The sequence below is a fragment of the Sturnira hondurensis genome, unplaced genomic scaffold (assembly GCF_014824575.4).
Source record: "Sturnira hondurensis isolate 20B ecotype Veracruz unplaced genomic scaffold, ASM1482457v3 Scaffold0021632, whole genome shotgun sequence".
Taxonomy (NCBI): Eukaryota; Metazoa; Chordata; class Mammalia; order Chiroptera; family Phyllostomidae; genus Sturnira; species Sturnira hondurensis.
Window position 1 is genome coordinate 3,999,468 of NW_028094263.1, and position 130,923 is coordinate 4,130,390.

Consider the following 130,923-nt stretch of genomic DNA (forward strand, 5'->3'; position numbering starts at 1 on the left):
ATGAAAGGTACTAAATAGACGCGAAGGGAGGGGTGGTGGCGGGCCCGGGCCCCTTGATGTTCCGGTTGAACAGGTGCTGGTGAAAAGGAGGCGGTCCCGGCGGAAGAGTTGGCCAGGGGGCCAGTGCGCGGAAGGGGGGGGCAACCTCTTCCATCCTCTGTACCCTGCGGGTCTTCCCCTCTACAGTGCGTCTGCCCCTCCCCCGCAGGAAGCGTCCCTGGCCGAGAGGTCTTTGAAGTGTCGCTGAAGTCCCCCCCCCCCCCCCCCCCCCCTTCTCTCCTCCGCCACACCACCTCCCAATGAGGGAGTGTGACCTCTGGTCTCTGCAGGCGTCCACCACCCCTTTTTAGGAAGTTGGGCGGGGGGGGGGGGTGGTCAGATTTCGTCCTCCTTGCCCACACGGATCTTGGGGATGAAGCCTTTAGCTTGACCCCCCCTCACTTCTTCCCAAACTCAATTTCAAGGACTTTCATTTTGGGGAGGTGCTGTGTGTGACTTTGTGTTGCTTGTGTGCATGCCTAGAGGTCAAGTGTAACTTGTCTGTGAGGGGTGAGTCTCTAACTCGCGTGGGTCTCTAAGCGCGCCTGTTGTGCTGGACCTGGGGTTTTTATCTCCCTGGGAGGGACAGATGGTGTGGCTGGATGAGGCTGGGAGTTAGTGTGTCTGAGTGCCTAGGTGTGCCTCTAAGGTTTATATGAGTCCGTGTGCGTCCGGATGTGTGTGTCTTTGAGCTGGACCGGAAGCTCCCCGAGGGCAGGAATACCTGTTATGTTTCCCGTTCTACCCAGAGGCAGCACAAAGTCAGCATTCAATAAATACTTGTTGAATGAACAACTGTTCGCGTGTGCGTGTTAGAATGTCCACCCTCCAGAATGACCTCCGGGGAGAGAGCGCACAGGCGGCCATCCACAGAGCCCCCAGACACGGAGGGGGTGAGCGACTCCCGTCGCTCCAGCTTCTTCTAGCGCCCCTGCCCCTGCTCTCCACTCCCAAGTTTCCTTGGGGTTGAAGAACAGCCGCAGAAACGAAGACCTGGAGGAGTCTGAAGAATCGGACCCAGGGCCGAGGGCGAAGGGCCGGCAGAGGGAGGGCTCAGGAGCGCCAACTAAGAACTACAGAAAGAGAAAGAATGAGGGAAAATTCGCGTGGAGCGAACGAGCGAGCGAAAAGCTCCCTACCAAGCCAGGCTTTGTTCCCTGAACCTAAGACTTTACCCGGCGGCGGGCGGCGGGCGGCTGGCGGGCCGGGAGCGAGCGAGCGAGCGAGCGGAGGCGCGCGGCCATGGCTGCCGCGGCGGGGCAGGGAGGCCGGGGGGGCGGTGCGTGAGCGGGCTGCTCGGGGCGGGCGCCCGCGATGTGCCGTTCGGCGCCTCCCCCGCCCGGCCCGGGTTGCGCGGCGGCAGGGCGGCCCTGGTAGCTGGGCGCGCGGCGCGGAGGGGGTGAGCCCGGCGCTCGGGTCTCATTGTTGGGGGGCGGGGGGGCCCGTCGGGGCATGAGGGCGAGAGCACGGCGGGGGGGGCGGCCAGACCAAGCGAGCGAAGAGGAGGAGGAGGAGGACGCCGAGGAGGAGGAAGGAGGAGGCAAAGAAAAGAAGCCGCGGCGGCGGAGGAGGAGGAGGAGGGAGCGAGGAGGCGCGCGGCCCCCCGCTCCCTCCCTCCCCCCCTGACCCCCGACCCCCGCCGGCCGGCTACCCGCCCCAGCCCCGGAGGGAGCTCATGGGAGTATGAAGGAGATGGTAGGAGGCTGCTGCGTATGTTCGGACGAGAGGGGCTGGGCCGAGAACCCGCTGGTCTACTGTGATGGGCACGCGTGCAGCGTGGCTGTCCACCAAGGTACGGGGGTGGCCCGCGGGGGGCGGTGGGACCCCAGGGACGGCGTGCGCTGGGCGCCCTGGGCCGCGCCCTCCGGAGACCTCCTGGGGCTCGGGTGCCCCTCCCCCACCCCACCTGAAGGGCTGGGAGGCGTCTGGGGCTCCCCCCGCCCTGTCCTGGAGGACCAGGTCAGGCATTGTTTTCTTGCCTATTGTTCCAGTTCCGCGCCCCCCACCCCAAGTTCAGTGAGTTTGGAGACAGTCTAGGGGGCAGTGAGTGCACTATCCGAGCCCCGCACCGTCAGTGTTGGGGCTATTGGGAAAATGTTTACCTTAGAGGTGTCCCCTCCTGCCGGGTTATTTTGGTCCCGGCCCCCAGAGGGAGAGGTCAAGGGGGAGTCATCCCCCCTCCCGCTTCCGGATACTGGGAGGAGCGTATTGGAAAGAGAGGAGAAGGGTCCCAGGGGAGAGGGGACTCCTAAAATCCTCCGAGGAAGAGCTGCGGATAGGAGAGAGGTTGTGCAGGGGGCCGGAATCGAAAAGAGGGAGGTTTGGAGTTTCCCCCAGCAGCACATGGTTCGGGAGTTAACTCCTTGAGGAATCTTGCCGAGGGTGCAGGCTGGCATCTCCCGCCTGTCTGGCACAGCCAGCTGCCCCCACCCCTTCCCGGGACAACCCTTAATGCTGTCGCTGTCGGCTCTTCCCGCCACTCTCCTATAGGTTACCTGTACTGCACCTGTCCTCAGCCTTCACTTTTGACCTGCCCCATTAGAGGCTGAAGATGAGGTCCTTGGAGTCCCAACTTTCCCTTACTGGCCCTTTAAGAAATGCCCCCCCCAATAACAACAAAAAAAACGCGTTTGACTGTTGTAATGTCCCTCTAGTTTTCTCTGTTCTGATGGTCTCCGGCAAAAGTTGGGAAGCAGGTCCTGAAAGGGTATGGGGAGGGTCTTGTAGAGTTTAAGGTCAAAGACTCAGACTTCCTGCCCTTGCTTGGAGTGTTTGGTTGTGTGGTTGAAGGCTGGCCTGTACGCTATTGGGTACTTATGGTCCTGCTGGCTAGTGAGTGAGCCCCCAGACAGGGGAGCAGCCCCCCCTACTGGAAGTGTCTCTAGTCCTTTAGAGTCACCTCACTTCCCCAGTTCCTCGGGGCGGGGAAAGCCACTGTTGACAGGTTTGCTCCCTGACTCTCCTCCCCAACCCCCAGCTTGCTATGGCATCGTGCAGGTGCCAACTGGACCCTGGTTCTGCCGGAAATGTGAATCTCAGGAGCGAGCAGCCAGGGTGGTGAGTTTGAGATTCCCCTCCCCCAACCATACACCTGAGCACCTCCCCTGGTTAGGGTAGGGGACTCTGAGCCTGAGACTGGGGTGGGACTGTCACACAGGACTTCCTGTTTCCTGCACACTATCACCAACCCCATCTCACCCTCTTCTCTGCCCTACCTCAGGCAAGGGGCCTTTTATTTTTGTTTGCTTGTTTGTTTGAAGTTTTTATTACGGGAAATTTCCATCCCGTATAACAGTAGAGGGAATACTACAAGGAACCTTACGTTCCCATCACCCATGTACAACACTTACCAGCTCAGTCCTGTTCCCTCTGCACCCCAACTCATTCCCCCACAGACAGCTTATTTCTTCCTGGGACCCTTTGAATGTGTTGGGAAGGGCAGATCAGCAGATCCCCACCCCCTTTTGAAAAAGCTCCCCTCCGTCCCTGTGCCCCTTGCCTTGGCAGAGGTGTGAGCTGTGCCCACACAAAGACGGGGCATTGAAGAGGACTGACAATGGAGGTGAGCGGGCCCTGAGCTCCAGGCCTCATCTGCTGAGGTCAGCAAGGTCCCCTGAGCAGGGTCTGGGGAGGCAGGAGTGGGTGTGTGTTAAAAGTGCGTGTGTTGGTGGGGGGGGGGGACAGGGGTGTGTGTTTCATCTCCCTTTCCCAGCTGGCACTGGAATCTGATGGGAATGCCACGGAGGAGGGGACTGTCTGCTGTGTGGGCAGTGCGGGTTGGGGTCTCCGTCCTGGCTCACCATTGCAGCCCCGGCCTGCCCCACCCCACCCCAGGTTGGGCCCATGTGGTGTGTGCCCTCTACATCCCTGAGGTGCAGTTTGCCAACGTGCTCACCATGGAGCCCATAGTGCTGCAGTACGTGCCTCACGATCGCTTCAACAAGGTCAGCGGCCCCTGCTGTGCCCCCCCCCCGTGCCCCTCCCTGCCTGGGTCCCTCCACCTCTCTCTCCGTCCCGTGTAATTCGATGCTGCCCAGCAGCCACTTGCAGAGAACTCAGGAGGTGAGCAGGCACCTTTCACTGACAGCACGTTCACGGTCTGGGGTTCAGGTGCCGCCAGAGGGCAGACCTGGGCGAGCAGCTCATTTGTTCCCACCCTAGACACCCTTTACAGAGTGCCTACTGTGTGTTACACCAGGGTGAGGTGTCACCGGGCACCTACTATGTGTTACACCCGGGGCAAGGTACCACCAGGCTCAGCGTTCAGTGCTGCTCGAGATGGGCATGCTTCCTACCCTGTGGAACTCACACTCTTGTATGGGGAAACTATAAAGGTCAATAAACAGGCAAATAAAGTGAATAAAGTTTGTGGTAAGGCTGTGGAGAAAACACGGTACTGAAATAAGGACCGCCTCGTAGGGGGCTTTCTTTAAATTTAGGCGGGGGCGCCTGGGGGAGGAGGAGGAGCCAGGCTGGAGGAGGATGAGCTCCAGCTTCTAGTCAGAGGCGGGAAGAGTGAGCAAGGCGGGCACAGGCCTTGGCCTCTTAGGGCTCACCATCCACGGACTGTGTCTCTGTCACATTAGCCATCAGCCACATGTGGCTGTGTAAGTTAGTTAAAGTGAAATACTATTTAAAATTCAGTTCCTTAGCCACAGCTCAAGTGCCCAATGGCCCATGTGGCTGACGGCTGCTGTGCCGGACAGTGCGGTGTAGAACACTCAGTGTTGCAGGAAGTTCTGCTAGCTGGCGCTGACCCAGGTTAATAGGGAGAGGATGGGAGTGAGGGGTCTCTTAGGTGGGAGGGAGGAGGGGACCATTGCGCTGTGTCCCGTAGACGTGTTACATCTGCGAGGAGCAGGGCCGGGAGAGCAAAGCAGCCTCGGGAGCCTGCATGACTTGTAACCGCCACGGATGTCGACAAGCTTTCCATGTCACCTGGTGAGTCCCCTGCCTGTCCCCATGCCTCCCGCTCCAGTTGTCTGGGGTCCCAGGGCTGCTGTACCAACCCCCTCCGGGATTTACCAGGGAGGGCGGCCGAGTGGGTTCGTCCTGGCTGCTCTGTCTTTGGTTGTCATGACAGTGCAGTCCTTGGATGGTCTTGGCTTTGCCCCGGCGGGGTTCAGGAGGGTCAAAGGGAGGAGGCTGGTCTGGTTTGTGGCTGCACCCTTCTCAGGCTGACCCCTCTCGGTTAGTGCCCAAATGGCAGGCCTGCTCTGCGAGGAAGAAGTGCTGGAGGTCGACAATGTCAAGTACTGCGGCTACTGCAAATACCACTTCAGCAAGATGGTGAGTCTCACCTGCCTGGGCGTGAGCGGGTTAGCCAGGCACGGTGTACAGGGCGTGGGCACTGGGCCAGGCTGCTGCCTCGTGCAGAGAAGACGGGGGTGGAGGGAACCTGGTCCCTGCCCTCAAGGAGCTCTGCACTGAATGAGGAATAAATTGAAGTGTAGCCCGAGGATTGCGCATCAGAGTTAGACCAAGCAGTCTAACTCCTAGGAGGTGGAGCTCAGACCCTGCCTGTCCGTCTGGGAGGCTTCCAGAAGGAGGCAGCATAGAAGCTGATGGAGGTGGGAACAGGAAAATCCAACATGTGATGGAGGGGGGCCTCACTGTGCCCGACCTCTGTACCAAGTTCTTCACGTGGGTTATTTTGCATGATCCTCTCAACAACCCTAAGAACTAGATGTACTGTATTTTCCCATTTTACAGATGAGTAAAGTAAGACCCACCCCAATATGTAACTCATCTTACAGCATGTATGGAGTTCAGAATAGGCAGTTTGGTCGAAAGCTCCGCAGGAGCCTACCGAGCAAAGACAGAGCAAGGAACCCCAGGAAGAGAGACCGGAATGGGCCAGGTCCTGAGGGGAGGGAGAGAATTCTGGGAGCAGCAGGATAGTGCGTTTTTGTGGGGATGAGGCAGGAGATGAGGGCCACAGCTGGGCTGCCTTTCACCCAGGCTTCAGGGGGCCAAGGAGAGGCTGGAAAGGGGGTGCTCCCTCGTGTGTGGAGAGACCTGTGTGTTCAGGTGCTTTGGGGTGTCCTGGAGAGGTGGGTTGAGGCCTGACAGGGATGGCAGCTTGGACCTCACCCCCCAGCCACGGGCTTGTAAGGTTGCTTGTAAGCGGGAGGGAAACATGATCAGATTTGTTTGTAGGGAAGATGACCCTGGCAGGCACTGGGAAGCTGGATCCTGAGGCTGGCGACCAGGGGACAGCTGCAGAAGGCAGGGTGGGGGGGATGGAGGGATGAAGCTGGACTCTAGAACATTGCTAGGTAGGCTTGCCTGTGGGGGCGGGTAGCTGAGAAGGAGTAGTTGAGGACAGTATATGGCATCTGAGCTCTCGGGGTGGGGGTGGGGGAGGGGCTTGAGTGCCTGGGGCAGCTGTGGACATGGGTGCAGCAGGCTTGTGTGGTGCTAGCATCTGCCCTGGGCTACCCTGGACAGTCTCAGTGTGTGTCTGTTGTTCTGGTGTACTTGTTAGTAGTTGCCCCTTGCATGTCCAGCTGTGTCCTGATGCACATCAGGTTGTATGGTCACCTTAGCTTCAAGTTTGCAGACAACTTAGGACAAAGTAGGGAGCTTGGTTTGGTTTATAGGAGGTGCCAAGTGGGAATGTTTAGGTTTGGTGGCTGTCAGACCCCCTGGGCAGGGTGACAGTGCCAGTCTCAGGTATATAAGGCCGGTGCTAGAATCCCCAGGTGCCCACCAGGGTAGGATGGGATCAGCTGTGAAGGGAATCATGGATGGGAGAGTCTTAAGAGCTTGGCGTGGTAAGCAGTGCCCAGGGGCGCGATTGGGTCAGACCAGGTCTGAAATCAGTCCTGGGGTTTGGCGGGTGGGGGCAGTGGGTGACCTTGGAGCAGCTTCGAGTCTGGGAGAGGTGAAGCCATCAGGCTGGGCCAGGGGGGCCTGTTAGCAGTGAGGGGAAGGAAGGAGCAGGCCCTGGCTGGGAGGAGAGGCAGCATGAGGATCATTTGGGCTTTTGCTGTGGATGTTTACTTCCCCCTTCTTAAGGGCAACTGTCCTTTGGGACCACTGTGTTTGGTGGGGGGCGGGGAGGGGGCAGGAACGAGGGAGAAGGGCTGATGGCTGGGGTGAAGTGTCCTGTGGGGAGGATGGAGTGTGGAGTGCAGAGGAGGGAGGGCTCCCACAAGGGTCCCCTGCACATCCTCTACCCCAGGAAATGAGGCAGAGGTGGGCCGTGTTTCAGGCTGCCTGCCATGGGCCAAGAGGGCGCCATGGGAAGAGGCGGGTGGAGAGCAAGGGGCGAGGTCCGGTCCTACCTCCAGTGCGCTTTGCTGTCACCAAAGCAGCCCTATCTCTTCTGGGCCTCAGTTGCCAAGTCTGTGCCCCGGACAAGCTGGGGGAAGCCAAGGGAGTGCCCTTCCGTGGGGCAGAGCGTTGTTAAGAACACAGGGTCCTGTCAGTGACAGGCAGGACAGGGGGACAGACCCCCAGGATCACTTCACCTTCAAGGACCTTTTTCTAAGCTAATGAGAGGAGAATTTGGCAACCCCTCCTAATTCTCTCCCCAGAAGACCTCCCGGCACAGCAGCAGTGGGGCAGGCGGAGGGGCAGGGGCAGGAGCAGGAGGCGGCAGCACAGGGGGCGGTGGCAGCAGCTTCATCACAGGCCGGAGGAGCCGGTCAGCCTCACCATCTACCCAGCAAGAGAAGCACCCTTCCCACCATGAGAGGGGACAGAAGAAGGTAAAAATCTCCCTCTCACTGTCTTGCATACACTCTCAAACTCACACCTTTCAAGACCCGGCCACAAGGTGCCCCCAAGGCCTTGGGGCCTGCCCCTCCCTTTCTCTGAGGCCACTGAGGGGAGGGGGCTGAGATGGTGACACAGGAGGACCACACAGGGTGAGGTGAGGGCCGGGCCTCCCCTGGGCTCTTTGTGTCTGTGTGCCTCTGCCAGCAACCTCCCCACGAAGCAAGTGTCCCCAAAGCCCCACACACATGGCCCTGCACACCCCCACACTCCAGCCTTGTATCAGCCCACTTTTTATGTGTGCATGCCTGCGTCCCCTCATGTCTCATGTCACCACGCTCCCACCCCCCTGCACAGCTCCGAGTCCCTGGTGGGCACCCCTGCAGGTGCATGCTCACGTGTGTGTGGTGCTGTTTCACTGGTGTGATGACGGGACAGGCTGCCGTCGGCAGGTGGAGAGGATACGGGGCTGCTGGCTCTCAGAGGAACGTGCTCGGGCCACTCCTGTCCAGCCAGCCTCCCAGGCCCTCTGCAGGCAGAGAAGATGCCCCCAGGGCCCATCTCAAGAGTGGTCCACTCCGCACGTGCACATGTCATCTTTACCGTAGGTGCCCCCCAACACTAATACCTGGTCATCTGTTCTTCCCCAGAGTCGAAAGGACAAGGAACGCCTTAAACAGAAGCACAAGAAGCGGCCTGAGTCACCCTCCAGCATCCTCAGCCCACCTGTGGTCCCCACTGCCGACAAGGTACTGCTGTGCACGCCCAGGAGGGATGGCCACAGCTGTGGGGGGGAGGGGGCGAGGGGGGCGGTGAGCCCAGGACCTGGGCACCACTCATAGCTTGAGGTTAAGGTGCACTCCCCACCTCAACCCCCTCTACTTCTCAGCCCCAACAATCACCAACCAACCAGGAGGGCAGGGGTGGCGTGGGGGTCACCCCCCTGTCTGCAGGCTGCCAGGTGTTCATGTCAGCCTCCGTCTGGACACGGAGCCTCGGCACCGGGCTCTTGTCTGTGAGGCCAGTGCTCCAAGCTCTGGGGCATGTTCCCTTTGCACCTCACCCCCACATCAGGGAGACACCCATAGCCTGTGACCTAACCAGAACCCTCCTCTGTGCATGTTGAAGGGGCTGAAATCGTGGCCTTGGCAGGCCCCCGACAACACCCTGAACCCCTGCTCACCCACCTTCCCAGGAGGGGCGTGGTGTGTCAGGCCTGTCTCCAGAAATGGGCAACATCTGGATAAACAAATGGCAGGCCAGGGAGTCGCTAATCCAAGCCAGAGCAGCTCTCTCCGTCCCTCCTTCCAGCCTGTCCTCCCCAGGGAAGGTGCACAGGGGCCTGGAGAAACCGCATCCTCCTGTCGCAATTATTGCTCCATTCATCCCCACTGCCCAGGGAGGTTGGCAGAGCTCCGGGCATCTTAGCAGAAGGCTCGGGTGAGGTTTCCAGGGGATGACGCTGTGGCGATGCCCCAGCAGCCTCACCCTGTGCTGCTTCCCAGGACTCACCTGGAAAAGCTTGTCACCTCTGTCCTTTGAACCTTTCCCTGGGGCCTGCGGACAGGTGGAGACCAAAGGCCCAGGAGACCCCCAGTGGCTGGGTGTTCCCTTGGACAAGTTGGAGCATCCTGCCCATCCCCCCTCACCCGCCCTAGCATTTTAGCTACCCCTCCCCCAGCCCCTTTCCTCCCTTGCTCCCAGAACCACATCTGGCTCCCTTCAGAACTCCAGCTGTTAAAAAGAACAAAGAGGAAGAGGAGACAAGGGCTCCCCCCAGGGAGGGCAGTGCAGGGTGGCTCTCGCCCCCACTCACCCCCCCCCCCGCCTTTGCTGGTGTGGCCCACCCTTACCGAGCACCTCCTCTCCACCAGGAGGAGGGGCGCCTTCCCTGCAGTGACACGAAGCTCTTGTCAGTCACCACACGCCAGCTTCTCTTCTAGAATAGGGGCACCTACAGGGTGTGTAGGGATTAGCTCATTTAGTCCTCAAAATAGTCCAGTGAAGAAGGTATTTTATTACCTCTGTTTAATAAATGAAGAAACTGAGGTACAGAGACATTAAGTAATTTGCCTCAAAATGCACAGCTAGTAAGTGGTGGAGTCAAGATTTGAACTCATGCAGTCTGGGCCGAGGGCCTGGACTCCTCACTGCCACAGACACTGTCTCTGCAGTCTATCAGTAGCAGCCATGGCCGTCAGAGTCATCATCAGGTTTCACCCTACACTGTGCATCTAGCATTGGGCTCCTCATCACTGCCCAAACAGGCATAACTAGCCCCATAAGGACCCTGAAGCTCAGTGAGGTGAGGAGAGCATGCGACACAAACATGGCAGTGAATGGCAGAGCTGGCCAGAGCCCATCCTCCTCCAGCACCTGCCCGACCAACCTCAGAGAAGTTACTGGGGACCCCAGATACGGGGACGGTACAGTGTGGCAGTTGTTGACATGGTAGATGTGTGTACACAGCGTCAGGAAATGAGGACAGAGGGACTTGTTCCATCCCAGGTGTCCAGGGTGGCTTCATGAAAGAGGGAACTGTTGAGCTGGATTTCCAAGGATGAGAAGTTTTCCAGGAAGTGTAAGAACAGGCTCCCCAGCAGAGGGCTAGGCACTGCAGGCTCAGATTGTCCAGGAGGGGCACGAAGTGGCCAGGGAATAGGATGTCAGCCGGATGGCTGAAACTTGGTGTGAGCAGGGAGGGGGTGGCGGTGGCTGGAGGGCCCCAGGATGCAGCCAGGGCAGTCCTCTTTCCTGCCCACGCCACTTCAGCATAAGCCCAGTCCTCTGGGGCCTGCCTGAGTATTTCTGCAATGAGCGAGCAAAATAGGGATATCGGTACAGACTCTGGGACCGTGTGCACCTCTCCCCCCACCTGAGGTGAAGGACAGGCAGCTTCCTGGGTCCAGATAGCTCACCTCTGCTCACACCTGGAAGTTCCATAGCTGCTTGCCCACCTCCCAGGTCTAGGGGCTCTCACCACCGTTTCCTTGCCCAAAAGTCCCACCTGAAGCTAATTCTGGGCCCTCCCAGCAGGGCCCCAGGTCCTGTGCTGCACCCCCACGTCTCAAGCCTTCCTCTCTGCCCCATCCTTCAGGTCTCCTCCTCAGCTTCCTCTTCCTCCCACCACGAGGCCAGCACTCAGGAGACCTCTGAGAGCAACAGGGACTCAAAGGGGAAAAAGTCTTCCAGCCATAGCCTGAGTCACAAGGGGAAGAAGCTGAGCAGTGGGAAAGGTGTGAGCAGTTTCACCTCCACCTCCTCCTCCTCTTCCTCCTCCTCCTCTTCCTCCTCTGGGGGGCCCTTCCAGCCTGCAGGTGAGTGTGGGCAGGTGAGCCTCCTGGAGGAGGCTGGGAACGGGACAGCCTTTGTCCCTGAACTTTTCTGGCAAGGTCCTTTGCATATTGGTCTGCATCTTATTTGCTTTTTAAATTGGTTCAGGTTAAAGATGGGGGATCCCCACCAAGTTACACTTCTCCAAACCCTCCCGTCAACCCTTCCCTTTGAGCTGGAACCCTGCTTTCCTCCCTCTTATCATAAGTGGGGAAGCTGGGGGAGGGAGGGTTCACCCATCCCAAGACACAAAGACAGTGGCCGAGCTGAGACAGGACACCAGGCTTCCCCACCCCCTGACCAGAGCTCCCTCCCACTGGTGCACTTCAGGAGCGGGAGGAAGTGGGGGGCCTGCGGTCCAGCTGTAACTCTGTTTCCCTCTGTGCAGTGTCGTCCCTACAGAGCTCCCCTGACTTCTCTGCCTTCCCCAAGCTGGAACAGCCAGAGGAGGACAAGTACTCGAAGCCCACGGCCCCCACCCCTTCAGCTCCGCCCTCTCCCTCAGCCCCCGAGCCTCCCAAGGCTGACCTCTTTGAGCAGAAGGTGGTCTTCTCTGGCTTTGGGCCCATCATGCGCTTCTCCACCACCACCTCCAGCTCAGGCCGGACCCGGGCGCCATCCCCTGGGGACTATAAGTCTCCCCACGTCTCAGGGTCCGGGACCTCAGCAGGCACCCACAAGCGGATGCCCACACTGAGCGCTGCCTCTGCACCAGCGGAGGAGACCCCTGAGATGGGCCTGAAGGAGAAGAAGCACAAAGCCAGCAAGAGGAGCCGACATGGACCAGGCCGTCCCAAGGGCAGCCGGACCGAGGAGGGTGTTGGGGCCCCACCTGCCCCCTCCCTGCCTGGTGCCCAGCTGGCTGGCTTTACTGCCACTGCCGCCTCACCCTTCTCAGGAGGTTCCCTGGTCAGCTCCGGCCTGGGCAGTCTGGCCTCCCGCACCTTTGGGCCTTCCGGGAGCCTGCCCAGCCTGAGCCTGGAGTCCCCCCTGCTAGGGGCAGGTTAGTGACTCTTTGGGATGAAGGGCACCTGAGGGCCCAGCCAGTCTAATGATGGGACAGAGTCTTGAATCTGTAGTTAGAAGGAAAAGGACAGAGACAAAGGATGGAAGTGATAGTCCCATCTAAGACACTTGCCCATACCTATCTTCTGCGTGATTGCAGTAGGAGAAAGCGAGTCAGATCGTCAGTGGGACAGAGTTTGGATTATAGGAGAGAGGATTCCCCAGGCCCAGCAAGGCAGTCTAATGAGCAGACAGGTCAAGCAGGTACCACTCAGGCAAGAAGTGACACCTTTTTTGGCAAGAAGGTCAGACTTGGTGTGTGTGGCAAGATCTAGGGGAGTGTTCCGGGGGGACGGGCTCCCCTAGCCACCGGACTGGAGGGGCTGGGGGTCCCTGTATGCTTCCCTCTGTGTCCTTGTGCACGTAGGCATCTACACCAGTAATAAGGACCCCATCTCCCACGGTGGTGGGATGCTGCGAGCTGTCTGCAGCACCCCCCTGTCTTCCAGCCTACTGGGGCCCCCAGGGACCTCCGCCTTGCCCCGGCTCAGCCGCTCCCCATTCACCAGCACCCTCCCCTCTTCTTCTGCTTCTATCTCCACCACTCAGGTGAGGACTTAACTCCTGGGCTTCTCCAACCCTGGGCAGGTGGGGGACAGGCTGCCCAAGACCCCAGCCCTCTGTGGGAATTTGAGATACTGGCCTTGATTACCCGAACCTCTCCCTCTCTGGTCCTCTCTCCTCCCCAGCACACCTGGTCCCCTCCACCCGTTAAATACACTTATGCCCTAGACCCGAGAATAACCGCCAGGCTGGACTCTGCCTCCTTTCCCTCAGGTGTTTTCTCTGGCTGGCTCTACCTTTAGCCTCCCTTCTGCCCACATCTTTGGAACCCCTATGGGTGTCGTTAACCCCCTCCTTACCCAGGCCGAGAGCAGCCACACAGGTATGTGAGTCTCTGACCCCCTTCCCCTTTCTTCCCTAAGGCCCGAGCGGCACCCATCACCTGCATGTCACTCCCCCAAAAAGGACAGGAGGGTTTCTGGCTGCTCCTTCCCATTGGCCATTGCTCTCCCTCTGCAAACAATTTCACACACAGCAAATCAGGGTGCACTTCCAGGGTAAAACCGGGTGAGGGGTGGAGTAGGACGTGAGAATTCTAGTGCTCCACCTTCCAGGAGAAAGATGGGTTAACACTCAAGGCAGTTGAATTAGGCAGAAAGAGGGCCAGCACTCAAGTTCTGGCCCCTCACTGCAGCCCCAGTTCTCCCAGTGCCACAGTATGGCTGCAGGCTGGGTTCAGGGAGTTGTTTGAGTGAGGGGTTACAGCGCGGCCACCAGCAGGACAACCTGCTCTCCTTGCAGGAGTTGGAGGGGAGGGGCACTATGGCCCCACCCTCTCCCTGGGGAGTAAATCTACCCCCAGAGAACTGATTGGTGCAGAGATACCACCTGGCCAGCTAGGGGGTAGGGCTTGCTGTCCAGTCACCCGTTCAGGTAGACCTTAAGGAGACAGTCCAATTCAGAATTAAAGACCTAAACCGGCATTCCGTGGCCCAGTCAAGGGTTTTGCCACCTAATTTGTGAGTTTATGAATATTAAGTCATATAAAACACAGTAGCTGGGCCCTGGCTGGTGTAGCTCAGTGGATTGAGCGCAGGCCTGCGAACCAGAGTATCGTGGTTCGATTCCCAGTCAGGGCACATGCCTGGGTTGCAGGCCAGTTCCTAGTTCCTGGCAGGAGATGCACGAGAGGCAACCATACATTGATATTTCTCCCTCTCTCTCTCTCCTTCCCTTCCCCTCTAAGATAAATAAATAAAAATCTTTAAAAAAACCACAGTAGCTGCAACCATTAAGGGCTTGCTGCATGCGGCTTACCATTTCATATTTATTACATTATTTTAAAAAATATTTTAAAAGGGAGGGAGGGGTAAAGAGGGAGAGAAACACGGATGAGTGAGACATGCATTGATCAGTTGTCTCACTCACACCCCAGCTAGACCCACAACCCAGGCATGTGCCCTGACTGGGACTCAGACCAGTGACTTTAGTTCACAGGCAAGCACTCAATCCACTGAGCCACATCACCCAGGGCTATTGCTCTATTTTAATCATAATCACTTTAGAGGTTAGTTTCAAGCCCAAATTAACAGCAAGCATCAGGTCCAAGTTCAACCCAGTACTGTCTAGGCCCCAACTTCCTACAGCATTAAGCTTCCAGGAGAGAAATGGGGAGGTGGATATGGAAGTAGCGGGGCAGCAGGAGTCTGTGCTTGGAGAAAAGAAGGGGACTGGACCCATGGTTTTACCTCTCAAGGAGCGGGTTTTCAGGCCTGTGCTTCAGCGCCAGTTGCCGGCGGAGTGGGGAGGTCCTGGGAAAGAGGTCTGCTGTAAGGCTCCGGGTCCCACACCCACTCCCCAGGTGGGGACCTTGAGGCCAGTTGGCACCTTCACCCCTCCCTGATCCCTGCCCCCTTTCTCCTTCCAAGAGCCAGACCTGGAGGACTGCAGTTTCCGGTGTCGGGGGACCTCCCCCCAGGAGAGTCTGTCTTCCATGTGAGGGAGCTGGCGGTGGCTTGGGGGAGGGTCTGGGAGCGGGGACTGGAGGGATACCCCAACAGGAGGGGGTGTTGAAGCGGGCTCCTGGAGAGGGTGGGGTGCAGAAAATGACTGGAACCCCTAAGATGAGGAGGGGAGGAACAGAGACTGGAGTTGGGGGCGTAAAGTAAACCTGAGCTGGGTGTTCTCTTCTGACCCCAGGTCCCCCATCAGCAGCCTTCCCGCACTCTTCGACCAGACAGCGTCCGCACCTTGTGTGGGTGGCCAGTTAGACCCATCGGCCCCTGGAACAACCAACATGGAGCAGCTGCTGGAAAAGCAGGGGGACGGCGAGGCTGGCGTCAACAGTGAGAAGGGGTGGCTCAGGGCTGGCAGACCTGCTCGAGGACCCCCAGACTTGGTCACGCCTACCCCTGAGGTCCCCAAACGTCCTCGAAGTTCTGCCCCTTGGCCCTGTCCCAGTCCTAATTCTTGCCAACTTCAAGAGTTGCACCTTTAACCCTTGCTAGACTGTACCTGCCCCCCCAACCCTTTCAGGGGTGTCCAGCCTGCAGCAGCAGGCCACAGGTAACCTAGGATGGTTGTGAATGCAGCCCTACATGAAATCATAAATTTACTTAAAATATGAAGTTTTTTTGTGATTACATGTCCCAGTGTATTTAACAGTGTATGGCCCCAGTGTATGGCCCAAGACAACTCTTCCAGTGTAGCCCAGATGCCAAAAGGTTGGACACCCCTGCTGGGCCTGCCTTTGGCCCTTGGACTTCTGGCCCATGCCTCACTAAGCCTGAACTTCCACCCTCCCTTTCCCTCTCAATCACAAAGCCTCCAACAGAGCTTCATATCCTACCCCTTGTCCTTACACCTCTAGCTGCCCAGGTCTCGCCTCTCCGAGTTCACCCTTGCTGCTACTCACTGGGATTCCCGGCCCCGCCCTTTATTCCCCCGGCCCCGCCTTCGGCCCTCTGACCCCGCCCCCAGCCTACCAGCATCTGCTAGCCCTTGGGGCTCAGGCACTCTGGTCCTCTCTCTGCAGTCGTGGAGATGCTGAAGGCGCTGCACGCCCTGCAAAAGGAAAATCAGCGGCTTCAGGAGCAGATCCTGAGCCTAACGGCCAAGAAGGAGCGGCTGCAGATTCTCAATGTGCAGCTCTCTGTGCCCTTCCCTGCCCTGCCTGCCGTCCTGCCTGCAGCCAATGGCCCTGTCCCTGGACCCTATGGCCTGCCTCCCCAAGGTAGAAGGAGCCCACCCAGCCCTGGAGTAGGGGCCTCTGCTGGGCAGCTGGAACAAGCCTGGATGTCAGCCCTGACCTGCTTTCCTGATCCCCTTCCCTCAGCCGGCAGCAGCGATTCCTTGAGCACCAGCAAGAGCCCCCCAGGGAAGAACAGTCTCGGCCTGGACAACTCGCTGTCCACGTCCTCCGAGGTGGGCACCATGGGGAGGGGCACTAGGGCAGAGCGGAAGAGGGGAGGTGCAAAGGCCTCGCAGCCCAACCACCACCCTACAGCTAGTGAAGTCCCTACAGCGAAGTGATTGGCTGAGCAATGAGTTGATTGATCATCCCTTCCTTGTTAGATAAGTAATAATTACGAGGTGTCTACTTAGTGCCAGGCAGTGGCAAAGCAATCAATTGAGCAAAATGGTCTTAGTCCTGCTCCTGAAGATAAGCTAAGTCCAAGAAGACAATAATTGCAAAGAGGGAAAAGTACTAAGCAGCAAATAATTTGAAGGCCGTGTGAGGAAGAATGGCAGTTGGGGTTCTTCTGGTTAGGGAGGGCCTCTGAGGAGTCCTGGGGAAGGGTTGACTGCAGTGCCTCACCCAGAAGAATCACCGTGTGACTGGTGCTGGTTGCTGTCACTTGTGGCATCATGGGTGGCGCTGAAATCCAGCAACCTAGTTTCCTGTTCTCCCTACTACTTCCTGGGACTTGGGCAATGACCGCCATCGAGACTAACATTAGTTAGTATATTGCACACTTGCCGCTCGTCATGTCCCGTGCTGAGACTTTTAAAGCACTGGTGTGTGCAGTCTTCACTGTGGCAAAGGTCCAACCCTCACCCCATGTTATGAGTGCGTAGATGGAGGCCGAGAAGCTAGCTGCCCACGCCACAGAGTCGTGGTCGTCGGGTTTGAACCTGAGCCTTTCGCTCTAGCTGTCTACGGTTCCCTGGTCTAAGAGTCAGTGGTTCGCCTGTGAGATGGGAATAACGAGATAGTGCAGGCCAAGCATTGAACCCCGGTTCTGGTTCACCAGGTGCTCACCACCACTATTGATGTTTAGTACTAAACAAAGATAGTGAGGGGTGCTGGGCCCCCAGGAAGTGGTCTGTAAACAGAATTTGCGAAGATACATGTAGGCTTCTCAGCCTTAATCCCTGGGCCTCATTTTCTCCTCGTGGGTGGCTCTGCCGGGGGTGAGGTGGGGTGGCTGTGCTCTGTGACAATGCTGGTGGGTGCTGGGCCGGGGGCCAGAGAGACCGTGCTGGCCCCCTGCCCCTCTGACCGCTGCCTTCCCCCTCCCTCCCCAGGACCCACACTCAGGCTGCCCCAGCCGCAGCAGCTCGTCGCTGTCCTTCCACAGCACGCCCCCACCGCTGCCCCTGCTCCAGCAGAGCCCTGCCACCCTGCCCCTGGCCCTGCCTGGGGCCCCTGCCCCACTCCCGCCCCAGCCACAGAACGGGCTGGGCCGGGCGCCAGGGGCAGCGGGGCTGGGGGCTATGCCCATGGCTGAGGGGCTGTTGGGGGGGCTGGCGGGCAGCGGGGCCCTGCCCCTCAATGGGCTCCTGGGAGGGTTGAATGGGGCTGCTGCCCCCAACCCGGCAGGCTTGAGCCAGGCTGGTGGGGCCCCTACGCTGCAGTTGCCAGGTTGTCTCAACAGGTGAGGGAGAGCTCAGCCTGGGGAACGGAACGGGGAGGCTAGCTCTGGGAGGGACTCACCCCAAACATCCACAGTCCCCCAAGGGAAAAAAGTCCTCCAGTGGTACAGGGTTGAGAATCTAGTCGGTTCTCGGCCCCAGGTGCTCCCTAGGTGTGCGACGGAGGGAGTGCCTCTGGATAGCAGCTGTCTGGGCTGGAGCGCCCGTTTAGTTCTTACACCCCAGTCGAGGTCTTCCTTCTGGGGGAGTTTTTCCCTCTAGCTTGTCTCCCGCTGTACTCCCTGAGCTCAGTCTGTTGCCTTTAGTCCTCTGAAATCGCACATCCCCACCTCTCTCCACCTGGGTCTGAGGGAGTCTGGGAACTTGGGGGGCATGCTCCCTGCCCGCCCCCCCCATGGTCTGTGTTTCATCCCCCTGCCCAGCCTAACGGAGCAGCAGAGACACCTCCTGCAGCAGCAAGAGCAGCAGCTCCAGCAGCTCCAGCAGCTCCTGGCCTCCCCACAACTGACCCCGGTAACGCCCTCCCTTCCAAGTCCACCGGCCCGGGGCAGAGGGCCTTGCTCTGCCCGTCTCTCAGAACAGGGCAGCCCCAGGCTGGGCTGAGACTGCACCAGTGGGACTGGAGTGTCCCCTGTGGGATGAGGGGGACGAGGAGGATGAGGGTTGCTCTAAGGGCCTCCTAGGCGTTGGGGAGGGGATGCTGTAGCAGCGCTGATGCGTGCTAGCCGTCTGCCTTCAAGCATCTCCCACCCCAGCTCTAAGGGTCTGTGGGGGTGGGGGGCCTTCAGAGCCTGTGTGGGTGGGCGGCTGAGCAGGTAACGCCCTCAACCAGAGCAGCACCTCGTGGGTCAGCCTTTTATGTTGGGCTCTGCTAAGATCTCCTTTGGAGAAAGTTGTGCCTTTCAAAAGGGGGGAGTTGAAAATACATTTTAAAAAATCATTTTCACATAAAGAAACATTAGAAAGAGACAAGAAACCAATTCAACTGGTGACCTATAGGGGCCAGATAAGAACGAGGGCAGAAGCAAGATTTCCTAAGGTGAAACTTAATATATTGGTTTGGTTTTCAGATTACTTGAAAATGCTTTGCCTGCTCAAAGCAAAAATAAATGAATCTTTAAATGAAAAAAAAAAAGAACAAAAAAAGAGGGGGAGTTGAAAACTTGACCTAATTTAGTATTTCTCAATTTGGGGTCTTACCACCCCTGGGAGCATTTGTCATCGTCATAGCAACCGAGGAACTGACTCAGGGAGCAGGGCGGGGCCAGGGATATTAAACACCCTGTGCCCGACCAGTATCACCCACTCAATGGACACCGATAGTGTGCAGCCACTTCCGTGTCCGGGTGGGGAGACTGAGGCCTAGAGTGGGGAGTAGGAGATGAGAGAACCTTGACTGTCTCCTGCTTCCACTCTGAAGGGATGGGGCCTGGGCCGAGCAGGGCAAGCTGGCCTTGGGGGCTGCTGGCCAGCGAGCATTCTGGCCCACTTGCAGGAGCACCAGACCGTTGTCTACCAAATGATCCAGCAGATCCAGCAGAAGCGGGAGCTGCAGCGGCTGCAGATGGCTGGGGGCTCCCAGCTGCCCATGGCCAGCCTGCTAGCAGGAAGCTCCACCCCACTGCTGCCCACTGGCACTCCTGGCCTGCTGCCCACAGCATCTGCCCCACCCCTGCTGCCCGCAGGAGCCCTGGTGGCTCCCTCCCTCAGCAACAACACAAGTCTCATGGCCGCAGCAGCTGCGGCTGCAGCAGTAGCCGCAGCCGGCGGCCCTCCAGTGCTGACTGCTCAGACCAACCCCTTCCTCAGCCTGTCCGGGGCGGACAGCAGTGGCGGTGGCCCCAAAGGAGGGGTGAGTAAGGGGTCCGAGGCTGTCCTGTCTTCCTTCTCCGGGAGGGGCAGGGGTGGAACATCAGAAGGTACATCATCAGATGAGATGCATCATCAGAAGGAGGAAGGAAGTGGCACATAGGTCAGCAAAGCACCCTGCTCCAGACCCAGCGTCTCTGCTAGCACATGGGTACCACTTCTGCAGATCCAAGGAAGATGCACTCTGATCAGGGACCAATTAGAACACAGCATTCCTCTGGGAAGACCAATTAGAAAAGGTCATTTTCGCTCTGGGTGGGCCATTTCCAGAAAGGCCTTCTCTTCTCCCTCTGAGGGCATACAGAGCACAGGGTGTCTGCCTGGCCAGGCACCCTTGTGCAGGACGACACGTAACACAACACACTCTTGGCTGGTGTGTACCTGCCAGAGCCCAGGCCCAGGAGTTTCAGCCGGACTCCCTCACTGCACCTCGCTCCCTCACTAGCGCTTACGCTGACTCCTGCAAATGCTTTCCTTACTCATGGAGCTGTTCTCAGCCAGGTGGTGTTAGCACCAGACACCTCCCAAACCCCCAGCCTCCCTTCCTCTCTTTCCAGACCACTGACAAAGGAGCTTCAGCCAACCAGGAAAAAGGCTAAATCTACCCACACCCCTCCTGACCCCTAAAGTGAAGGGGCAACCCTGGTCTGAGGGGACCCTAGCCTGGAGCAGTCACCTGCGCCCAGACACTGGAGAGTCCTGGCCCAGAGCACATGCTGAGACCTGGGGAGTGTGGGGTGCGCCTGGTCCTAAGGACTGAGACCAAGAGGGGGCCCCATCCATTTGGCCCCTGTACCCCACTGCCCTCACCCTTTGTGGGGAGCTCAGAGGGAGGACAGGCTCCAAGCCCACCTACTCTCAGCAAATGTGCTGAGATCCCCTGGAGGGCACAGTGGGCTGTGGTGTGAGTGGGGGGTGGTTGGACCCCCCCCACATAAAACGGATCAGCACTTGAGTGGGAGAAGCGGAGGACAGGCCCTGGGCCTGCCCTTGTGCAGAAACCTGTTGTGGGAGATGCGGTGGCCCTACTGTACCCGCAGTGTCTGCCCAGCTTGGCAGACGGCAGGAGGGATCCCTTGGACTATTTCTCACCAGTCCCCTTCCCCCCAGCAAGGGTCACAAGCTGAGCTTGTAAAAGCCCATAGACTGGGGGGCTAAGGAAGGGGCAGGATGGCCTCAGATGCAGTCCAAGCCTCCCCACCTCTGGGGCGGAGGGGGCCCAGTGATGGGTTGGAGGAGGGCAGGGAGGGAGAGGCCCAGCCCCTGGGCACCCTGCCCCTTTTTGCACTATTGGATTTAGGAGTGCCGAGGGTGGGGAGATGGAGCTAGCTGCCTGACTCAGAGAGCTTCTGTGTGTGTGTGTGTGTGTGTGTGTGTGTGTGTGTGTCTGTCTGTCTGTCTTGTCTCCCCCTCCACCTTGGGCAGCCAAGGGCAGGGAAAGGAGCAGCACTCAGAGGGTGGTCTTCCAGCTCTTACTTGCACCCTCCCCACCTCACCAACTTTGGTCCCTTTGCAGGGCATGGATGGTTAACAAAACCCAGAACAGTACTCCAGTGTTGGAGAGTAACTGGGGGCTGAGGGCTTTGAATCAGGGTAATGTCCTGCCTTCCCTTCCCGAGACCCCAAATAGTCTCAGTGGCCCCTCAGAGTTCCTTCTTCCCCACTGATAGCTGGTCCTTCTTCCCTGGCACAAGGGGAGCCCCAGGGATTGGGGTACAGGGCAAGGGAGGGCAAAGTCACTTACCATAGGGAAGTCCTCCCTCCCAGAATTAGACCGCCTACTTCCCACACCTTACCCCCAGCACCCAGGGGAGACTAACGCTTACGCTGACCTCACAACTGTCCCTTCACCCACCAGCGATTTCCCCCAGGATATAGTGGGCAACACTTTAATTCTCACCTTAAAAAGTCCCCACCTTCCCAGAGCCTTTGGTGGCAAAGGCCTGGGGGCCTGTGGGGCGGCCAGGAGAGGGGCAGGGTTGAGACCTGTGTCTGTTTCCGTTGCACTGGGGTCGGCGCCAGGAGGAGGTGTTGCCAGCTCTCCCTGGTGCTCCTGTCTCGTCAGTCTCTTTGCATGTGTGGGTTTTGTGTGTGTGTGTGTGTGTGTGTGTTTCTGTTTGGGTTTTTGTTGTTGCTGGTTTTTTTTTTTTTAATAAAGAAAAGAAGATGTGTATATTTTTGGCAATGACAGAAATGTAGTGCAGATATATTTTTGCCTGTGCTGCTCAACTGGTTTTTTTCTGATAACTGAAAATAATATTAATATGACTGTTGATAAGACTTTGTAAGATGTTAGGGAACTGATAATAGGGGGGTGGGAATCCTTCAGAGGCAATTTCTTAGGCACTTGCAAGGGCTTGGTGGGCGGGGGGGGAGGCAGTTGTGATGACCTCAAAAATACTCACTTTTTATTAATGCTAAATATCAGTTAGAAAGAAATGATAGAATTCAGCATTTTATTAATCTTCATCTATTAAGCTATCTAACTCACCGCTCCCAAATCACTGAAAGAAAAAAAAACCTTCAGAGATTCTTAAAAGAGCTGTTCATTCACACCCGTGCCCCTGCCCGAGACCCACCCACTCTGAGCTGAAGTCCGCCGTTTCTGGGTGGGCGAGGGAAGTAAATGCACCGAGGCCCGCTGTGGCAGAGAGTGAGAGGTCCAAATGATTTAGTGCACTGGAAACGACCTCCTCTCTCCCTGCACCTGAGAGCTTGGGGTTCTCATCTCCAGGAGTCCGTGTTTCCCAGCTCTCCCCAGGCTGGGGGCAGCAGCAGGTAGGTTAGATTTGAAGATCTAGGCTAAGTATGGATTTGATGCTATCCCTGGGGTAGGAGTGGGGCAAGGAGGGAGGTAGTACCTTTTCATCTTTCAGGGAGCTTTGTAATAAGAAAGGTCTGGAGATCTTCAGGAAGGAGCAGGGTCCCAGTGTAGGGGAAATGGTTATATTGATCTAACCCTCTGTTCCCAGACTCAGTCCCCTTTTGCAGGATGAGTTTGGATGAGGAATGGGAAGGGATGCAAGTGTGTAGACCACTCTGCCTAGGAGAGGGGAAGGATGTGGTTTGCAGGGCAGAAGTGAAGTTTGAGAGCTCTGTGTGTTACCACCCTCAGCCTGGAAATAAATGCGAGCTGGGTGTGTGTGCAGAGCCGCTGCCTGGCCTCAAGGTCACAGGCAACAACTGGTGCATGGGTGTCAGAGCCGGAAGGGACCTGTCTGTACGGATCGTTTGAGCCAGTTCCTCTTTCAAAGGTGATACCTTCACGCTGAGGAGAGGCAGGGGCTCAGGAAGAGCCAGGGCCGCCCTCTGGACCCTGGCCTTCTGGTCCTCTGCCCTCCCCTTCCACTGCAGCGCCTGGGTGTGGATGCGGGTGTGTGTGTGTGTGTGTGGTGTGGTGTGGTGTGAGTGCAGGGGTGTGCCCAGGGTGGGAGGGTATCCAACATCGACTGCCTCAGCTCAGAGCTGATGGGTCCTCTCCATAGACAATGCCACTTTAAGGGATGCTTTTTAAAAGTTTCCTGTGTGAGTTTTTCCCTCAGGCTCCTGGGTCTTCCACTGCCTCCAGGAGCCCTTACCTTGAAGCCGCTGAGAGCACCCTTGCCCTTCCTGCTCTGAGTTCTGGAGAGTTCTCCTAGAGAGGGCCTAGACAGATGAGGGGAGAGAGCCAGTAGCCAGCTCGAAAAAGAGTCATCTTCATACTTTCCCAAACTGGAAAAGCAGACAAGTTTTCAAAGGCACAATCTGCCTACCCTCCCGCCAGCTTCCAGCAACATGTTCCTTGGTGGGCAGCAGGCCAGAGTTAGGGGTAGGTGGCTTGCTCCCAGTTCCCCTGATTCCCAGCCCATTTTCCAGGGGAGAGGTGTCTGGGGGGATGAACGTCCTTGCTGTTGGGAATTTGATGACAGGTGGGGCCCAGGGACCTGGTTCCGGCCAGTGACATCCATCAGACCAAAAGTGTCTAGCTCCTGACCACTCTGACTCGACCTCCTGAAAAGTTGGGGGCTGAGGGGTGCCTTCATTGCCCTTTGTCTGCTTCCTGCAGCCCAACTTGGGACTTGGTGGCAGGGCGGGAGACCCAAACCCTGGCCCACCCGCCCCCTTTCCGTCCCAGCCTGTCTCGCTGTAGCAGACCCTCTCTAGGGGAGCAGGGAGGGGAAGCCATGGTTTGCAAACCCAGGGCTCCTTTATCATTCTTTCTAAAACCTCCTTTATATCCTCAACCCAAAAGGCGATGCCTGTCCCACCCCCCGCAACCTCTAAGCCTGGAATTGTGCATAACCCGGATCTTGTATCTTTGTATAACGGATGTTATTTGTACGAAGGGCAGTTCGTAAACAGCACTTGTTCTTTTAATAAAAGAATGTTTTACAAAAAAAAAATCGAGACATCCTGCTTTGTTTGGCTTTTTTGAAGGGAGAGGGTGGTGGCCTGCCAACCGTGGGAGCCTTGGCAGGGAGTGGGGTGGGGACATCTCTTCTCGCACTCGGAATCGTTCGCCAGAATGCACAAAATACCCAGGCTGCACATCGAACACTCGGATACCTGCGCCCCACCCACGAGGATGTGATGTGAGGTGTGGGCGGGGCTGGCGGGAATCTGTTACAAAAATTGTAAAACAGGCTCCCTAGGTGATAAGATGTCCCCGTCCTGCGCTCCCAGCAACATTGTCTGAGACTCAGCCGGAGAAAACGGCTCCCCGAGGAGGGTCCCGGCTCTCCAGGGGGCTGGAGGGTGCGGCCTGGGAGGGAACGAAAGGCAACGGACGCTGTGCAGATCGTTCCGCAGACTCGCGGGTACCGAGGGGGGCGTCCGGGGAGCCCAGCCCGCACCCACCAGGAGGCCCGAGGAGGCTGGGGTGCTTGTAGTTGGCTTGGTTTCCGGCCGTTGAGGTCGGACTGGACTTTGTAGGCCTGCGGCCCCACCCGCACAAAACCTCGCTACGTCTTCCGGGCTGAAGCGGGGTGGGCCGGCCGGGAGGCGGAGGAAAGCGGGAAGGTGACCCGGCCGCGGGGCGGAGCCGGCGCGGAGCGGCGACCGGGGGCAGCCAGCATGGGCGGCGTGGGCTCGCGCCTGCGTCCGGTGGCCTGGGTGAGCATCCCCCTCCCGCTGCGGGGCCCCCCGCCCCCCTCTCCTCGTCCGCCCCGCCTGCCTCTCGGCGGAGCGTCCCCCTCCAGTCCCCGCGGCGCCCTGGGCTTCGCAGCCTTCTCTGAGCGCCTGCTGCATGCCAGCACCTCCCCAGCGATTTTCCTTCCTGTCCTGCGACCCCATTTTCTTACCTCCTCATTTGTCCTACACCCCTCAGCAGTCATCTCTTCCCTGCCAGATGACTTCTCCCTGGAAGTCCTCCGCTTTCCACTGACTTTATTTTTTTGTTTCCATACCACTGTCTGGTGATAACTGTGTGCCTCGCAGAAGCTGAACCAAAGCCGCGACATCTCCGCTTGGCTGGTAAGTACCTCCAGTTTCCCCTCTTCTCTGCCCAAGTTCCCCAGGCCCAGAGTCCAAAGGTAAACAGTTCCAGTCCCGGGGACGGGAACCAGAAAGGGTCAGCCCTGCTTCTGGAACTTAAGCCTGCGAACACTTACCACCTCCCCATGGCTCAGGGGAGGTAGGCTGGACCAGAGTGCACAGGGTGGGAAGCCAGACTCCGAGGTTGAGAAGCAGCGGTGCCTGCTAAATGAAGCCTCAGGTGCAGCGGGCCTGCTTAGGCTGGCAGGGTCCAGCCCGCTCCTCCCCAGCACGTGGGTGGAGCCAGGGCTTGCAGAGACCGCACCTGGGCCCCAAAACCAGAATGCTTGAGTGGCCTTGAAGTCCTTCCCTGTCTGGAGCTCAGGGTACTTACAGTGTCCTGGGGGGAATGTTGGGTGGCATCAGACCAGCTCCTGCAGAGGAAGCCTGCCACAAGCCAGGGCCAGAGGGAAACCAAACAAGGCCATAGGCAGGAAAATGCTCCCAGGACCTGGGCTGATCCCAAGCCCTTTGTCTTCCCTGCCACAGGCCAAATGGTTCCCCAACATCCCAGCCAAGCCTGTGGTGGCCCAGAAAACACCCATCAAGGTGGAACTAGTGGCCGGGAAAACCTACAGGTGGTGTGTGTGTGGCCTCAGCAAGAAGCAGGTGAGACCCCACCCCACCCCTCCCACTGGCATGGGATGAGCCTGGTTGGGAAAGCAGGGTGTCTTCTGGGAGCTCCCTCTCAAGAGAAAATACTCTCAGCCTAGCGCCACCCAGAGCTTGAGCTCTGTTCTCTGTGATGAGCCGAGAGGGGCAGAAACTCAGTCATCCCACCAGGTGGGTGGAGCCCAGGGCTCTGGACTTGACCTCTGGTGCTCCCTTCTCAGAGGCTCCTTCCAGGTTCCCACTCAAAGCACCGAGACCCTTGCCTGTCTCTCCCTCTCTCCTTGCTCCTTCCAAGAAGCATGTGGGTCAAAGGATCCCAGCCCTGGGACCCCACCCAACACTGGCGAGACTCTGCCAAGCTCTGCTGCCACCAAGCACCCCTTCCCAGTGCCTTCCCCTGAAAACCCTCCCCTTTCCATTTATGTGGCTTTCCTGGTTGCCTGCCACAACCTGTTGTCTTCTCAGCCTGGCTGCCGGCTCCTGCCTCGATTCATTCGTTGTCCCTTCTGCCCCAAGAGCCTTTTGTCCAGCAGGAAACTAGCCACATCTCTAGCCTCCAGGGCCTCAGCTAAGCTCAGAACTGTTTGTGGTGTCAGCCTTACTGCTTTGCCACTGATTTGACTTCGAGCAGCTCCTCCCCCTGGGAGTGGAGCAGTAAGGAATGCCAGTGGGGGTGCGGCTGTGTCTCCCTGTCTCACGCCCTCTGGGACTGGTGCTGACTTTTTTCCCCATATGCCCCTCACCTCTCCTCTTAGCCCACCCTGACCCCAAGATCAAAAGGCCCTCCGAATAGCACATCACAGCACCTCTGTGGGCCTCAGTTTCCATTGCCCAGTCTCTGCTTGCACACCTCCCAGGGTGGATGGGGAGTGGGTGCAGGCACCAGATGGCCAGTTCACTATTGGACAGCTCCTTCCTCCATCACCATCCACTCCCTGTAATGTGCCCAGCTTCCCGGAGCTGAAAAATTGAGTCTTAGAGCCCGGTGATGCATGCAGGCTCTCTCCAACCCTATTTTTTATCCAAGCACATGGGGGAAAGAAGTGAATTTCACGAGCCAACGGAGACTTGGCCATTGAAAAAACAACAAACCTATCAGGATAAATGGGGCTGGTAACTAAGGCCCAGGTTTTACCTTGGAAATTCTGTGTCCTGGGGACTGAGGCTGCAATGACCCAAACCCCCAGTATGCAAAGGGCATGGCAAATGGTTATTATTTCCGTGGGACAGCTGGCCTCTCTGCCCTCGCGTTATGGATGGGAGGCAGACTAGTGTCACTTAAGAGTCTGGCTCCTAACCACTGCACCTGCCCAGCCCTGTCAGGTGAGGCCGGGGCTCTAACTTTTCTCTTTCCCTCACCAGCCCTTCTGTGATGGCTCCCACTTATTCCAACTCACTGGCCTCTTCCCACTCAAGTTCAAAGCCCAGGAGACCCGAACAATGGCCCTATGTACCTGCAAGGCCACTCAGAAGCCCCCGTACTGTGATGGCACCCACAGGAGTGATTGGGTGCAGAAGGCAGAAGTGGGGTCCCCGCTCTGAGCAGGTGGCCGCTGCTCAGCCCCAGGCCTCTGACAGGTGTCCCCTTTGTGGGGAAGATGAGTGCTAAGCCCAAGAAGGCATCATCCATGGACCCAAGTGCCCACAGCTGGCTTGTGAAGGACTTGCAGTCCATAACCTGAGGTCTCTCATTTGGAGCTGCCGGGAACAGGTCCCTGCTTTAACACCTGCTGCTGGAGAAGGCATTAAACAGGCTTGCCCATCTGGAGTAGTAATCTTGTGGTCCCTGGTATGAAGACACCTGACAGGGTGGAAGCAGCTCAGGTTTATTCTATATGGGGTCCCCCAAGGCAAGCTGACCCCAGAGACAAGAGGCATGAGGAGGTGGCCAGGGGACTTGCTCATCCTTCCCCTGTCCCCTCTGCCCCAAAGAACCAGAGGCTCTAGAGAGTATGCAGCATTTATTACACAGCCAGGAGACACAAATGTCCCAGGGTAGGAGGAGGGTACAGTCATAGCACCTCAGACACAGGACAAGGCGCAAACACAGACGAACCCATTGTGGGGGCCCAACCCCAAACACCTAGGTTGTGACAGTCTTGCATCCTCACCTCCTCCCCGCTCTGACCTGTACACATTGGAGAGAACAGGTGGGCAGGGATCTGATGAGCCTGCCCCTTGGGAAGGAGTTGAGGGCAGGGTCTACACGTGTCTGCTTGTGCTTTCGGATGCCCCTGAGGCTGTGTCCTGACTGGGCCTCTGCTGGAGGTGGGGAGGGGACTAGAGGGCTGTTTGCCTTTGGCAATGCCTGGGGTCTGTGCTTGTCGGAGGTTAATCCCACTCCACCTCTCCACACCAGGTCCCCAAGTGAGACTTCATCACCAGGTTTGCTGTGAGGGTTCCTGGGTGGAGGGCAGGGACTCGGGTGGGGGTCGGGGTGAAGCAGTTCACAACGCCAAAGCCACGATGGAATTTCAAGGGCTGTGACCTCCCACAGCCTGAACCTTCTCTTCCACAAGAAAAACGATGCGAAGGCCACATACATGGGGGCGGGGAGGTGCAGAGAAGGCAGAACTATCTATTCTTTGCACAAAGTTTCCACTGCAGGAGGAGGTATAAGAGAGATACCATCTCTACCTCCCACTTGCTCCTCACAACCAGGGAATAAACTGCATGTGTAAAAGGCACTGTCTTAGCAGGTCGAGGGACACTGAACCTGGCAGGGGGGCTGGGGGGGGGTGTCAGGGCAGGACAGCAGCCAAGACGGAGAAAGAGGGTGGGCCCCATACACAGCCCAAGTTGTGCCTAAAGCTTTGGGGGCTGGTGGGCCCCCCATACCTCCATCTTCCTCGGGAGGAGGATGGGGCAGACCTTTACTGACCTTCAGGTGGCCCCTCTAGTCCATCCAGGCACCCCCCCAAAAGAGAGTAAATTAGACAAGAATACCCCTAAAAATGAACATCCATCCCCCACATCCCCCACATATAACATACACATAAAGTTTGTTTCCTGTGACATTTAAATTAATCTGGTTGGTCCATAGAAAATAAGTATGTATATTTGGTTTTTCCTATGTACATATATATATATATAGATTTATTTATAAAACCCACCCCCCACCCCTAAGGTGGGAGGAGCTGGGGAAAATAGAAGAGGTGGAAAAAGGAGCACAGAAAAAGTGGAGGGTTGGAGAGGCGTGGCTGGAAAAGGAGATCCTTTTCCTCAAGTTAAGGGGGGCACGGGAGCTCCATTGACAGTCATCTTGCGCCCCCTGCTGGTAGAGGATGTTGTCTGCAGGCAGTTCGAGGCACCCCCATTGGTAGCTGTAGTGACCCCACTGGCTGCCGAAGGGGGAGTGGGGGAGGTAGGGTGGGTGGCCGGGGGCCCGTGGGAGCTGGGAGAGCCATGGGAGGGGGTGGCTGGGCTGGGCAGGGAGGAGGAGGTGGCCGGCAGGGTGGCAGGGCTGGGAGCCTTGTCGCTGACTGACTCACACTCTGAGGCCCCACTGGTATTGGTGCCCTCGGAGGGGGTGGGCGCTGTAGGCAAGGTGAGCCTCTTGCAGGCGGGCTGGACCCGGTACTTGAGGGGAAGAGGACCGTTCTGCCGAGAGAGTGGGGTGAGGGGGGGAGAGGCAGGGGAGGGGGCGGTGTCAGGTGAGAGGCTAACCAGGCAGCCATCCCCCTTCACCCCATAGTGCCCAAAGAGGAAGGAAGGCAAGGCTCCAGCCTCAGAAACCGGGCAGAGCAGGAGGGCCTAGGCAAAGGGAGAGACTGAGCTACAGAGCCAGCAAGGCAAGGCATCCGGAAGAAAGACTCGCACACAAGACCCAGAGAAAACACGTGAGACCCAAGCCTGCAGAGGGAGGGAGCCCAGGGGGCAGACAGCAACATTTACTCTGCCAGTCACCAGACCCTCTTCTCTGACCCCAAACGGGAACATGTCATCTGCCCAAGGACCCTCTTCTGAGTGTGGGAGCCCACCAGTGAAACATGACCTCTCTGGACATGACCAGTTCATGTGACAAGATATGAACTGTCTGTGATTAGAGCAGGGTGGCCCCCATGATCACGGAGCACAGGCGTATGCCAGACCTGCAGGGGTCCCGCCCCAGCCCCACTCACCCGCCGCCAGGGGTAGATGTAGGCAATATCCATGAGGGTGTAGTACTCCTTCAGGGGCTCGTCCTCATACAGAACCTCCACCTGAAGGAGGAGAAGGGGAGAACACCGTGACCCTGGTGAGGCGTAAGGCCCTGGCCACCTGGCCAAGAGTTTCCAAGCTAGGAGTCTTGCGTTGCGGGGACGCAGAGTGGACTTGCAGGCACTCCCCGGTTATTCTGGGGTTTCACGGTAGATATGACTTCCCTATCAGAGTTGCCACAGCAGAACTCCTGACTACCAGGAGGAAAGGGATCCAGAGAAGAGACCTACATCACTAACAACCCCTCACCCCCAGCTACCCGCAAAACTGCCTGGGTCCCCCTTGTATCCCTGGCAGCTCTCCCAGAGGAGCTAATGGGCAAAGAAACGGCCCAGGTGAGCACTGCTCTCACCCAGGCTGCACTGTGGAACCCCCCAGGGAGCTTAAAAAAAAATCCAGATGCTGGGATTTCACTCGCAGAGATTCTGATTTAACCGGTAAGATACGAGTTGTTCTAAAGCTCTCATGATGCTGGCCTGCAGCGAAGTCTGGGACCCACTGCCCTAGACCCTTGAAACTTGAAAGTGTGCTCCGTAGGCCAGCAACACCGGCAGCACCTGGGAGCTCATTGGAAGTGCAGAACCTATGGCACCAGGACTTGCATTTCAATGAGATCTCTAAGGGGTCACAGACACATTCAAGTTTCAGAAGTGGTGCCCTAGAATTCTGTTGGAATTTGACTGGTCTTCCTTCAGACAGCTGGCCCCAGATTAGACCCTGTGTTTTTGCACACATACTTCTGCCAAAGTTTGAGTGTGCAAGCGTGCATGCACACATACACCACCTTGTTCCTCTGTACCATTCTGCACACAAATTTCAGCAGATGCAGACTGCCCCACCCTATTCTTGGTTTCAATTATCCTTCTACTTGGGCTCAATTACGCAACCGGGTAGGCTCTTGGTGACACCCAGCCAGCCCTGAACAATGGTTGAGATGCACAGAGGCACACCCACCGACAGACACTCACTCTTTCAAAGTGCCCAGGGACTCACCTTGTACTTGCTAGGCACATCCATCTTGTTGCGGAGAAACTTGGCGAGATGCATGACAGTCATGGCTGCTGGACAGCGCAGGAAACGCACCCCTGTCTGCCGGAGGAGAGGCACCCAAGGGTTGTAGCCCACCCCAGGCCCTCCCCCAGCCCACATCCCACTCGGGATGGGCCCTAGCACTCACCTTCTCCTTGTCCCCATCCCCATGCTCCAGGGGGCCCTTTTTCTCTTCTCGGTCCCTGGGGGAGGAGACGGAATGAAACTAGGGAGACCCTAGTTCAGACAGGGTTTCCTAGTATCCATTCCCCAAAGGGCCAGGGTGGGAGAAGCAGGCCCAGCGCAGGACAGACTTGCCTGACAGCTTCGTAGAACTCAATAGAGAGGCTGACAATCTCATCGTCACTCAGAGCCCCCTTTTCCTGCTCCAAGACCTCTCCACGGTCCTCGTTGGAGCCATTGGGGACTGCAAAAGGAGAGAACTCTGAGGGGCTGGCCTAGGGTTAGGGAAAGGAGCCCCACCAAGGACCCAGGGTCTCACTCAGCGGGGTGAGCCCAGCCATTCTCTGGGCCGGGGACGAGGATCGTGGTAGTGCGTGGAGCATGGCCAGCCCTGGGCATCTAGACCTCATGTGTGGGGATGTGTGGGGCAGCACCACACACTCAATATGGCCCGGGCCTGGGAGCACACACATGAACTTACCTTCTGTCAGGGGGTACGCTGCATAGAAATCCCGCCGCCGTTTCATCTCGTCTGGAAGAGGGAAGGAAGCGGGGTGAGGAGGCAACAGGCTGGGAGATGGGGAGTGGTGGGTAGGCACAGGAAGGATGTACGGATACCTTTAAAAAGCCCAGGGACCAATTTGTAGACGATGTCTTGGAGGGTTTTGTCAGATCTGGAAAAAACGTATAGGGCCCTATCAATCTCCCAGGGACCCCACTTCTTGCCTCCCTTTCTTAGATTCAGGCCCGGCACTGGGGTCCCTGGAGACCTGGTCTTAGTTCTCCGGTGCTTCTCAGAGGAATACAACCTGGAGGGAAGGAAGAGGCCCAGTGCTCCTCCCCCACTTGCCCCCTGGCTACAGGAAGGCAGACTGAGGGACAGAGGGAGCTGACCCAGAGGACGGCAGGGGCCGGAGGGGCAGTGCCGGGCCCACCTGATGCTCAGCAGCGGTCGGGTTTTATGGACCTGCACGTCGCACATGGGGCAGTACTTGTTGGTTTCCAGGTAGCGCACGATGCAGGTTTTGCAGACTTGGGGGTCCGAGAAGGGGGCGGGGTGCGGGGTGGAGAGAGAGAGGACAGAGAGAGAGTCAGAGCGTCCCCGTAGCAAGGCCCAGCCCCCACGCCCTCTGTCAAGGTTCAGGTATTCCTTCTCCACCTTGTCCTCGTCATTCAGGCCTGTTCAGAGGGCCAGTGCGATCGTGTTTTGGACGGAGGGCAACCGCCTCCCATCCAGCCTTGGGAGGGGACAGATCTTTTGTGTGTGCGTGCGCGCATGCGCGTTAGGCCAGTTATATGTCACCTATGTGGTGAGCCCCAAGCCCCGTGGAGTGTAAAACAGCAGCTCCCTGTTTGTTGCACATCCCCTTTCCCTGCACACCCGTGGTTCACACCAGGGGCAACCTGCATCTTCAGGGGCCAAAATGTCCAGTTTTCCCTCCCAGGCAGCCTCTCTGTGACCTAGGGACCCCTTCCAGACACAGAGCCCATGCTCTGCCTTCCCTGAGAAGCCCACTCAACTCACAGGAATGCAAGCACTCCACGATGGTGGTGGCATCGATGAAGTACCCCCCGCAGAGGGCGCACATGAGGTGAGGGTTCAGCTCTGTGATTTTGATCCGTGTGGTTCGATGCATGATGCCGGGGAAGAGGGGTGGGGGCCGGGGAGCGCCACCCTGGGAAATAAAAGTGGAATCAGAAACCCAGGGCTCCAACATCCTCTTTGCACCCGAGGCCCTTCCTCTTTGCCTGGGATTGGGTGCACTTGAGTCCAGTTCTTTCTGGGTGGCGGGGGCTCTGGAGAGTCATGCAATCTTGAGCAACAAGGTCAGGCTCCACCTCAGGAACAGCAGGAAAGACCGAGGTTAGACCACAGGAAGTACTGCCTACTCTCCAGAGGATGTGGGGGGCAGGAAAATGGAAAAGAACAGACTTTTTTAAAAATCTCCCTAATCCGAATTCATATTCACTCAAATGAGTGGTAGGAGCTCTGAGAAAACTCCGATAAGTAAGCCAGTGACCTGAACCTCAAGAAAATAAAACAAGGGAAAGAATTGTCCCTGCTCCCTCACCGGCTCTATACAAGTCCAAGGCCCCTGACTCGGTATTTCCTACTCCATTCCCACCCTCCTTCCATCCCGTCCACTCCTCCTCCAGGAAACACAGGCTGCTTCTAGTTTGAAGGGCACCGCATCACTTGGCTTCGGGCTCTGCATCCAGCTCCGGCCCCAGAAGAGCAACCTGGAAACCCACTATAAGCAGAGCACGCAGGTTCCAGGCCTGGTGCTCAGGCAGGAAATCCTGAGCAACACGCAGCTCCACCTGCGTCCACAAGCGCCTGAGTCCAGGCCCCACCCCGCCCCTCCCCGCACACGCAGGAATCTCCCCGCCGCCACCCACCGTCTCACACCTGGCGACACCTCCTCTGCAACCTGTCCACAGACTCTCCGGCCACAGACCACAGACTAGATGGCTGCCAGCGCTGGGCAGAAAGTTCCCTGTCCCCAGTTCCTCCGAGCACCCAGCCAGGCTCTGGCAGGGTCTGGGGAGGTCAGGCAAAGCCCAGGCCTGGAATGACTGATGTTCTTACTTCTCAGTATAAAAATCAAAGCTGCACAGAGAAGGGATGGCCCCTCCCTTCTTCCTCTTTCCCAGAGTAAAAGCCCAAGGGGTGGGGCTTGGGAGGGTGGCCAAGCCCCAACGGCTCCTTTACAACCTACACCCTTCCCTCCTTTCCAGAAACATTTCTAAAGCCACCACATTGGGCTTTCTAGGACCAGAAATTCACAGCCGGGATCAGCAGTTTCTATAGAGACCCCAGTATGAGTTTGGCCAGGACCCAAAGAGCCAACAGAGGCTGGCCAGCGGCCGAAAGAGAGGGAGAGACAAAGGCCACACTCGGGAGAAACACCAACTTGCGGGCAGGGCAGAGAGAGGAACAAGCAAGACGCAGTGGCTGAGACCTGCAGACCTGGCCAGAGGAAAGGGGCTTCCGCCCCATAGAGGGTGACTTCCTTCTGGTTTCCGGGCACAGGTTCCCCCTTCACAATTTTGTAGCAGGCTTGCTGGCGACTACACTGTTTGATCATTTCCATAGTAACTTTGTCCCTGGCAAGATGCCCAAATATTATTACATCCAGAAGAAAGAACAAACTCCAAGTGTCCATCCCACAGAGTGTGTGTAATGTCCGTCAGATGTGTACGTGCCGCCTGGGCTCTGTGTGACTGCTTGTCCCGTGTGTGTGTGTCTGTGTCCAGATGAATCTGTGTGCGCCCACGGCCAGCAGCACGACACTCTGGGGTCTGATGATGCGGGGGTCCAAGTTGCTACTGACCAATGTTATACTCCCTCCCCCCTTTCTTTGCCTCTCACATACTCTCTCTCACACACACAAACATGTAGCGCTTCACACTGCCATACCCACCTCACTCACATACTTGTGTTTTCAAACAAACACCTGCTCTTAGCAGTTGCCATCTAGTTCCTGTCTGGCAGACTGGCCTCAGTGCACAGGAGCTCCCAGGCACATGGGCCATGACCCTCGCCCTCTCACTTGCTCAAGTGTTGGTGAGCTCCTTTCTAGATGCATGGATGAAAGAACTGAAAGAATTGAAGGAATAAAGTGTTCCTCCCTCTCCCCTTTAAGAAATGTGACACTCCCTGCTCCCCCCCACCCAACCCCATCCCCAGAGCCTCAGACTGTTACCTCTGGGGCTGGGGAGAAGCCCTGATTGGTTCCTCACCTGATTGCCATGGTTACCGGCAGAGCCCTGCCAGCAGGTGCCAAGAACCATAAACAAGAGTTTTGTCCCCCCACCTCAGCACCCCTCACCAGGAAGCTGTGGGCCCTCCAGCTGACACCCAAGTCCTCCACAGCTGCACCTGGCTGGTATTTGAGAAAAGCAGAGAGAAAGGGGCTGATAGGTGGCTGGACCGCCAGCATCACTTTAGGGAAGAGGCTGAGAGAGGGCAACAGCCTGAGGGAGACAGGGAGAGAGACCAATCCAAGAAGCAGGAAAGACAAACCAGGGGCAGCTGGGAACTGGCCTCTGGAGTTGCGGAGTGGCCAGCAGGTCAGTGCCAGCCACATCCACACAGTGAGCCTGAGCACCATCCCCCAGCTGGGGACTAAGTCCTTTCAGGGTCTTCTGTCCCCAAGCCACTGTCTCTACAAGGGCAGGATAGTTGGGCAGGACCTTGCTTCTGGCCCTTGGGGCCGCTGGTCTCAGCCATAGTGGCAGAAAGGGAGATTGATCAGCACCCAGTTCCAACTCCTTGCCATTCAAGCCCAGCATCCGTCTGTTCTCATCCTCAGAGTCCCCCGGTCCCTTCATTTTGACCAAGCTCTTTCTGGAAGCGCCTCCAAGACTCAGACCTCTCTCACGGTCCGTTTTTTTCAGCTTTGCTGCGGAAACATCCAGTCCCTAGTGACCCAGAGGTTCCTCTGCTCCGCCGGATGCCCAGCTACAGGAGTGGGAAGCTCCCTCAACAGAAAAACTCCAGGTCTCGGGAACAGTCACTCAAGGTCACATCCAGACATCTAGAATTGCAGAGGTAGAAGGGATCTTAGAAGCATCTTGTCTGAACATTGCATTTTGCAGACGAAGAAGCACACGAAGAAGTGACTTGTCTCGGGTCACACAGCGACGACGCACGGCAGCCCCAGGACTCAGAACCACCTGACTCTGCACTCAGTGCTCTTTACACTAGGGCACCGAGGCCCGGCTCCCCGCCCGTTTCAAATTCAGTAAGCCCAGCCCGATTCCATCCAGGCAGGCGGAAAGTAGGGGGACTTCAGGTTCCTTAGAAGAGCACTCAGTGAGCCTCCTGGGGGAGTCAAGGTCTGCCCCAAACTTGACCATCAGCACATGTTCTCACCATGAAGTGCGGAGAGGGAGTGGAGGCCTCACCCCATGGTACAGACAGGGAAGCTGAGGCCACACAGAAGCACCGTGAGCCAGTGTGCTGTCAAGACTCGGACCGTAGGCCCCAAGAGTCCATCTTCTCCCAGCTGTGTGGGTGCAACTGTGCAAGCCCCATGGGTTTGGGTGGTGCCAGGGGTGTCCACCTGGGAGCAGGTCAGCCTCTCAGTCTGGGCTCACTCTACCCTCCTGTCCTGTCCCACTCCTCAGCTTCCTAAGACCAAACAAGACAACCCAAAATATACACACATAGTTACAACTGCCAGATACACACACACAGCCAGACACACCCCCTCCATCTCTCCCACTCCCAGCACACCAGGCCAGACAGACACCACACACATGCGCACACACACACACATACACACACACAGCCGGATACTTGGCCAGACGCTCATGGATCCACTGGGCCGGACACACTGCATCACATAGACAGCCAGACCGGAGCAGGGTCCACATTAACCAGGTGCAGGGCCACCCTCACCCGCCCCATCCAGAAGCACAGTCTGACACCCCCGGCTAAAACCAGAGCTGCAAATACACACTAACCTTCTGTGCACCCTTGGCCCACCCAGTGTAAATTATAACGTAAGTCTTCTGGCAACCAAGACGGTGCGGCTCCCAGCCTCCACTTCGGGATGAGACCAGAGGGGCAGGGTGGGCATCTGACCTGAACAAAGATGTGACCTCTTCTAGTTCAGGCTCTCTCCATCCACCAAGGTCGGCGAGAGCAGCAGAGAGCCCCCTCCTGTACCAGTGCCCCGCTCAACTTGAACCCCACCCAGCTCCAGTGTCTGGATCCTGAGTCCCAGCTCTGTCTCCTGCCTCATTCCAAAGACAGCGCTAAGACCGCATCCCCCAACTCCATAAGAGGGAACCCCTGGGAAAACCTCGCCACCAAAAAACTGCAACAGAGTTGGCTTTATGCTTCTTTTCCAAGTCCCAACACCTTGGAACAGAGTGGAAGAAGGAGGAAGAAGAGAAATTAGAGTTTCAGGAACAGATACAAACTGCAAGAGGCCCAGAGAAGGAGGCATCAGAACGGAGGGGGAGACAACCAAGGAAGCCACCTATCCCTAGCTACAGCCCTGGCGAGACTGAGGCAGGACGGGGTGGGGGGTGAATTCCGAGAGACAAAGACCAGGGGCAAGCGCGGGGTAAGACTTCCACAATATTTACAGGCAAATGCGCCACCCCAGGCCTCCTCCAGCCATGCGGAGCAATTCTGGGCTGATGGGGGCCGTGGAGGAGGGGGTGAGGCAGAGGCATGCCTGGGCCCAACGCGGAGACCGGAGGGCAGGAGTGTCTACTTGCCGAGGGGCCCCATGGGGCCCCACCTGCCCACAGCTAACAGCAGCAGGGCCGGGGCAGGGAGAGGACAGCCTGGCTCCCCAGTGCGAGAGGGGGCCAGTCGGTCCGACCCCTCCTACCTCCGCCAGGCATGGGAAATACCGCCATAAATCTCCCCAGCATCTCCATTCTACCCCTTCCGCCCCGGCTGCCCCCGGAGCCTGGGTCAGAGGATCAGGGACCCCAGTTACCGGGTGGCCGCTCCTATCTTCCCTAGAGCCAAACTTTCGGCGGGGCCCTAGGAGGGTGTTCCGGAGAAAGAGGCTCTGCTTAGGTGGTTGGGGAGGAGGCGGGGCGCCCAGTCGGGTGGGGGGGGAGGGGGGAAGGGACCAGCAGGGGGGGGGGAGGTGCCCGGGACGACCGGGACCGGGCAGGAAAGAGCGCCCTCCCCTGGCCCCGAAGCAATAAAAAAAGCGTGTCCCTTTCCTCCCGGCCTTGCATGTCCACGACGCTGGGGTATCCACAAGAAACACAGAGAAGGACCCCTCCCCGGACCGAGGGGAATAGTGGGGTAAAGCCAGGGCTGCTCTGAGGACTAGGGAAGCAGAGATCCGCCCAGCATGGAGCCCCAAAGCCTTTGTGGCTGCCTCGGACCCTCCCCCTCGCTACCTCGGGAGCAGGTCGAGGAGGGGGCTGAGGCACAAAGAGGTGGTGGTCGAGGGAGACGCCACATCGTTAAAGGGGGAATCCACTTCGGCCATCTTGGAAGAGAAAGAAGGGAAAAGGGGAGAGAAAAAAGGGAGAGAGAAAGGCGGACCCGGCGCGGCAGATTGGGGCTGGCGGGGGGTGGGGCGCAGACTCGAGCTGCAGGCCCGGCTTGGAGCCTTCTCCTCCCACAGGGATGTGTAGAGAGGCTGCACCGGCCCCTCATCGCAATCCCCAGACGGTTACGGGGCCGTAGGAGGAAAGGAAAGGGCAGTCTGCGTCCGCTTACCTGGGTTCGGGGTCCGGTGGGTCTCGGGGAGGGGGGGTGGGAGGGAGGGAAGGGAGGGGAGGGGGACCCCAGCCGTGTCGCTCGCTCTGGCACCGGGAGGGGAGAAACCTACGGTAAGAAAGGAGTTTGTGAAAGCGGCTTGGGGTGGGAGGGAGAGGGGAGGGGAGGGGACGGAGGGGGGAGGGGAGGGACCGGGGCTGGGGGGGACAAAATGGCTTTTTTTCCTCCAGACAAGAGTATGTCCCGCCCACTACTCATCCACGTGACCTCATTCCTTCAGGGTGTTTGCGGAGAGGGGCGGAGGAGGAGGGGGGACTGGCTAACGCGGCTGCCCCCCACTGGGGAGTGGGCCCCCCCAAACTAGGAGGTGACTTCACCCTTCCCAAACTGTCCTTGACCCCGGAGGATGAGTCCTCTTCTCAGTCACACTCTGCAACTCACCCCCCCTTCCCCCAAAATACGTGTGCGCCCCCCACCCGCCCCTAGCTGGGGCACCTGGAAAATGGTGAAATAAAGACTGGGCGGCACGCACTGTGGCTCGCTCCGCAGCCCTCCCGACTCGGCCAAAGGGCGCTGGGCTCGGGCGGGGAACGCGACGCCTCCTCAGCCATGCGTCCAGGTTGTTTTCATTCACTCTACGTAACAATCCCTTAAAATTAATTACTGCAATTGTAAGAGCATGTCCTCCCTACCCTCCTTGTCCCTCTCGGCGGCCCAATCACCGGCTCTAAAACGCAGCACCCGGGGACCCAGCTGGGGCGCCTCGAGGGAGCAAACCGCCCAGGGACTGAGGGAGAGGCGGGGGTGAAGGGGGTGGCGGGGGAGGCGGGTGCTTGGTCGATGTGCTGGAGGCTGGCACCCCCGGCGTGGAGAAAAATGGAACGCACCCCGGGCCAGGGGGCCAGGAGACGACCTGATGACCAGCACTCGGGCCCCAGGCCCGGGCCCCAGCAACCTGGCCGAAGGGGAGAGGCCGGAATAAACTAGAAAACCAGGCGCCGGGGCTCAAAAGTGGGCCCGCACTCCACCCCACCCCCCCGCCCGGCGTCGCGCTGTTCGCGCATTTTTCGCCTGAGCGCCGTTCGCGCTCGGCGCGGTTGGTGCGCCTCCTTCGCGGCAGTGGCGGCGGGGGGAGCCCGGGAGCGCAGAGGTGGCTGGCGCCCGCCGACTCCGACCGCTGCTCCCAGCTCCAGCCCAGGGTTCGCGTTCCCGTCCCCGGTGCATCCCGCCACGGGGAGAAAATGAGGGACGTGGCTGGGACACGCTGGGAGGAGCGGCTGAGGGTGGCGCCGGGGAACGCTAATCGATACTACGTTCTGGCAACTACCGTGGGCCTTCCTCGTTAAGACGGTCGATTTGCTTATTCGTTAGTCAAGATTTATTGCGGATGGTCACTGTGTCTGTCCTTTCAAAGAGCTCGACCATCCGGCCAGATGCGCCATTAAGCGCACTGACCGTGGTAGGCTCGAGTCAGGAAATTAGGAGGTGAATATTCGGAGAGATTTGAAGGGCCTGCCTCCTCCTCCTTCTTCCCTCCTCACTCACGACGCAGGCACACCCGAAGCTGGGGCCCGCGGGCGGCATGCTTTCAGCCAGTGACCAGGAGATCTGCGGACACTGGCCGCCAAGTGACCCTGCCTTCAGCCTTCAGCCCACACCAGCAGAATGGGGGCAGGGAGGAAGGGGGAGAGAGATTTCCAACCACGGAGAGGTAGTCAGAACCTGCAGGAGAAGGGCCGGGGGAGGATCTGGTCGCCTGCTCCCCTGTGTTTGCAAGCGGAGACTTGGAGTTCGTCTCCCCTCTTGGAAACAGGGCTCTTGGCGTGGACATGGTCACAGTCCCTGGGGCATGTGTGTCGCCTGCATCTTGGACTCTGCCAGGGAAGATCCATGCATCCTCCTCCCTCCAGCCAAGTCGCCCTTCCAGGAGGGGAGCGCAGCAGGGACTCCTGGTCTGCCACTCCTTTTGGGCCAGAAGATCCCCAGCAAAAGAAACCCAGGGCTTCCAAGTATCTCAGTCCCTCCCACGATTCACATGGGCATCCAGGGGCTTCACTTGAGTGGGTGGATGGGTGGGTGGATGGAAGGTACCTGCTACTATCTCCCTCTGAGTCCCCACTGCAGCTCTTTGATCCTGGAGTGCTGCCGGAGGGGACCGTGGTCCTCGCCTGGGGTACGTTTACTTGTTCTCCAGTTGTTAAGCGCCAGTCACGAGCAAACCCCGAGACAGAAGAAACACGCTGAAGATCCCACTATCCACTAAAACTTTATTTTAATTATGTCTGTCTCTGGCAACTGGTCCCCATATCCCTGGCTTTTCTGGTTTAGCAGGAGAACCTTCTGACTCAACCCTTTCTACGTCTGAATTTGTCCAGTGCGGGGACAAAGAAGAACCTGTCATGTCTTAGTGCAAGTACTGGGCTAGGCGCAGGGGACGTAAAGCTGATGAGCTCGCTTTTTCCCCCGCAGGGCACTCACAGGCCAATGGGGACAAATCTGGAGGGTTACACAGCCTGTCCGGCTAGCTTCTGTGGCACTGTGTACCCTCTGATTGCCCCCACCAGCCTGCGGGAGCCAGGTAGGGACGGGTGAGCAGTGGGCAGGACTTTCAGAAGAGGCCTCTTTCGAGTCCAACCTGGAGAACAGACCAGATATCAAAGGGTGTTGTTTGAGAGAGTCCTTCGCTCCGCTCTTTGGTAAAAGTGGAGGCTCCCACCCACACCCTCCCAGCAACTCTGCCCCCGGCAGACCTTAGGTGCCAATGCCTTGCCTCAGTCTGAGTTACATCTCACGTGATCCTCTACCTGACAACTACTCATCAGAAGAACCATTGTGTCTGCTACAGACTAGAAACTTCTGGAGGGGAGGAACCCGGGAAATCTAGGTAATTATTTCCAGCACATACCAACAGTGTCTGCCAGGATCAGATTCCCCTGAAGATGAGGGCAATGGCAGCACTGGGCGGCAGCTCCTCCAACGATTTTATGACTGGCTTTACCTCTGGTCCCTTACTTCAGTAAAGATGAGATCTGTGTCTCCCCAAAACAATGACCACTGTTAGTTCCTGCTTCTATTTTCCAATCCTCCTCACTTGTGTATTTCTAGAAAAAGTTGTTTTGTTGTTGTTCTTTCCCTTTTACTAATACCTACTGTAAACTGCTTCTCTTTTCCCTCTCTCCGTTTCCTCCCGGGTTTCCTTCAACTCACCTCGCCCATTTCCTCTGTCATATTCCCTCTTTCTGCCTCTGTATATCACAGCTTTGATTTCTCTCTCTCACCTTTCTTTTCAGCCCTCGGTTTGCTTCTGCCTTTGTCTCTCGCGTGGGAACATCGATTGAGGCCGACAATGGAAAACTGTCCACCTCCACCGCAAATTCATTCTTAATCCTATGAAAAAACGCAACCTGAAACGTATTGCACGGTGAGACAGAAACCTCTGGCTGTTTCTCCTGCGATCAAGATTAGAGGCGGAGCAGTGGAGAAAATGCGCAAGAAATTATCCCATCGTTGGCTAAATAACAAATTGTCTGTCACAATGGCCCTCTGATTTGCTACAGAAAAGGTGTTTTTCTGCCATTTGAACACCAAATTCGGCTTTCCAGCAGTTGGAAGAATTATATGTAAGACGGAAAAGATAGCGTCCCTGGGTGGGCTCGAACCACCAACCTTTCGGTTAACAGCCGAACGCGCTAACCGATTGCGCCACAGAGACTACGATAACTACTTGTGTGGCGGTGAGCGAAGTCAATGATAGCGAGCATGCGACGCAGCGGAAGTCGGAACGGAAACTGTAATAGGGCAAAAGAAATTGAACTCGGAGGAGAAAAGGAAGGGTCTGGATCCAGGGAGAGAAAGTGGCAGGACACCCACACTTCTCCTCCATTGGCTCTGGAGGGGTCGGTGCAAGCTTTCTCTGGGGCTTAGAGAAGAGAAATCTCTGAACGCCCGTTTTTCAGAGCGACCCCAGACTTGAAGATACCGTGAAACGGACCTGCTGAGAGTCCCCCAAAGCCCAACTTTCGGCTTCCAAACCTCCCCTTTGCAGCTGAACCCCTGCAGCTGCAGAATCCCTACTCCCGCCCCTCCCCTCGTGTTATTAAATATGCACTTAATGGGTGCCGATTTAATACCAGGCGCCGTTCTAGGCCGGCTAATGTCGAGTCTAGCACAGCGCCCCGCACACAATAGCTGTAAGGATTTCTGGAATAAATGAAACAAGCCTGCATGGGTAATCGGCGCGACCCATACAACGTGTTGATAAGCAACACCGTAGCCCTTCCGCTGGGGCGGCAGTGTGGTATCTCGGGCTTCTACAACTCAAGTGCACGCAGGTCCGCCCCCAGTCTTCCAGGTCCCGAGACCAGGTCCTCCGCGATCCCAGCATTCATTGCAACGACAGGTCCTTCCGCACATATAGTGACTTTTCACTTTCAGCTTTCCAGCCTTCGTTTTGGCCTCTCAATCAAACATTCCGTGCTCGTGATTGACAGGGGTACCTAACCAATAGAAAGCCAAAATATCCCGGAAAGGTCGGCCTTTCAGCCAATAGAGAGAAAACAGCGAGGGTGGTTGCGCAGTAAGATTCATAGCCGGTTTGCTGGAATTGTGGCGATTGGAGTTCCTACTACACTGCAATCATGGTGAGCTGGGGCTCGAGGAGAAGGAACTCGGGGTGGGATTGAGGAACTGGGAGGAACATGGGAAGTTTGCGAGGGGAAAGAGGGCCTGGTGGTCGACTTAAGAAAGTGGCACTGGTTTGAAGGGGCGCGCACCCGGGTGAGGATCATGGTGGGTGAATGCGGCTCCTCGCACCCCCGTAGGACTGATCTCGAACTGGAATTCGGGGAGTCCAGGCGCCTCCAGAGTGGAGGATGGTGTGTACAGGAGCCTCTGGATCAGGGGTTGGGCCAGGGGCTAAGGCCGCCTTTGGCCTCTCGCGCTGAGCCCCTCCACTCTGTCTGTCCTAGTCTATCATGTCCTATAACGGAGGGGCCGTCATGGCCATGAAGGGGAAGGACTGTGTCGCCATCGCTGCCGACAGGCGCTTCGGAATCCAGGCCCAGATGGTGACCACGGATTTCCAGAAGATCTTTCCCATGGGCGACCGGCTATACATCGGCCTGGCCGGGCTAGCCACCGACGTTCAGACCGTGTAAGTGTCGGGGATCCCCGTCCACACCCAGGCCTCTTGGACAAGCCTTGCCTGGCGTCGTGAGTGGCCTGAGTGTCAGTCAGCTACCAAACGGCTTCAGTGAATTTGAATCTTTGCCGGACACCGTAAGCGACACAGAGTTGTAGCCTAGCCACCTTACACCAGCATTTACCCTGTGTCAGACTCCGTGGAAAGCCCCTTACCTGCACGGAGTCATTGAATCCTCTTAATGACATTCCCGTGGTGCTATGCTGTTTTGCAGATCAGGGAACCGAAGGTCTTGCTCAAGATGCAAGGCAGTGAACGTGAGCCAGGATGCCACATAGGCCTCTCTGAGGCCAAAGTCTGCACTCAGTCTCTGAAGAACTCAGGTCTAGGTGGGAGACAAGGCAGGCATACAGAAAGATAACTGACCCATGATGAGCTGGTGCTTATTAACTGCTAGATTCGTTACCTAGGTTACCGATTGTCCTGTGATTTGAGACAAGGGAGGGTCTGGGAAATTAAATAGGTAGCTATTGGGATGGTCCAGGTGTGAGGGGTTTGGGTCCTAATGGGGTGGTGCTGATGGGAAAGCAAAGGAAGGCATTTCTGACTGTGGGAGCTGGCCAGCCTTGGTGGCTACTTGGACATTGTGAGTCCAAAGAATCATTCATTGAAGTTGGAGTTCATGTCTTTTAGCTGTTACTAGTGTCTAGACTAGTTACCTGGCACGTAGGTAAACAGTTTAAAGATGATTTCTGTTTTGAACATGTTGACTAAAATATAGTAACTGAGAGGACTAGTTTTAGAGGGAGGCGATGACTTTGAGTTTGACACTAATTCTGAGGGGACAAGACATGCCAGGTAGAAACATCGTGTGAGCAGGTGGGGTATGAAGTCATCTCTCAGGGCTGCAGTGGCATTGGTGAACTGTTGAACCTATGGGAGAAGATTCTGGAGAGACAAAAGAGAGGGGGAAGTACACTCCAGCTCAAGAGCTGAACTATGAAATTAGCAGCGGGGCTAGGAGAGAAGCAGAGGAAAATAATCAAGATAGAGTGTCAAGAGGGGAGGTGCAGTCACAGGTAAGACAGGCCCTTCGGGAAGACAGTGACCTAAGGAGCAGCAGTTCTTGGACTTTGTTTCTAGAATATTGAGAGACCAGTCCACTAATGTGGGTGGAAGCTAGGCAGAAAATTTCTCTTATTTCCCTTAAAACTCCCTAAGTCTCAAGAACATATAAATTGGAGACTATGTCTACGATGTGACTCAGCCAGCCATTTCCTGCCAGTTCTGGTGGAATCAGACCGGTAGCATACGTAGAGTTCCGGTCAGTGCGAAGACCCCCTAATCCTTCCCCTCTCCATGTTCTCCTCTCACCGTTTCCTTTTCCCCAGGAGGTTTTTCTCACTGTGTTTGCTTGCTTGTGGGCAGTAATTGCTCATTTTGCCAGGGCTTTGCTTCCTCACTTTTAAGGTAAAACTAAAGTCATGTCCGAGGCTCTTTGTTCTGGGGGCCTGTGACTGTTTGCTTTGCTTCTGGCCGGTATAGCATTAGTCTGCTCCCTGCAAGGCCCTGTCCCTGGGCTCTCAGATGGCACTAGAGGAGTTGTGGCCCTTTTTCTTAGGCACCTCCCAGTCCCTTAGTGCAGTAGCTGTTGCTTAAGACACGTAAGATACATAAGACTTTGCAGTTTTCCAAGCACCTTGTCGTGTACCCATATATGATCTCACCACCAGATGATTTATTTTCCCCTCATCTCATGGATGGCCAAGTTAAGTTGGAGGAAGAAAGCTCTGCCCGGGTCAGCGCTCTCAGCCCATTGTTCCTTCTGCTGTAAGCTGCCGTGGCCAGGTCTGCAGCGTACTCCTGCCACGGGTGTTGAAGGAAGGAGCTGTGCATTTTATTGTATATTAGTTATTCCTCAGAAAAAGAAGGCGAACATCGCCCCTCAAAAATGTGTGGGAGCCCAGGCTGGTGTGGCTCAGTGAATTAGTGAATGGAGTGCTGACCTACAAACAGAAGGGTTGCCGGTTCAGTTCCTATCAGGCACATGCCCGGGTTGCAGACCAGGTCCCCAGTGGGGGGGGTGTGAGAGGCAACCACACACTGATGTTTCTCTCCCTCCTTTCCTCTCCCTCTGAAAATAAATAAATAAAATCTTTTTTTAAAAGTATAGAAAAAGGTTAGTACAGTGGTGTGTTTGCAGGCGTTAAATTTTGGACAAGTCCTGAAGCATGGACTTGAGGTTGGAATTCTGGTGAGAAAAATCACTGGGAGGGGAAGCGAGGAGTCTCGTCGAGGGCTATGAATGCCTGTCTTCCTACGTACCCCCTGACCTCCGCAGACCGGACACCAGAGGACAGTCCGCAGTGACTTACTAATTTTCCTCTTCCTCCCACAGTGCCCAGCGCCTCAAGTTCCGCCTGAACCTGTATGAGCTGAAGGAGGGTCGGCCGATCAAGCCTTACACCCTCATGAGCATGGTGGCCAACCTCCTGTATGAGAAGCGGTGAGCGGCAGCGCAGCAGGTCCCAGAAGAGTGTTCTGTTTAGTGTGCTTTTGTAGTGGGGATGAGGTGCCACAGGAGCTTACCTCAGTTAATCTGTGGTACAGTTAGTTACACTATACATCATTTCACCTACAGTCACTGAGCCTCTCTCCAATGTTAAGTAAGCATTTCCCACATAGCCTGGGACTTGGAGAATCAGAAACCTCTGATGGCCAAGTAGGCATGTAGTAGGGAGCGGTGCCCAGGAAGGGGATACGTCCTCATTCTCCCATTATTTGCAAGACAATATCTTTAGTTTGAACATGTTGCACATGTTGACTAAAATATAGTAATTGAGAGGCCCAGTTTTCAGAGGGCCTGACCTCCTCATGGGAAAGGAAAAGCTACTTCAGAAGGTAGGGAATGCAAATAGCAAATAAACTTGCTTCTAGGCAACAGAATTAACCACCCCCAGAGTACCCTGCTGCCTCCCAGCCAGGGGCCACCCTTACTCCAAAGCTAATTCTGTGACACATTCTCTGGAGTGGCAGGGAACCTGGGAGTGGGGTATGTTGACTTTGGTCCGTTCTCTTTAAGGCCTTCATGATAAGGCCAACAGAAGGGGCATAACTGTAGAATTCATTGCAGAAGCTGGGGTGGAATTGAAGGGAGAAAGAACCCCGTGGTCCTTTCCCGCCCACCTCTGGGCAAAACTGGGTGGCAAGAATACAAGTTGAGCTCTTTTTCCTTTTTAATTTTTTTCTTTTTTTTTTTAACTTTATGATTTGGGAATAAGTTTAGACATAAAGAAAAAGTTGCTCGAGTACTCTTTAGCTTTCAAAGCTAAGTCTTTGCTAACTGGAGCATATTATTGCCTTTTTAGTATTAAAAAGTTAAAGGGTTATTATTATTATGATTAGGTATAAGTTAATATCCGCAGCCGTTTTATCCTTATAAACTGCCTCAAATCTTTTTTTGAAAGGAGTGGAGGTCTAATAGATGTGTAAATAGAGGATGGAATGGTGCTAGGACTGGGGTTAAGGTAGGGAGATTATAGGAGGAAGAGAGGGTCAGGGGTGAAAAGGATAGAAGGTAAATGTTAGAGGAAAAAGAAGGGAGATCTTAGGGTATTGCCAGATGCCAGGAGAGGAGGAACAGCTTCATCAAAGCTGCCCCACAGGGCCCTGGCTGGTGTAGCTCAGTGGATTGAGCGTGGGCCAGTGAACTAGAGGATCGTGGTTTGATTCCCAGTCAGGGCACATGCCTGGGTTGCAGGCCAGTTCCCAGCAGGGGACTCACGAGAGGCAACCATACATTGATATTTCTCTCCCTTTCTCCTCCTCCCCTCTAAAAATAAATAAATAAAGTTTAAAAATAAAAAGCTGGCCACAGGGCAAGGGGATCTTCCCAAACAGGCTGTCCGTTTCCCTCCCTGGGTCTTGGCCAGGGCCTTGGCCTGAATAGGCCTGAACAGGAAAGTATGTGCTCTCAAGTTCTGGTTTCTCTCTGCTCCTGGCTCCACAGGTTTGGCCCCTACTACACCGAGCCAGTCATTGCCGGGTTGGACCCGAAGACCTTTAAGCCCTTCATTTGCTCCCTAGACCTCATTGGCTGCCCCATGGTGACTGACGACTTTGTGGTCAGTGGCACCTGTGCCGAACAAATGTACGGGATGTGTGAGTCCCTCTGGGAACCGGACATGGTGAGTTGGTTGCACGGAGTGGGCTGAGCTCTGAGGCACCTTCCCCTCCTTCACCATCAGGGAAGAATGTGTTTACCTTGCAGGTAATGGGGAGAATGGTGCAGGTGGGAGAGAAAGCCAGAGCTCTGAGCGAGAAACTCCATCTGCCAGGGCCTTGGGGTGGGCTGGCTGGCTCTAGGGGAGAGTGTCTTCTGTTGGGGGACTCCAGTGAGTTATGTGCTACAACAAATAACTCCTCACATTGGGTTTCCAGGGGTTTTACATTGATTCATTTAACAAGGTGTGAAGCATAGGGTTAGAGGCAGCTTAACAGAATGGGCTCTGGAGCCAGGTTGTCTGGGCTGGGAAACCAGCTCCACCCACTTAGTTTTGTTCTTGGGCCAGTCTATTTTACTTCTCTGCTATAAAGTGGTGGCACTAATAGAGCTCACCTTATGTAAATGAAGGTGTGAGGAAGACACATGAAAAGACTGGAGCGGTGCGGTACCTGCCAGTGAGGCTTGTCTGCTGTGCCTGCTCTCTCAGGCTCTGTCTGTCTTCAGGGCTCACTGCAGACGCCCAAAAATCTCTGTTAAAATGCAGTTTGCTAGGAGGAGGCGAAGGAAGAAAGAGGGAGCTTGACTGGCTGCAGGAACAACCTGTGCAAAGGTGCAGGTGGGGCCCAGTGTGTTCAGAGACTGGAAAGTGGCGCTGGGGCTGCTGGCGTGTGGGCGGGGCGTCAGGGCAGGTGGTGGCCCCGAGTGAGGTCAGGATGCGGCTCCAAAACGCCCTGAATGCCAAGCAGAGTTTGGACTTTTTCTTCTGGCGTGGCGCCAAAAGCAGGAAGGTACCTGAGGGAACCAAAGGTGGGCAGTAGATGGGACAGGCTCTTGGGTCACCAGCAGGAGGCGCTGAGGTCCTGAGTAAAGATTGCTGTGGTGGGAGGGCGGGGCAGCCAGAGTCTGGAGGACTCTGTCTTTTAGAGCAGAGGCGAGGGAGGGGAGATAATGAGGGCTCCTGAGTTTTCTGACTAAACCAATGGAGAGAGAGAATGAAGACAGGTGGGGTCTGGGTGGAAGTGTGTTGTCAGGGCTGGGCAGGTAGAGTTTTGAAGGACCAGTGTGTCACCCAGGGGGTGAGTCCATCAGACAACCGATGTGGGAGCCAGGTAAGGAGTCTTCTGTCCATTTTACAGAAGAGGAACTGAAGCTTAGTAAAGGGACATAAGGCGTGCCCATGGTTACACTGCTGACTGGTTTAGGAAGTGCCGGGCTAAAATATAACCCTGCTTCCTTCTCAGAAGGAGCTGAGGGGCCTTTTAACTTTGGGCACAGGAGGGCCCCCAGCCAGAGTCCTTGAGCCTAGAAAAGAGACTTGAGAAGCCAGACCAAGTCAGAGTCTGTGGTTGTGGGAGTGAGGCTGCCCCTCTGTTGCAGGATCCAGACCACCTGTTTGAAACCATCTCACAAGCCATGCTGAACGCAGTGGACCGAGACGCCGTGTCCGGCATGGGTGTCATCGTCCATGTCATGTGAGTGTGAGCTGGGAGTCTAGAAGCTTTGCAGATGTCCCCTCCCGCACAAACGCCCCATCTTCCCAGCCCCCCCCCGCCCCCCGGCAGGTGTGAGATGAGGCTTTTGTGGCAGAAACAGGCTAGAAATCCATGCCTCCTTGAGGGGGGTGCCTGAGAGCCTGCCTAGGTTCCCCTGGCCTCTGTCACGTGAGGCCTGCCCCATGACCCCGGGTCTCACCCCTTGTTCAGACTGAAAGGGTCCTTAAGGGTCCCCAAAGTCTCAGAAAATCTGTGCTGTGATGCGTCTACTGTGCGTTGATTAAAATACTGGATGGCTCCCTCCCCCTCACCCACCTCCCACTTGTGTAGAGCCCACAACGGTGTGAAGCCCTGGGCTCTGGGAACTGTTTTGCATTGACCTGTTTTCCATCTGTTCTCTNCCTGGCCTCTGTCACGTGAGGCCCGCCCCTTGACCCCGGGTCTCACCCCTTGTTCAGACTGAAAGGGTCCTTAAGGGTCCCCAAAGTCTCAGAAAATCTGTGCTGTGATGCGTCTACTGTGCGTTGATTAAAATACTGGATGGCTCCCTCCCCCTCACCCACCTCCCACTTGTGTAGAGCCCACAACGGTGTGAAGCCCTGGGCTCTGGGAACTGTTTTGCATTGACCTGTTTTCCATCTGTTCTCTGCCATCCCCTTTTTCCTCCTAACTATTCAGATGTCCCCAGCACCCTGGCTGGATGAAGTCAGTGTTCTCCCGCTGCTCTCCTTGGGTACATCCCAGAATGAGCACGGGGAGCCTTTTGTTGTGGGAGAGCCTGCTTAATTCCCAGGAAAGTGATTGGGACTGACAGAATTTATGGCCCCAAGGTTCATTTCTGGGCCTGGGGGAGCTCCTTCCCTTTGAGGGCTTCCCAGTCCGCCCGGAACCATCTCAGCTCTCAATGGTCCCACCTACTGCACCAGTCACCCCATTTCTCCGTCCCCCGCTCCCTTCAGGCTGAGGACATGAGCGAACATTAACGTTCACGAGCGAAACAGGCGCGCCTGGTTAGGACGGCCGCTTGGCCTGCAGCCTTGATGTTTTGTGATTCTTTTTCCTCTACAGTGAGAAGGACAAAATCACCACCAGGACACTGAAGGCCCGGATGGACTAACCCTGTACCCAGAGCCCATGTTTCTGTTCTTTTTGTTTTTTTAAGTAAAATAGTTTTCCTTTCATTCCTGCTTGAGTCTTTCTCCACAGCTCCCTGTCCCAGTCTGGGTGGTTACAAGCAGCTCCTCAGGGTACAGCGCAGCCCTGGGGTGTTCTGACCGCCAGCGTGTCCACTAGCACACGGGTGGGGACGGTGTCTACATGTCAGGTGTTGAGTGCCTGCTACGAGCTAGGCCCTGCCTGCCTGAAGCGCCTTGCACATTCCGGAACTCAATCATAGTGACTTAAGGTAGTGGGCGCCACCCTAATTTAAGGGCAGTTAAATAAGTTGCTCAGGCAGTGCAACAAGTGGCAGCGCAAAGACGTAAACCCGAGTCCCATTTGGCTTTGAAGTCCAGAACCCTTTTCACTCAGCCCTACTGGAAAACCCTAAGTCCTGTCGTTGTTTCAGGTAGCGATCTGGCCAGGCACCCACAAGTAATACCCTGTCCATCAGTGTCTCTCAACCTTGGCTGTACATTAGTCACCTGGGGAGCTTCTAAAACAGATGATGGGGATCTCGGCCCTCAAGATTCTTTTTTTTTTAAATATAAGTTCTTGGCTAATACATTTCCCATACTATTTTTATCCTCCCCCTATTTTCTACTTACCGTTTATGCTACTTATTCTCTGTACCTTCTCCCCCCTTCTCCTCCTCCCACTTCCCTGTTGCTAACCCTCCACGTGATCTCCATTTCTATGGTTCCACTCCTGATCTAGCTGTCCTCTTGGTTTGTTTTTGTTTTAGGTGTGGTTAATAACTGAGTTTGCTGTCCTTTCACTGTTGATATTTTTTATCTTCTTTTTCTTAGATAAGTCTCTTTAACATTTCATATAATAAGGGCTTGGTGATGATGAACTCCTTGAATTTGACCTTGTCTGAGAAGCGCTTTATCTGCCCTTCCATTCTAAATGAAAGCTTTGCTCGATAAAATAATCTTGGATGTAGGTCCTTGGATTTCATGACTTGGAATACTTCTTTCCAGCCCCTTCTTGCCTGTAAGGTCTCTTGAGAAATCCGCTGACAGTCTGATGGGCACTCCTTTGTAGGTGACTGTCCCCTTATCTCTTGCTGCTTCTAGGATTCTCTCCTTCATTTTAGTCTTGGCTAATGTAATTATGATGTGCCTTGGTGTGTTCCTCCTTGGGTCCAACTTCTTTGGGACTTTCTGAGCGTCCTGGATTTCCTGGAAGTCTATTTCCTTTGCCAGAAACATCAATGTATGGTTGCCTTTTGTGCATCCCCTGCTGGTAGTTAGCCTGCAAGGAACCGGCCTACAACCCAGGCATGTGCCCTGACTGGGAATCGAACCGCAATCACCGGGTTCGCAGGCCTGTGCTCAATCCACTGAGCTACGCCAGCCAGGGCCATTTTTTTGAATTCTTTTTTCTTCATTCTTTTCTGTTTAGTCATTTTTTCTTCCTTCTGGTCCACTCCCTTAATTTGAGTCCCAGTTTCCTTTCCATCACTATTGGTTTCCTATGCATTCCCCATCATTTCAATTAGTTTAGCCTTCATTTGTTCCTCTAATTTGTGACTAAAGTCAACCAGTTCTGTGAGCATCCTGATCACCAGTGTTTTGAACTGTGCATCTGAAAGGTTGGCTATTTCTTTTTTTTAAAATATATTTTATTGATTATACCATTACAGTTGTTCTATTCCCCCCTTCATTCCCCTCCACCCGCCCACTCCCTCCCCCACCCTTCTCCCCCCTTAGTTTATAACCACATGTCTCAACTTCTTTAGATTCTATATTTCCCCCACTATTCTCGCCCTCCCCCCTATCTATTTTCTACCTACCATCTATGCTATTTTCTGTGCCTTCTCCCCCCTTCTCCTCCTCCCACTCCCCTGTTTCTAACCCTCCATGTGTTCTTCATTTCTATGGTTCCACTCCTGATCTAGCTGTCCTCTTGGTTTGCTTTTGTTTTAGGTGTGGTTGTTAATAACTGTGTGTTTGCTGTCCTTTCACTGTTCATATTTTTCATCTTCTTTTTCTTATATAAGTCCCTTTAGCATTTCATATAATAAGGGCTTGGTGATGATGAACTCCTTGAACTTGACCTTATCTGAGAAGCACTTTATCTGTCCTTCCATTCTAAATGAAAGTTTTGCTGGATAAAGCAATCTTGGCTGTAGGTCTTTGGATTTCATGACTTGGAATACTTCTTTCCAGCCCCTTCTTGCCTGTAAGGTCTCTTTTGAGAAATCCGCTGACAGTCTGATGGGTACTCCTTTGTAGGTGACTGTCCCCTTATCCCTTGCTGCTTCTAGGATTCTCTCCTTCATTTTAGTCTTGGCTAATGTAATTATGATGTGCCTTGGTGTGTTCCTTCTTGGGTCCAACTTCTTTGGGACTCTCTGAGCTTCCTGGATTTCCTGGAAGTCTATTTCCTTTGCCAGACTGGGGAAGTTCTCCTTTATTATTTGTTCAAATACATTTTCCACTCGTGGCTGTTTCTTTCCCCCTTCTGGTACCCCTATAATCCGGATGTTGGAACGTTTAAAGATGTCTTGGAGGTTCCTAAGCCTCTCCTCATTTTGTTGAATTCTCATTTCTTCATTCCTTTCTGGTCGGATGTTTCGTTCTTCCTTCTGGTCCATTCCATTGATTTGAGTCCCATTTTCCTTTCCATCGCTATTGGTTTCCTGGACATCTCCCTTCATTTCAATTAGTTTAGCCTTCATATGTCCCTCCAATTTGTGACTGTACTCTACCAATTCTGTGAGCATCCCGATAAATAGTGTTTTAAATTGTGCTTCTGAGAGCCTGGCAATCTGTTGGTCGCTTAGAGTTATTGGCTCTGGGACTTTGAGTTCTTCTTGAGCCATCCTTTGGGCTGTTTGTGCCTGTTAAGTAGCAGGAACGGAGCCCTAGGTTTTCACCAGAGCAGGGCAACTCAGTCGCTGGGCTGTGACGTTGTATGTGGGGGCGGGGTCAAAGAGGGACAATGGCTTCCCTCCGCCGCCCGCCACCACCCGCCGTGACCCCCACCAGCACCGCAGCCACCACCGTCACCAGGGTCACGCGCCCCACTCCACTGCACGTGAGTGTGCCACCGCTGTCAGCCCTCCACCACTGGGTTCGCCCCCTGGGGCCTGCGTGGTCCGTCTCACTGCGCGCGAATGTGTGACCTTGGTCAGTCTGCCCCGCACCCAGACTAGGTCCGGGCTGCCTGCACTCCTAGGTCTGTCCTTCCCGACCCTGCTCCACTGCTGGCTTTGCCTCTCTTACCGTCCCCGTTGAACGGTTTGTAGCTGTCGGACTTCCATATAATTCGGTTTTTCTGGCCTCTGGGTGTGTGTTAGTTCTCCAAAACTTTTGTTGTATCCAAACTTGGTTGTGGGAGAAGGCACAGTGTTTCCACCTATGCCTCCATCTTGGCGGAAGTCCTGAAAGGTTGGCTATTTCTTGGTCGCTTAGAATTATAGGCTCTGGGGCTTTGAGCTGTTCTTGGGTCATAATGTTTTGGTCTGTTCCCACCTGTTAGGTATGAGGGGTGGAGGCTTAGGTGTTCACCAGGGCAGGGTGACCCTCTCGCTTGGTTGTGATGCTGTACATGAGGGTGGGGTCAGAGAGGGGAAAAAAATGGCGCTTTGCTCTGCTCTCTCAGATTTCTGTCCCTTCTGCGGCTTCCCACAAGCAAATTGGGCCCCTCTGGTGCTGGTTCCTGGGTGTGTGGGCCCGTGTACTCTCCAGGACCCTGCAGGTCTCTCCAACGAACTCTCTGTGAGCCTGGGAGCCTCTCCCGGCACCTCAATCCTGAAAGTCTTCCCAATTGGCCCTTTCAGGCTCTAATTCCCATCACTGGGGCCCTAGCCTGAGCGGTCTGTCTCACTGTGCACTCCTTCACTTTGTTGATCTGCACGCGAATGTGTGACCGCGGTCAGCTAGCTGCCCTTCGCCCTCACTGGGTCCTCCTGTTGCCACCCCACACCTGGGATCCGCCAACCACCACCGCCTACGCTTCTGGGTCGATCTGACTGAAGGATCTTTCCTGCCCGACCCGCTCCGCCGCTGACTCCACCCCTCTTACCAGTCTGGCTGAATGGTTCGCTGTTGTCAGACTTCCGTACAGTTCAATTTTCTGTGTTTTGGCTGTGTTTTTGTTACTAAAACTTTGTTGTCTTTAAACTTAGTTGTGCAGGGAGGCACAGTGTTTCCACCTACGCCTCCATCTTGGCCGGAAGTCTCACCATCTATGCTACTTATTCTCTGTTCTGTTTTTCCCTCTCTCCTACCACTCACCTGTTGCTAACCCTCCATGTGATCTCTATTTCTATGGTTGTTCCTGTTCTAGTTGTTTGCTTAGTTTGTTTTTGTTTTTGGTGTGATTGTTAATGATTGTGAGTTTGCTGTCATTTTACTGTACATGTTTTTTATCTTCTTTTTCCTAGATAAGTCCCTTTAACGTTTCATATAATAAGGGCTTGGTGATGATGAACTCCTTGAACTTGACCTTATCTTAGAAGCACTTTATCTGCCCTTCCATTCTAAATGAAAGCTTTGATGGATAGAGCAATCTTGGATGTAGGTCCCCATTCTAAATGAAAGCTTTGATGGATAGAGCAATCTTGGATGTAGGTCCTTGCCTTTCATGACTTGGAATACTTCTTTCCAGCCCCTTCTTGCCTGTAAGGTTTCTTTTGAGAAAATTGCTGACAGTTTTATAGGTACTCCTTTGTAGGTAACTCTATCATTTTGTCTTGCTGCTTTGAAGAGTCTTTCCTTATCTTTAATCTTGGGTAATGTAATTATGATGTGCCTTGGTGTGTTCCTCCTTGGGTCCAACTTCTTTGGGACTCTGAGCTTCCTGGACTTCCTGGAAGTCTATTTCCTTTGCCAGACTGGGGAAGTTCTCCTTTATTATTTGTTCAAATAACTTTCCCACTTGTTGCTCTTCCTCTTCCCCTTCTAGTACCCCTATAATTCGGATGTTGGAACGTTTAAAGATCTTCTGGAGGTTCCTAAGCCTCTCCTCATTTTTTGAAATCTCTTTTCTTCATTCTTTTTTGACTGGATGTTTCTTTCTTCCTTCTGGTCCACTCCATTGATTTGAGTCCCAGTTTTCTTCCCATCACTATTGGTTCCCTGTACATTTTCCTTCATTTCACTTAGTGTAGCCTTCATTTTTTCATCTAATGCGACCAAATTCAACCAATTCTGTGAGCATCCTGATCACCAGTGTTTTGAACTGTGCATCTGATAGGTTGCTTACCTCTTTGTTGCTTAGTTGTATTTTTTCTGGAGCTTTGATCTGTTTTTTCGTTTGGGCCTTTTTTTTTTTTTTTCTTGACGCCTGTTATGTATGAGGGGTGGGGCCTTAGGTGTTCACCAGCGGGGCAGTCCAAGTTTCTGGGTTATGAAGCAGTATGTGGGGGCGGGGGTGGAGAGGGTACAATGGTGCTTGCCCTGCTCTTTGGATTTCAGTCACTTCCCTCGCTTCCCAGAAGCAAACTGGGCCCTTTCTGGTGCTGGTTCCCGGGTGGGTGGGCTTGTGTATGTTCTAGTACCCTGTGCGTTTCTCCAACGAACTGTCCTGTGAGGCTGGGAGTCTCTCCCGGCACCTCAACCCCCACAGGTATTTTTTCTTTTTTTTAAAAAGATTTTATTTATCTTTAGAGGGGAAGGGAAGGAGAGAATATCAATGTACAGCTGCCTCTCGTGGGTCCCCTGCTGGAAGCTGGCCTGCAACCCAGGCATGTGCTCTGACTGGGAATCGAACCACGATCCTCTGGTTCGCAGGCCCATGCTCAATCCACTGAGCTACACAAGCCAGTGCGCCCTCCCCCCACAGGTGTTTTCAATCGGTGCTTTTAGGCTTTATTTCCCCATGCTGGGATCCTGGGTTGTACGGTCTGTCTCGCTCCCCTTTTGCCTGGTTTGTCTGTGCAAATGTGGGGCCACCAGTCCGCCAGCCACCTGTGCCCCGTGCCCCTCCACAGCCCGCCAGCTCCCTGGGTCCACCTGCTGCCACCTTGCACACCTGGGGTCCACCAGCTACTGCTTTGTCATGAGTCCTCTCCACCCAGCTGCCCAACTCTGCCCCTCCTACCAGTCTGGATGAATGTGTCCACTTTAACTCCTTGGTTGTGGGACTTCCATACAGTTCAATTTTCTGTCATTACTGGTTGTTTTTGTTGTTGTTTTAAAATTGTCCTTTTGGTTGTGCGAGGAGGTGCAGTGTGTCTACCTACACCTCCATCTTGGCCAGAAGTCCTCAAGATTCTTATTTAACTGGCCTCATAAAGGGGCCTGAGCACCTGTCTTTTCTAAAAGTTCTCCAGATGAGTCTACTTTGCAACCTATAGTAGGTACCCTAATAAGCAAGTCTGTACGGCATAGCGGTTTCCGAACTTTAGCCCCCATCACCTGGAAGGCTTGTTCACACACTCTCCAGTTCAGATCTGCAGAGGGACCCGACAGTTTCTATTTCTGATTCTCGGATGCCGCTGGTGCCCCTGGCCTAGGACCCCACTTTGAGAACCATTAGATTCTAGGCTAAGAGTCTAGACTGAATCTGAGGTGCACAGAGGTGACTTGTCTCGAGTCAGCCTCACAGCTATGTGTCAGGTGTGTATGGGGCTCCTGGCCGTGTTGGCTCCACACAGCTGGAGAAGTGAGGGGCAAATCAAGGTCCTCAGTCTGCACAGTGACGCCAGCTAACAGCAGCTCCAGGGCCTTGCTCTTCACCAAGCGTATTAACCACACCTGAACGCGGGCAACCACAGTCGGGTCTTTCTCCCAGTGCCAGCCGTACGTTGATTTAGCCCAAGCAGCCTCTGATGCTGGTACCAAAACCTCTTAGTTTTTAAAACAAAGCAAAAAACGAACAGCTCATTTCCAAAGGACTCTCACATAACATGTGTACACAAAGTTTTTTGAGTTTTATTTTCCTCGGGTCGGAGATTCATCTTAACACGCATGCATTTTAAAACAGTAACAGGGTCTCCCACTGTTCCGAGGAGACGTTAGACAAGCACAGGGGGGCTGAAAATCCCTATTTAAAAAATGGAAATTGCAGTGGGAAATGGAGAAGTCACACACGTGTGGTGGGGTGATAGTGTGGGGTGATAGTTTATCCTGCTCCCCCCAAACTGAAACTCTACTTAATTCACATTTTTTTCATGACAACGGTCTGACCTGGTGCTGGGGTGTGCTGAGCGGCACCAGGCCACCCCCAAAGGTGGTCGATTCCTGCCTCCTCACGAAGTGGCTCTGAGTGAGGGGGAGGGGCTCCTCTGGACGATGCCTCTCCAGCCTCCGGGGGTCTCAGCAGCCTTCAGAGGTGGTCTTCGTAGTGGCACATCTCAGAGGGAGGCGGGGGCCATGTCACTGCCCCCTGCAGCTGGCTGGTACATTTGGGGCACTTACTTGAAAGTTTTCCCTTTGATGCCTGTGCTCAGAGTGGACCCCCCTCCACACATTTCTGCCAGAAAGAGGTGAGATCCCTGGACTTGGAGCCACAGATCTAAGGCATCATCCAGACACTTCGGCCCCTCACACGCGAGTAGCTCAGACGTAGGGGAGAGCTGAAGTTCCTCGTCTCCCAACTTGAACCGGTAAAGAGACGGCTGGGGCGTGGGACTGGCTACTGAGAAAAGTCTTGGGTCTTTGGTCCCCCTCCCCAGGACGGGCTCTGGCAGACTTCGAAGGGGGTCTCTAGGGCAGGGGTCTGTAGTCCCAGCCCGGAGTACCACCTCGAGCACAGGCGGGAGAAACAAGTGAAGTAGGAAGAGCTGCCTGTGGTGGGAGTTTAGGGAGCGCCACTGAGAAGAGCCACAGGGGCCACCTGTGGCCCCTGCCACAGACCAGTAACCCCTGAGCAAGATAAGGAGAGATGGAGCATTCCAGTCCGTGCTCCCCAGCCCCGCCCCGAACCTCCCTCAGTGGGGCTCAGGGAAGGAGCTCAGACTGGGAGGATGAAACCAGTGGTTCAGGAACAAGGGCCAGAGGCCTCCATCTAGTGGTCTCCGTGGTGTTTTCAGAGAACCATTTGCTTTGGCTGGGAAACCAGTTTCTTAGCTGCAGACTCAGAACACGGGCGGGACGGGGGGAGCCATGACCGGTCGGTCAGGTAGTGGCAGAGGGACTGGGAGGCAGACCTTGCCCTTTACCCCCTCCAGACCTCACCCGGCAGCCACGTCCTGTTCTTACACCTTTGTTCTCGGGGACCCAGAGTTATGCCAGGCTGCCATCAGGCTGCCGAGTTTCACAGCCGAGAAGAGAGGTTGAGGGTAGTTACTTCGCTTCAGACACCTCTACTGCTCAGAAAGGCTGTGGTGGGATTTGGGAAAAGAAAAGTGGGGGCGGACAAAAGCTTGGGGATCAATTCACTTTACATCCAGACTGCAAACCAAATATACTATCTTCATCATTATAAAAAAAGAGAAAGAAAACTTGTATAAACCAAGATAAATAGCTTTTAAACATCTGAATGCCAAAAGAATTAAGAGGGCCAAACCCAAGGCTTTGAAAAGAGCACAAAGACCTTTAAAAAAAAAATCTAAAATTCACCAAACCTCAGCTCAAATATTCTGAGCCAATCAACAACACTGTCAGAAACACAAAAGAGCATTTGAAATAGGCGGCTACTCAAAATGTAAACAATGTATAAAAAACCCCACAAAGACACAAAACTCAACATTAAAGAAATTAGATACTGGGTAGCTTGTCTTGAACAGACAGGACTGGGTTACTCATCCGCCTTAGGGCCACGTGATCAGCAGACCAAATGCAGGCAGGCGGCCACGTTGCCCCTTTGGAGATGCTGGGCCTATGAGCAGATCCAAATTTTCATTCTTGATTAGAAGGTGGGGAAATCAAGTCCAAACATTATTCCTATACAATCCCTTCCTAAGTCAGTTTTGTTTTCTCCACGAGCCACTTGGTTTCAAGTCCTTCCCCAAGTCACCTCATGGTTTTACTGCTGATGTTCTGAGCCACCTGTGGCTCCTCCACCTGCCTCTTCCAGAAGGGTCCCAGCAGCCCCAGGAGTCCAGAAATACCAGCCCCGTCCCTTCCTGACTCAAGTGCTGCAAGTCAGGCACGGGGACTGTGCTGGTTCCTGCTCCAGAAGCCGAGCTTGGCCAGGTTTGGAGGGAGCCACCGGAAACCAATCCATTCATTTAAAATACTTCCACAAACTCTCTTCCCATCTGTGGGACGTCATCACATCACATCTCATCCTAAATCCCCAGTCCCTGGTGAGGGTTGAGAAGATACTGTAATGTACCTCCCCCAGCGCCAGGCTGTTTTCTCTCCAGCCTGAGCAGACTGCTCAGATGTCACCACAGAATGACCCTCAGTTCAATTCTGAGGCCGGGACAGCCAGGAGGCTCAGGAGGTGGGTGGAGCTCCTGAAGGAAGCGGCTGCAGGAAGCCACTCCTGAGGAAGCCTGTGGGTGGCAGATGTGCCAAAAGTCGAGGAGGGGCATCAAGGAAAAACAGCCCTGAGGCTGGGCTCAGGTACGATCCTACCTCAAACTTCCAAATTGGATTTCCTGGGTCACGTCCTCCACTGATCCAGAAGTAGCCTCAGGCTTGGGCGCCATACTCCAAGGCAGGAGGCATCGCTCCTGCTGGCCTTAACGCCCAGGTGGCAAACGACAGGCACAGGGCATCAGATTACCTACATGGTGGCGTGAAGAGGAATCTCTGCAAGGAGCACCCCAAGTGCCTGGAGGTGTGCCCCCAGCTGTAAGCTCACCTACAAGTGAGGGTGCCTGGGAGAAGGCGGAGGGAAGTAAATGGATGGGGGCCACAAGCCCTCATTTGATACTCTTCAGCTTCTGGGGTTTCTCCAAGGGAACAAAACCATTCAAGCACTAGAGTCCTTTCTAGTTCTTCTTGACAAAGTGAGAGGCCGGCCTTAAAGAGAAGACATCGGAACTCCAGGGGCCAAGAGAGTGCAGGGGCTTGAGCGATGACCACGAGGTTCTCCGAGAACCCGCCCACCCGCCGTCCAGAGCCTGTCCAGAGCCCAGCAGCAGCCCCTGCTCCTCACCATCCCATGAGGGTGAGTGCGCTGCCCTCTGAGCTCTGTGATTCTGCTCCGAGATGACTGATGCTGAGCTGGAGTGTCCCGGCAGGAGGGCAGCATTTGGAGGAAGGGGTCCCTGGGACCCGAGAGGAAAGGTGCAGGGAGTTGTGCACAACACTTCATGAAGTTAGAAAGTTAACGCAGCAGGGCTGAGGTGTCTGACCTCCTCTCCTTCCTCAGGCGTCAGCGCACTCGGCTCTGAGGGGACTCTCGGCCGGGTCTGCAGGGTGCCTCTGTGAAGGAGGGGACTCGGCAGGGGTGGGGAAGGTAGGTAGGGCATGACATACATCATCATAAATAACAGACCTGGAGCAACAAAATTTCAGAAACACCCAAATAAGCCCATAGTTGCCTCTAGCCCCAAGGTATTTTAAAAGGCTACAAGGTACCAAAAAGGAAACCCTGGGTCAAAGGAAGGGGGGTGGGGATCAAAGGTAGCAGGAGGTGAGGCTACATCCTGGGAGCACTACAGCACGTCCCCTCCCCCCTACAGCCTCGCTCAGCGTCACAGGTACAGTCTCATGACTAAAGCCCTCCCCGCCCCTACTCTGCTCCCACCCCTCCTCATCTAGCCCAGATACACCCTCGCCCCGTTCCAACCCCTGGCCCCGCATCTCATCCTCTGGCTCTGGCTGAAGGTAGAAGGTCACTACGTCAGGATGTTGGACATGAACTCATTGAAGCGTTTGGAGTACTGCTCAGGGTTCACAGTCGAGATCTCAGCCCCCGCCTGTAAGACAGAGGCTGATCAGGTCCAGCTCCTCGGCTGTTGTTGGCAGGCTGCACCTGGCAGGGGCCTGGGTGTTCAGGAGCCTTGGGACGGGCACTAGAGCTGAGTACAACCCCTCACACTGGGCAGACCACCTGGACAAGTTGTGGCTGTGTCTCAGAATTGCCCTAGCCCCTCCTCTGATTCCCATCCCTAGGGCTTCACCCACTAAAGTAGAGGCAAGTGCTGGGGAGGTAGCAGACAGACTCTGGATCACTGAGGGAGCCGCTGTCGGGAAAACAGCAGCTTGAAGTCCACGGGGCAGTGGACCTCTGGGGGGCAGTGTGGGCACGTGAATAAAGCTCTTGCTGGCAGTCCACGGGATGTGGAATGATGCCATCGGGCTCAGAGTCTCCAGGGCCAGAGGACAAAGGGAAAAACAAGTTGGGCATACTCCCCAGGGGTGGCACATAGGTGGCAGAGAACACCAGGCACCGAGGCAACGTGCTCTTCCTGTCCCCTGTCCCGGGAAAGGGGGAGGGAGTCGCCTGAAGCAGGGGCCTGGCTGGGGCAGGGAGAACTCACCCCGTGTTTCACTGTTTTGGCAGCGTGGGCGGCTTTCTTCTTCGTGTCATACGGTGTGAGGATGTCGATGATTGCCATGAAGTAGACCTCCTTCTTGGGGGCACCTGGAGGGGAAGCAGCAAGAAGGAAGCGATGGCGGGGGGAGAGCAGAAAATAGCTGGGTCCGTGACCCTTCAGACAGGAGGTCCACACGGATCCCTATCATTGTGGACCTGAGGGAAAAACAGACTAATGGAGTCCTCAGAGCTTTCATAGCTCTTCTCTTGGTTGGTTTTCACAGCTCCCTATGGGAAGATGAGAGTATTTGTAAGATTCTCTCCCTCCCATGAACCCGAGAACCATGCATCCAACGGCCAGGACAAGCGGAAAGGGGACGCAAGGCCTAATGGAGAAGGACCCCAGGGGCAGTAGACAGAGTTGCTGATGAGGACTCACTATGGGAGCCCAGACGTAGAAGGAGGCCACAGTTGGCAACTACTGAGGTGGCGGCCCAGATACCCACTGGACATCTCAACAACGGGTCAGAGGTGGCAGGGCCGGCGCTGCCTCCTACTCACTCTCATGGCTTTTCATGGCATAAACATCAACAGAGGGGTCAAACTCCCCGGGGCCGAAGAAGCGAGGGAAGCTGAGCAGGTTGCCGGGGCTGTCCGGGGGCGTGCCGTAGGAGCAGAGCAGGCTGCCGCCCACCCCGTCATTCTCGCACTCCTCGTCCTCCGCCCGCTCCTCCACCTCCATCTCCTCCTGCTCCGCGCGGTCCACGTCGTGGATGCCCACCAGCAGGCTGTAGTCCATGATCTTCAGCTGGGCCAGAAACTGGGGTGCAGGGGGCACGGGAAGGAGAGGGAGGAAGAGGTTACACAGGACTTCCCAGTGGCATCGAAAGGGGAGAAGGGCGAATTCCTTTCGAATCAGTCCTCCAACTCTGAAGCACGTCAGAGAAGATGGCAGCAGAGTCTCTGCCCTCAGGGAGCTCAATGTCTGAAGGCGAAGGCAGCTGCCCCACAAGGGCAGGGAGCTGCAGGGGCCCGGAACAGCAGGGGCAAAGGGCCTCCCTTCGGAAAGGCGTTGCGACTAAGCCTGCGAGGTGAGGAGGAGGCAGGCAGGTGGGGCTGTGGGAGGAACGGTGGACTGAGCATGGCAGGAAGTGGGAACAGCCACACGACCCGGGGCCAAGAGAGGCCACGGCCAGTTTGGGGACAGAGGAACGCTTCACTGCGCAAGAGGCCAGAGAGATGGGTCGACACCGCAGTGCCTGTCAAACCATGACTGTCAAGCCACTGGGAACGCCAAATCCGACTCAGTGGGTGGCACTAGCATTTTTTAAATTATTACTAAATACCATAAAACAGAGTTAAAAAATCGAGTACATAACATGAAGTAAAGATAGATAGTATTTCATTGTGTGTGTGTGTGTGTGTGTGTGTGTGTGTTTGGTTGCAAGGTAAAATGTACTTCTAACTGGGGGTAATAGGTAAGATTTGAAAAACTATACAATTTAGCTTCTTTACTAGTCAGGGTAAAAATGGGGAGAAAAAGAAAAGGAAACGCTCTATAAGAATGACAGAGCCAACCAGCATAATCAACTCTGCCCTCAAGGTCAAAGAGGCTGTGTGCGGCAGGGGGGAATGCTGGGGTCCTCCCCTTGCACTTGTGCCCTCCCCCACACACAAGCCTCAGTTTCTCATCTACACAGCGTGTTGGGAGCAGAATGGTGTCTCGGGTCTGCTGATCTGGGACTTCATGACCTGGAGAAGAATGGAGTGCAGGAATGATACAGGAATGATACAGGATGGAAACAGCCAGCCAGCTTTCCAGTCTGGCTAATGGTGACGCCGGAGGCACCGGTCTAAATCCTCTGTGGACTAGCCAGCAGCCAGCACCAGCCACGTGCCAGGCATCCTGCCTTGGCCACAAACAGAGCCTGCAGCACCACGAAACTGCCCAACCAACCACTGTGACTAAGGAACCAGGAGAAAAATTATAATGGGACCAGAGAAGCTCTACACACAGGCCCAGAAAACAACTCAAAGCACAGAAGCCCCAGTGGCAGGACAGCAGCAGAATCTCCCCAGTAGAGAAAGAAAGGTGGGGGCACCTCTGCGAGCTCCTTGGGGCAAAGCCTCCTCAAGGCCTAGGACAAGGGGCCGGGATCCCAGAAGAGACAGCCTGTGACCACGCCCCCTCCCATCTGCCAGAGAACATTCATGCAGCAACGCATGAGGGAAAACAAATTCATTGAGGAAACTGCCGTAAATTCTTCTTAGAAGCGAAGTGGGGAGAAAAGCAGGAAGGGAAGGAGAAAGACTGAACAAACTGAACATCAGAATAAAGGCACAAACGTAATAGGGAATGATTAAGGAAACCCTTCCCGGCAGAAAGAAGTCAGTAAAACCCACGTTCACAGCAGAATTGCTCAGTGAAGCGACTCCAGTGTGATGGTTAGTGTCATGTGTCACCTGACCGGGCCACCAGGCACCCAAACACTCAGCCAAATATCACCGAGCGTGTTTGTGAGGGTGCTTACGAATGAATTAACGTCTGAAGGGTGAAGGGAGGAGAGCAGGTTGCCCTCCCGCCTCTGGTCGGGCCTCGTCCAGTCAGTCGAAGGCCCGGAGGGAACAAACAGGCCGAGCCTCCCAGGAGCAGAAGGGAGCTTCCCCGTCCACCCCTCCCACCTGCCTCCGAGCGGGGACAGTGGTTTCTCCCCCTCCTCGGACGCCAACTGTCACAGCCACTCTTTCGGGGCCTTGAGCCTGCGGGCCTCTGGACTGACACCACACTGCTGGCTCTCCTGGTCCCCAAGCCCGCCAGCTGTAGGTGTTGAGGCTTGTCAGCCTCCGTGATAATGTGAGCCAATTCCTTATAACAAACATGTATCCACCTGTCAGTCAACCTATGGCTCGATCTGTCTGTCTGTCTACACCCTGTAGGCTCTGTTCCTCTGGAGAACCCTACCCAGCCTACCCAAAGTCCCCGGGCGGATGAACAACGTGCTCGTGCCGCCAGCACACACACAACGGGAACCACTCAGCCTCGGAGAGGAAGGCCGTTCCGACACGTGCCACGTCACGGACGAACCATCAAGACATTACGGCAAGTGAGAGGAGTCACACACACAGAACAAAGACTGCACAATTCCAATCATGGGAGGTCCCTAGAGGGGTCACTTTCACAGACACAGAAGGCACGGGGACTGCCAGGGCTAGGGAGCAGGGGGGTGGGGCATTAATGTTGAACCGGTACAGAGTTTTAGTCTGGGATGAAGAAGTTCTTCGGAGGTGGATGGTGGGGATGTTGGACAACAGTGTGGATACACTTAATGGCACTGAAATGTACACTTAAAAAGGTTGAGAAAGCATTTCTAAAAACTTTATAGGGTTTGGTTTTAATGAGCAGGCTCCCATTGTATTTAAACAGAAGGAGACACTGAGTCACCAGGCGGTCCAGCTGTCACACTCACTACTGAACCCCCACCTGAGAAGAGGAGCTCCCCCGGAGAAGGTGGAAGGTCAGCGGAGAACCGGGGCCAGTGAGAGGCACGGCTGGCGGGTCTCACCGGCTGGTTTCCTGCCGCCCTGGTGGCTGGAGGCCTCTGCCGTGGGAACCACCGAAAGGAAGCCTGAAGGGAGCCTGAGGACTAGTCAGCAGCCTGACTCGCTGGGGCAGGTGAGGAAAGCTGACACCAACTGTTCCCATACGAGATGTTCATCCGCCCCGGTGCCAGGTGCAGACGCCCACCCACACTGCGCGAATCGCCACCCTTCCTTTTGTCCCCTACTCTCGGGAAGCAGTGACTTCAGTTTTTCTTAAAGAGGCTCCTGCTCTGCAGAAGAGAGGGGTCCAGCTCAACTAAGTTGAAAACAAGGTTAGTAAGTACCTCTACATCCCGTTTCAGTTTTTCCAGAAAGTTCTTTTTACTCTCCTCTCCCACGTGCAACTTCTGCCCTTCATTGAGGAAGTCATTGTCTTTGAATGTCGGCAAGTCCTTGGCCTGGGAGAACAAGCGCAGTGTCAGCAGGGCAGCCTGACTCGCTCCCCCAGGGACCCCTGCTGGCGACTGTGGCACAGAAAGGGACAGGGTCTCCAGAGCACGGGTGATCAATCTTCCTGATCAGCAGCTAGGCTCAGGGCTCTGCAGACTCAGGCTCTGGGTCAGAGGGCGTGGCAAATGGGTGGCACACGCTCAACGTCAGGGCTGACCAAAGCTCGCCCTCCTGCTGGGCCTGGACCGCCTCAGGCTGCACCTGCCATGGACACCGCCGACCTCCAGGACTATTAAAGAATCCCGTAAGGCCAGAGGTAAAAGGCTGAAGACCAAGGCCAAGGCGGAGGCTAAGCAGGTGCTTGGTGACACAGAGCTCTGACAGACTGTACGTCTGGAAAGTGGGCTAGGGGCTGTGAGGGAGGAAGGAGCAGAACGGCCGACAGGAGACTGCATTCTGAGCGACCCATCCCACACTGGATCAGCAGCAGCCCCCAGCATACCTTCTCCTTGTCACTTGCTTCTCTGGCAACAGTAGAACCCTGAAAGGACAAGAGCCATCAGGAGAAGTCCAGCTGAGGCAAATTCCACTGCACCAGTGGAAGGTGAGGAAAATGCACCAGTCCGGGGAGAGGCAGCAGGTGAACTGCAGCAGGCTGGCTAGAACCCGGGAGTGGCCAGGAGGCAGCGACTTGTTCACTTCCCGGCACAGACCGTTCACAGAGCTTTGACTACGCATAAGGTGCGTGCTCAGGAAACAGGACTGTGCCCAGAGACTCAGTCCTGGGGGAACATTCCTTCTGACAGGGGAGACAGGCATTAAGCACTAGTTACAAAATTAATTAATCCATTAATCGAAATGGTGCTAAGTGGTACAGGAGAGGAGACAGGGTAACTCTGAGAGCTGGGAGCAGAGGCCTGGGTTGGAGATGGACACTGGCCGAGGCCTGCTTCCGGGAACAAGTGACGTTTGAACTGAGCTCAGAAGGGTGAGTAGGAAGTAATTAGGTGGGGGGAGGGGCAGGTAGACAAAGGGCAGGAAGGGAAAGAACACTAGGCAGCCTAGGTGAGATCTGGGGGACAAGGAGAGCGCAAACATTGCAGGGACGATAGGACACCGGTGTGGCTGCAGCAGACACAGGGACAGCGGTGTGAGGTGACTGTGAAGCCAGGAAGTGAGGTTCCAGAACAGCGGAGCGCTGGGGTTCCCAGGCACAAGTGTGCTCTTTTCCATGTCTGGAAATGCATCTGTGCTGTTAGTCCATGGGGCCTGGACAGAGGCCAGAGAGCACGCGTCGGAACAGCCCGTCCCGTGCTGCTGCCCTCACTGAGCACGTCCCACTGACAGGAGTTGAAGAACGTCCCCTGTTACATAAATATGGCACACTGGGGGCTTCAATAACCTCCTGTCACTGTCGCCTGAACTTCAAGCAGCCTTTGGCCCACAAGAATTAGGCCTAGTCACCTGTCCACGCCAAACATATGTTCTGGCTCTCCCATTACGTGGCCGTGGGACTCGTGGCCCTTCTGAGCCTCAGGGGGAGAGCAGCCACACAGCTGGGAACAGCCTCTTACCTTGAGGTCATACTTGCGGTGCACGGTGAGCCGATGGCTGAACACGTTCCTGGTGACCACCATGTAGGTTTCCACCCCATCCACGGTCAGGCGGTACATGCCCAGGAACTGGGGCAAAAGGGTGTTGCCATGGCACTCCACGATGAACTGCAAGGGGAGGGAGGCAGGTTAAGGAGCAGGGGAAGGTGCGGGATGGACGGGCTCTCCCCCGGCAAAAAACGCTCCCTGCCTGGGATTCCAGCTGGGTTCTGTGAAGTCACAGGGTTCCTCGGATTTACAGCAGGCAATTGCCCGCCCCGCACCACCCCCCAACTAGCGTAACAGCGCGGGAGGCTGGGCAGGCACTGCAGGGCCCCGCGGTTTCATCTTTGTGGGATTCCACTGGAGGAAAATCACTGACCTAGGCCTTGCAGTGCCTGTGGCCTGAAATGGGAAAGCCACAAGCCGAAAGGGGCTGCAGTGCCCGGAGTGTGATCGGGCTGTCTGGGAAGACAGCGCAGCTACAGACCCAGAGCCCTGCCCACACCCCGCCCGCCCTGCCCCGGGGGTTTCTGCTGCGATGCCCAGGAGGCCAGAAAGGCCCTCTCACCGCCTCTCAGGCGCCCCAGAGAGAAGCCCGTTTTCCCTGAAGACCCAAGTGGGCTGGGGACAGGCACTCAGATATGCCATGCACTCCCCGACTTTCTCACAGACAGGCTCCAGATGAGCGGGGAGTCGGAACGGAGGGAGAGAGCCCGCGGAGCCGACAGGACCTCCTTTAGAAGACACGAGGCAGGTACCAGAGGGTGAAAACTTCCCAAGTCTGGCAAGAAACAGCTGTTCAGCTGTGACTGAGTCAGTAACACGCCTTCGTGTCTCCCCTCAAACTGCTTCAGAGGGGCACCTCTCCTCCCAGGCCGCGGTACCAGGGTCGGCCCCGTGCTTCCAGCAGCAGCCGCCTCCACTCCCAGAGGCCCACCCTCTCTCCAAGACGCTCCCCCAGGGCCCTGCTGCCCAGGCTCGGGACTCACCGTACCTGGTGGTACTTCTTTAAGATGTTGTGCATCTCAGCCACATCCTCACTTGACACAGTCTTGATGACAAAGCGCCGGTCGTAGGTGGTGAGGAAGCGTGTGCCACATCGGCCCTGGCTGTCACTGTTGATGGGGGCGCTGCGCGTCACTGAGTTCTGACGGACCGAGATACAACAGAGGCGGTCTTGGGAGGGGAACAGGACTCTGACTTGCAGGCTGAGTCGGATGGGACCTTACCCACCCCTGTTCTCACAGGAAGTTCCTGTTTCTCCCAGAGGTCCTCCTTTGGAGTGACAACAGTTGTGCCCAGTCCCCGACTGGGCTGGGAAGAGGGGCCCTGTGAAATGGCGTCTCTCATTCCCAGCCCAGACAGCCACCTCAGACGTCAGGGAACTGAGTCCCAGGCCTGCCACTCGCACGCGAGAGGACCCATGCGAGTGGGCCACCCAGCTCCCCTACTCCCGAGTCCCCGCACCTGGAACTCGAGGAGGCAGACTGAGATGATCTCCCAGTCTCCTGGGTGACAAAGACAAAGCTTAAGAAATGGTCAAGAAGTCCAGCATGAGGAGGTGCAGACGCAGTCGGCCCCTTTCCCTGGACACACCCTGAGGCCAGAAACCCTCCCCAAGGCAGGAAGTTGGTCCTCCCCTCCGCCCAGCACCCCTCGCTCCCTGCTTATCCGTGCAGGGCCAGGAGGCAGCTCCGAGGAGCTCCTCTGCTCTGTCCCTGCTCCTCAAGGCCCCACGCCCACTGGGGTCAGGGACCAGCAGAAGCCCGTGGAGGAGAGAGGGGGAAGGTGCGAGCCAACCCGAGGGATGTGTTGGTCAAGCAGGAGCCAGGAGAAGCCCTTTGGGAGGNAGACAAAGCTTAAGAAATGGTCAAGAAGTCCAGCATGAGGAGGTGCAGACACAGTCAGCCCCTTTCCCTGGACACACCCTGAGGCCAGAAACCCTCCCCAAGGCAGGAAGTTGGTCCTCCCCTCCGCCCAGCACCCCTCGCTCCCTGCTTATCGGTGCAGGGCCAGGAGGAGGCTCCGAGGAGCTCCTCTGCTCTGTCCCTGCTCCTCAAGGCCCCACGCCCACTGGGGTCAGGGACCAGCAGAAGCCCGTGGAGGAGAGAGGGGGAAGGTGCGAGCCAACCCGAGGGATGTGTTGGTCAAGCAGGAGCCAGGAGAAGCCCTTTGGGAGGCGAGGCAGGCGGGGACATCCCACCTGTCCCCTTTCCCGAGAAAACATGTGGCAGTCTGCTCACAGAAATGTCTCCTCTCTAAGCTTCTCCTTGTCTCTTACCTAGGGGCTGACTCTTAACCTTCACCTAACACCTCCCCATGAGAAGGAGCACCACCTTCGTGGAGGAGACTGAAGTCTGAGGTGGTGAGCAGCCCCCGAGACAGAGTGTCCCCAGTCCGGAAATGCTGAGTGGACTACGTGACGGAGCCCTCACTCTCCTGGCCTGGCCCTTCTGCCAGGAAGACGCAGCGGCCTCCAGCCTGGCAGGGAGGCTCATCCTCCCCCTGCCTCATCTCCAGGCAGTCTTTTCTGACTCCCTCAACCATGGGTAGTCCAAGAGCATGGAGTCCCTCCCTGCACACCGTTCTCCCTGCCCCAATGTCGTCGGTCTTGGGCACGGCCATGTGCCCACAAGGCTATCAGAGAAACCAGACACTGCGAGGAGGCGGTCAGATGGCTACGGAGAGGGGAAGGCGCCGCAGAGGGAGGTCTGAGCAGGTTACCGGGGTTGCAATGACAGCAAGAAGTTTACAGAAAGTCCCAGGCCCCAAGCAGGTCACGATTCCATTTAGGATTTGGTCCTCACACAGAGGAGCGCCGGGACCTCCCAGTACCTCTGAGACATTCCAGGCGGCCCAAGTCCCCCTCACAGCCCCTCACCCTCCTCTTCAGGACACACATCTTTGCAGGAGGCCTTCCAGAGTGGAGGAGTGGGGCTGGGGGGAGGCTCACCCCATCTGCTCATGAGGGAAGGCTTCCTGGGAGTGGGGTGGAGGGATTAGTGTTTTATAAGCCTGGGGCACCTACTGTTGATCTCACTAGGCTGTACGCCCCACCTCCCCCGACAGGCAGTGGAGAGTCAGCTCTATTTCTTACTGCTACAGAAATGAAGTGGGGGATTCTCCCACCTTCACCACCAGGCTGTCTGCGAGGGAAGAAGGTCCAGGGAAGGTTCGAGGTGGGGAAGTAACAGACTATAAAGAAGACTAATGTCCCTGATATCGGGATTGATTCCTCCCAACGGGACAAAGTCCTCTATGCCATTATCACCTCCTGAAAGGGGCCGTTTCCCTGCCATACCTAGTCCCCTCCCAACATCAGGACAGGGGACAAGTTTAGGAGGTGGTACTCATACCTGGCAAGAGGTTACACTACCCTTGAAGTCTTCCTTTTCTAATCTGTCTTTATCTGCTTTAAGAGGCCTCATCTCTCGCTGGCAACAATTCTTTTAAGTCAAACTACGAAGAAGGAGGGTTCTTCCGCCTAGACTGGGAACGTCAGACCGTAGTGAAACACCTTCCACTCACCCCTCCCTCCCTCTGCTCTCCCGCCCGGGGGGGGGGGGGGCGGTGGCAGCCTGAGCCTGGGAGGCGTCATATGGAGCACCGAGGCCCTCACCTTCCACGGGCCCACCACCACGGAAGGAAAGACTGCCTGGGCCACACAGAAACATAACAGGAAGACACAGCACAAGAACAGTGGACACTTTTTCCTCCACTTGTCCTGTGGCTTCCTGACCCCACTCCACTTGCGATCCCTCCGGTTTTGCAAAGACGCCAGTACCTGGTAATCCTGATCGTCAATCCCAAACCTTTCCCGAAGATTTCGGAACACCATGGGGCAGTACTCCTTAAACTTAAAGCGGCTGGGGAGGTTCTCCCTAGGGAAAAGCAGAGACATGTCTCTGTGAACATCCTCTCGCCCATCTTAGTCCTCCCAGCAGAACTCTCCGACAGCAGTCCACAGATCACGGGGACCGAGCAACCTGCAGCACTCACATGGAAGTTTCTAGGACTCAGAAATTAGGGACGTGAGTCTGGAAAGGTTCATTTTTAAACACTCCAGGGGATTCTGAGCCTGTAAAAGCTAAAAAACTATACACACTTTGTGTTTACTTCATAAAAAATAATTTATGAAGTACACTATACACTTACAATCTGTGCACGTTTTTTGGAGTGCATGTTACCTTTCAATAACATTTCCACTAAAGGAAAAAAAACCTTACCTGCCAGGAGGTGAGGCTGAGTGCAGACCCCACTCCACAAGCGCCGCTGCACTTACTACGGCTGGTCCGGCTGCTGTGGAGTGACCACCAATCTGACTGCTAGAGGGAGAGGCCTTTCTCTTGCAAGAGCCCCTCTCCCCTGGGCATGTCCCTATCAAAACGCCCTGATCATATCCAGCAAGCAGCCTCCTTGGCTTCCACTGGGATGGAGGAGTGCACTCTAAGTCGGGATCCGCAGTCAGTTGCCGGGGACCCCATCTTCTCACGGAGCCTGTTTGCTGGCACCAGTCCCCACGCCACCCACTTGGCAGTCACTCCACCATGGGCTCCCAGGAGGGGAGAGCAGCCCCGAAGTGGTGCCTCCCCCAAAGCTTCCCTGTCGGCAACAGTCGCCCTGCTTGGGAGTTCCCTTTCAGAAATGTGTCCCCCTGACTCCTCCAGGATGACAAACTTCAAAGAAATCAAAAGCAGTGGCTTTCATGAGTCAAACCGGCCAACCACCATTTTTGTAACATCTCATTGCAGAAGTTATAAACAAACAAACAAACAAAGAAACAGCTTCTCATGAAGGCAGACTAGTGTGCCTTCCTGCGCCCTTGTCCTCTGGTATACAGAGCCACGGTTGGGTAACTGGCACACAAACAGAAACCGCAAGAACGACAGGAATAAAGAAAGTTAAAACAAGATAAAGATTGGATGCTCTGCTTTACACCAAGATGCTACGGTGATGGAACTTCACCAGAGGTGACGGACCCTAAAATGGGCAGTGGTACAAGGCCCACCCCCAGGGCCCTGACCTTTGGGACAGAACAACCTTCTTTCTTGCCTCCCAGTGGAGGGCTGGCTGCCTCTCCTTGTTCAGGTGGTGTGACACTGTGATGTACCGGTAATAAGAAGTATAAATCAGCCCTGGCTGGTGTGGCTCAGTGGACTGAGCGCTGGCCTGCAAACTAAAGGGTCACCAGTTCGATTCCCAGTCAGGGCACATGCCTGGGTTGTGGACCAGGTCCCCAGAAGGGGGCGCTCGAGAGGCAACCACACACTGATGCTTCTCTCCCTCTCTTTCTCCCTCCTTTCCCCTTAAAAAAAATCAATAAATATATATATATATTTTAAAAGCCTAAACAATATTTTACTGTGTATAATGTGCTCCCATATATAATGCATACCCATATCTTTGGCCCAAACTTTCAGGAAAAAGAAATCTTTCGTTTTAATTTTTTTTTAAGATTTTATTTATTTATTTATCTTTTAGAGGGGAAGGAGAGAGGGAGAGAAACATCAATGTATGGTTGCCTTTCGTGTATCCCCTGCTGGGAGTTGGCCTGCAGGGAACTGGCCTGCAACCCAGGCATGTGCCCTGACTGGGAATCGAACCGCGATACTCTGGTTCGCAGGCCTGTGCTCAATCCACTGAGCTACGCTAGCCAGGGCTTTCATTTTAATTTTTAAATTCAATTATTTACTTATTTATATTTAGAAACAAAACCAATTATTGTATTCCAGGGTATTATTTTGCATACAGGTATTGTTATTGCTTTCTAGAGTTATGCTTTTAATGCATAAGCATAAATAAAAGAATTAAAAACATTTACAATGATAGGAAATCAGTACCAACCATGCACAATGCTCACCCTTACTTCTCCCTCAAAAATTTGGGCAAAAAAATGCATGGCAAAATATGGTATTTGGTTTTCATTCCTGTTTCTGACACAGGGCTTCTCAAACCTTTGCAATGTTTTAAGTGATGAGAGCAATATAGGTGCCTTTTATTACTCATAACAAGCCCCTTTCAACCACACCTGAGTTTATTTTAGTGCGGTGACTTCTGGAAAGCCTCTAAGGATGAGTGCGGTTGCCAGGGCAACCAACCAGGACTACAGGGTTGGAATTTTCAGGCGTCAGAGAGTGGCTGGATGTTGAGTCCTTCGCCAAAGGCCAATTATTTAATTAATCATGCCTTCATAATAAAGCCTGAATAAAAATCCGACAGGACTGGGATCGGGAGCTTCCAGGTTGGTGAACATGTGGAGGGGGGCACACAGAGAAGCATCGAAACTCCGCACCCTCTCCCCATACCTTGCCCTATGTATCTCTTCCATCTGGCTGTTCTTGAGTTGTAATCTTTCATTCTAAACAGTAACCTAGTAAGTAAACTGTTCTCCTGTGTTCAGTGAGCCAGTGGAACAAATTAACTGAGTCCGAGGGGGAGGGTTGTGGGAACCTCCAACCTGTACAGGCTGGTCAGAAGCACAGGTGACAACCTAGACTTATGACTGGCATCTGAAGTGGGGAGGCAGCAGTCTGTGGGACCGAACCCTAAATTCATGAGACCCAACTTGAGTTGCAGGACAGCCAGCTGGTGTCCTACAGAATGTCAGTCATGTGAGAGTAGAGGAGAAACACAGGGGAGTTTTTCTTCTGTATCAGTGGCTACTTAGCAAGCGGCAGCTATGAAGTCAGCCTCCCGAATAAAACGTCATTACTATGACAGAGAGAGGTCACTAAGGGGCATTTTCAAATCAAGCTTTGCCTCCCAGCTAACAGACTGAGGTTAGTGGGATGACAGAGCCCAGCTGGTGAGGTGGTGGGGACTCTGGAACAATGGAGAGTGGAACCAGGATTCAGATGCAGAAAGGAAGAGCGTGTGAGCAGCAAACAGTTCGTGGGGTGACCCTCAGTGGGATCAAAATCAAGGCCTCTGCATGGCTTACAGCAGGCCCCAAACTGTGCTAGGTGAGAAGGCTGCTTCACCGAAGCCGGAGACAACCTTCAGACCCCAGTGTCAATCCAAGGAGCCACAGTGAACAAAAGGGGGAAGAGTGACTTTGGACAGCACCCTCAGGCACCATGCTCAGCCTGTGGTTCACACACCAGCAGAAGAGGAAAGAGCTTGGCTGCGTCCCAGGCCAGGATCATGCCCAGCACCTTCTTGCCTCAGACTAAGATCGAGATAAGGCCACTGCTGTCAGCCTCACACCAGGCACCTCCACTCCCCAGCAGCTCACCTCTCCCCACACTGGCCCTCAGTGAATCACCCAGGGCTGGGCCACGTGCCCTGAGGACAATGGAGACAGGCTGATACCAGAGTGAGATGACCAGACAACGGGGAGAGAGGCACACAATGAACGCATTTTTCCAGCCAGTTTTTGGCTCTGTGATCCAGGTGTCACTGTCACATCCTGCCAGGGGATGGCCTGGCCTGCCTTTCGCCTTGCCTTTCACAGGGTTTCGGAAGGTCTCTGCCCGAGGGAAAGGTCTGCCCACAAACCCTACTCAACAGGCAACTTACTTATTGAAGAGATGATTGTCCACCTTGATCTTGCTGTATGCTTTGAAGTCATCTGGCATTAGCATAACAGGGACAGGGACATTGCTCAACTCATTGATCTGCAAAGCAAGGGGAAAGTGAGGTTCTCAGCAAGGAGGCCACCTGCCTCAGAGAGACAACACGTAAATGTGGATGCCATCATCTCACCGAAACACAAGTCTGCAGATTCCCCCCGTCATATTTCTGCTCTTCTCTTCAAACAAGTTTCCAACCTCATTTCCACCTACTGAATTCTCCCCACCCGATATGGTCCAGCTCAAAAGGTACCTCCCTCCATGAGGCTTTCCATGACTCTAGACCACACATGCTCCTTCCTGTCTTAGAATGCCTGGTGTGTCCACCTCCTGGCCACCTGACAGCCTCTCTCGTGGTTGCTAATGCATAAGCCGCATGAGCCTGCTCGGCTACACCCGACAAGGTCGTATTAGGGATCTTCGGGGGCTCCACAGGGCTTGCCCCATGACAGGTGCACACAGCAGGTAGTAACCATTTGTCAAATGCGATGATAAATGGATCGATGAGTAAATGTCACCCAACCTACGTGAGTCCTGAGGCCTCTGAACACACTGTTGGTCACTCAAGGAATCAGCTTAGGGCAGGAAAAGGGCTGGGTGTATAACTCTTATCTCCAAAGTAAAGGGGTTAAATTTAAAGTGAGCAGAGGAGGTCTACCACTGGCCACTGGCTCACACTTAGTCTCCTGATTAAAGCACGGCCAGTTTCTAAAGCTGTGTCCTGCCTTTTGCTGACCTGGAGGAGAAGGGGCAGGGTGCTTGGCCCCCACTGCAAACAAATGTCCTCATCTTTCATCCCTCTTCGGGGAGCCGAAGCCTGGACAGGGAGCTGGCTTCCCATTGGTGCAGAACTGAGAGGGCAAATCCGGCGAGTCCCCATTCCAGCTTGCCAATTAGTGGGCTAATGAGCCACAGATGTCCTCTCCCATCTCAGCAGAGTATTTGACGTTTGACCCTCAGCACAGTCGCCACTAATGCACTCAGGATTTGCAGAGGAAACCTTAGTCCTGCCTTAATGGATAGGGAGGAGGGAGGGCACAGCCTTGGGTCTCCCAGATACTTTCCCTGGAAATCCTATTACCTCAGCCAGGCCCCATGTGGCAGCAAGGGACTAACCTAGAGTCATTAGGGCTCCCCCAGAAGCATAAATGAGGGGAAATAGCACTTAATTTGCTGCCTCGTTTATGTTCCAAGCCTTTTTTATTTAGAAATATCAGAAGGTGGAGGAAGTTCAAGTTTATGCAGTAACTGGGCGGAGGAATGATACCTTCCTGGAGTTGGTGAAAAACCCACCTGGCACACGGGGAACGAAGGGAGGCACAGTGGTGTGTGGGCAGGAGGAGGGGCAGCAGGGCAGTGTTGTAGGTTGGCAGTGGGGAAGAGACTCAACACCAAGCTGCTGGGGAAAACGAATTGGCACGGACACAGGGTGTGTGCGGTATGATTCCGTTTACGTGAAATTCTAAAACAGGAATCTATGGTGAAAGGAATCCAATGAGAGGATGCCTGGGTTGGGATGGAGGAGAGCAGAGTGTAAAGGAACATGAGGTGCAATTCTAGGGTGATGGAAATGTGCTCTATGTTGTTTGGAGTGATGAATTAATTACACGCGTAGATACACATTTGTGGAAACTCATCAAACTGAATACTGAAAAATTTCAGCATCCAGGTCTGTGATGCCTGCCCCTGGCTAAAGGGACACACACACACACACACTGCCACGCCAGTTCCCACTCCAAGGGGCTGCTCACAAGGGAATCTGCTCATGAAGTGTGTGCCTATGAAGGACGCCATTCCACTTCCTGGCTTTTCTGCCAACAGAAACAATTCATGGTAGCTGCTCCACTTCCTTTTTCCTGGCACATTAAGTTTGGCTCTGAGAGTTAAAGAAGTTCATGGCTCTTTTGCAATTCTGCCTTTTCTAGCTCATATCATGCTAGAAAGAATGTACCATTGGCTCAAAGAGCATGGTTTTACACCAAAATGTTCCAGTATGTGCTACTAATGGATTCTGGGTTAGTCTAATACCCCAGCTTGGTGCCAAGGCCAGGACTTGACACTGGAGAACCAGAACAAACTGCAACATTTGCTTGAGAGAACCAACTGCCCCTTAGCCAGGATGAAATGGTCTAACAGGAGCTGTTCAGGAATGCTCTATTCATTAATCCTCTGTGTAATCCTCTGTGTAATTCTGTGCAGCACAGTCTGGTTATTAAGTTGGTCAGGCTTTACTCCCACTGCATCTCTGTTCTTGACTATACGACCTAATAGCAAGAAATTCCTACCTGGGATAAGGAATCAGCAAACAACCCACACACCTGAACCATGCAGACTCGTCCCTCACTTCCACTGGACCACATGCAGATGACTCACTCTAGGTTTAGCTGTACCTTTTTTTCAGTTGTGCTAAATTTCATATCCCCAGAGAGTGCTATTCAATTTCAACTGAACAAGCACTTACCGAAATACCTATTACATGCTTCACTTCATGATAGGGAAGAGGGGGCGTGCAGTGGGGGAACGCTGTGACGCTGTGCACACAGAATTTGGAGGCTTAGCCTCTCACCAGGGAGCCGAGACAAACCCGTGATGCAGTGAAACTGGAATCACGTAGTATACGAGTCAGAGAGAACACAGGGCAGACGTCGAGAACGGGTGATGTTCAGAAGAGGGTGAGGTTGGTGTGGTCAGAGTCAGACTCCCGGCCTCACTCCTCAGTCTAGAGACAGAGCACCTCATGCCCCTCCGGCTACTGCCAAGAGCAGTTGACTCTGGAGGAATCTACAATATCACATTACATCCCTGGGTAAAAGTCTGCCATGGCTCCTCATTAGCCGCAGGGTCAAGTTTTAGCTCCTAACCCTCACATTCAAGGTTTTTCCTGATTGGTCTCAGACTCTGCCAAATTTCCATTCAGTTCACTTCTAGTCACTGTACTGAGCGCCTTACTATATGCCGAGACTGTGCCAGATGCTAGGGCAAATGAAAAGGCATGTTTCTGTTTAGCTGGGAAGACAGACAACTAATAACTAAATGTCCCAAGTGCTACAGAGTTTGAATAAAGGAAATGGAAAACCAGATGAAGAAACGATTGATTCTGACTGGGGCAGGAGTGAGCGCTGGTGGCCAGTGGGAGTCACAGAGAAAGGCCGAGTTCTCTACCAATGAGGGGAAGGGAATCCCAGGCCATGTGAACAGTCAGGACCAAGACTCAGAAATGGGAAAAGACTCAGAATGGGAAAGTATATTCCCATTCTAGGTAGTCGGGGAGGGGAGTCTATAGGCGGCAGGATAGGGCGGAAGAACTAAGTGGAGGGACTACTAATCGATAGTCACAAAACAGTCAGGGGATGAAAAGTACAGCACAGGGAACACAGTAACACCGCAATAACTCTGTATGGTTGCAGGTGGGGACTGGAAATATCGCGGGAACCCCTCTGTATAGCATATGATTGCCTATCCACTATGCTGCACGCCTGAAACTTACACAAAATAATATTGAATGTAAAGTGCAGTTGAAAAATAGAATAAAAAAAGAAGCGGAGAGAAATTACTATAGGAAATACAGGTGAAGGGTCTAGCATATTTTCAATTAATAAATAACAACTGCTTCTACTTACTGAACACCTGTAAGTGGCCACTGCTTTATATTATCACATATTATATATCATAATATCAAATATATTTTGTTCTCAGCTAGTATTTCTCTATTTAATAGTCACACAAGGGCCCTGGCCAGGTAGCGCAGTTGGTTAGAGCATTGTTCCAATACACCAAGGTTGCAGGTTTGATCCCCAGTCAGGGCACATATTACAAGAATCAACCACTGGATGCATAAATGAGTAGAACAAAAAATTGTTTCTTTCTCTAGACATCAATAAATAAAATATTTAAAAGACTCACATAAGGTATCATTAATTTGATTGTGCAAAAGAGGTTCAGGGTACCCTGCTCGAGGTCACACAGATGAGACACGCAGAGTCAGGATGTGCACCCAGGTCTGCCTGGGGCCAAGCTTGGGCTCTGCACACGGTGCTGTGCAGGCCTTCCTACGGACGCCGCCTTGGCGAAGGCAACGCTCTCCTTGCCCTGCCTCTAGCCTAATAAACTTCAGGGACAGTGATGTGCTCGTTTTATAAAAAAGGAAAATGAAACTCAGAAAGAATAATCACTACTCAAAAGATGTCTTAATAATATGGGGCAGAGCCTGGATTTTCACTTAGGTTTTTCCACTATATGATAAATTTGGACTCAACTATGCAGGCAATGGGAAGTCCTGTCAGGTTCAAGTCTGGGAATTCACATAGTCAGATGGGTGACACAATAAAGTAGTTCTGAAATCAAAATCAAGTGAGGATTAAAAAGGGCAAAGCTAACAAGCAGTAAGACCACTGATGTGACATCACCTAGTTCGGGTGATAGCAAGAATAAATAAAGGAATAAAGCTCAGAGAATCATCCAAGATCTGGCTAAATGACACCTTCTCTGCAAGAGCTACCCTGTCTCCCCCAGGTTGAATTAATCACTCACTCCTCTGTGCATCTTTATATTCTACACTCCATGTTCATTTGGGTACTAATTATCCCTCCACACGTTCCATGTCTGTACCAGGCTGTGAACCCCTCCCAAGGAGGAGACTCCCTTACTCACTGCCGAGTCCCCAGCATGGCTGGCACACGGCAGCTGCACAACAGATGCTGGAGGGAGGGGTGGATGGCTACGAAAAGGGAACCGAAGGATGGCTAAGATCAGGGTAAAAAGGTACAAAAAGGTACCGCAAAGCTGGTGTGACCATGCCAAAGGGTCACGGTCCAGAGGACGGGAAGGAAGATTAACGTTGGCTACTGAGACTACATCAGACTATGAAGACTTCAGTGCCAGGCAGAGAGGAATAAACTTTATTCAACAGACAGAGGGGAGCGAGTGACTGTAAGTTTTGAAGCAAGAAAGGTCATGGCTAAAGCAATGTATCAGGAGGGATGTGCCGTTCCTTCACTACCCCATCTCGGGGCCAACCTCTCCCGCCCTCGGCAGACTCGTGAAATGCAAATCCATTCGAATGTCACACCAAGTACAACGTATTAGGATGGTAAGTTTCTCTCACATCAGAGAAATGGGTTTTGGGTTATCCACACGATGGACTACACGAGCCATTAGCATGAATAATGAGGTCAACCAAGCTGAAGGAGGAACAACTTAAAAGCAGAGTGTTCACTCGGTGCTGATCCTACTGGAGATAAAAATTCAGGCACCAGTTCTAGTCTGGTGAATTTCTGAGTGCAAAGGCTCCCACTTCCCTGTGTGACCTTCACTGGAACTGTTCCCCAGGAGGCATGAGCTGAACCACAGGCTTCCCGACATGTCCCGGGGTTCCAGGGGTGACTCAGCAATGGGCTGGCCAGCACTGCCAATCATACGGTACCTGCCACCATCAGAAAACATATTGGGAACCGCACTCTCAGGACCAAGGAGCCTCAACAAGACCTGAAACTCCAGAGAGAGAAAGGCAGGAACAAGGGCCCTCCAACAAATTCACCCTTTTTTAGGCTTTGGTTTTTCTTCTCCTCCTATTGAATACACTGTTCTCTATGAAGTGGGGAGGCCTGCTAAAGGACAGATTCATCCAAAGGCCTCACTAGAGCAGAAATATTTACTAAAGAGCCCTGGCTGGTGCAGCTCAGTGGATTGAGCACGGGCCTGTGGAGCAAAGGGTTGCTTGTTCGATTCCCAGTCAGGGCACATGCCTGGGTTGCAGGCCAGGTCCCTAGTTGGAGGCACGTGATGGGCAACCGCACATTGATGTTTCTCTCCCACTCTTTCTCCTTCCCTTCCCCCCTCTCTAAAAATAAATAAATAAATAAAATACTTTTAAAAAATATTTACTAAAGATCCTTAAAGAAGCAGGGCAAGAGAGAAAGGCAGGTAAAGGGGGTGCTGGGTCTGCACTAAACAAAGAAAATGGGCGAACAGAATGAGGGTGCAACGTGGGAGAGAAGCAAGCAGACTTAAGAATGAATCTGTCCCTCACGCTATTCACAAAAATTAACAAAATGGATCGCAAGCCTAAAATAAGAGCTAAAACTATAAGAGTTTTTCTTAGAAGAAAATGTAGGAAAAAATCGTCATGACCTTGGGAGAGGCAAAGCCTTCTTAGATATGACAGCAGAAGGACAAACTGGCAAAGAAAACAGAAGTTAGACTTTATCCAAATTGAGAACTTCAGCTTCAAAAGAAAACACCAAGAAAATGAAAGGGTAACCCAAAAAATGGGATAAAATATTTGTAAATCATGTGTCTGATAGGGGAACTTGTATCCAGAATATATAAAGTACTTTTTGCAACTCAGTAATAAAAAGGCAAATAACCCAATTAAAACATGCAAAATGTTTTTTAGAAATGGGCAAAGGGTCTTTTTTATTTTTTGCCAAGGATCTTAACAGACATTTCTCTAATGAAAATATATGGGGCCAATAAGCACATGGAAAAAAATGCTCAACTTCACTAGTTACCAGGGAAACACAAATTGAAATCACAATGAGATAACATTTCACACCCACTCAGATGACTACAATAAACAAAGACGGACAATGAACAAAGTGTTGGCAAGGACTAGAAACCGGAACCCCCCATCCACTGCTGGTAGAAATATAAAATGGTGCGTCCACTTTGAAGACTGGTAGCTTCCCAAATGGTTAACCCTAGACAGTTAACCACCAGGGGCTCCTATTCCTTCCCACCCCCCCTGGGTGGTGCTCCACCCACACCTGGTTCTTAAAAGGGCCAACAGGTAATCAAGCTGGATCTGTCTCTTCTGGTCTCTGTGCCTCGCCCCTCTCAAAGGCTATCTCTTAACTACAGACCCTTAACTACAGACCCTTTGAACAGTTTTTCATCCATTAAAACACTGGTTTCTTCTCTTTACCAGTTCTCCCCTGACAGGTCCGAAGCCTTCTCCCTGTTTTCTACACCAGTCTTCCTCCACCACGTCCATCAGCCCAGGGCTGTATCCCTATCCACAAGGGCAGCTCACAGGACCACATACAACTCAAGGGCCTCACTTTTCCCACCTAGAAGTAAATTAATCACTTTGTGAGAATAATTAATTTTACTGCAGATAAAGACATATCCATCCTTCCTATCTCATGCATCATCAGCCACAGACCATCATGGCCTTACATGCCTAACTGGGTGAGAAACGAAAGACTCAAAGAAAAGTGACACCTGAAACCTCCGCTGCCAAACACCCTGCCAAACACCGCAACCAAAGGCCTCCGAGGTAAGGTGATCTCCAAGAAAGGCCAGCCATCCACGGAGAACCACGTGGCCCTGTCGACCCCCTAGAGAACCTGGAGATTTTATACTCTTCTTCTGGGGAGATGCCTCCATTTCCCAAATGGGGATCTTTAAGTACTGGACTTACTGCAGCCTGAGTTGGAGCAATCGAACTCGGGACTAACTGACCCCTTGAAGCTCGGCTGTCCAGGGTAATGAGGCCTAGGACCTTTCCCCTGAGGTGCTTGCTCACGATGCCCAGAGACAGGGCCCTTGTTCATAGTCAATGCCTTTTCCGCTAGCCTTCAAAGTTTCTTACAGTTAATAAAGAAAGAGGGTGACTTCCCAATCCAACAGAGTGGGAACCACAGATACCTAACTCGTCTGCCACGCAGAGGCTTTCACCTGGCGCTCCCATTTGAGCAGACTGATCACCTGCCTATCAGAAAACCAAGCACCATGCACACTCCCACTGACTGGCATGCGCAGGCACACACACTTGTGCGTACATCCAGGTTCTCTGACAAGAGAACTGTAATTCCCAACTGTCCTGGCACTTGGCTGAGAGACAGGACAAGGAACAGGAGGCAAAGAAAAGGAGACCTGCCCCTTAAGCATGACCACCTACCAGCAGAGTCCACAGTGCTGGACAATGAGCTGCATCTTTTGGTGTGACCACAGGCAAGCTAATTGTCCACCCGAGGCCTCCATTTCTTCGTGTATAAAACAAGGGACCCAAGCTCCTCTCTGCCTAGCTGTAATGTCCCTAACTCTCAGCTCTCTACCAGTTCTCTGCACAGACAGCATGCTTTCTAATGAGAAGCAGGCAGTAGAACAAAATCAAGGACTGATTTCTAGGCAGGGACACAGGGTTCACATTTTGGTTACCCAGATTCCCTTGCAATGTTGTCATATGGCCCCTGAGGCAGGAGGAAGCAGAAAGCACAAACTCTGCTGGACTACTGGCCAGAAGCAGCTCCCAGAGGTCTGGGCATTAAACCAGTGGTACTGCCCACCCTGGCCAAGACACTCACACCCCAGGACTGAAAACAGTATCCTGTCCAAGACCAAGAAACCAACAAAGACCTTGCCATAGACAAGTGCTTCTCTGTATTAGACGCAAAGATCTAAAACCCTCGCTTGGACTATGGTTTATCAATCGCCAACCAAAGATTCCTTTATCAAAGCAAAGTCTTACTGGCCCCGGCACCCTCCATCCTCCTTTGGTCTTAAGGGTAATTTCAAGGACTCAGAAAAGTCTGGGGGACTAATGAGCTGAAAACCACAGGAAATCCAGGCCATTAGCTTCATCTTCCTCATTCCAAACTTTTAGTTGGTGAGGTTGGTTGTTTCTAGTCCTTCTACTTCCTCTGCTCATTCCTGGTGTAAGGAATCACAATGAAATGGTCAGAACGCAAGGAGCAAGTGGTCAGAAGAAGAAGAAAGACCCTAAACAAACACGACATAAAGGAAGGCCTCCAGCACAAACACTGGGCTGGGCTCCAACTTCCTGACAGGGACTGTTGGACAATCTCAGAGCACCCCAACCATCCAGGGGACCTTTCTGGTCCTAACCACCACCCATTACCACACCCTTCAAGACTATACAATAGAAAGCTAAATAAATGAGAAGTCAAAGTCTTTGCCATGAGCACCACAGGAGAATGCAGGAAGACATTTCTACTATTAACAGTTCTCCTAATCAGGCCTCTCCTCTCAAATGGTCACATTGTCTCTTCTCCCTAACCCAGGAAGACCCTGGTGAAGTGTCTGTGGTTCAAGGAAGCCTGTGCTTCTCCAGTTGACACATTTTGTTCAACTGGAAAGAAAAAAGGAAACCTGGGAAGGATTTCCATAGTCGGGGGTAAGGAGGCCTGGAGGATGGGAAACTTTGAGCAGCCACACCAACCAAATGACCAGAAACTGAGGGACAGTCAACCTGGCCAATGCCACTTGTCCTGTCAACTGGATAGTGAGCAGGCAGCGGGTTGTAAGGGACAAGGGGAAAAACACATGCAACAAACAGGGTGAGGTGAGAAGAGAGGGAGAGGAGATGAAGGTGATGCCATCGCACCCAGGCCTTTCCTCTGCGTTCCAGGGGCGGCCCGAAACAAGCAGACCAGATGCCAGGAAGCCAAAGGGGCTAGAGAAAAGGGGGGCGGCGACGGCACACCACGGAGACACCAGGCCTCTCGTGGTGTGCGGAGAGTGCACATTCAACCCGGACAGAGTGCAAGGGTGGGGTGGGCGTGCAAGTGCCTTGGCGTGGGGTTGCAGCGGTCACTGGCAGGGCCCACGGGGCGAAGGCGGGGGGCGGGGCGTGGGAGCGCACGGGGAAGCTGGTTACCGTGTGGTTCACCCCCCACATCAGGACGCTGAGGATCGGCTCGCTGGCCCGGAATAGCTTCACTTTCTGGCACACGAAATGCTTCTTCTTGGTCTTGGTCTTGCTGGCGCTGAGTGGCGCCACCGCCACCGCCGTGGTGCTGGTGCAGTTGGACGACATGCCCGGGGCGGCGGCGGCGGCGAAAGGGGGGGAGGCCGAGACGGCACACAAGCCAGCGGCCCCAGGCCTCCCCGGGACCGATCCCCACCCCCGCTCCCTCACCACGCCATGGTCGCGCCCGTCCCGTTACCTCCCCACCCCACCCTGGTGGTTCCGTCCGCACCACGCTCCGCCCACTCCACCCCGCCCCTCGGGAGCCTGCGGTTTGCTCTGCACCCCGCCCCCGGGCGGTGCAGCGCCTTTGCTGTCTCCAGGCCCTCTCCTCCCTGCTGGGGTGGTACCGCCCGTCCCGGGGAGGCAGCGGCCACTCTGCCCGCCCCTCCTCCCCGGGCCTGACAGAGACCCAGCCGGCCTACACGCGCCTCACAGCCCTGCGCCCAAGCAAGGAGGGGAGAAGGGTTGGGTGGGTCTCGCTGTCTACCGCTGAAGAGGGTCCCTCTCTGGGCCCCCCAAAGCCAGGGTTTGGCTCTTTCCTGCAACCTGACGTGCCAAGATGGCGGCACCACCACCGCTGGGGAGGGGAGAAGGGGCGGGAAATGTGAGGAGGGTGGGATGTACCATTCCCACCCCGAGGGAGAGAGGAGGAACACAGCCAAGGGAAAAGGAAGTCCTGCCGGGAAAACCAAGGAACGCCCCCTCGCCCCACCCAAGCGTGGATCTTCCCACTCCCCCGGGTTTAGGGCAATGCTCCACCCGCGGGGCACGCCCCTTTCCCCCAGGGCCAATGAGAGGAGGCAGCCGGGAACCTTGGGTTTTATGAATGGGTTCTGCACCCACCCACCTGCCGCCGGCCACCTCCCGCCAAAGGGTCAAGAGACTGCCGGCACCTTAAGGCACCTGTCCCACAGCAGAGGCATAATCGTCTTATTCTCTGGCTCACTTCATGAAATCCTTGAGGAAACTGCCCACTCTTTGTAAACATAATGCTTTTCGAACCAAAGGTCTCCAGGTATTTAACCCAAATGATGGGTCATAGTGTTCTTTGTGGAAATCTGTAAATTTGGTTCTTAGCACATGGTCACTCTTTAAACAGTTACAAAAATAAATGTAGCCTTTATTACCAAGTAATATAAAACACATAATTAACCCTAGCGTGGGGGAACAGGATGAGGTGATTAAATGAATAACAAGTGTATACTACTTTGTCTCTGGGGAAAGAGTGAGTTTTTAATATTACAGTGTCTGGCATCATAAGCACTCAAAAAAAAAATAAATCCAACTGCATTTTAAGCAAAATTAGGAATTAGAAGAAAAGCAACAAGCCCTGCTAATGTGTGGGTCAAGAATGCCTAAGAAAGAGTTCAGGAGTCAAATGAGGGCTTGTGGTAAAAGACCAGAGAAGGTAAAGGAGTAAAGACAGGAGCCTGGTCCCATACGTTTTTAGGTTTTTTAATAACTGACTAAAAAACAGTAACAAACAAATCCAGAAAATCGAGAATTACTGTAATAAGATTACTACCTGATAAAAGGGAAGCTAGGACATCAACAGCTTCCATTTTATTTTAAGAGTGAGGGAGCACACTGGCAACTGGGTCCTGACTTATAAAATCATTTGACTTCATCACTGCACTTCCCACACCAAGGCTCTAGCCAGTGTAAAAGGACAGACACCCTAGATCCCATCAGATCCCAGGCCCCTCCTAAACTACCCCGATTTGCAGAGGGGAAGAAAAGAGCTGACCTACCTTACTGTATTACTCCATAACAAGATACAATGTGGTTCCATTAAAGTCACTTACCACACAAGATAGTCTCACAAAGCTAACTTTTTTTAAAAAGCATGTAAAAATTACCGTTTGTACCTATACACACTATACTTTTACAGTTTGAAAGATAGTCCAATGGGTCAACAGTTCATTTAGGGATTTTTAAATAGTTTCCCCTTCTAGATTCTTTGTCACTCCCTTGGCTCTGCCCTAACCTGACATCATTGTCACATATCTACACAAACAAATGTTCATTAAACACAATCTATTTTAGTGACTCTGGAGAGGGAGGTTTCTAAAAGGTCTCGTATATACTGAGGTGGAGGGATAGGTGTGCTCACACAGGTGGGAGGGAAGTGGCAAAAGAAGAATCACGACCACAGGGAGCAGCCTTTCAGAGTAGGAGTGCTCACACTTAGACGGTCTGGTACCCACCCATTAAAAGGTCAAAATCCACTCTGCACCCAGCAGAAGTGGCTGAGGGTCCCATAAAACTAATCACACTAGTTCTCAAAGGTGTAGCAATTTCGGGAACCGGTGGAGGAGAGTCACTTTGAACAGTGGTGGTTTGACATCTGTGGAAGAAGTCATCTGAACTCTTTAACTCTTATAAAGAGAATGTTTAAGGGGTCAGCAGCTTCCCTGGAAAATTCAGGAAAATCAGCAAGACAGAATGGTTTTCATCTTTTCATAAAGTTCTTCTCCAGAGCTACCGAGGTTCTCTGTAGAGAGTAGATATTCCGCTTCACCCGATCCTCCAGGGAGGAGGCAGACGCACTCTCTAGCTTCATGCGGCTACAGAGAGAAGACAGACGAATGTAAGTGATAAGCATGTCAACTGGTCATCCCGCAAAATGAGACGGAACAGGTTGCTAGCCACAAGGGAGAAACAAGCTTTTAAGCCCACAAAGATGACAGTCAAGTGACTCCATCTGGAACTCAATTTTTTAAACCAGTTCCAAAGGGCAATTTTATCTTTTTTCGAAAATAGACAAAGCCTCATTGGAAAAACACTTCCTGGGCCGTGAATTCTTGTTTAAAAGGAAGGCCAATGAGATTCAACAAAAATATCAATTCCCTTCTCCTCCCCTCGAATCAAAAACATCCTACTCTCTGATGAGAAGTGGGAGGAGTACCAAAGGTGGGCTGAAGGCTGAGCTCCATGTTCTCTCCGCACAGACACAGAAACATGGGCACGAACAGTGTTTGAAACAGAAGCAATGAAGGAACCAGCTGCCCAACTGCATCCTGGGACTGCAACTGGGAAAGCTGTCCAGCAGGATGTGGGTGCACTCACTGGATAAACTTCCCGTCCCGAGAGTCCAGCTTCTCCAGCCGCTGCTCTCGTTCGTCATCCTTAGCGTGCTTCTTAAGGATGTTCAGTCTCTCTTCTTCCCGCCACTTGGCGTTTTCCATCATCTCTTGCCGTTTTCGCTCAAGTTCTTCTGATGAGAGCTTTCTTTTGAACACAAAAATCATCCTGTCAGGTCTACTTCTCTCCCAGCAAAAAAAGGGAACCACCTCAGGGAAAAGAGAAATCAGGTAGGACCCCAGGTTCTCCAGCTCACTGCTCATCCCACAGACACGCCCAGCCAACTGTCCAACTCAGCGTGCATTTTCTTCCTTCCTAACATCCTGATCAAATGGTTTCATCCAAATTTCAAAAGTTTAGTGAAGGATTCCACACCGTCATTCAATAATCTCTGGAGTGATTATTCTGAAATATTACATACAAAATATTCCAATTGTTTGCTCAACAACTTATAGAACACAGGTGGCAAACACAAGGCCCAAGGGCCGACCAGCCCTCCATCTTCTTTTATCTGGCCCAGCACCTTGTTTCTACCCAGTGGCAGTGCTGAGCTCTCGATTAACTGTTCAGGAGTAGTTACATTTACACGGTCCTAAAGTTACATTCGGCCCTTTGCAGGCAACGGCTGATATGGCCTCAGTGAAAATGAGTTATAGAAGAACAGAGGACTACATTATCCATGTGACTATTGACATCTACCATCTACCCACTGGAGATGCCTAAAAATTCATGGGATTATTACACTAGAAGCCAGATGCCTGAAGAACTTAACCTCACAAAGTAGCAGGTGGGTCTTCTTTCCCAGCACTCGCTGCAAATGCAGTTAGGGCAAGAAGAATAGGCGATGAACCAGTGCAACCACTATTTAACAATGTCAGACACCCAAATCCATTGCTTCTCAAATGGGTGTGATGTGCAGATTCCCCTTTAAAAGCAAAAAATATTATCAAAGTCTTGCTAGTGCCCTGGCTGCTGTGGCTCAGTGGACTGAACTCCAGCCTGTGAACCAATGGGTTGCTGGTTCAATTCCCAGTCAGGGCATGTGCCTGGTTTGCAGGCCAGGTCAGGTCCCCAGTAGGGGGTGCACAAGAGGCAACCACACACTGATGTTTCTCTCCCTCTCTTTCTCCCTCCCTTCCCCTGTCTAAAATAAATAACATCTTTTCTAAAAAAATTTTAAAAAACAACAAAGTCTCATAAGGGAAGGGACTGGGAGCCCAATTTTGAGAAACAAATTTAAGATACTAAAACTAGACATTAATTTATGTAAAATGAAATGGCACACCCCCTTTCAAAACCCCACTAAATAAAATATATAAAACCACAAAGACAATGAGGAGAGGAGAGGAGAGAACGCTGCAGAAGAGATGCCAACAAACTGTGGGAAGGCAGAGTGGATGAAGGAGTAGTAACGGCTTTAACAAACTGGAGGAAATGGAACCCCAAGTGCCCGATACTGATCAGAAGCAAAATCCGGGAAAGGCTCAGAGACCACGGGCCCCAAGTGCTTTGGAGGAGGGCAGCAAGGCACAGGGCTGAAAACAAAAGAACCGACGTCAAGCCTGTGTAAGAGGCAATGAAGACACTTCCGCCTAACTTGGGGAAGCACTTGACTGCTCCACCAAAGGCCTACAGAAGACCATGCTGAGGGGAGACCCTTCCAGCAATAGCTGGAGAACTAAACCAGACAGACAGGAGACCAGAAGATGCAGAGGCAGCAGGTACAGCAACGGAAGCTGGCAGGGCCGCCAGGGCAAAAAAGGGGCAAAACGTCAGTTCACATACTCAACCCTAGGGCTCCAGCCCCTTCTTCACGAATGCCAGCAGCCAGACCTAAAGCCATTGGTCAGACAATCAGAGAATTTTTCCTCTGGGGAAATTTAATGGTTCCTCACGAGAGAACCAAAGATACGGATATCTGAGTGTCACCAGCTGAAAAACAGTTCAAACCTAGACAAAACCTGCCCATACATAATACAGGGATGTCAGCTTTTTAGTACCTCACTCTGATACATGCACAGAAGGTGAAATTATCACCAAACATTTCAGGAAAGGTTCTAATCCGAAAAACAGACGGATGCAAAAGGAAAAGGGAGAAGGATAAAGCACACGACTTCTCAAAAATCTGCAATTAAAAAATCTGAGATAACAAATGAAAGATATTACATCACTGAAATGAGAAAGAGGAGGATTTTTTAAAGGAACATCAGAACATGAACCATCTCCCTAATTTCTAAGAAATTAGGGAGAATAAAGAAGTTAAGAAACAATACCAGAAAATTTCCCATACTAAAAGCCATGGGTCGGATTGAAAGAGGTAAATATTGACCCTAGAAAAAAAGGTAAAGAAAGGAAATATATCCTTATTATTCTGCTTGGCAATGAAAAGTATCAATGAGCCCTGGCTGGTATAGCTCAGTCCTGGCTGGACTGAGCACAGGCTGCGAACCAAAGGGTCGCCAGTTCGATTTCCAACCAGGGCAAATGTCTGAGTTGCGGGCCAGGACCCCAATAAGGGACATGTAAGCCACACATTATTATTCTCCTTCTCCTTCCCTTCTCCTCTCTCCAAAAATAAATAAAATCTTAAAATAAAAAAAAGAAAGAGAAGTCTCAATGAACAATATATAATATAGTAACATAAATCCACATACTAATTAAACCAAAAATTGTGATATATAATGGGAAGATGGGGGGAGAAAAACCATGGGACCAGGAGTGTATAAGAGCTTATTTACCCTGATTTATGTTACTATTTACCCTAACAGTAAGAAAATATCTAATATCTAAAACTGATGAATTAAGAGACCACAACGTATGCATATATTTTTTTTCTTTTTTAAATTAAAGCTGGCAACAGTGAAATAAGGAAGGGCTTAAGACAGAAGAAGCAACAGGGACAGCCTACGCAAGGCTGCTTTACTCTCCAGAAACATTCTAAGAAAGGGAGTCACTCAGGGCTGTGTGCACTCACTGAGAAGCCAAAGCCACAGCGACAGATGTGAGCCAAGGAAGGAATGCTTCGCGCTCACTGAAAAGTTGGAGAAAAGGGGCCTTGGAGACAGGTTCGGGGGGGTTAGCCCAGGGACCAGCTTCTACTGCCCATTGCTCCCCTCGTTATAAGTCTTGAGTGGCCCCTTAAAGTTTAGGAGATGCACCCCTGAGAGGGAAGGAAGGCATGGGGGTGCTCCTGGGGGTGCGGTTTGGGGAGAGAGAGCCAAGTATGTACATTTTTGGAAATAAGAGGGCTGCCAAAGAAAGGGCTCAAAAAGCTGGAGGTAGGCTGCCACTGGGCAGCCTGACTAGAAGTGAGGTTAGGCGAAGTTTTGTTTTAAGACCTTTGGACTTAAAAAAAAATGTCTGGCCCTGGCTGGTGTAGCTCAGTGGATTGAGCACAGGCCTGCGAACCAAAGAACCGCGGTTTGATGCCCAGTCAGGGCACATGCCTGGGTTGCAGGCCAGTTCCCAGCAGGGGACTCACATGAGGCAACCATACATTGATATTTCTCTCCTTCCCTTCCCTTCCCCTCTAAAGACAAATAAATAAAATCTTAAAAAAAAAAAAAAAAAAGAAGGCATTTTAGCCACTTCTGGAGTGTGTCTTATGGTGTTTTTTTATAATTTGTTTTGAGCATACTTTTTAAAAAAGGTTTTATTTCTTTATTTTTAGAGAGAGGGGACAGGAAGGAAGAGAGGGAGAGAAACATTAATGTGTAGTTACCTCTTGCATACCCCCTCCTGGGGACCTGGCCCACACCCAGGCATGTGCCATGACTGGGAACCGAACCAGCAACCCTTTGGTTCACAGGCTGGCACTCAATCCACTGAGCCACACCAGCAAGGGTTGTTGTTTTTTTTTAATACTATAAAAGTGTTGTGTTGGCCCTGGACAGGTAGTTCAGTTGGTTAGAGTGTTGTCCTGATCCATCAAAGTTGCAGGTACAAGCCCCAGTCAGGGCACATCCAAGAATCAACCAATGAATGCATAAATAATTATAACAATAAATTAATGTCTTGATGTCTCAATGTCTCGAAGTCTGTCTGTCTGTCTCTTTCTCACATGGGCCTTTCCCCTTCTCCTTCCCCCAGGCATGTTCTCTCCACCTTTCTTTTTCCTAAGTTCCAAGGGTCCTTCTTTTGCCTCTGGGACTCGTTTCCTGAGCCCACACAGCCCAGCTGGCTCACCTTTTCTACCTCTGTGACTTTCTAAATAAAACTTTGCTAGTATTTAAAAAAAAGTTTTAGCCCTGGCTGGTGTAGCTCAGTGGATTGAGCGTGGGCCTGTGAACCAGAGGATTACAGTTCAATTCCCAGTCAGGGCACATGCCTGGGTTGCAGGCCAGTTCCCTGCAGGCCAACTCCCAGCAGGGGATGCACGAAAGGCAACCATACATTGATGTTTCTCTCCCTCTCCTTCCCCTCTGAAGATAAATAAATAAATAAATAATAAAATCTTAAAAAAAAAAAAAAGCTTTGTGTTGCCTGTAAGAAATTTAGAAAGCACCGAAAGCAATGAAAACTAATATAACAGAAATCCCCAAGTCCCCCAAAAAATTTTTAAGAGAAAAAAATCATTTTAGTTTATACAAGACCTGCTTTAAATCAAGAATCACACTGCAGAAGACAAGCTTCATCTGTTCAGCTGGTAAGGAAAGTGTTTCAGATCACCAATTAAAACACACGTACAAAAGAAAACAGAAAAAATTTTAAAATTCTCATAGAACCTTCAGGTCCTTATGAAACTATTCAGTGTCTCTCAATCTGAGAAACAATGATTACATAATGCTAAGAATGGTTTTACAGCCATAATTTTTCTTTTTGTCTTAATTAGCATCATCGTGGTTTCATAAAACCATCTCAACTTCCTGGGACACCAAACCAAAACAAAGGGATATCAAAAAATCTGTGCATTAAAGTTTCTGTGCTTTGCTCTGGCTGGTGTGCTCGGTGGATTGAGCTTGGGTTGCACCAAAGGGTCACCGGTTCAATTCCCAGTCAGGGCACATGCCTGGGTTGTGGGCCAGGTCCCCAGTGTGGGCTACGAGAGGCCACCACACACTGATGTTTCTCTTCCTCTCTTTCTCTCTCCCTTCCCCTCTCTCTAAAAGTAAATAAATAAAATGTTATTTTTTAAAAAATTAACTAGAACTCATATTTAATATACAACAAAAATAGAAAGTTTCTGTTCCCAGGAACTTAGAGAATCAGGCAATTAATAGTTAAAAGGGACCTTAAAGCCCTGGCTGGTGTGGCTTAGTGGATTGAATGCCAGCCTGTGAAATACAACATGTCATTAAGCAGGAGTGTCCAACCTGTTTTGGGAAGGCCCAACCCGCAGGCCACATGCAGCTCAGCACGGCTGTGAATGCAGCCCAACACGAAATTGTAAATTCACTTAAACCATTATGAGATTTTTTTTGTGATTACGTGTCACAGTACATTTAATGTGTGGCTCAAGACAACACTTCTTCAAGTGTGGCAAAGAGACACTAAAAGGTAGGACACCCCTGTTATCGAGTCTTAGTGGTTCTCGTGTTGGCTGCACATCAGAACCACCAATGAGCTTTAGAAACACTGACGTCAGGGCCGGCCCCCGAGATTATGACATCACAGGGCTGGAGTGTAGGCGGGAACTGGAATTTTTTAAAGCTGCCCAGGAAACTTTAACACATGGCCAATTTGTTGGGGCAGTAAGAGGAACTTCACGAAAGTGGCTCATCTGAACTTCCGCCGAGAACAACTGAGACCCAGAGGGAGGGCCTCTCCTGGGCACGGCCTCGGGTCCGGGGCCGCACACCTGTGCTGTCTGGCCCACTCCTCACCCAGCTCAAACACAGAGTCCACCTTAGGGTGTCTGCCCTCGAGGAGAGCACCCTGTTCCCCTTCCAGCTGATGTCTTAAGAAATGAACACTCCCTCAAGAAAAGCTTCTCTATGGAAAGCTCACTGAGAATTAACGTGTTTACAGATGTCAAGAGAGGGTCCATTTGTCCCTTCACTGTGCCTCCCACGGACAGCGAGGGGGTGGGACAGACTGCTGAAAGTTGACATGAATAATTTAAAAAGTTGGTTGGGGCAAAAAGGTCCACCTGCCCTGGTTTCAACCCACTCCTAGACTCAGGCCCGCAGGCTCTGAAATTGATCTACTGGCCTGTTGACTCACCTGGTATACCCAGGTGCGTGCCGCCTCTGGTAGACCTCTTTTTTAGGTGATGGGCTCTTAGTTCGGCCTCTCTCTCTCCTGTTTACCTTAGAGTTGTGCCTGTAACAGACACAAAGGGGAGAGAAGAGAAAAGCTTTTTCAACACAAGGGCTTTTATCATGTTGCTCAAACGACAGAAGAAAAGCTAACTGTTTTAGTATCATAACCCAAACTGAAGAGAAGAGAGGGCAGACGTGGAAGAAAAACAAAGGCACAAAGGTACATAAGATTATACATTAAACTCGCTCTAGAGATTCCAAATACATAAATATGTAGTTCTAGGGGCCTGAGCTTTACACTGAGGTGGGGGGAAATGATGTAAAGGGAAGAACAAAGCAAAGGCATTCGAAAAAAGTAATGAACAGATATCTCCAAAAGCAAACCACCTGTTGTGACCAGGCCCCCCACCAGTATAGGTGATTCCACAGCGAATTCCCAGACTCACAGTTTGCTCGGCCTTGGGGATCGTGACCTCCCGCCCGGGGATCGAGACCTCCTGTCCCGGGACCCTGCTTCTCTGGCACTCTTCTTGCTGGCATGTCTGGGAGGTGAAGGGGAGGAACTTCTGGACCTGCAGTGATTCTTCCACCCATGCACTCCCTTTGGCTCGGCCATCAAAGGACCTTGGCTGCGGTGTGAGTCCCTGATCTGTACCATCAAGGAGAAGAAGCACAGCTGCTCACAGGAAAAGCCAGCAGCTCAGAAAATACAGTGAAACAAAAGAATGAATGAGCACCGAGGTTCCTTAAGGAGGCAACCGTGTAAACCAAGCCCTTCACAGAGAACTGTGGAAGCTTAGAAAAGTTATCTTCAGACTTCTTTAAAAGAATGTGCTGCTCTGGCTGGTATGCCTCAGTGGACTGAGTGCCTGCAAACCAAAGGGTCGAGATTCGATTCCCAGTAAAGGCACGTGCCTGGGTGGCAGGCCAGGTCCCCAGTAGGGGGCATGTGAGAGGCAGCCACATATGTATCTCTCCCTCTCTTTCTCCTTCTTCCCCCCGCAACCCACACAGATAGATAGATAGAGAGAGAGATAGACGGATAGATAGATAAAATAAATCTTCCAAAAAAAAAAGAGAGAAAGGAATGTGCCTACCCAACCACCTAAACTGGCTCAGCTCTTCACTGCAACTTAAGGGGTAGCGAGAGGCAGAGCATGGGAGACAGGACCTAAGGCTGAATATACTGAGGGAAAAGACGGAATCCAGAGGGCTGTGCATTTGTCAAAAGTCATCCACCTGTGCACTTAAAACAGATGCCTTTTGTGTAAATTACGTGCAGAGGGATGGACAGATGCCTAAATGCCCCACTAAATGGTGGTTTAGCCTCTTTGCTCCGAGGGCCCTGAGCTCTGGGATGAGGAACAGGCCTGTCCCCAGCAGCGCGGCTCTCGGGTGCTCACCCTCCCTCCTTCCCACAGGATGTCTGGTTGGCTGCTAAAAACTCTCTCTCTATAAAAGCACCGTCAAGTTGGCACATTCCACGGTCCCATTCCCTCGGAGAAGCCCACATTCTTACCTGTAGGCCATACCCAGGAACCTTGGACAAAACAGAGGAAGACTTTGCTATCTTCTTTTGAGATCTAAGGGAGTAAAACATAGTCGGTGAAAAAGAAAATGCATCAAGGTCCAGTTTAAATCTCTCGTGCTCAAATGTGCTCCATTTCGATGGTGAACTTCCCCACCTCCCAGCTCTTTCCCAGGAATATGCCTCTCTACTTGGACCGTCTCTGCTGGAAGATGCATCAGCACAGTCATGTTTTTTCCTGTGGAAAATCGTGGGCCCAGCTTTCCAGCCCTAATGCCTGCACACATTCTTCTCTCGCCTCATACTGCCATTCCAGGGACTAAGAGTGAGTTGGCGGTGACAATGATGACTACAGAGAAGATGTACAGAATGGGCCCAGATGGGCCCATTAATTCATTTTTTTTTTAAATTAAAAGCCTACATAAAACTCGCTTCTGTCTTGGTGGAATCACAAGCTGAGGTGAAAGTCATATCCAGGATGTCTGACCAAAGACCTCTAGGGCTGCGGGGTCATGCCGAGATCTCCAAAGGAACTCCTGTGCTAGATGACAAGCTCCGTGGGCAGAGGGCCCGTGTAGGAATTCACACTGAAACCCCAGTATCTGGCAGTTCCTGGCATGGAGTAGGCGTTCAGCTGGTGTCTGTGGAATGAATGAGTAAACGAATCAATGACGAGTGAGGCCTGGCTCCCCACGCTCACCTCCCCGAGCTGCGCTCATCCTCACTGCTGCAGCGATCGCTACTCGAGCTTCTGTGCTTGTGTTTCTTGTGCTTCTTTTTCTTCTCCTTCTTTTTCTTCTTCTCCTTTTTCTCCAGACTCATTTGCAACTGGAAAATGCCCAGAACATAAACACAGCAGATTACTGAGGCCCCTGCCGGTGCTTCAGAGGGGATTGGGTTATACACAAACTGTCTGACTCCAAGCCTCTGGATCTACAGGGGGCCAGGAGTTTCCCTGTCAACAGGCAGAAGGTCTTAACCCTGGATGTGCTCAAATGGCCCCCAAATGAAGAGAATCTCTCATGGGTGGGGACAGGAATTCATGCTTTTAAACAGTCCCCAGAGCCACTGCCTAGCAGTGTTCATGTCAAAAGAAGTCCAGCTCCATTAAAAGTAACTGGAGACGATAAGACCAGTCTTTAAACTCTCCTTACCAGCTGATCCCAGAAACAATCACATAATACGTCATGTGAATGTTCAACGGGCCTTAGAGGCTCTACTGCCTGGTCTCCTGAACACGCTGCCTGCCCATGCTTTCCACGGACATACCCCATACCCCTCATTTTCTGGAAAATGACATCACGTGGTACTTTCCCATCCAAAAGACACAGATAGAGGAAATCAAGATTAATGAAGCTTGATAAATTAAGACTGCATAAAATCACCAGGAAAAGGCCTCTAAAAGACAAAACTTTTTAGTCCCAGAGAGGGAGATCAGTTAGAATGTTGTTCCAAAATACCCTGAGGTTATGGGGTTCCATCCTAGGTCAGGCCACAAACAAAAATCAACCAGCTCTGGCTGCTGTGGCTCAGTGGACTGAGTGCCGGCCTGTGAATCAAAGGGTTGCTGGTTGATTCCCAGTCAGGGCACGTGCCTGGGAACCTGCAGACCAGGTTCCCCAGTGTGGGACGTGCAAGAGGCAACCACACATCGATGTTTCTCTCTCTCTCTCTTTCTCCCTCCCTTCCTCTGTCTAAAAATAAGTAAAATCTTTAAAAAAAGAAACCACAACCAACAAATACATTAAGTGGAACAACAAATCGATATTTCTCTCTTTCCCTTCCTCTCTCTCTCTAAGTCAATTTAAATTTTTTTTAAATTTTTATTTATTTATTTTTTACTTTTTAGAGAGAGGGGAAGGGATGGAGAAAGAGAGGGACAAAAACATCAAATCGGTTACCTCTCATAGGTGCCCCCGGGGAATCAAACTGGTGACCTTTCAGTCTGTGGGATGATGCCCAACTAACTGAGCCACACCAGTCAGGGTGAAAAAAAAATTTTTAAGCCATTGTTTTCCCTCTCATAAGGTAAGAGTAAACAGAGAGAAGTGCTCACACTAAGTAGCTAAAAGACACTCCTGGTGCTTATATGATGCATTACTTACCAATTCTTTGATTTTCTTCATTTTCACAGGATTGTTTAATACCTCTCTTTTTTTCTCTTCCTCCTTCTTCCTAAAGAGAGAAATTTATAAAAATCGTAATGAATTCTTTTAAGTCAAGAGATTAAGTCACTCATTCTACTCTTCACAATTCTATGTAACAATCTTATATCAAAACTCATGGAGACAGACCCCGTGCTAAAACCTGTGTGATGGTGCGGAACCCAGAAACCTTCCCCAAATCTGCGTGAGGGACCGACTATTGTGGGGAAGCCCGCACTGGTTCCCTGTCATGCAAGACAGTTCAGTGTGTGAGGCTTCACACTCAAGGCTTCCCAACTGGCCAAACACATAAGTGGGTGTCACACTGCGTGCCAATCGGCTGCTATTTAACCAGTTGGTTGTAACTTTCCAATACAACATCCACTGCTTAGCATAACCGCCTGGGAAATCAAGAGAATGCATTCCCCTTCCAAGAAGCTGTACTCTCATACACTGTTCACAGGTGGGTAAATGGGTCAACCTTCCGGGAAGACAATTTGACAACACTTACCATGGCCTCACAGACTCCTTGGTCTCACAAATTTGTTACTTAAGGAAAGAAGGAAGTTCACTATGAAGGTGTTCGTATTAAAATTTGAAAACAAGTTGGGGCTCCAACAAGAAAGTATTAATAAATTATGGAATATACATAAATATAGACATAAAAATGATGTTATAGAAGTGTAGTTGGTGGCACAGAAAGATGTCCAATATACAAGATTAGGTGGGAAAAAGTAGTTTACAGGACACAACGTTAGTATACCAGTGTCCATAACAGCATTATTCACCATGGCCAAAAGGTAGAAATAAGTCCATCCACAGATGAATAAGCAACATATATAGTGTGAAATACTGTTCAGCCTAGAATAGGAAGGAAATTCTGACATACGCTACAACATGAATGAGCCTTGAAGACACTATGCTAAGTGAAATGAACCAGTCACAAAAAGACACAAATTGTATGATTTCACTTATATGAAGTTCCTACAGCAGTCAAACGCATAAAAACAGAAAGCAGAATGGCGCTTCCGGGGCTGAGAGAAAGAAGAAATAGCGTGTAGCGTAGAGAGTTCCAGTTCTGAAAGGTGGAGAACTTCCAGCGACTGGCTGCACAACAATGTGGACACACATAACACAACGGAACTATACACTTAAAATGATTACAACAGTAACTTCTTAAAAGATTTTAATTATTTATTTTTAGAGAGAGGGGAAGGAAGGGAGAAAGAGGAGGAGAGAAACTTACATGTGCGAGAAAAACATCCATCGGTTGCTGCCCGCATGTCCCCAACCGGGGTCCCAGCCGGCAACTCAGGCCATGTACTCTGACCAGGAATCGAACCAACGACCTTTCACTTCGCAGGATGACACCCAACCAACTGAGCTACACTGGTTCAGGGCAAGATGGTAAATTTTGTGCTATGTGTATTTCACTACAATTTTTTAAAAAGTGATACTCTGGGGAGGGAGGTGGGGAGCACTGGGGGGGGGGGCAGGACAGGGAATATAAAACAGAAAACTGTACTTGAATAAGAATTAAATTTAAAAAAAGTGATATTCTGACACATGCTCAACAAGAGTGAAGCTTGAAGATACTGTGCTGTGAGAAATAAGCCAGTCACAACAGGACAATTACCATATCATTCCACTTACATGAGGTAACCAGAGTAAATTCATAGGGGTGGAAAGTAGAATTGCGAGCCCTGGCCAGGCAGCTCAGTTGGTCAGAGCATCATCCCAATAAGCCAAGGCTGCGGATTTGATTCCCAATCAGGGCACATACGAGGGTCAACAAACAAAAGCCTAAAGAAGTTGAACAACAGGTTGATGTCTCTGTCCCTGTCCCTGTCCCTCCTGCTCCCCCCATCTCCCTAAAAATCAGTAAGTTAAAAAGAAAAAGAACACAGAATTACGGCTGCCGGGGCAGGAGGGAGTGAGGAGTTACTATTTAATGATTATAGGATTTCAATTTGGGATGATGAAAAGTTCTGGAGATGGACGGTGGGGATGGCCGCACAAGAATGAGAATGTACTTAACAGCACTGAACGTAGACTTTAAAGCAGTTAAGATGGCAAATTCTGTTAAATATATCTTATCACAATTAGTTAATTAAGAAATATACAAAACAGGAGAAAATATTTGCATATACATATACTATATAACATCCTTACATATACATATACATGCAGTATCTTCAATATATAAATAACTTTAAAATTTTTTTCAGAGAAATATAAACATTTTTCAATGTTCAACCTTATGTACCTGAAATAAAATACTGCAAATTAATGCTCCCACCCCAAAATAATATGTATAGCATGATCTCATTTAGCACCCAATATGCAGCTACAATTGATCTGTTAAATATGAGGGTTTCAAGTGAGATTCTAAATTTTCTTTCTAAAGGGTTCTGCTACAAAAAAAGGAGGAGGAGCAGAGAAAGAAGACCATTTACCCACCTACCGAACTCTATACATATCCCCAAATTTCCAAGAAGCTGCTAGCCTTTCTCACCTTGCTTACCTCCTATTTTTGCTTAAGGGTCAACAGTAAATGAATAAATCTGGTCTGGGCTGGTCTGAGCCAGTCCACTTGCCAATATCTTCTGGAATGGCCTAAACCACGCACCTTTAAAGGAGCCTTCTTCCCAACATCGTGAAGCCCAAATGGACAAATCCCGTCCCGATTGGACAAAACCAGTCGTGAAGTGCGAGGCTATGTGACATCTCGACCAAGCACCTTTATAACCAAACCCGCTTCCCAGACTGTCGTCAGTACCTGATGATGAAGAGTGGGTCCTCCCGGATCTTGCTGGCCATATCAAGAAGGGAATTGGCACCTGATGGGGCAAAGATAGAGCCTGGGAGGAGTCCTGTCTCAGAAGAACAGCCGGCCTCCTTCTCCTCCATCTTTTCAAAAACGTATTTGTCAATGGGGCGCCCCAGCAAGTACTCATCCCGGTTCACCATCCCACCGGGACCTTGGTACATCCAGTCCAATTTTTCTTCTTTTTTCCTAGTTCAAGAAAACAAGAAAAGAAAATGGTGACTCCTGCTAACCCACACACAAAACCTGAACATGAGGGAGGGAGAATCACAGCTGGTCAGAGCAGGGCTCATTCTACGGGCACCTGGCGTGGGCTCAGCACATTGCCGCACACGGGAAGCGGTGCTTGCACCATGTAGCAGGGAGACCATTTTCATCACTTAGCGCAAATTATGGGGGAAAACAGCGTTCCTCAACCCGGGGCACAGAGCTTCCCACGTCTCCTCTACAGTCTTTATATTACCCTTTCATTTTGAGGACAATCTGAAACAATAAGTGTATTCTGTATCACCTCATTATCAAGGACAACTTCAGTGACCACATACGCAAGCGTGATAGGTGTGTGTTTTGGAGCTTATTTTCATACTGGCACAAGAGGTTGTACTACATTCGAGATCATGAAAAAAGACCAGAAATAACCTAATAAGAAATTTATACTTTCAAGCCGAAAGAGGGGGGGCCAAATTATGTCACGGTATCGTGCCAAACACATATTTCCCTGTGGTTCTGCCAGGAAAAAATGGTGAGAAAACTAGACCCTCACACAACAGACAATACAGGCATGCTGCATTCATGAGAGCATATGCTGAAACAGCCAGTACCACACTCACACTGCAAGTAGCAAAGTGTTCTTATGAAAACGGTATTATCTATAACATTTAACTAAATGTTTTTTGAATATGACTTTTTTTAGTTTATTTTTGAGAATATGTAACAACTGTAAGCATGAAGAATGTCTTCCTGGTTACATTTTCTTTTTTTTTTTATTTTATTTATTTACTTCTACAGAGAGAGAGAGGGGCGGGGGGAAAGGGAGGGAGAGAAACATCGCTGTGAGAGAAACATTGATCAGTTGCCTCTGGTAGACGCCCTGACCAGGGACAGGGCATGTGCCCTGACCGGAAATGGAATGGGTGACCATCCGCTTTGAGGTCAATATAATGAGCAACCAACTGAGCCATACCAGTCAGGACATGTCTCCAGACTTTTTTTTTAATTAAATATTTTATTGCCCTGGCTGGTGTAGCTCAGTGGATTGAGCATGGGCCTGTGAACCACATGATTGAGGTTCGATTCCCAGTCAGGGCACATGCCTGGATTGCAGGCCAATCCCCAACAGGGGACTCACGAGAGGCAACCATACATTGATATTTCTCTCCTTCTCTCCTTCCCTTCCTCTCTAAAGATAAATAAATAAAACATTTTAAAAAATAAATTAATTAAATATTTTATTTACTTATTTTTTTAGAGAAAGGGGAAGGGAAGGAGAAAGAGTGGGAGAGAAACATCAATGTGTGGTTGCCTCTCATGTGTCCCCTACTGGGGACCTAGCCTGCAACCCAGGCGTGTGCCCTGACTGGGAATCAAACTGGTGACCCTTTGCTTCTTAGGCCCATGCTCAATCCACTGAGCTATACCAGCCAGGGCTCCAGACATTTTTAATGAGAATAATCTAAACCAAGCCCTGGCCCTGCAGCTCGGCTGGTTGGAAGTCATCCCACTGCGAGGTTGTGGAACCGATCCCCTGCTCAGAACACCTACAAGAAGCAACCAACAAATGTATAAATAAGTGGAGCAACAAACTGATGTTTCTCTCTCACTCCCCCTTCCTCTCTTTCTCTCTCTCAAATCAATCTATTTTTTAAAAAGTTTTGTAAAGAATAAACCAATAACATTGGGTCATAACACTTTATTTTTTTAATTTTTTTTAAAGATTTTATTTATTTATCTTTAGAGGGGAAGGGAAGGAGAGAGGGAGAGAAACATCAATGTACGGTTGCCTCCAGTGCATCCCCTGCCGGAAACTGGCCTGCAACCCAGGCATGCGCCCCGACAGGGAATCGAACCGTGATCCCTTAGTTCACAGGCCCGTGCTCAATCCACTGAGCTACACCAGCCAGGGCCATAACACTTTAGATATTTTTCTCTATTACAAGGATTGGTTTGTGCCCTAACTGCTGTGGGTCAGTTGGTTGAGCATCACCCGCTCCACTTTTTCTAAAAATAAATAAATAAATGACTGAACAAATAAATAAAATCTTTAAAAAAAAAAGGACAACGAAGAGATCATGCCTATGTACACCTGACACTAGTGATAGGGAAACTGTGAATAAATATTCACTTATTCATTTTTAAACATTTTATTCACTTGTAAACATTTACTCAGTATACTTCCTATGTGCCAGAGAGATGAGTAAGGCCAGGAGTATGAAAAACATTCAGGCAATTGAGATGCTCACAGGTTACTGGATGAGGCATATGGGTTAATAAAGTACCAAATGGTGCTGAGAGCTAAGCACGTGTTGAGGGGACTCCGCGACACTCAACACAGAACTGCCTGGTAGGCATCCGAACACACAGAGACACGAGAGGGTGGGTGGGATACATGCTGGAGTCATCAGCATGAAGTAAACAACTGGTTTTACTTAGAGAGCCCAAATTTCTGACACATCAGGCGTATGATGTGCAATGCTTTGTTAAATAAAAATTTCAAAATAATCTTTTTACCTTTGGTTACCGGAAAAGTGAACTTTTATGATTAAAGGGTAATCCTTCTAGCCCTGGCTGGCGTAGCTCAGTGGATTGAGCGCAGGCCTGCGAACCAGACGATAGCGGTTCAATTCCCAGTCAGGGCACATGCCTGGGTTGCAGGCCGGTTCCTTGCAGGCAAACTACCAGCAGGGGACGCACAAAAGGCAACCATACATTGATGTTTCTCTCCCTCTCTCCTTCCCCTCTAAAAATAATTAATTAATTAATTAATTTTTTTTAAAAAGGGGTAATCCTTCTAACGTTGATATCTGCTTTAAAATCAAGGGTTCACAAGATCTGAAACTTCATGTACAACAGTGTGTGTTCACTTTATAAGCTGCCCAGGAATTAATTTGAATGTTTGACATTCATTTATATTACATTATAATGTGAAGTATACAATTTATGTAAAGTATATAGAGTAAAATAATGTGTATCTGGGTAAAAAAAAACTTTCATTCTCTTATCTCATTTTACACATTAATTCCCTAAGTATATATATATATTTTAAAGATTTTATTTATTTTTTAGAGATAGGGGAAAGAGAGAGATAGGGGAAAGAGAGAGAGGGGAAATCTCTATCTCTCTAGGGGAAAATTAATTTTCCCCTATCCCTTGAGGGAGAGAAACATCCATATGTGAGAGAAACACGCTTTTCACACGCCCCCAACTGGGGCCCTGGCCCGCCACCCAAGCATGTACCCTGACTGGGAACCAAACCAGAGACCTTTTGGTTCATAGGCCAGCGCTCAACCCATTGAGCCAAACCAGCCAGGGCCCTAAATATATTTGTACATTCTCAAACTCCATTTATTTTGAAACATTTCAAATTTCATACTTAAGTCAGAATGGCATTCTCCCCAATCTGTTATTCTNGATTTTATTTATTTTTTAGAGATAGGGGAAAGAGAGAGAGAGGGAGAGAAACATCCACATGTGAGAGAAACACGCTTTTCACACGCCCCCAACTGGGGCCCTGGCCCGCCACCCAAGCATGTGCCCTGACTGGGAACCAAACCAGAGACCTTTTGGTTCATAGGCCAGCGCTCAACCCATTGAGCCAAACCAGCCAGGGCCCTAAATATATTTGTACATTCTCAAACTCCATTTATTTTGAAACATTTCAAATTTCATACTTAAGTCAGAATGGCATTCTCCCCAATCTGTTATTCTGAAAAAATGTAACTGTCATCCTGCCCAAGTTCCACGGCCACATCCATGAACTGAAAATGGGTCTCACATGCACACACCCAACCTCGAATGTCACACACCTCTTGTCATGAACCTGTTAAGGGGAAGCCCCACACATCCAATGGGGGACACGGGCTGCACATCACCCTGGAGATTTGCCCCTGAGAACATAAATGAGGGCAATGATAGTAGATTACTCCACTTTAGTCTCCCTGTAGCTTTTATTCAAGTCTGACTTTAGGAATGCACTGCATAGCTTTTACTTTTTATTTTTCTCAGAACACACTTACTCCCACCTCCTTTTGCACCATGGGTAGGGTAATTATTATCTGCCACTCCTGCCCTATACTATACAAGAGGGAACAAGGAGGGTAAAATCTAGGGGGACTGCCCACAGGCACACAGCCTTTACTGACAGAGACACCACCCACCTCCTTAAAATGAGCCTGCAACGCACAAACAAACAAAAGCAGGAACAGGCCCTGACCCATACCAGAGGCAGGGAGTGGCAATCACCCCAGGCCATGGTTATTTGCCAAGCATCTACCGTGAGCTTGGCCTACACTAAGCCCTTTACTTGTTATCTCATTTGATCTTCAACACACCTTAGCAACTGGGAACTCTCACTCTCTTGGGTCTCCTGAGGTAACCCCGGCTCCCAAAGGTGCCCCAAGTTACATGGCTAGGCTAGGACATGCCAGGCCAGCCCTAGAGCCCAGATCGGTCTGACTCCAAACCCGGTCTCTTCGCCAGCCGACGTGCAACAACTGGAGGATGCACCTGCAGGCCAGTCCACAGTTCCCGACACACCAGGACACCCCCTGGGCAAACTGCCCACCGCACCCTCAGCTCCCCGCTTACTTGACAGCGCCAACATCCTCCGCATAGCGCTGCATCTCCTCCCGGGCCCTCTCCTCCCGCAGCTCCCGCTGGAGCTCCTCAATCTTCTTCCGCTCGGCCTCATGCTTCTGCTCAGCCTTCCACACCTTCTCCACATTGCGGAGCGTCTGTGGGTGCCAGCTCTTCTTCAGATTCTGTGATAATGCACAGGAGGGAAAAAACCATTCAGGGAGTGTGGGCGGTAAGCAGGTAACAGGCCCTGCCTCACCCACCCCTCTGCACCCTAATCGGGCCACAGCAGGCCTGTGTAAGGACAAGGCATCGTTAACAATGACATGGCTGACATCCCATATTCTCACACACCAGGGGGTTTTGTTCAAGCACGTCAAGCTTCAGGATATACAAGGCTCTTCCTTCCTAAATTCCCGTCAAACACTTTTAACCCGAAATGTGTATGAGTCTGACTTCCACTGGTCAGGTGAGGGTTGGTGATGATGATACAAGAGAAATGCAGTGGAGAGATAGAAAGGCACAGACTCTGAAAAGCAACTTTCAATCTTATGAACAAGACTTTCCTTCCTTCAGTTCACTTGGTCCGCCTTACACTTGCAGTTTACAGTCCCACCTAGTACCTCTTTCAACTTTCCTTCCCAGGAATTTCTCCTTCACCCTCAAGGAAGGCCTCTCCTCCCCACCCTCCCCAAGAGCCACTACTCTGGTTCAGCTCCCCTAAATCAGGGAAGGTCTCCTGGAGGGAATGACATCTGAGAACAATTATATATTAGCCTAGTAATGTAGAAAAAGAGGAAGAAAGGGTTAAGATTTCTAAACAGAAGGAACAGCACACACCACGGGTGAAAGCCCAGTGGTGAGAAAGAACAGAGCACAGATAATTCACTGTAGGGGCTGGAGGCAGAGTAGCTGATGGACAGGGGGCTCAAGATGAAGCCAGCTAAGAAAGAAAAGACTAAGGGCCTGACAAACCAGTTAAGGGGGTAGACTTAGTTGACAGCAGGAAATACTAAACAGTCATATGCAGGTGAGAGGCATGAATAGCTCTCATGTGAAGAATGGACTGGAGAGGAACAAGACTGGAGACCAGGAGACTGATTAATAAGTCTAAACAAGAAAATGTATACAAGGTACCTGGCACACGGGAGGTGTTCAATCAGTGAGGCCTCCCTCTTCTTCCTTTTCTCTCTGCCTTCTTGTTCTTCCTTCCCCCTCGTCAGGTCCTCCAGTCCTTCCTTCCTCCTCACCCCTCCACTGCCTGCCACCCTTTTCCTACAGTCCCCCTCCCCCTTTTAATGTGGGTGACTTTGCTCCCCAGGGAACACTGGCAATGTCTGGAGACATTTTTGGTTGTCACAACTAGGGGAGAAGGTGGTACTAGTCGCTGGAGGCCAGGGATGCTGGTAAACATCCTACGATGCACAGAACCACACACACAAACAAAGACTTATCCAGCCCAAAATGTCAAAAGCATGGAGGCTGGGCAACCCTGGATTAGAGCTTTCCTGGCCCTAAATGGAGTTACCTGAAGAACACACTAAATTCGAGGAAACTGGATGGAGTACTGGAATTTATACTAATCAACGACACCAAATATCAGACAAATTTTAATACAGCTACAGGACAGGTGACTAAATTGATCTATCTGCTGATTCAATTAGCTCCCCTTTCAAGAGGTTAGCATGTTTTTGATCTTGCACCATACCCTGGTGGGTCACTGCCTTATTGGGATCCTAGTCCCCTAAATATGAACTATACAGTTTAAGAGAAATTGCCACTTAACTTATATTAAGTGCTACAAATTCAGAAGAAAGTTCTGACACTACAGATCGGGATACTGCATGGAAGAAGAAACGGAAAAGGGTCCCTTCGGGTTTAAAATAGACTCCAGGACATGGCTGGGGCGGGGGGCGGAGGGAATGGGGCACAAGCCACGCCTACTACAGCACAGGACATCGCTCGGAACCCCTAACTGAGCAATGGCTTTGTGTCCCAAAGCAAGACATACAAAATAATGCCCCCGTGGCCAGTCCTCCTTTCTGCCCCATGGTTCCAACCCTGGGCTTTCCCAGAATTTCCAGCCTGGATGACCCCCGCCATAAAGCCCACAAACAACATCTGCCACCCTTGGCAACACACCTGGCACGCCTTCCCAAGTCTCCAATCAATCCCTCCGTGGCGTAGCGATCTGTCCCCTCCCCTCGAAAGCAAGGCTTCGTTGACAAGGTTACCCACTCCTACCCCCACCGATTTCCGTCCCCAGCCGCAGCCCGTCTCAGTCCTCCTCAGGCGAGGCCTCCCTCACTTACCAGGTCTCCGCCTCCCATGACGGTGGAGACGTTTCCTCACTAAGTTGACCTGGAAGCGTCAGGAAGGATCGAGAGAAATCGTACAGAAATAGTTCACACCCAGATCTATCCTCGGGGTCCACCGGCTGCCACAGTCACTGCCGGATCTAAAGCCCACTTCCGGGAGGGCGTCCTATGATCACGACCGAGTCGCAGGGCGATGACGTTATATTCTGGCGCTGCATAGCAGCAGCGTCCCCTTTAGTTTCGCAATTTGAGGCGTTGAGGTTGCGGCTTGTGTAGTCTGGTCTAGGGTTCCTCGCGTTGGCATTACACCTGGTGTCCCGAAAGGTTTGTTAAAGCGCCGCGGCTCTGGTCAGTTTCAGTGCTGATGGGCCTGGCCCAGCGGTTCGGTTGTCATGGCAGCGCGCCCACGGCGTCCCCCTCCAAGCTGCTCTCCGCCACTCCTCGCGAGGCCCCATCTTGGACCAGCTTCGGCCTCCTAGCCTGGACACACACCGCCACACCCCGGTTTTCCGAACGGCTTCTGAAACCCTCATTCTCCTCAAACGTCGACGTAGCGCCGACTCCCTTAAGTCAGACCTACTTTACAGAGATACAGAAACAATCGACCCGAAATTCCATTGGCTGCTCAGCACCGAACCTCCGAAATCTGCCAGCTTCCCCTTTTCCTTTCCCTTAATTAGCGATGGAAGAGGCGTCCCTCCTCCTGTTTACGGCTGACGGTTCTTCCACTCTGGATCCCACCCCTCACTTCTGATATTTCTCGACTTCCTTCTGTGTCCTGTATCTCAGTATTTGCTCTTTGTCGTCAGCATTTTAGATGATGACATTCGATTGTTCCTTTAAAAAATTAAAAGGCCTTTTCTTTCCCCCAGCAGTTGCTGACACTGTGCTCTTCGTTCCGAACTTGAAACGAGTTGTCTCCACTCAGGAGGCAAGATGTCTCCACTCAGGAGGCAAGATGTCTCCACTTCATCTGCTTAATCTCGCCCCTTCACTCAACTGTTCTTCCCGTGATCTTTAGTAACCCCACCCCGCCCTGTATTTAAGTGACACATTCATCCTCATGTTGATCACCCTGAGCCTTCGGTGTTGAGGACCACCGCCTCTCCGTATGGGAACACCTTTCACTTGACTCTCCACACCAGTCTCCAGATTTTCCTTTTCTTCTCTAGACCATTCTCAGGAAGCATGTTTTTTTTTTCTTCATCATCAAGCATCTTAGGTTCCGTCTTAGGTCTTTTCACACAGTGCTCTTCCTGGAAGATCTCATCTACTCACAGGGCTTTCAGTTATACATATGCTGATGAATTCCAAATTCATTTACTTCAATCGTATCTCTCTTTTAAGCTCCAGAGTTTTAATCCTAGCTATTAGGCATTTTCAATTAAATATCTGGAAGATGCTAAAACTGGACTCATCCTCTCCCTTATCCATACTCCCTGAGTCCAACTCTTTCCTCCCCTATTACCACCACTCTGGGCCTGTCCCTCATCATATATGAACTATATCAACAAAGCTTTTACTTCAAAGAAAATCAGTATCACTTGACATAAATAGAATGGAAAGTCAAATTGAATATCACTAAACACTGGCTAGATATTTTTGATTTAGAAAAGAATTCAGAAATGTTAGCTGACACCAAATAAAACCTCCCTCAAGTTACTAGGGAATGAAAGGATTGAAAAAGGGATAGTTTTTTCACTCTGTGGCTCAGTGTTTGTGTGTGTGTGTGTGATCTGTTTGCTAGCTGATGTCAAATTGCATTTCCCTGTAGTATCCATTTCACACGTGGGGCAAAGTGGGGAACAAAATACGAAGCCACAGTACAGCACTGGAGTGTGGCGTGGTCTCCATCTATTTAAACAATTAAGTGGCAAAGGAACATGAAAGCATTTCAAATATCAGTTTGGTGTATTGTCTAATGAGAAGCCTGTAAAACTAATATCAATTGGGTTTAAGTAATTTCTTTTTATTAAGATTTTTTATTTATCTTTAGAGGAGAAGGAGAGAGGGAGGGAAATATCAATGGTTGCTTCTTGTGCATCCTCTGCTGGGAACTGGCCTGCAATCCAGGCATGTGCCCTGACTGGGAATCGAACTGTGATCCTTTGGTTTGCAGGCACATGCTCAACCCACTGAGCTACACCAGCCAGGGCTGGTTTAAGTAATTTCTTAGAGAAGGAAAATCCGGTAGAGAAAACACTGAACTGAAAGCAGGGATTAGCTGCCTTGTGGTGAAATACTCCACCAAGTTCTGACCCCCACCAGCCTGTTTGAGGCACTCCTCATTCTTTTGTGATGCATTCTTTCCTTCTGAATATTGTAGCCAGGGCCCTGTGAGGACAAAAGGAAGGGAAATTAGAAAGTCTCTCTTCCACACTACAGTGGCCAACTAGTACTAGACTACTTGCAAGAGTCTCAGCTGACCTTCCTGAACCTTCCTCAGCAATGCCAGGTAGAACTGGATGCAAAGCCACCAGAGTTTCTAGGCTATCACAAAGACAGAAAAGATTCACTGATTCCGTAGGAAACCATTGGACTTGAGATTGGGACTTAAGTATGAAGCAAGATTTTACTGCTACAATAGGTCCAAATTGCTTTAAGTGGTTAAGTGTGTTAAAGGCAGTTTCAGTATTGTCCTGGCAAGTGTCAGTCAAAACACAGACACCACAAACAGGGCAGGAAACTGAACGCAGCTTTCATTTGATCAAATGTGTGTGGATAGAATTACGTCTACTGTTCAGCCAACAACGGCTGTTGTATGAGGAGCATCCAGTGTATGCCTAGCATGTAGACATTTTGCACTGTGGCCACGATGAAGAAATGAGTGAATGAATGAATACAAGAATATGAAAATTCTTTCCTGGCCATTGTAAAGAGAGAGCAAGGACACCAAAGTGGTCACTCCTAAGGAATTCCAACTCAAGAGATAGGCCCCAAATGATGGAGATTTACAATGAATAACACTTAACATAGGACAAGAATCTCTAAATGGAAAGAAATGGAACCACCAAGTACATCATTGAAGAACTTCGGAACATCAAGAACAAAAATCCTGATTTTTCAGAGAGAAACAGGTCACATATGGGCATAAGAATGACATCAAGTTTATCAAGAAAATCTTTAGAAGACAATGTAGATTTGCAAACCTCTGAAAAAAACTTTTCAAGAATTCTTTACAAAGAATTCAAAGGTTCGGGGAAAACAAAGATATTTTCGGACTTAATGCAAGTACTTAAACATTTTGCCTCCCCTATGTTCTTTCTCAGGAAGCCCCTGGGGGTCATTTTCCACCATATAAAGGAGGAAACCAAGAAAAAGCAGGACCAAATACAGGAAATGGAGAGAGTGCAACACAGAGGAGAGGGAACAGGAATTCCCAAGGCACCAGCTGATGGCAGGCCTAAACATCCTGAAGCAGAAGAATGAAGGTGTCAGAAGACTGCTTTGAAAAAATTAATTTGAAGCCCTGGCTGGTGTAGCTCAGTGGATTGAGCGCGGGCCTGCGAACCAGAGGATCACGGTTCGATTCCCAGTCAGGGCACATGCCTGGGTTGCAGGCAGGTTCCCTGCAGGCCAACTCCCAGGAGGGAATGCACGAAAGGCAACCATACATTGATGTTTCTCTCCCTCTCCTTCCCCTCTAAAGATAAATAAATAAAATCTTTTTTTAAAAAAGAAAAATTTAATAGGTTTGGACCAAGTGAGTAATTGTACTGGATTCTGTTGCAGAATTTGAAAATAATTGTCAACAGTCGCAAGGAAAAACATAAATAAAAAATAAGGTAATTGTCTTCAAGAAAAAAATTTTATGGAAGGAAATACTGTCATAATACATATAGATTAACTTAATTGTAAATAGTAATCGTAAATGTGAACATAATTGATTTAATAGAAAAATTTGATCTAATTTTAGCAAATGGAAAATAGAAAGGTGTAAGACTGCAAATCCTTGACCGCTACAACTGGAAACCGATAAATGATCATGCTCTCTCCTTAGAGGTTGCTTTGGAGAGGAAAAGGTGTTGTAATATACTCATTTTTGCACTTGAACACTCCTCCAGTTCTGGAGGAGTACCTCGTGCTGTCAAACTTGGTGAGCAACGCTTTCTCCTCCGATATCTGGCATAAATCAGCACATGCATCAGACTGCAGTTTGATCAATCAGATGGTTCCACTTGGCTTTTTTTTTAACTCAAGAAATTGTCCTAAGATGCAGGTGCTGCTGGAACAACATTCATGGTGTAGCAATGGGAGCCCCGGGGTGGTGGCACCCATAGCGGACACTTCCAAGGTCAAGACCTGAGCTGGATTCGCCTGCATGGCGGCCCCTCGGTTCATTGCTTTCTGATGTAGGTTCTCCAGCTTCCCATCAACTCTGAGTTCACCAACCCTGCAGGAGACTGCTTTTCTGCTTAAGGTGGCCAGGGTGGATATCTGTTCCATTCCGAGAACCAGGACGAAAGTGCCCCTAACCCTGGAGAGAGAGGATTATGCAGCAACACAAGCAAGAGTCCAGGCAGAACTATCCCTTCAAATTGTAGAAAAGGTCCAATTTGAAATTATGTCTAGAAAAAGTGGGTATTTTCAAAAGAGATCTCTCTCTTGAGGTACAAACAAAAGCATTGCCTCTGACAGCTGTGTGTGACGGTGTCAGCTTCCTCTAGACTGAAAAGTTCCCTGACAGGGACACACTGTCATCTTTTAATTCACGATATAGCCTTCCATGTACTAAGCTCTCAAAAATGCATGTTGCATCAGATTGCTAAATTTGTGTTCACAACTCAGACTTAAGATTTAGAATTTCCTAGGGGACTGTTTCTTTTTTTTAATTTATCGGGGTGACATAGTGTGTCTTAATTGAATCCCAGCAGATTCTCCTGGGGTCTGTCCTAACTGGTCATTTGGAATGTGGAAGGAGCTAGTAGTATTTCGGGCACTGAGATGAGAGTTCTTTATCTTTAGTAACTTTGTGGTTGGAAGCTGAGGTGTTTATAATCCTTGTAATGGAAGAGAAAAATAATGGGAAGGGGGCACCCGGATTTGAACCGGGGACCTCTTGATCTGCAGTCAAATGCTCTACCCCTGAGCTATACCCCCTGCACCCATCTTGTGTGTCCTCCTTGTCCACTTGTGGTGACTCAATATAATGAGGTTCCACCCACATTCAAGTCCTGGCAAGCTTTGTGTTTTAAAGCCCCACCTTCTTTTGTATCCATCATCTGCTTTGGCTTTTCTCCTGGCCACTAATACACTGGGTTGGGGCACTTCAAATAAACAGCCTGGAAACTAGCCGTAAGGGACACTGACACGGCATTGGCAGAGAAAAGCGTCCGCAAGCACAATGTTACTGTGTCAGAATCCTTGGGTTAAAAAAGCCCCTCAGATACCACCTTGTTCTCGCCTGGCCTCTGGATGAACTCAAAGTGGAAAGGAGAAGGAAATGTCAGTTCTTTGGAATGGGCTGACAGGAAAACCAGGAAATCCTTTCCAGGGCAGCCAACAGCCAGTCCTTGTGGCCCACTGCTTGCTCCATTCGGAAATGGTAGCCAGCTTCTGACCTGGCCCTGCTGATGCCTGGGGAAGAGTCCCGTCGAGGGTTAGGTAGTGTGGCTCCTCCTTACCACAATGGCAGGGGAGAGCGAGGCCTCTCAAGCTTGGCACTCGTTGGCTGGAGTGTGAGGACACAGGTCTGAGAAATCCTTGTCCTCTCACCTCCTCTGCATTGGGGAAGAGGAGCTCAGAGTAGAGAAACTAGCTTGCCCCCTCCCCCTCCCTCAGGGAAGAAAGAGCACACTTAGAGGCGCAGGTGAAAAACAGTTTTTATACAGAATATCATTGAGTTCACCTAAACATCCATCGTAGAAATTCAGGTTGAGGAGTGTGAATGGAAAGGCTGCTGTTAGAAGAGAGGAAATTGGGTGACCTCTCCAAAGACAGATGAGCGCTGGCGGAGGGCCGGGGTGTTCCTGCGATAGCCAAACCGACCATTGAACCCCCTGCTCATTTTCAGGTCAGCATTGTAGTAGCTGTGCCCAGTCACCTGCTGGAGGGAATGCCCTTGGGGGTGGAGAGAGAGGCCTGAACCTGCATTCAGCCCCCTCTTGCTTTCTCCACTCCCACAGGGCTGGTGTTAGGGTGCCAACCCAGCTGCACTTGCTGTGACCCCCATGTCTAGACAAACCCTCAACCCTCGAATGTTTCCAGCCTCTTGACTGAAAAGCCAAGGGTTGGTGCAGTCAAGGAGACAGATGGCTTCCTAGAAACCCAAACTCCTGCCAGCAATAGCGTGCAGGAGGAGGGCGAACAGTACGGGAGGGTCAGAAACTTCTAGGTTTGGCCCAACTTGCCTTGCTCCTAGAAGAACTGACAAATTTTCACCCTTGCCTCTGACCCATCCGGAGAAAATGGATGAGCCCAGTTTGGCTCAAGGGTACAAAGGATCATGTGACTAGAGCATGGCCAAAGGGTGGAGTGGTCGGCATGGGAGCAGGGCTCACCCTGTGAGAGAAACACCTCCCAACTCTCCCTTTCCTGTTGCTTCTTAACTGTGCCTGAAAAAAGAGCAGGACACAGCTTGCTCAGGAGCAATGGGAGGGATACAGGCCTTAGAGTGAGAGAAAGTGGGATTCCAATCCCCTCAGAACCTTCTCAGTAAGTCACTCGAACTCCCTAAGTCTCTGTTGCCTAGGTTGCAACATGGGGTTAGTGTGAGGGTAAAAAGCACCTAACACACAGTAGGTGCTCCCTAATCAAACATAAGGCACACTGTGACACTATCTGCTCACGTATAAGAAAAGCTGGAGGATGCGTTCCCTGGCCTGCCTCCCCCCAACCAGGTCTCTCTACTGGCCTAATTTCTCCCATGGAACCGGGGGATGCGCACCACTCTTCCTAGGGGGACCATGGAGAGGCTGAAAGTAAAGTGGCACTTGCCTGCCCCTGCCCAGCTTCTCCTATTGAGGTATCTCTGCCCTTGCCCGAAGATGTGGAAATAATCCACTATCCAGCCGTCCCTTCCTGTACCGCCGCGGTCCTGAAATGAGGGAGAGAATGCAGAAGACTGTCAGCCTCCATGCTGAGAGACTCACAGGGCAGCCTCCTGAGGCTTGCTGAGGGGAGTGGGCAGGGGTCACCGCCAGGGGTGACAGGGTCAGACAGATTACATGTACCGTACCTGTTGCCCTATATTGCCTCTCAGGGAGGGGCTGGGCAGCTTGGCACTTAAGGACTCAGTGTCTGCCGCCAGACAGGTCCCAGTTCCAGCTCTGCTGAGGACAAGCTGTATGACTTATGCCACTGACCTAGCTTTTCTGAACCTCAATTTCCTCATCAGAAAAAGGAGGGTTGCTGAGAGATTTAAGTCAGATGGCTCCAACGAAGGACTTTGCATAGTAAAGGTTCGATAAACATCTTCATTTAAATGAAAATAATGCCCACCACAAATGGTGGTTGTGGCAATTAAATACTTCAGAAATTTAATTTAAACACTGAAAGTTTCAAAAGTATGTACATTCTATTCTTTTGAGGCTTTAAAATGTTCGTTTTTCTCTTTTTACTCATCGGACTCTGGCTCCTTCTGTCATAAAAGTTACACGAGTGAACAGCAAACACACACTCAAGCATGGCACACCCAGATGTATAAACATATAGGTGTGTACTGAACACGTACGCACACACACAAACACCCGGGATCGCACACTCACACACACACACCCTAAGTTTGTTCACAAAATAGCCCCCATTAAGCCGTATTCATACCACTGTGATATATACGGGCACGAATATTGGAAGCAAGTGGTGAAAGAAATTGGAACCAACAGCCAATAGCTTCAGAATCTTCGATCCCAGGGAGGCGGTCTGCTTGGAGGGGAGGGGCAACACCGCGGAGGCAAAGGCCCGGGCAGGTTCGAGCTCACAGGTCCCGGAGAGCGAGCCCCGCTGCAACGATGACGTCACCAGATAGAGGGCGTGGCCTCTTGGTGGGTCTAAATAGTGTTTTCTTGTTCACTTGAGGGACTTTCGTGCTTTTAGAGAATTGGCGGCGTGATATCACCCCAAAGGGCGGGTCCGTGACATCAAAAAGGACAGTGAAACCAGTTTGACAGTGAAAAAAGAGAAACGGGCTCTTTTTTTTTTTTTTTTAAAGAAAAAGCTTGTTTAGAAAGTTACAGAGATAGAAGTGAGCGGTAGAAGAAATGGACTCAGGAAACCAGTTACAGGGGCAAAAGAAGGGACTCTGGGAACTTAGAGAGAGAAGGGTACAGGTAAAGCGCTTGAGCGGAAGCAGAGCGGGGCAGGAAAGGCGCTGGCGTGCTCCCTGCAGGGAAAACACCGAGAGGCAGGTTTCCAGCCCCGTTCCCCAGGCTTGCAGAAGTCCGAAAGGAGATCATTCTCAAGTTCAGGGGTGGAAGGCGATTCTGCGAGCGCAGTGAGCTCACACTCAACACCTGTCACCTTCCTGGCCCAGGCCCGGGGGAGCAGTTAAGAAAACTGAGGGAGCCCTGGCTGGTGTGGCTCAATGGACTGGGCGCGGAGCCTGTGAACCAGGAGGTCTCAGTTCGATTCCCAGTCAGGGCACATGCCTGGGTTGCAGGCCAGGTCCTGCGGAGGCAACCACACATTGATGTTTCTCTTCCTCTTGCTCCTTCCCTTCCCCTCTCCCTGAAAATAAATAAAGTCTTTTCTAAAGACTTTACCCTTTTTGAAAAACAAAAACAAAAACCAAGGGAGGTGGGAGTAGGGAAGCCTTCTTGGTGAGACGCCAGGATTTGGGAAGTTGGCCCTACCACCAGGGCCAGCCTCTGCAGAAGCGATCAGAGACAGTGGGGTGCTTTGGGGCGCTCCTGATCTACCTGATCAGTTTTCCGCAAAATGGGCGGGACCACATGGCTACTGAAGTACCGGTGGGTGTGGTAGTCCTGCTGCGCGTTGTAAGGCGGAATTGCGGACCAGAGCTTGGGCTTCAGTTGCTCATAGGAGCGGGCCACGGTGCTTACGGCCACCCCATCCAAGATGAAGCTCTTTTCCAACCGCAGAGGACACTCGCACAAGCGCGCCATTCCAACCAGCACAGCCCACCAGGACCTCCCTGGTGGGAGTGGTGGGCCTTAGGTGGGGACCTTCCTGCGCATTGTTACGTGATGTCAAGACCCATAACCCCTGCGTGTGACACACAAACCCTATTGTCCCCCACCCAATGGGTAGTCTCTTAGGGTGGAGGGGGAATCTGCTCTCATTCCCCTCCGCCCCCAGGTGAAGGTTGACCAGGAGGAGACCAAGCAAAACTACTGAGGTGGAAGCGGAGAAGAGAGGGTTACTGAATGCGGGCCTTGAGCTTGCAGTCCCGCCGGGCTTCCCGGTTTCCTTTCGGAGCAAGATTCTCTGTTCCCACTTTATGTACATTTTCCCCAAACTCAGTTCCGCTGAAAATGTTGTTCCCAGAATGGACCCGAGAGTTGAGATAGCATCTACTTCCAGCTCTCAATTTGCAGAACTGGAAGCTGAAGCTCAGATAGGGTGGAATATTCCCTAAATCCATTTAGTGGTAGGCCCAGAACCAAAACTCAGGTCTCCTGACCTCCAGTTAATTCCACTTAAAGTACTTCCCCCTTTCTCACATTTTTAAAAAGATTCTATGTAGAGACGGGAAAGGAGGAAGAAAGAGATGGCGAGAAACATCGAAGCTGACTGAGCTGTGAGGTGAGAGAAACATCCATCGGTTGCTGCCCACATATCCCCATCTGAGGAAAGGCAATTGAAGCCAAGTGCCCTGACCAGGAACTGAACCAGTGATCTTTTGGTTTGTGGAAGGACACCCAACCCACTGACCCACACCAGTCTGGACTGCACGCAATTCTTTTCATCAACTAGTATTCCTCCGCTTGTTAGCTGACCACCCGCCACCAAAAAAAAAAAATTAGATTGACACATTACTGTACTTTTTCTCTGGCTAACTTTATGTATATATGATAGGATACAGCAAAATGTAAACGATTTTTTTTAGTTATGACTACAGGTAATTTTTTAAAGTATTTTTGAACTTTTAAAAAGGATTTTATTTACTTTATTTTAGAGGGGGAGAGAGGGAAACATCTTGCAGTTGCCTCTCATACGCCCCCTACTGGGGAACCTGACCTGCAGCCCAGGCATGTGCCCTGACTGGGGATGGAACTGGTGACCCTTTGGTTTGCAGGCCGGCGCCCAATCCACTGAGCCACATGACTACAGGTGACTTTTACATCCTTCTTTATACTTTTTACTTCTCCAAATTTCCCCTTGATTAAAGCCATCCATGGATGCTTCACACATCAAAGCACCTTATACAAACTGCGCACACCGGATTTGAGGTGCTATTGTCCTCATTTTACAGGCTCAAAAAGGGTTTTTTTTTTCCTTTTTTTAAAAAAAATTATTTATTTATTTTTAGGCAGAGGGAGAGGGTGGAAGTAAGAGAAGGAAACATCAATGTGTGAGAGAAACATCAACCTGTTGCCTCTCACACACCCCAACCTGGGGCCTGGCTCCGCACCCAGGCCTGTGCACTGACAGGGAGTTGAACCAGTGATCCCTCGCTTTGTGGTGTGATGCCCAAACCCAACCAACTGAGCCATGTTGGCCAACGCTCAAAGAGGTTCTTTTATTCACTATTAGTATTTTTATATAGAGGCACATGCATTGCTGAGAAAAAGATTATATTATACCTCTACACAAAAATCACTTATCCTGCCCTGACTGACCGGTGTGGCTCATTTGGTTGAGCATGGAGAAGTTGCTGGTTCCATTTCCAGACAGGGCAAATGCCTGGGTTGCAGATTTTGTCCCCTGTCAGGGCATATACCAGAGGCAACCAATCAATGTTTCTCTCACGTTGATGTTTCTGTCCTCTCTTTCTCCCTTCCCCTCTAAATAAATAAAATATTTGTAAAAAATCATTAATTTTGGGCCCTGGCTGGTGTAGCTCAACGGATTGAGCACAGGCTGTGAACCGAAGGGTCGCCGGTTCAATCCCCAGTCAGGGCACATGCCTGGGTTGCGGGCCAGGTCCCTAATGGGGGCCACATGAGAGGCAACCACACATGGATGTTTCTTTCTCCCTCCTTTCCTCTCTCTCTAAAAATAAATAAATCATTAATCTGGGCAATTCAGTAAGCAACATTATTTAACCTTTCTACCTTATGATAGGAGAGCAACAATAAGTCAAATCGGAAATTATAGGAAGTAAGTCTGTAGTCTGAGTCCATTCTATTAAACCTCCAAAGGAACCTGTAAAAAACATGGGCACAAGAGGACAAGTGGAAAGAATGACAGGCCCAGCCCTTACACCTCACAGGTGATACAGAAAGGTAATTTCATAGATATGAGATCTGACCAGAAAGTATCCAACCATGTCATATGAACAGTAGAGACATTTACTGAAGAAGATACAAGAAATATTGTACATAAGACAATGACACCTCAGAGCCCTTCAACACAGGCACCTTGGGACCTCAAGGTTCTGTGTCTCTTCCCCTGTTCAAAACACTGCAAAGTCCTTTGTTGGAATTGCCATCAGCTGCCTGTCATATTCTCCTGAATCTCACTGATGGACTGAAATCTCTTCCATTTCAAAGGTGATTTTAGTTTTGGGAAAAGCCAGGAGTCTTGGGGCGCCCAATCTGGAGGTTGAGTTATGTGGGTGATTGATGTTTTGCAAAAAAACTCTGCAGGAGAGGTGATGCATGAGCAGATGTGTTGTCATGATGAAGCTGTCAATCACCAGTTGCCCACAGGTGCAGCCATTTTCATTGTATTGCATCCTTCATCCAAGAACACTGAGGGAATACTCCTTGATGGCCTGGAGGGGAAAACTCGTGATGGACACCTTCCCAATGAAAGAACATAGTTAACATGCTCTTGATCTTGCTGCAACTTTGTTGCACCTTCCTCGGGCATGGAGAACCAGGTGACTTCCACTGGGACAACTGGGCCTTTGTTTCTGAATCACAGCCATAGACCCACGATTGATCTCCGATTATGACCTTCTTGAGGAAATCTGGTTCATTGGTAATGGTCTGAATCAAGTCATTAGCAACTGCAGCACAATGTTCCTTTGGCTCTGGTAGCAAAAGCCACAGAATTTTGCCACATTTTATGTCAAGATCCTGTATCAAAATTGCAGACACAGTAGCTTTTGGAATCCCCAGATTAGCTTCTAGTTCTCACAGTCAGTCCTCAATCTTTGTTGATTGCAGTTCATACAACATAATCAGGTGTTGTTTGTTGCAGGCCTTCCAGACCATGGATCACTTTCCAGATTCTTGACCATTTTTGATGCATTTGTGCCACATTTTATTTGCATTGCACCATCCCTGAAAGCCTTCCAAATCGTCTGAGCAGTTTCACAGAGGAATATTCAAACTTAATGCAAAATCTGACACCCATTGCTCTACCTGCTCATTTTGAATGGGTTGCAGTACACGTGCTCACCCAATGCCATTTACTGGCCCCATTGACTAGTATAGTGAAGTCATCATTGTTCATTCATGCCCATTCTAGTTCTCTCCTTGCTGCCAGGTTACATCGGTGTCGTGCAAACTGTTCTCATGGTATTAACGGTCGCTGGGCTTTTTCTGGACAGACCTCTCTCACAGTGAGATAAAAGGACTCATTTTCAATGGATCAGAGTGCTTCCTATCAATATTTCAAAACAATGGATTTGAAATTCACCAGGCTGGAGGACCCAATGGCAGAGAAGCCAAATCTATTTTAGAGATTTCCAGATTTCTTTAATGTTCTTAAAACTGAGATTGGCTCTGTCCACACACTACTGGTTCTTAGTGTTGTCTACACCTTGGAAATCTAGTCCTACCTCGTCTTTCTTAATTTGGCTTGGACACATTTAACTCCTCTGGCTGAAAAATCCCTGCTCTCTAATCCTGGTACATTCCATTCCTAGTCTTGGACAAAAGGATAATCACTTCATCAAGTGATTATGTGCTAGGTAGGGTCTTCACGTAGTATAAGCTTCATGTAGTATAAGGCCTTGCATTATACCCAACTTCCAGATGCCATTTAAGGTTATTTTCAAATACTAGACATGAACACAAAACTTTAGTCTAAAGAGCCTACTTCAACATCTTTAGGTTGGACTATTGACCTAAACCAGCTGAGTGCTCCTTCCCCCCAGGGGGCCCTGTCATCTAAGCCATGCTTTGGAAAAAACTACAACATTCAATACCTTCAGGCAGAACTTGCTGGGATACATGCCTATTGTGCTGGTGTGATTGTATCATTCATTCCCAAACCAGGGTTTGGCAGATACATCAGGGCAAAAAACCTGCAGACACAATCATCTTCCACAAGAGCAAATTTACATGGTATTTACCATGTATTAGGTTTTATAAATATGCTCTTACACACCAATCGCCTCCAAGAAAACCTGTGAACGCCAAAGCCTGCGTATATCCCAGTGTGTACCTGGCTCCTACTCACATCACTCCTTGAACTGCGAAAGCCTATCTAGGACCTGAACACTCTACCTTACCTTGAATACCTTTCTAACTGCACGGCCGTTATTTGGGGTTACCTGTCATCAAGCAGTACCTGCCATTTATAGACTCCAAACCCAAATACCTTGTTTTTATAGCAGAAATCGCAAAGTTCACACTCACCAAAGTGCAGTGACTATTTATCTTTTTTTTTAAAAGATTTTATTTATCTATCTTAGAGGGGTAGGGAAGGAGAGAGAAATATCAATGTATGGTTGCCTCACCCGTCCCGTCGGGAACCGGGAACTGGCCTGCAACCCAGGCATGTGCCCCAACTGGGAATCGAACTGCGATCTTGTGGTTCGCAGGCCCGCGCTCAATCCACTGAGCTATATCAGCCAGGGCTATTTATCTTCTTTTACGTTCGCCCTCAGAAAGCCTGCTGAGTGCTTTCCCTCTTACAGAGCAGGCAAGGATCAGGTGGTGTCAACAAGAGTGACACGTGCTGGCCGGGTAGTCCGGTTGGTTGAAGCATCATCCCCATACACCAAAATACTGTGGGTCCAATCCCACCCCCAGCTGGGGTGCAGTCTGGGCACATATGAAAAGAAGCCTATTGATGTTTCTCTCTCCCTCCCTCCCTTCCTCTCTTTAAACGTAGCCTCTGGTGAAGATTAAAAAAAAAAAAGGTGACATGTCTCACAATGAATAGGAAGGCAAGCATTGGGAGGAAATAACTTTAATTTTTTTTTCTTTCCAAACACACCAGAGAATCATGCAATGCTGCCAGCGTTGGATGCAATCCTGGGCCACAAATCCGCACACTCCTTTGCAACCGGCCCCGTGATGGCAGAACCTGCAGAAAGAAGAACAAAGTATCAGGTAGGATCAGAGGGTCCTCCTTTGCCTGTGCTCCCAACCCAGAATTGTCCAGTCTCAAAGATGTAAGGAACCACGTGGAGCCTTACCTTTCATTTCACCTTTATTGTTTACTATGACCCCTGCATTATCTTCGAAATAAAGAAACACGCCATCTTTTCTCCGGTATGACTTTCGTTGTCGAATCACTACTGCCGGATGTACTACGGGAAAGAGGACAGCAGTCACTGATCTGTCAGCCCCCACTGCCGCCACGAGAAAGCAGTCTGCGTGTCTCGCTCCCCAACACTGCACAGTATGTAGGAAACTCACTGACCACTCCCCGTACTTCTTCCCATTTCACCCGATAGGTGGGTGCTGTCAAGATCCTAGAGCCACAGAACAGGACATAACTCCCCACTCCAGACTGAGTAAGTGGGGAGGTCAAGCTATTAATTTATTAGGCAACATTCCATCCTAGTATACATAAAACCTCAAAGAAAGTACATACCTTGATCCAAAAACTACTGCTTCCAAGAATTTGTTGGAATTAAGCATGTTCCATACCGCAGGTTTTACAAATACAAACTCATTTATACACCAATTAATATACCCCAAACCTGTCCACTCTAGTGTGCATATGTGTACACGCACACTCCAGGAGTATGCCCAGGATCATGACCATACTGTACCTTTTCACAAATACCATCTTAAAAATAGAACACAAAGTTTATTATATGAAATTGAGGCCTTCATATTTTATACTTCAAAAGGCTAAAGACGGGGTAATAAAAAAAAAACTGCACAAGAATCTCACTTTCACGACCCATCCCCCAACTACTACAGTGGGCTGGCCAAATGGTATAAAAGCACTATAAACAATACCAAGTCCTTTAAAGACAACCATCCCAAATGTTATTTTTTAAAACAGACTTTATTTATCTATTTTTAGACAGAGAGGAAGGGAGGTAGAAAAACATCAATGTGTGGTTGCCTGTTGTGTGCCCCCAATGGGGGACGTGGCCCACAACCCAGGTATGTGTCTGACTGGGAATTGAACTGGCAACCCTTTGGTTCTCAGGGCGGTGCTTATTCCACTGAGCCACACCAGCCAGGCCCACGTGTTGTTTCTTAGCACAGGTGATCTTCATGGGATGGGAGAGCAGGATCTTAAATCCTTGTGAAGCATCCCTGGAAGGTCCAGTCAGCCTGTCATTTCCAAATTCAACAAATGCAATGTCATGCCTCTCGGGTACCAAATATACTTCCTTGAAACCAGGAAACTGATCAAACAGCGTGGATAATATCATCTTATCAATCTCTTCTAGTAAATAACTAAGGAATATAGTTTGGAGGGTAGTCAGAGACCTAAGGGTCTGATGTTCCATGTCCTTGCACTTTAGCTGAATTTGATATTCCCTGATCAGGCTTTTGATTTCCAGTCACTGCCATATGTCCCAGTTTTTACTTTTTATTCTTTGTCAGCAGTAGTACCATTCATTTTAGGTATTTTATCAGAATCTGTTTTTGAGCCCTGGCTGGTGTAGCTCAGTGGATTGAGCACGGGCCTGTGAACCAGACTATCAAGGTTCGATTCCCAGTCAGGGCACATTCCTGGGTTGCAGGCCAGTTCCTGGCAGGGGCCAGTTCCCAGCAGGGGATGCACAAAAGGCAACCACACATTGATGTTTCTCTTCCTCTCTCCTTCCCTTCCCCTCTAAAGATAAATAAATAAAATATTTTTAAAAAAATCTGTTTTTGCACGCTGGATTTGCAGTGGTTTACCATAAAATGAACAAGAACCTCTTCTATTCTTTAATATTGTCATTCGTATTGTTGACATAAATTATTTAACTTGGAAAAAAGAAAAAAAATTATTTAACTTGGTCTGATATCTATGTTTTGGGTTAAACTGTTCAAATAGCCTGAGGCTGGTGATGTGTTCAAATACCTTTCTACCTGCAGGGCACGCCCACTTTTAGCAGAGCAAACATTTGGAATTAACCCAAATATGGCATGAATATGCACAGAAAGGAACCATTTAAAGTGACCATGTGTATCCGTAGTTTTAAAAATAGAGGACGATCATCCATACAGCAAATAGAATGGGTTATGGGAAGATATGGCTCCATTTACATAGGAAAGTTTACAAGCTAATTTTTGTTGCTTAGAAGGCAGGAAATAAGGACATGCAACCAAATAATAACACTGATTACCTCTTGGAGGTCTAAGTGTCGGTTAACTGAAATTCAACTTGTTTTTCTTGTGTGATCACATTTACCTTTTGGAGGGACTTTTCCAGGGTCACAAATAACTTTTTAACAGAACACACCTTGATTTAAATCTTGACTGATACTAGCCTGGAGACCTTGAATAAATTAGTCTTCTGGAGCTTAAGTTTTCCTCTTGTAAAATAGGGGTAATAGTTACTTTTTCCGCACCCAAGATCAGACACTGAAAAACACAGTGGCTATCCTTGAGCCAACTTGAGATATGTACACAGCCTGCAATCAAATGCTTAACAAGAATACACAATCAGCCCTGGCTGGTGTGTTCAGTGGATTGAGCGCCAGCCTGTGAATCATAAGGTTGCCGATGATTTTATTCCTATTCAGGACACATGCCTAGGTTGCAGGCCAGGTCCCCAGTTGGGGGCATGAGAGGCAACCAATCACTGTTTCTCTCACACATCGTGTTTCTCTCCCTCACTTTCTCCCTCCTTTCTCCTCTAATAAAAATAAATAAATAAAATCTTAAAAAAAAATACACGACCAGGGACAAGTAACTAATATTTACTGAGTCCCCTCTGTTGGACCCTCACCTGCTTATAAACTATTTCAACCCTCACAAATGAACTTAGCAGGTAAACAAGGTCACACAAACCCAGGATTCTGGACTTCCTGCCCCTTTCCACATTTCTGTGTACAACACACTAAGTCTGAGATGAGGCGAAGTATTCATTTACCAGAAACAAGGACCAAAAAGGATGTTAATAGTCGGGAATTCATGACCGTTTTTTAGAAGCATGAGATGCTTTCCAGCTTGTCCCCCAGCTCATGGAGACCCACAGCACATCCCGCTGTTACCTCGCCTGTAGCACGGCCAGCTGCTCTGCCCTTCCCTGACGGCCCCCCCAGGCCACAGTCAGGCCCAGTGGGTGTTCTAGAAGGGAAGCCTGTCCAGTTGTGTGCCAATCCCAACCTACACGTGGAATCATCAATGCTTAACCACAATGCTACTTACCCCCTGCCTACCAAGCTCTCAAAAAGGATATTGAAAGTGAACAAAGTAAGAGTTCTGACCAAAAAGCTAAAAACTGGAGTGGGGAGGAGCATATGGGATCCCACAAGACCTGTCACTTTTGGGAAAGATGGCTAGGACTTCTCAGGGAAAGCAAGACATCCCAGGGTGGACAGACTAGATGAGAAAAACTCAGGGGCTGAAAAGTGAAAAGTGCACCAGGAACCAGAAGCTTTTCTAAAGCCAGACAGACTATCACAGGCCAGACTGCTCCGGGGCCTCCCCCTTTGATTCACATACCCAGCGGGAAACCTTTTAGGAAGTAGCCCACGATTAAGCAACGAGCAGCTCCCTATTTTAGTTTATATCAAGAGATTTAGAAGCAATTATGTCAAACCTTTGAAAACGCCACAAACTTGAGCTGATCTCATCTTAAAAAGAGCCTGACTTAAAGAATAAAACCCACTGGCCATGGCCGGGTAGCTCAGTTGGTTCGAGCACTGTCCGGATATGCCAAGGTTGCCAGTTCCATCCCTGGGCAGGGCACACGCAACAATCAACCAGTGAACGCATCAATACGATGTGTCTGCCTCTCCCTAAAAATCAATATAAATAATTATAAAGAAAGATGAATACATCTGTTGTTCCACACTTATCCGAAGTGCTAGGTCAGATGCTCTACAAGGCGATTCTAACCACTTGAAAGCACGCCAGTATCACCATTCTCTTTCGGAATCAGTAATGAACTAAAAACCTCAAGTATAAGAGACAACCCTGAATGTCACACCATAGCGCTTTTGCTCCCATGGGTATTAGAATGTGATGTGAGACGGACTTGTAGATGGAGGGGCGGGGGAGCGGCGGTGTGTGGAGATGGTAAGTGTTGGAAGGGAGGCCCCCAACTTACACGTGGAGCCAATAAAGAACTAAGATTATTTCATACTGCCCCCTGAAAGGAACTCAAACTCTGAGAGGCCTCAGGAATGGTAAAATTATTGTTCCACTTTTCTAGAAAGGGAGAAGGCAGCTGTCCACTAGGCAACAGGCCGGCTGGCTGGGTTAGTCTACTCACCCTTCTTCCTGAGCTCTGGTTTGCCCTTTTTGACAGTGGCCATCACCATGTCGCCCACACCAGCAGCAGGAAGCCTGTTCAGTCGCCCCTTGATCCCCTTCACGGAGATGATATACAGGTTTTTGGCTCCTATAAAAGAATGTAAGCAGAGATTTTTTTTTTGAGGACCTACCAGGCAGCTCTGCCGGTGTTGAATTCCCCCAACACTTCCAAAGCCTCTCCCCTCTACTCAGACTCAGACCCCCAAGGTGGAACCCCTTGTCACACCACCGATTGAAGCAAAACAGCACGACACGCTGCCACTTCACCCAAAAGCGGTGTTTTTACTTTTCCCTTTCTTGACGGCTCAGTGGGTCATTAGCGAAAGGCCCAACGAGTGCTTTTCAAAGGGGCAGTTTGGCAGGGGGCAGCCAGGTCTCACCTGTGTTGTCAGCACAGTTGATCACGGCTCCTACCGGAAGACCGAGGGAAATCCGGAACTTCGCCCCGGAGGACCCACCACGTCCTGCGGGTAGGAAGAGAAACGAGAGATCACGGCCCGGTCATGGCTCGGAGTTCCCTCCCCATTCTCAGGCTTTGAATTCATTCGCTTATGCTTTGGAAACAGTACACTACACAGTCGCTGTCTCTAGGGCTCCACGTACTCCTTTCCCTGTGTGCCAACAGTCCTCATGTCAAACAGCCAATTCCTGGTTGTGACCACCCTTACTCTGAGATTAAAGGGCCTAGACGACTCAACCCTCCCTTCAACTTTTGCACCACGGACCTTCCTGCAAAGTGGGAGAGCGCACAAGCCGCGCACTCTGGAGCCTAGACACTCCAGCTTCAACCCCATTAGCGCAGCACTATGCGCAGAGTGATCCTGCGAGCTTCGGTCTGCAATCGTGCCCGGCTCCTGCCGGATGAACTCTCCAGGAGCCTCCACCGCCACTTTCGGCGGCCCAGGCAGTACTCTCGCGGTGCCACCCGTCACCCTCTCCCACTCAGACGAGAGCAAAGCTCCCCAGCTGCCCACGGCCGCCGCTCCTGGCGAGGCGAGCAGCCACCACGCGGCAGATGGTGGAGGATCCCCGCCAGAACCAGAGTCTCACCGCGCTTCGACATCTTGGACGTCGGAAAGGAATAGAAAGGAAGTCCGAACAAAGCATGCTGGGATATGAACGTTTATGCCCGCCCCATTGTCGTCACGTGCACGGGAGTTCGCTCAACCCGCCTCTTCCCACTAGGGCGCGCTGTTATTACGTATCAAGTCCCGGAAGTGGCCGATTGCGGGGTTGAGAGCTGCAGGAACGAGTAGAGCCTAGAGTCTCCTCTTTACGAGTTCGAAAGTAGTTGAGAACACAGAAACATTGGTTTGTTAGTTTACCCAACACCCTCTTTTGAGTACTTAGTACCAGGGACTTCGCTGGTTACCTGACTCAGAAATGATGAAAACACCGGTGCAAAGAACCAGAGCGTGGGAGGGCTAGGGTAAACGCTAAATGATCTCATTAGGATGCGATATAATTAAGTGCCATGCTAACAGTACAGGTAATTCCATATACCTGTGCCTGTTCCCATACACATCTGTATTTTAGGTATCTTGCTTCATTAATTGCCCTTTACACAGTTTCAATCTCCCCCATTTTTCTTATTTCTTTCTGTCAACACTATATTCATTTAAATATTGAGTGCCCACTTTATGTCAGATAATGTCCTGGGCATACATTAGACTACAACAGCGAGCAAAACAAATTAACATTCTTGCGCTTATGGAGCTCACTGCTGCGTGGTGGTGAAGGTGGGTATTAGACATTGAACAATGGATACAATTAATTGCAATATATAGTATGTTAGGTGGTATTAAGTATTACGAAAAAATAAAAGTAGAACAAGGTAAGAGGCATCAGGAAGTGTGAGGAGGGGCAGACTGCAATTCAAATAGAATCATCAGTGAGGAAGAAGTTGACATTAGAGTAAAGACTTTATTAAGGTGAGTTAGTAATACCAATGTTCAGGGAAGAGCGGTTTAGATGGAGTCATCAGCTAATAAAAAGCCCTAAGGCCAGAGTGTGCCTGAGCAATAGGAACAGCAAGGTGGTTTGGACTCAACGGTAGCCGCAGAGGTACTGTGATGTGATCAAGATGCGGAATGTGTTTGTGGGGTGTATAAGAAGGAGAAGAGTCAAAATGTCTCCAAGGCTTTAGGTCTGACCCAGTGGAAGATGGCATTGCATTAAGAGATGGGGAAAGTTATGGGAGGAATAGGTGTGTGGGGTAAGAGTAGGAGTTCAGTTTTGGATATGTTAGGTTAGATGTTTAGACAACAAAAGGAGATTTAAATAGCAAGTTGGGCATAGTAGCCTGGAATTCTAGAGAGAAGGAAATATAATTGTGGGAGTTGTCAGCATCTAGATATACCTAAAGTCATGATAGGGGATGAGATTACAAAGAGTAACTAAAGAAGACCATGGATTAAACTCTGGGTCACTTCTATATTAAGAAGTCTATTGATCCCGGCACATGGCTAGGTTGCAGGTGTGGTTCCCGGGGGGGGGGCATGCAGGGGGCAGAAGATGGATATTTCTCTCTCTCTCTCTCTCTCTCTCTGTCTCTCTCTCCCTCCCTCCATCGCTGCCTCCTTTCCCTCTCTCTATAGAATCAATAAATACATCCTCGGGTGAGGATTAAAATAAAATAAGTTTATAAATCTATGAATTTATAAGTTCCTCTATCACTCTTAAAATGCCTTCACTTGATCCTTCCAGCTTTTGTAGCTACTAGAGTCACCTTTTTACCAGTCTGAAAGTAGCTGAGAACACAGAAATGTTGGTTTGTTAATTTTTTAAAAAGATTTTATTTATCTTTAGAGGGGAAGGGAAGGAGAGAAGGAGAGAAATATCAATGTATGGTTGCCTCTCATGAGTCCCCTGTTGGGAACTGGCCTGCAACCCAGGCATGTGCCCTGACTGGGAATCAAATCGTGATCATGTGGTTCGCAGGCCCGTGCTGAATCCACTGAGCTACAGCAGCCAGGGCTGGTTTGTTAATCTTCTGTCTCCTTCACGTCTCAGCCAAATTCTATGTAGTTCTGAACATATACTTTCCTTACCAGTTTTGTCTCTCTTGATAAATGGAATCACCATCCATCCAGGTGTCCATCTGAGATTCCTGTCCAAGTTCTTTTCAGTTTGCCTTCTAAATGTCTCTCAAATCTATGCACTTCTCTTCATCTCCTCTACTAACACTCTGGTCTAAGCCACCTCCACCTCTTTCCTGAACTACTTCGGAAGCCTCCTAACACATCTCCTGGCCTGGATGTCTCCCGCCTCCATCCACTCACCCTTCATACCATGGCCAGGAATAATTTTTCAGATATATAAATATTATGATGGCACTCTCCTGAAAATCCTCCAATGGTTTCTATTGTTCTTAGAATCAAAGTTCAAATCCATATCATGGCCTATTAGGCCTTGATCTGACATCATTCCACCTTGTCAACTTCATCTTGCACCACGCTGTCTCTTGCTCTGAAGGGTTGGCTTTTAGTCCCAGATACTGTCCGTGCTCCTGAATAGCCATAGGCCTCACATATGTTCGGAATGCTCTACGCTGTCTACCTTTATCATGTATTTCATGCCTACTGATTTTTCAGATCTTGGCTTAAACATCTCCTTTTCAGAGAAATCCACCCTGACCCCCATACCAGGTCAAGTTCCCATATTCTAAGCCCTCTTAACACATAACATTTTTCCTTAATACTATTTACTACATTTTGTTTTAAAATTTTTTAAGATCCAACTGTACCACAATGCTGTTTTATTTATTTATTTATCTTTAGAGGGGAAAGGAAGGAGAGAGGGAGAGAAATATCAATGTATGGTTGCCTTCATCTCCCGCTGGGAACTGGCCCGCAACCCAGGCATATGCCCTGACTAGGAATTGAACCGCGATCCTCTAGTTCGAAGGCCCGCGCTCAATCCACTGAGCTACACCAGCCAGGGCTGTTTTAATTTTTTAAATATTTTATTTTATTTTAGAGAGCAGGGAAAGGAGAAAGAAAGAGAGGGAAACATCAATGTGAGAGCGAAACATGAATTGGTTGCCTCTCTATACCTCTAACTTGAAGACCTGACCTGAGTGGGAATTGAACCAGCAGCCTTTCAGTCCGCAGGCCAGCACTCAGTCCACTGAGTCACACCAGCCAGGGCTGTTTATTACATTTTTAAAATATATATTTGATGACTCTTTGTTGAATGACCATCCCCACATAGTATATAACTAATTTATAAATAGTCTGGAAGCTCTGTACGGGCTGGGTCCATGTCCTTTTTGTTCAACAGTATATCCTTAGCATTTAGCATAGGCTTGATAAATACATGGTGAATGATCGCTGAACTAAGGAAGAAGTCTACTTCATAGTTTTAATATACCAGCATCCTGGCACGAGGAAGTTTTAATTTATCTCTGACAAAATTAGAAACATTTGGAAAAGTAGTATTTCCTGTAAAGTTGCATTTGCTCTACTTAAAGGACTGCTTAATTTTCTGGGATTATCTTCTTTCCTCTTTTATGGTGTTAAAATATTCCTTTCAACCCTGTATCAACTTTTCAATCTCCAAATGCCACTCGTTTTTGAATTATTATTATTTCAATGGTTTACGAAAACCAAAAGTCTGGGGAATGGTTAGTCTCTACGTCCTCACTTCTTGCATTCACACATTCCTTAAAGACTTGTAATCCAGCTCCTATCCTCACTACATGACTCAAGTTATACTAGAAATTATATGTACTGAAATTGTACTAGGAAGGTCACCATGATCTAGGAGTTTTCAAAATCCAAGGACACTCCTCAGTTTTAATCTTACTTTACCCCACTGCATTTCACACTGGATCTCCTTCTCCTCCTTCTCCTCCTCCTCCTCCTCCTTCTTCTAGATTTTACTCATTTATTTTCAGAGAGAGGGGAATGGAGGGAGAAAGAGAGGGAGAGAAACATTAATGTGCAAGAGAAACATCAAGGTCATATACCCGAATTGGGGACCTGGC

The 130,923-nt window shown here is 51.4% G+C and overlaps 8 protein-coding genes and 3 non-coding genes across 12 annotated transcripts; 3 read left to right on the forward strand and 8 right to left on the reverse strand.

Moving 5' to 3' along the window:
- The first annotated feature begins 1,306 nt into the window (after positions 1–1,306).
- Positions 1,307–23,778, forward strand: MLLT6 (MLLT6, PHD finger containing). 2 transcript variants are annotated; one of them, XM_037033362.1, is made up of 20 exons: positions 1,307–1,831; positions 3,017–3,096; positions 3,547–3,601; positions 3,874–3,983; positions 4,877–4,980; positions 5,235–5,328; positions 7,584–7,754; positions 8,412–8,510; positions 10,859–10,997; positions 11,483–12,097; positions 12,527–12,708; positions 12,937–13,045; positions 14,592–14,658; positions 14,863–15,008; positions 15,698–15,895; positions 15,998–16,086; positions 17,191–17,540; positions 17,961–18,051; positions 19,034–19,390; positions 19,965–23,778. In XM_037033362.1, exons 1-20 carry the CDS (start codon positions 1,723–1,725, stop codon positions 20,004–20,006), a joined length of 3,207 nt encoding a protein of 1,068 aa, XP_036889257.1. In that variant the 5' UTR covers positions 1,307–1,722; the 3' UTR covers positions 20,007–23,778. The 2 variants fall into 2 exon arrangements, with proteins under 2 accessions (XP_036889257.1, XP_036889256.1); XM_037033361.1 differs by having other exon boundaries at positions 1,308–1,831; positions 7,581–7,754.
- Positions 23,779–24,005: 227 nt separating this feature from the next.
- CISD3 (CDGSH iron sulfur domain 3) lies at positions 24,006–27,301 on the forward strand. The gene is made up of 4 exons (XM_037033365.1): positions 24,006–24,498; positions 24,823–24,858; positions 25,408–25,527; positions 26,893–27,301. Exons 1-4 carry the CDS (start codon positions 24,460–24,462, stop codon positions 27,070–27,072), a joined length of 375 nt encoding a protein of 124 aa, XP_036889260.1. The 5' UTR covers positions 24,006–24,459; the 3' UTR covers positions 27,073–27,301.
- Positions 27,302–27,474: 173 nt separating this feature from the next.
- On the reverse strand, positions 27,475–32,633 carry PCGF2 (polycomb group ring finger 2). Its single transcript, XM_037033364.1, has 9 exons — positions 32,468–32,633; positions 31,878–31,974; positions 31,561–31,616; positions 31,424–31,474; positions 31,078–31,186; positions 30,908–30,962; positions 30,724–30,819; positions 29,652–29,732; positions 27,475–29,130 (listed from the first exon to the last, which is right to left on the reverse strand). The coding sequence occupies exons 1-9, from the start codon at positions 32,577–32,579 to the stop codon at positions 28,753–28,755; spliced, it is 1,035 nt and encodes a 344-aa protein (XP_036889259.1). The 5' UTR covers positions 32,580–32,633; the 3' UTR covers positions 27,475–28,752.
- A 9,154-nt stretch (positions 32,634–41,787) lies between these two features.
- On the reverse strand, positions 41,788–41,861 carry TRNAN-GUU (transfer RNA asparagine (anticodon GUU)). The gene has a single exon. It is a non-coding gene; the product is annotated as a tRNA-Asn (tRNA).
- A 796-nt stretch (positions 41,862–42,657) lies between these two features.
- Positions 42,658–50,188, forward strand: PSMB3 (proteasome 20S subunit beta 3). Its single transcript, XM_037033459.1, has 6 exons — positions 42,658–42,789; positions 43,117–43,301; positions 45,688–45,795; positions 47,299–47,476; positions 48,892–48,986; positions 50,076–50,188. The coding sequence occupies exons 1-6, from the start codon at positions 42,787–42,789 to the stop codon at positions 50,122–50,124; spliced, it is 618 nt and encodes a 205-aa protein (XP_036889354.1). The 5' UTR covers positions 42,658–42,786; the 3' UTR covers positions 50,125–50,188.
- A 6,840-nt stretch (positions 50,189–57,028) lies between these two features.
- PIP4K2B (phosphatidylinositol-5-phosphate 4-kinase type 2 beta) lies at positions 57,029–84,548 on the reverse strand. Its single transcript, XM_037033183.1, has 10 exons — positions 84,272–84,548; positions 74,600–74,697; positions 70,866–70,962; positions 68,076–68,228; positions 67,061–67,207; positions 65,989–66,027; positions 65,381–65,494; positions 62,058–62,316; positions 61,501–61,604; positions 57,029–60,936 (listed from the first exon to the last, which is right to left on the reverse strand). Exons 1-10 carry the CDS (start codon positions 84,428–84,430, stop codon positions 60,856–60,858), a joined length of 1,251 nt encoding a protein of 416 aa, XP_036889078.1. The 5' UTR covers positions 84,431–84,548; the 3' UTR covers positions 57,029–60,855.
- A 1,255-nt stretch (positions 84,549–85,803) lies between these two features.
- On the reverse strand, positions 85,804–107,444 carry CWC25 (CWC25 spliceosome associated protein). The gene is made up of 10 exons (XM_037033403.1): positions 107,251–107,444; positions 104,951–105,123; positions 100,100–100,336; positions 97,282–97,351; positions 95,877–96,004; positions 95,168–95,231; positions 94,095–94,297; positions 93,611–93,709; positions 87,434–87,595; positions 85,804–86,931 (listed from the first exon to the last, which is right to left on the reverse strand). The coding sequence occupies exons 1-10, from the start codon at positions 107,266–107,268 to the stop codon at positions 86,817–86,819; spliced, it is 1,269 nt and encodes a 422-aa protein (XP_036889298.1). The 5' UTR covers positions 107,269–107,444; the 3' UTR covers positions 85,804–86,816.
- Positions 107,445–112,284: 4,840 nt separating this feature from the next.
- On the reverse strand, positions 112,285–112,356 carry TRNAC-GCA (transfer RNA cysteine (anticodon GCA)). The gene has a single exon. It is a non-coding gene; the product is annotated as a tRNA-Cys (tRNA).
- Positions 112,357–113,059: 703 nt separating this feature from the next.
- Positions 113,060–116,318, reverse strand: SPMAP1 (sperm microtubule associated protein 1). Its single transcript, XM_037033490.1, has 3 exons — positions 116,112–116,318; positions 114,193–114,292; positions 113,060–113,316 (listed from the first exon to the last, which is right to left on the reverse strand). The coding sequence occupies exons 1-3, from the start codon at positions 116,316–116,318 to the stop codon at positions 113,159–113,161; spliced, it is 465 nt and encodes a 154-aa protein (XP_036889385.1). The 3' UTR covers positions 113,060–113,158.
- A 5,130-nt stretch (positions 116,319–121,448) lies between these two features.
- On the reverse strand, positions 121,449–127,060 carry RPL23 (ribosomal protein L23). Its single transcript, XM_037033585.1, has 5 exons — positions 126,987–127,060; positions 126,317–126,400; positions 125,896–126,024; positions 121,694–121,807; positions 121,449–121,581 (listed from the first exon to the last, which is right to left on the reverse strand). The coding sequence occupies exons 1-5, from the start codon at positions 126,997–126,999 to the stop codon at positions 121,499–121,501; spliced, it is 423 nt and encodes a 140-aa protein (XP_036889480.1). The 5' UTR covers positions 127,000–127,060; the 3' UTR covers positions 121,449–121,498.
- On the reverse strand, positions 126,152–126,287 carry LOC118978240 (small nucleolar RNA SNORA21). The gene has a single exon (XR_005064667.1). It is a non-coding gene; the product is annotated as a small nucleolar RNA SNORA21 (small nucleolar RNA).
- Positions 127,061–130,923: the final 3,863 nt, after the last annotated feature.

What these genes read in the sequence shown, in the direction of transcription:
- CISD3 (XM_037033365.1), top strand. Translation starts at nt 24,460, where the DNA reads ATGGGCGGCGTGGGCTCGCGCCTGCGTCCGGTGGCCTGG. An exon ending in GCCTGCGTCCGGTGGCCTGG is followed by an intron (nt 24,499 to 24,822) that starts GTGAGCATCCCC and finishes TGTGCCTCGCAG; the next exon opens with AAGCTGAACCAAAGCCGCGA. An exon ending in GTGGCCTCAGCAAGAAGCAG is followed by an intron (nt 25,528 to 26,892) that starts GTGAGACCCCAC and finishes TTCCCTCACCAG; the next exon opens with CCCTTCTGTGATGGCTCCCA.
- MLLT6 (XM_037033361.1), top strand. Translation starts at nt 1,723, where the DNA reads ATGAAGGAGATGGTAGGAGGCTGCTGCGTATGTTCGGACGAGAGGGGC. An exon ending in GTCCCCCCTGCTAGGGGCAG is followed by an intron (nt 12,098 to 12,526) that starts GTTAGTGACTCT and finishes TTGTGCACGTAG; the next exon opens with GCATCTACACCAGTAATAAG. An exon ending in TTGCCAGGTTGTCTCAACAG is followed by an intron (nt 17,541 to 17,960) that starts GTGAGGGAGAGC and finishes CCCCCTGCCCAG; the next exon opens with CCTAACGGAGCAGCAGAGAC.
- CWC25 (XM_037033403.1), bottom strand. An exon ending in GACCCACTCTTCATCATCAG is followed by an intron (nt 97,352 to 100,099) that starts GTACTGACGACA and finishes TTCTCTCTTTAG; the next exon opens with GAAGAAGGAGGAAGAGAAAA. An exon ending in TGAAGAAAATCAAAGAATTG is followed by an intron (nt 96,005 to 97,281) that starts GTAAGTAATGCA and finishes GGCATTTTCCAG; the next exon opens with TTGCAAATGAGTCTGGAGAA.
- PCGF2 (XM_037033364.1), bottom strand. Translation starts at nt 32,579, where the DNA reads ATGCATCGAACCACACGGATCAAAATCACAGAGCTGAACCCTCACCTC. An exon ending in GGTCCCTGGGCTTTTTAAAG is followed by an intron (nt 31,475 to 31,560) that starts GTATCCGTACAT and finishes TCCCTCTTCCAG; the next exon opens with ACGAGATGAAACGGCGGCGG. An exon ending in ATGTGCCTAGCAAGTACAAG is followed by an intron (nt 29,733 to 30,723) that starts GTGAGTCCCTGG and finishes CTCCTCCTTCAG; the next exon opens with GTGGAGGTTCTGTATGAGGA.
- SPMAP1 (XM_037033490.1), bottom strand. Translation starts at nt 116,318, where the DNA reads ATGGCGCGCTTGTGCGAGTGTCCTCTGCGGTTGGAAAAGAGCTTCATC. An exon ending in TTTTGCGGAAAACTGATCAG is followed by an intron (nt 114,293 to 116,111) that starts GTAGATCAGGAG and finishes CCCTCATTTCAG; the next exon opens with GACCGCGGCGGTACAGGAAG. An exon ending in GAGAAGCTGGGCAGGGGCAG is followed by an intron (nt 113,317 to 114,192) that starts GCAAGTGCCACT and finishes TCCACCCCCAAG; the next exon opens with GGCATTCCCTCCAGCAGGTG.
- PIP4K2B (XM_037033183.1), bottom strand. Translation starts at nt 84,430, where the DNA reads ATGTCGTCCAACTGCACCAGCACCACGGCGGTGGCGGTGGCGCCACTC. An exon ending in TGTGGGGGGTGAACCACACG is followed by an intron (nt 74,698 to 84,271) that starts GTAACCAGCTTC and finishes CTTGCTTTGCAG; the next exon opens with ATCAATGAGTTGAGCAATGT. An exon ending in CCAAAACAGTGAAACACGGG is followed by an intron (nt 60,937 to 61,500) that starts GTGAGTTCTCCC and finishes TCTGTCTTACAG; the next exon opens with GCGGGGGCTGAGATCTCGAC.
- RPL23 (XM_037033585.1), bottom strand. An exon ending in ACCAGAGCTCAGGAAGAAGG is followed by an intron (nt 121,808 to 125,895) that starts GTGAGTAGACTA and finishes TCTTTCCCGTAG; the next exon opens with TACATCCGGCAGTAGTGATT. An exon ending in CAATAAAGGTGAAATGAAAG is followed by an intron (nt 121,582 to 121,693) that starts GTAAGGCTCCAC and finishes TTCTTTCTGCAG; the next exon opens with GTTCTGCCATCACGGGGCCG.
- PSMB3 (XM_037033459.1), top strand. An exon ending in GCCACCGACGTTCAGACCGT is followed by an intron (nt 43,302 to 45,687) that starts GTAAGTGTCGGG and finishes TTCCTCCCACAG; the next exon opens with TGCCCAGCGCCTCAAGTTCC. An exon ending in CCCTCTGGGAACCGGACATG is followed by an intron (nt 47,477 to 48,891) that starts GTGAGTTGGTTG and finishes CCTCTGTTGCAG; the next exon opens with GATCCAGACCACCTGTTTGA.